Source organism: Scleropages formosus, chromosome 5 (assembly GCF_900964775.1).
Source record: "Scleropages formosus chromosome 5, fSclFor1.1, whole genome shotgun sequence".
Lineage (NCBI taxonomy): Eukaryota > Metazoa > Chordata > Actinopteri > Osteoglossiformes > Osteoglossidae > Scleropages > Scleropages formosus.
In genome coordinates this window covers 37,787,819-37,931,997 of record NC_041810.1, presented here as the reverse complement: position 1 = coordinate 37,931,997, position 144,179 = coordinate 37,787,819, and the positions used below count along the sequence as shown (strand labels likewise).

At 42.9% G+C, this 144,179-nt stretch overlaps 4 protein-coding genes across 6 annotated transcripts; 3 read left to right on the top strand and 1 right to left on the bottom strand.

The window, feature by feature from the left end:
* Nucleotides 1-17,784: 17,784 nt before the first annotated feature.
* rpp25b (ribonuclease P/MRP subunit p25, b) lies at nucleotides 17,785-19,438 on the top strand. Its single transcript, XM_018745234.2, has 2 exons — nucleotides 17,785-17,992; nucleotides 18,684-19,438. Exons 1-2 carry the CDS (start codon nucleotides 17,969-17,971, stop codon nucleotides 19,377-19,379), a joined length of 720 nt encoding a protein of 239 aa, XP_018600750.1. The 5' UTR covers nucleotides 17,785-17,968; the 3' UTR covers nucleotides 19,380-19,438.
* Nucleotides 19,439-40,447: 21,009 nt separating this feature from the next.
* fam219b (family with sequence similarity 219 member B) lies at nucleotides 40,448-50,292 on the top strand. Of its 2 annotated transcripts, XM_029252051.1 has the most exons (6): nucleotides 40,448-40,638; nucleotides 42,231-42,345; nucleotides 42,871-42,964; nucleotides 47,122-47,199; nucleotides 47,335-47,383; nucleotides 48,861-50,292. In XM_029252051.1, exons 1-6 carry the CDS (start codon nucleotides 40,600-40,602, stop codon nucleotides 49,008-49,010), a joined length of 525 nt encoding a protein of 174 aa, XP_029107884.1. In that variant the 5' UTR covers nucleotides 40,448-40,599; the 3' UTR covers nucleotides 49,011-50,292. The 2 variants fall into 2 exon arrangements, with proteins under 2 accessions (XP_029107884.1, XP_029107885.1); XM_029252052.1 differs by lacking the exons at nucleotides 47,122-47,199; nucleotides 47,335-47,383; nucleotides 48,861-50,292 and adding an exon at nucleotides 44,502-44,841.
* A 3,342-nt stretch (nucleotides 50,293-53,634) lies between these two features.
* Nucleotides 53,635-92,740, top strand: LOC108930141 (AT-rich interactive domain-containing protein 3B). Its single transcript, XM_018745231.1, has 9 exons — nucleotides 53,635-53,887; nucleotides 56,229-56,918; nucleotides 74,211-74,285; nucleotides 74,782-74,854; nucleotides 89,350-89,533; nucleotides 90,022-90,287; nucleotides 91,352-91,609; nucleotides 91,987-92,076; nucleotides 92,233-92,740. The coding sequence occupies exons 1-9, from the start codon at nucleotides 53,852-53,854 to the stop codon at nucleotides 92,388-92,390; spliced, it is 1,830 nt and encodes a 609-aa protein (XP_018600747.1). The 5' UTR covers nucleotides 53,635-53,851; the 3' UTR covers nucleotides 92,391-92,740.
* Nucleotides 92,741-99,902: 7,162 nt separating this feature from the next.
* Nucleotides 99,903-126,998, bottom strand: LOC108930147 (semaphorin-7A). Of its 2 annotated transcripts, XM_018745244.2 has the most exons (14): nucleotides 126,813-126,998; nucleotides 126,195-126,359; nucleotides 121,778-121,920; nucleotides 118,442-118,540; nucleotides 118,258-118,345; nucleotides 118,066-118,164; nucleotides 115,139-115,281; nucleotides 114,689-114,867; nucleotides 111,755-111,863; nucleotides 111,151-111,346; nucleotides 109,382-109,497; nucleotides 102,006-102,157; nucleotides 101,386-101,435; nucleotides 99,903-101,256 (listed from the first exon to the last, which is right to left on the bottom strand). In XM_018745244.2, exons 1-14 carry the CDS (start codon nucleotides 126,832-126,834, stop codon nucleotides 100,910-100,912), a joined length of 1,908 nt encoding a protein of 635 aa, XP_018600760.1. In that variant the 5' UTR covers nucleotides 126,835-126,998; the 3' UTR covers nucleotides 99,903-100,909. The 2 variants fall into 2 exon arrangements, with proteins under 2 accessions (XP_018600760.1, XP_018600759.1); XM_018745243.2 differs by having other exon boundaries at nucleotides 126,195-126,997.
* Between the last annotated feature and the right edge of the window lie 17,181 nt (nucleotides 126,999-144,179).

Sequence of the window (144,179 nt, the reverse complement as noted above, 5' to 3'; positions counted from 1 at the left end):
TCTTCACACCACGAGGTTGCTGCTTGAAATTTGAAGCTGACAGTGAAAACCAAAGCTACTTCTTGATTGGGACAAAAACAAAGGGACAGTATGATTAATCTAAATGCCTGGAGATTTTGGAGACACGCAGTCTACAGTAGGCGACACTATCGGATTTTGGAGCACGGTGACAAAACTGTAAATAAATAAACCAAAGAATCAAATAGTCAACAGTTTTTGATGTTGTTTGTTTTTGAGGACTGTGATGTTGGGTGTGGCACAAAGTGGTGAAAGATAGGGATAGAGAATATGAATCTGTCAGCCTGATCGTCCTATAGCTGAATCTGTGACTAGAACCTGCAGAACAGAACGTAGAAGATGAACAGCAAAGAAATGTGCGGCACTTTAACTTTACCTGTGTTTTGAAGAAAGATCCATTGAGCAGACACTCTTAAACAACGGTAGCAGATCATCTGAAAATCGTATTTTAGAAAAGCTTGCAACTATCGGGATACTGTGTTGTGAGCAATTTTTAATCAAGAGAACTCTTTATATTTTTCTTTATTTTCTTTTAGTATACATCTTTAAATGTGTTTCACATATTTTAAAAATCATGGTGTTTTCCAAATACCACCTGGTGTTAATGCAGGTTAACTGGTGCCAGTTGTAGGGTTTTAAGACACTTTTAGTTGTGTGTAAAAAAGCTATTTCTGGAGAAGCATTAAGGTGAGTGTTGCTGTCGACAGCAGTCTGAGGGACAGAGCAAAAGAAAGTATCATGGAACAAACCGGCAACTGATACAAAATTGAACCACATTTCTTGTTTATCTGTTTTTTCTCAGTCAGTGCTGCTGCAGATTTTTTAGCATGATGCTGCCAAAAACCCACCGTGCTGGAGAGCTGGGATGATGCATTCTGTAGCCATCAGAAAGAACTTGGACCTCCTGACTATGACACACCACAGATTTCCGAACGCGTTCCATAAATCCACCACCAGTTAATCTCCCATCTCTGCTCCTTCTAAAGCGCTCTTCAATCATCACGAGAAGCACACTCATTTTCATCAGAAGCCCTTTTTTCACAGCCTTCGCCAACACAATTACTTTGAGTGAGGGATTGATTTAACGGCCATAAAATTAAAAGAGAAGTCTTTATTCAGGACTCGCCTCCCAGACTGTCGGCTCGTCTCACGAGGATGGCAATTTGCCTGTAGGAAGAAAAGATGAAAGTCCAAACAAGCGCGTTTATCTTTTCAATACAGAAAATTGAGAAGTTACAATAAAGGATGTCACATTCTATTTCTTAGGCAGTGTGTTTACTTGTTTTTCCAAATAAAACTCATTAGTTAAATTTGTGTAATTAGTACTTGATTATCCATATTGTTTATGCATAAGCAGACACATGGACAGCTCCAGGCATATAAAAATTAACTGAACGTAAAGTGAAATATCCATCCATCAATAACTTGTCCAGTGCAGGGTCACAATGGTCCAGAGCCTATCCCAAAAGCAGTGAGGTATGAGGCAGGGAACACCCCGGACTGGACAACACAGGATCAGTGAAACAGCATTTAATTCTAACTATCACTTCCACCAAATGTCAGTAATGTTTAAATGATGGCATTAAGGCATTAAACAAGGAACTGAACACATACATGATCTTCCAGTGTTTGAGTCTGATACCCCTACTTGCAGTGGCTGACTGCAGGTTAAGCGCATTAAGTTGTTCAGCAAAAACAAAAGAGCGAAAAGCTCTCCTCTTCTTCTCCGTCTTTGTCTGTCTCTCCACCGTGCTCCTCCTCCACAGCAATATCGCCATCGCCAGCAGGCTGCTGTAATCAATTTCAACAACCTTCGTACTATTAGTCGAAGAAGAGCACATAGTAATTAGAAGAGCATAATGCAGTGTGGATCAATGGGGCTCTTTCTCGGTGCTGAGAAGTAGCCGAGCGGAAAGAAAGGTGTTTAATGAAGCTGAAGAATAAAGGGCAACTCATGGTGAGTGCAGGGGTCATGCTTGTTTGGGCCTGCTTTCCTGCATCTCAGCTGATGATGCACTCTGAATGTGAATATAAGTGAACCTGCTCTCTGGGCTTCTTGGCTTGCAACCAGACAGGAGATTGTGGGATCAGAGCAGGATGAAGGTGCTTTGGGTGGTCTGCATAGTACAGAGGTGGCACTGAACGTCTGTACAGAGATTATGATTTAACAGGCTTGTACAGAAGGGAACTGGTTTGAAGGGTGAGGTTCTTTGAAAACTGAAGGAGGTCTGCATGGGATGAGGGTGATTTTGGGGCTCTGTGTGGTATACATGGAGGTAGTTTGTATGGGATGAAGCTGGTTTTGAAGGTTTGTACAAAGACAGGTAATTCGGGGGGATTTGAACAATGGGGGTTCAGCCAATGTGCATGTGAACAATAGGGATGGGGTTTCGGGGGTTTGTAGAGGAGGAACCATTCAAATGCACCCAGTTGCCAGTTTATTAGGTATACCCCCCCAAAGCATTTCTAGCATCAATTGGATGTTCAGATGAGAATTTAAATAGGCAAAACAAGTAACCTTGGTGACTTTGACCATGGCATGGTAGTTGGCACTAGGCGTGTTGGTTCTACCATTTCCTATTTGGCTGTCATCCTGGGCTTTTCACACAACACTGTTTCAAGTGTTTACCGAGAATGGTGTGCAAGCAAGAAATTACTAGTGATAGTTGATCCTGTGGACAAAAAGAGTATCTGGATCAGAGGGCCAAAAGAGAATGGCAGGAAGCGTACAAGAAAACACACGGGCCGCAACCAGGCAAATCACATTGGGCTTCAACATGGAATGTCATGTGTGGAATTAGAAAGGACCACTTATCAGGTTTTGTCTAGCTTGTGTTACAATGGCTGAATACCATGTTGGGTGACAATGTTGTCAGCAACAAGAAAAACAAGAAAGCCTGTCTCCAGTGGTCAAAAGGGCATGAAAACTGGACCGGAGTGGAAAAAAGTTGCTGGTTTGAATAAATCCTGGTTCTTTTTCAAACATGTCGATGGCAGGATCAGAATTTGGCGCAAGCAATATGAGTCCATGGAACCATCCTGTTTGATGTGAACAGTACAGGCTAGTGGTAGAAGTGTGAGGGTCCTGATACCCATTGAAGTATCTGAACATCGTTACTGACCAGGTTCATCCCTTCATGGCTGCAGTTCATCCACGCATGGTTGGACACTTACAGCAGGATACAGCAGTATGACACAAGGTACATATTGTCACCAACTGGTTCCAGGATTGTGACAATAAGTTGCTTCAGTGGACTGCACAGTCCCCAGATTTCAACCCTATCGAGCATCTTTGGCATAAAGTGGAAAAGGCTGCTCGCATCATGACTGCGCAGCTGTCCATTCTGCAGCAACTGGCAATGCAATCATTTCCTCATGGTACAAGATTCCTGCACAACGTGTGCAGCATCTTGTAGAATCCATGCCCAGATCAATTCATGCTGTTGTGAAGACCGAAGGAGGCTCAACATGCTACTAGAGCGATGAAACTAATAAACTGGTGGCTCAGTGTATGTGTCTCAGATTAAATGGTTACTCTAAATTATCAATAGTCAGTTACATTGTGTTACATTGCTCAACCATATAACTGTGAATTTATTCTAGTGTATCTAGCATTCTAGATAAAAGGGTGTCAGTTCAATAGTACATGAAGTTCATTGCATTCTACTTTGCTAAATGAATAAATGTAAATGTACTCGGGCTCAATATAGGAGACAGGTGGTCCGTGAGGTTTGTTTTAAACGGATGTGGTTCAGCAGTTCTGTACAAGGGAGAAAGTTCATTTCTGGGCTATAATGGGAGGGCTTTCTGCGGTCTGAAGAGAATCTGCATGATATAGGGAACCTTTTCAGGAAGGAGATGGTTTTGGAGGTCTTTGTGTCCTAGGTTAACCAAGGAGAAGAACAGGATGCATAACCTCACCTATTAACTTTCCATTACAGCTCTTTTTGTCTCCATTGATTCATTTAACTGTCACTTTTTCTCCAACTTACAATGTTAAGGTACTTCCAACTATTTACCAATTTACACAGCTGGGTAATTTTACTGGAGCAATTTTAGGAAAGTACTTTGCTCAAGGGCACTATAGCAGGAGGTGGGATTCAAACTTGTGACCTTTGGATCTGAAAGTGGCAACATTTCTACCCACCCCACCACCAGCTTATCTCTCACAGTTTTGTATTTCTTCCTTTTTTAGATTAATTTAACAGCAAGACTAGACATCCCCACACACTTTCTTACTTATTAATGCTGTTTTCCTCCATGTCAACAAGGTCACACCAACTATCAGTTTTTCCCAAATGACATCATCTAAAATTCACACTTTTGTGTGGCAGCTCAGCCCACCATGAACACGACAACTGTCCTTGGGTCTGCAACCCACAGCCTGCCACATACAGCCAAAGCTGCTTCAAGACAGCTGTGAGCTTTGAAAGCAAATGCTCTAGATGTGGGGAATATGTGCTTTTTTTCATTTTAACTAGCAGAACACAAACATTTCAGTGGATCACACAGGGGCTTAGCAGAGGCTTGCCCAGTAAAGCCACTTCCATATTATAGTTATGAACTTTACTCACTTACAGAGCTGGATATTTTCAACTACTCCTTTGTGTGTGAGACTTGGGCAGGCAACCATTTGGTTAAAACACGCAGTTTGTGGGACGAGAAGTGGATTTGTGGTTTCTTGTTTTTCAAATTTCACCTCTTCAGAAGATCCCCTAAATCCATGTTTTCCTGTCCCTGTTGCTGCAGAGGATGAGGAGGTTCACCTGGAGGACTGGCAGTTCAGTGTGGTGGATCTACTTTCACATCACCCTAATAACTGCATAGCCTGCAGCACAGATAACTGAGCCTGTGCTGTGCTTCGACAATGCAAGACTGTCCACCCACAAGTGGCACCGAATCACTAGGTGGGCTATTGCACTGCCCAGGATTGTGTTGTTGAGGAGGGCAAAGCTCTGCTGTAACCAACATGGGCTGAGGTAGAGGGGGAAAAAACAAGAATTAAGGGATTTTTCAACATTTCCAGAATTTTGCTGACAACTGAAATAAATGTATTAGACCAGGTGCAAACGGGTGACTTTTTATTGTGCTGGTTCTTAAAAACTTGCAAGTGGTCCCTGCTGAATTAACCTGACAAAAAAGCATTAGCAGACTGTGATGAGAAGGCTCCTTGACACCACTAAAATGAATAGAGCAATTAATGTTAACCAGCTGCTCCAGAAAAGCCTGGAAACTCAAGGGTGATTTTCTTTTGCTTTTCATATAACTGTCATTGTGACTCTCTCTCCCACTCCGTAGTCCCTGCACATCCCTAGATCTGTCGTTACTTATGGTTCAAAGGCATTCTCATATTTAAAAATCATTCTCTGAGGCTCTCTTCCAATACAGATCACACCCGATCTCAGCCTACAAAGGGGGTTTTTGATTCCATCAGCAAAACCTCTCTGAGCCATACCACAGACGTTTCAATGTGACAAATCGGGAGGTACAGTATGCGTGAATATTCTCTCACCGTTTGCATTCAGATGAACCATCCTTATTCAAAGGCAGGCAGCTGAAAGGTCACTAATGGCTCTTCTCCCCTCCAAATGCTCCATAAAGTTGTTTTGTGTGGAGACTTAAGTAGCTTTCAAATTGAGACCCACCTCAGCCACTTTCAGTAGCACTCAAAGGCACGCGTGCATGATTTAAAGTCATAGTGACAGCGCATTTTGACAGCTAAAATCCTCCCTGTAAAGCAATGTAAATATGTATATATTTTTGATTATACACTGATGGAAAAGGTCACAGAATATTTACACACTCACTTAATAACAACTTGTCCTGATCAGGGTCACAATGGTCCAGAGCCCATCCAAGAATCTTTGGGCACAAGGCTAAGTGAAGAGCACACACTGGATGGGACATCATTCCATCACAGTATAACAACACACACATAGAAACACAGACACACAATTTAGACCATGTAATTCACTTGAACTGCATGTCTTTGGAGGGTGGAAGGAAATCAGAGACCCTAAGGAGACCCATGCAGACACGAGGAGAACATGCAACCTACACCTGAACAGCCTAGTTACCCACTGTGCTACTGTGCCACCCAGAATATTTACACCTACTGTTATAGATGAAAATTTCAGTCAAAATGTAACTGAATAATATTAACATGTAAATTCAGAATGCAGAAACAATATTAATGTAACTATCAAAACGATGCATTTTATTGTTTCTCCCATTCAGCAGACACATAGCTCTATATTTTTCAGTTTTTTGCCTAATAAATTATTTACAATGAAGTAACAATTTTTTAGCTATAATTTTTCATACATACAACCTTGCACTTCAAATATCACAACAATTAATCAAATTAATAACTTGTGAGCTGTGAGGCTCCTAATTACGATGGATTACTTAGTTACATTTCTTTTTTTTATTTTTGTGCAAGAAAATACACTGCTTTGCAAAAGTATTCAGACCTTTGACCAATTCTGTCATTTTACTGAATTGTGGTATATTAAATGATAGGCCTACATTAAAAATGCATCGTGTGTGATATTTTCTTTAAAACTACCGAAATACTGTTAATTATGTTAAGGAAACATTAATTTTATTTCAGAAAATATTTTTAAGGAAAAGGGAAATACTGAAATATGCTTTTTGCATAAGTTCTCAAACCATACACATTAATACTTTTGCTATATTAACATCACTAATCTTTGGGGACAAGTGTGTACCAGTTCTATAAATTATCTGAGTGATCTTTGCCAGTTTTCCTCGATTATTTGTTCAGGTTTTCTGGATGATGCTTGTGAACCACAATTTTCAAATAGTGCCACAGATTCTCAATGAGATGGACATCAGGACTTTGGCAGAAACACCGTAGGTCATTGATCTCTTTTTTCCTGAGCCATTCCAGTGTTCCTTTGACCTTGTGCTTCGAATAATTTTCCCTCCAAGCTTTTCATCCGTTCTTTACTTCACTACTTCTGTTTTACTTCCTTTTTTTTCTGTAGGTTACAGAAGGGATGGTCTTTCTTGAGACATGTACTATGGAATTTTTTGCCTCATAGAATGTTTTGAAGTTAAGCTAACAATCTCCATTTTGGTCTCATATGACCACAAAATCTTTTCCAGCATTGCAGCTGGATCAGTCTTGTGCTTTCTGGCAAACTGCAAACATGCTTTAAGACGGTTCATTTTGAGTGATCATTTCTTTTGTGCCTCCCTCCCATTAGTAAATCTATCACTGTCCATGCCTCAAGAAAGACTGTCCCTCCAAGGAAGTATGGTGGTGGCACCATCATGTTGTGGTGCTGTTTTTTTATCACCAAGGAGTGGACATCTTGTCAAAAGAGAATGAAGAATTGATTGAGGAAAATATAGGAAAATACTACAAGAGAACTTGCTTCAGTCTGCCAGAAAACCTAAAGCTTGGAAAAAAATTTGCCTTTTATAAATGTATTTCTTCTCCTTGACTCTGCTGGCATACTGTGGCTACCCATGACAAGTACAAGACTTTGGTTATGGTCTACAAAATGGTCAAACGTTCCAAGGCTCAGTACTTACAATATCTGATCATTCCCTGTTCCCCAGCAAGAGTATTGCATTCTTCCACCTTTGGTCACTTTGGGCCCATGCACATGGTTCTAAAATCAAATGTCCACAGCTCTTCATTTTATAGCCAATGTAATGGAATGAGCTCCCTCTATCCCTCAGAGCTACTAAATCCCTTTTAGCATTCAAAAAGTGTTTCACAGAACATCTTCTTCATGTCTACTTATCTCCTAACCTTCCAACAGCATCCATAAATTTGTGTCACACCATCTCTCACAATCACTTTTGCATTTCCCGTCAGACTCATTTCTATAGGCATCCAATCATGTAATACATGCCAGCAAAAATGGTGGTATCATATAAATTAACTATGCTTCAGTAATCACACATCTGTGCCAAAATTTTTTTGCCTGTTGTGAGACACACGTTTGTTTACTTTCAGTTGTATGTCTGAAAACAGAATAAATGTAGAGATACCTTTACAATGTTACTGTTGATATGTTAGCTCAATTTGTGAACTGAAAAGAGTACTCTCAGACCAGAGCAATCTGGTGTTTTTGCCATGTTACCGCTGGAGCTTATAGTGCATGTTGCCTACAGTTTTCATCCTTATCTGTCAGCTCACTCATGGATGTGGAGGTTTAGCTTCAGCTTCTGTTCAGTTATTCAGTTAAATGTACAGACTTCCCAATACAGATACCCCAAAACACTAAACATAAGATGTAGCAATATTCAAGCAGAAATTAAGGGACTGACAATACGAGGTTGATTTTGCTGAAGAGAGGCATGCACAGTGTTACTAAGAAAAAAAAATTGTGAGGAAGCTCTACAGTGCTATACAAGATGCTCATCCCTGTTCGGCTGAAGGGGAGGGGTAGGGCGTGGTGGGGGAGTAATAAGGAGACTGCTGCAGGGCCATGTGTTAAAGGGCGACAATGCCAATGGCACTTCTTTTGCATTATGATAATGGCATATCCGAAATTGCCACCTTTTTCCTCCCCTTTTCTAATTATCAGGCTCTCCACTGCTAGCACACATAGGGAGCTGTGCGTTCGCAGGCAATTAAGCTCCAGTAATTACGGGCCCATTGTGAAGCACAGCTTTGCAGGGGATTTGGGGGGGTGTTGAGTGATTGCGCTTCAGTGCTATTAAAAATAGGACAGATCAGGATTGAACCCGTGAACAGTGGAAGAGAGACCCATTCTTGGCTCCATGGTGGGGGTTGGGGAACTGGTGGTTTCTGGGGGCTTGGAAAAATGCACTAAAGTAACCTATGCATGTGAAACTACACATTCATGACCCCTATCCACTCTCTTTCAAACCAAAGATGTCACTGGAAACTCAGATGACATGGCTTCAACTTGCTGAGAGGACAGTTAATGGAAAAGGACCATCATGCTGGGCAATATGGAAGGTCAACATAGAAGAGATAAACTTGCTACACGGTGAATCAACACAATCACCACAGACAAGTCTTAGCCAGTTGGTGGAATACCTGATGTTTTTAAGGACAACTATCCATAGAGTAGCCATGAGTCGACATCGACTCGACGGCACCTAACAACGACAACAACATCCACTCTCCTGCAACATACACCCAAGTTCTTTTGTGTTGAATGTACAGAGTCTACTGCCAGTGGTCTCACAGTGACAACAACCAGCCCAGTAATATAGCAACACACAGAGAAGACTTTGTTCAGGGCAAATAACAACAGGCAAAGACTAGCCATCACTCTCAGTTTGTTACTCTGAGCACTCCCCACAGTATGTGGTACTAGAGCACAGCTGTTCTGTACACAGGCTATGACTGACGTGCCCTTTCTGATTCCTGAACCAACGCTGATAATCAATTTTCCTTTGAACGCTCAAATTGAGTCCTGCCCTGGTAATGAATTCAAACCTATGCAAATTTCTCCTGGGTGTTACTGATTTGCTTTATGCATTTGTTTTACTCAGAAAAGTCCATTTGTTTCAGGTCCAGAGATATTTGTTAGGAGTGTGAGCACAGGAGCACGTGTTGGCTGTAGCTTCACAGGCTCAGTTCCAAACAAAACGAACATTAAAGTGAAACAAACACTTGCCAAAATGAGAGTTAGGCTCAGAACAACCTATTTCATTCACATTCCAAATTGCATACAAATGCAGCGTATTATTAAAACAGATATCGCAATACCCACAAAAGAGTGATGAAAATGGTATTTTATACAGAGAGACCTGGGAAAAGCTGGTGGATAGGAAGATTATCTTGTTCCTACCACCTTCTCTGTCCATTTTGTTTTCTCATCCTTCCTTTTTTTCCAACATATCACCTCCTTTTTTAGTTTTTCTTCCTCTGCTTCTCTTTCTCTCTTTACTCCTCCTAATTTTCTTTCCTTGGCACTTTATTTCTACTCTCTTTTTCTCCCCTCTTGTCTCCACTCTCTCTGGTGAGGCTCACATCTGCATTGCAGTTGGGGAGGAAAGGCTGCGTTGTCGGAGAGGTTTGAGGTGCGACTTTCCTCGTCTCCTTCCAAGTGATGTTAATTACATCTCCCTCCTAGCGAAGCATGGCCCCTCGCCCCCGCACCTTCCCTCGTCAAACGTGTCACTCAGTCGTCCCACAGAGGACACGTGACAGCACGCGGAGACGAAAGCCAGCTTCTCTCAGCACATCCTTCCTGAATCCCCCATCTCAGCCCCCACACATCACTCAACTTTTGGTTTTGAAAGGATTTGTTGCAAACCTAATGATAACACAACCACATCCAGTGACACCATAGTATTTCACTACTTTTGGGCTTATGTAGCTGTTCAGACAACATGCCCTCTGTGGGTTTTCTTTCTGTTTACCCTAGTAGATCCTGTGTTCTTATGTAAAAGTCTTTCCAGTGCATGTACATTACCCAAAAACAGGCTGCCAGTTGGCAAAGCACAAATGAGTTCATTTGCACAGAGTGAAGCGACACATTCAGCTCAAAACCCTTTTTTAGATGGTGGACTAGTAGCCTAAGAGGGCAGGGGTGTGCACTAATTTCTCTTTAATGGTTACCAAGCTAACACTGTAAACATTTGTACAATATAGCAGCACTTAACAGCATGCTATGGCAAGAATTAGGCAAAATTTATTATGGATTCATGGATGAAGTGACAATACAAAATGAAGAACAAACATTTGTATGCTGATTCTTCAGCTGACCAATAGAATATTGAATAGGACGAGCCCAAAAATATATACACACCGCCCGCTCAATCATGAGGTCTTGTAGAAGTGTACTGTTGATGTTGGTCAAAGCAGCAGGACAAAGAGTGGTGTATAGATCTCTCACAGGGGACAAGAAATGCTGTAATTAACAGAAGATCCAGGAGAATAGAATAGATAGATCTATTAGAGTGAAATTCCTTTTATTTCTTTAAAAGCAAACCTTTTAAGGTTTGCTAAATTGTGTTTCTGATTCATTCCCGCTTCTCTGGACTTTTGTTCAGGCTACATTTCTGAACACTGGGAGGTCCGTGGTTTCAGATCCATTTAAACTTTGTTCTGTCTCTCTCCTTGAGCTTCTTTACATTCCTGACACATGGCCCTGAGATAATGATTATAACACTGCACTCACAGAGCACCACTGAGATGTGTTGAGGTGCTGTAATGGAAGTCAAGCAAGGGTGCTTTCATACATCACATTACTTTGATCGTGAACAGCAACTAGTATCTTGTGCTTTTCCAGTATGTTTTGCTTTGGAATCTGACTAGGAAAGAATATTAGCCTAATTGAACCAGTAGGAATAACATCAGGTAAAGAGTTGACCTCAGCTAACCAATTAAGAGTCAGGGATAGATACAATATAATAGTATGTACTACATCTGAAAGCGGTCAGGATTTTATAATGAAGCACACACACACACACACACACACACACACACACACAAACAAACCGCTTGTCCCAAGCGGGGTCACACTGAGTCAGATCCTAACCTGGCAACACAGGGCATAAGGCTGGAGGGGGAGGGGACACACGCAGGACAGGACACTAGTCTGTCGCAAGGCACCTCAAGCAAGACTCAAACCCCAGACCCACCAGAGACCCGCTGCACCATTCCGTCCCCCATATAGTATATATATACACACAAACACACACACACACACACACACACACACACTTTCCGAGCTGCTTGTCCCATACGGGGTTGCGGGGAACCGGAGCCTAAACCGGCAACTCAGGGTGTAGGGGGAGGGGACACACCCAGGACGGGACGCCAGTCTGTCGCAAGGCACCCCAAGCAGGACTCGAACCCCAGGACCCGGTCCAACCCACTGCGCCACCATACCCCCCCATATAGTATAAAGTATAAAGTATATGGTCTACCTTTCTATGCATAAAAAACATTAAAGAACCACTTCCAGATACACTAAGACATCTTTAACGTAGTAATAATAATAATAATAATAATAAATGTAACTACAGTATTTATAATAGATAGAGAAAACAAAAAAATTAAACCCAAATACAGTAACACACACGAAACAGTTAACAGCAACATGGTCTGACTGAAAAGAAGGAAGTTTTTGTCCAACCTCAGGCCCACAAGCCGACAAATTGCTGTAGACACGCAATGTTTAGATGCACATTGTAAAGTAGTGTACGTTTGTTCTTACGAATATTGTGTTTAACTCAAATTTTTTAATAAATAGACTTTATGGGAGGTGGTTTGTAACTGTGAGTTGCATGTAAGTCAAACGTTCATAACCCAGGGACTGCTTGTATATTTTATATATTTTTATTTGTATGGACATGGTATAGTGTGTGATAAGATATGAAGCATTGGCTGTTGGATTTATGGGCTTTCTTTCTTTTAACCATTTTGAAAAATTAGAATTATAGCTACACAAGGAAAAGGAAAAAAGCATTTCACCTCTAAAAACGAAAATATTCACTGTTCATACTGCTGTTTCCACAAAAACCAAATAAATACAAGCAGAGGTATCGCTCCTGATCACGTTTCCCCTTATAAGAGTCCTCACTCATGTGCAGCCATAAGTCAAGGAGATGGGGATGTGGCCTAGGCTACCTGCTCATGGATATGATTATGCAGCAACTTTCCTTCTTTTTTCTTTTCTGTTCCCTTCTGGGGGGATGCGGTGGTGCAGTGGGTTGGACTGGGTCCTGCTCTCTGGTGGGTCTGGGGTTCAAGTCCTGCTTGGGGTGCCTTGTGACAGACTGGTGTCCTGTCCTGGGTGTGGCCCTTCCCCCTCCAGCCTTACGCCCTGTGTTGCCAGGTTAGCCTCTGGCTCCCCGTGACCCCGAATGGGACAAGCGGTTCAGAAATGTGTTCTCTTCTGGGTTATCATGTAATGCAGGAAGGTGTTACTGACTGAGATATTGGTGAAATTAAGACACCTTCTTTCCATGTTTTAGAGACAGACTATGGGCTGCTGCATCCATCTCCCACACAATGTGAGGGAGATGGGAGGATGAGAAAAATGTTTGAGAGCTGAAATATTGGTTGTTCCCACTACCAAAATATTGCAATTGCTTTCACAGAACCTTCAAGGAAAATAACGTATTTGCTAAGCAAATTAAAATAATGATGTATTAAGCCCCAAATTCTCAGAGAGCCAGAGATCTGATTCTGCCTCCCAAGGAAACTAGAGGTTAGTGGACCACAGCTCACTTGTGAAGTTGAACGGACAGTGGAGTATTTTTTCCTTGTCAAGCATGTTTTCCATTTCTTGACAGATGAACTTGCTGCCCCGCTGAACATAGTCCCCTTACAGGAGTCGTTTGTCTTGCAGCGTCTCACTGGGTGCGTCACCGTGTTTCTTAGTTTTCCCTCGTTCCCCGTCGCGCTGTGTCACTGCGAGCTGCGCCCATGAAAAATGTCAGAGTAATGAACATTTTTGCAAAGATTAGATTAATGATGAACATTTTACATGCATGCTGCAGTTTGGTGAATGATTTCCAGCGTGAGTTTTCACTTGTCAAGTGGTTTTCTCCCTCTGTTTTTTTTTTTTTTTTTTCATTTCCAAACTGCCTCTGCCTCCCTCTCCCTCTGTCTCAGCTGGAGCATCACCCTTAGGCACCAGTGCATCTCTTTATGACTGATGAGGGTAATTTTTCCCAAACAGAGGAGTGATGACTTGGGTTTTTTCTTCTCATTGCACTTCTCAGTGAACAGACAGATTAGACACATTTGTTGCCTTGTCTACTGCAGGAGTAAAGAAGTAGGAGTGGAGGGAACAGGAGGACAAACACCCCCCTTCCCAATGGTAAAAGCATAAACTGGCCAGCCTCCTCTTATCTTCTTCCCACCACTCTCCCATGTCGTAATACCAGAGCCCCTGAGGATCACAAGAAAACTAGGTTCAAAATTTTTCACTGTGGCAGCTTTTTCATTGCTCAGTATATGCTGTTGTATCAGGATGACCGCCGTCTACGTTACTCACCACCGAGCATGTGGGATGATTACTGCCTATTTCAATTTCACAAGTGTCTTTAAAAGCTGGAATTTTTATTTTTGGAAAGATCTGCCCAGCAATGGAAACTGCTGAAGGGACCCTACTGCAGTTTTTCCTGTGACATGGCTTGCCAACGAATGTTAGTAATCTGACTATAATAGATTATCCATTATGATCCATTACCTTTATAATTTATAAAACTACATTAACTCTACTATATAGACTAGTGCAGTTATTGTCTTGTTAAAGACTAATTGTAACATAACTTTGTGTTATCCAATATGCCAACAAAGACATACGGGTTAGGACATGCTAATCGCTGAGCTTTGTCAAGACAGGTATCCCTCAACTCTGTAATCTGAATGTTTTACTTTAGTCAGAGGCAATTGGACATAAGGTCAGCTCACACAATGTTTAGGAAACTACCAGGAGGCAAAACTTAAATGAGGCTGGCATTGTACATTATCATTAAGAAGCTATGGTGAAAAACAGACCACTATGTGGACATTGATCATTTAGTAATTGAAGACACACACACACATTGTCTAAAAGCACTTGGCCGGAGCGGGGATGCCAGAGCCTAACCCGGTAACACAGGGCACAAGGCTGGAGGGAGAGGGGACACACCCCGGACAGGACACCAGTCCGTCACAAGACACCCCAAGCAGGACTTGAACCCCAAACCCACCAGAGAGCAGGCACCGCACCCCCCCATAGTAACTGAACACAGCATATGTAATTATACCACATTATAATTCCTGGGAGGGGTGGGCAGCCACTGGTATTTGGACCCCTATAAGTTTATTATGATCCCCTTCTTTGCAGCTGGGAGTTTTTTGTTTTTCTCTCCTCAGGTGCCAACTGACTTACCTAAATAGTTATCTATGTTTTTCGTCTTAGAAAAACAAAAACCTGCATTGTAATAGTCCCTTCTGTGTGGTACCAATCTTTGGAACAATGTTCAGTGTTGTGTGTCACCCAGGTGAGAAAAAAATTAATTGAACTGAACTGAATAATGACATTAGCAACCGTAAGTCCATCACCCTTTGTATAAACAGGAACGAGTGCATGCCACCAGACGATTTTAAGATGTAGGAAACAGGTCATACACTGGCGCAAAAGGTCCAGTGATCTCCCTCTTTACATTTACATTTATTTATTTAGCAGACGCTTTTCCCCAAAGCGACTTCCAATAAGCTCTATGTAGTGTTATCAGCCCACACACCTTATTCACCGCGGTGACTTACACTGCTAGATACATTACTTACAATGGGTCACTTATCCATACATCAGTGGAACACACTCTCTCTGTCACTCACACACTGTGGGTGACCCTGAACAGCATGTCTTTGCACTGTGGGAGAAAAGCAGAGCACCAGGAGGAAACCCATTCAGACATGGGGAGAACATGCAAATTCACACAGACTGAGCAGGAATCAAAACCAAGTCCTCTCGCACCACACAGGTGCTGTGAGACAGCACTTTGAGTTGCCAGAGTAAAGAAATACTCATTATGAAACAAGAGCTCCTTTTACATGCCTCCTAAAGCTTTTTCCTTATATTCACATCTGATCACATATCACTACTTCATCAGTGTCATCAGCAATCACTTTTGAGACTGTGTGTGAATATCTGCACACTGTTTAGATTTAGTCCAAAAGTCACAAAGACCAGTTTGTGATAATTTTATCATCATAGTTCAAGCAAGACCTCTGCAGACCCAGTAAAGAAAAATAATAGGACCGCCCACTATGGCTGGAACCCCAGTGCTCCAAAACTAGTATCACACACATTGCATTCAGCTTCTATTATACCCTATGGATCTTTTTAGAACTTTTTACCCCTGACTTCTTTCAGAATTAGACCAAAATTTCCCAGAATTTAATGTTAAATATACATATTTGCTAAATGGCAATGAGTGAATTCTTGACTCATAACTCTGTATGTGGTGTGCAACACAATATTATGACCGGTAGTGCCAGCCATACATACAGGTAGCAGGTGAGACCAGGTTCGGTTATCCTGCTGTCAAAGTCCTGCTAGAATGGCCTACACTTTATAAATCAGAAGAAAAATTAATGTAATGTTATCTTTGTTTTTTATATTTTTATATTCATATTTTTCTAGTGGAATTTATGTTTGTACCTTGTTTAACAACACAGGAGCAGGACTGTTCTGCTACTTGATCCAACAGGTTTTTTATTATAGAGCTGCCTCCCTGACTGCAGTGCAGCCTGATCCACTTTGTTTTTTCCACATACCTGAGTAGCAATGTGACAATATTAGTCTGCTCAGATCATACAGTACAATAAGAGAACACAGAAACTAACCTTGGAGTATCCCACCTATGTTATACCCTTTACATGACCTAGTGGCAACAATGTATGTAATGTATTAATGTTATGCATATTGTGACAGCAGATGATGCAAGAAAGGTTTTCCATGACGCTCTTTTATTACGTTCTGGTCCTCCACGCTAGTACAGATTGCCAAGCAGCCATTACATACAATGCCCATGAAAACTGTCAGCAGCTGAAAGAGAACTTAGAGTGCAAGAGTCCACATATATGTAGAGTAGTTAAACAAACATTTATTTATTTAGCAGATGCTTTTCTTCAAAGCAACTTCCGATGAACTCAATGTAGTGATATCAGCCCACACCTTATTCACCAAGCTGATTTACACTGCCAGATACACTACTTAAATTGAGTCACTCATTCATACCTCAGCAGAACACACTCTCTCTGTCACTCACACACTATGGGTGAACCTGAACAGCATGTCTTTGGAGTGTGGGAAGAAATCCCCACAGGGAGAACATGCAAACTCCACACAGATTGAGCAGGGATCAAACCCATGCCCTCTCATGACACCCAGGCACTATGAGACAGCAGTGCTACCCATTATGCCACTGTGCCACCCTAGAAACACTCAAAAAAAGCAAAAAAAAAAAACAACATGTAAGTAATACTGAAACTATCAACAGTACACAGGTTGAGAACATATTAGAAAAACTCATAAACTCACTAAAACAACCAGAAGCACTATGCAACAAGGGATTAAAGTCAGGCTCCATTCAGCTAATTTTGGGTACTGAGTGTGCAGCAAGGAACCTTCGGTTTCCTTAGAAGGGGGTCGAGTGGCCTTACACTTCCGGCTGGTGTTCAGGTCTCATTTCCTCATTCAGATGACGCTAGTGGAACTTGAGTGAGCTGTGGTGGGGATCTTTTTTACTATACCCCATTTCCCAGAAAGGACCAGACATTTTTCAGTTGTTTCCTGGAACATTAAGACATCAATAGCAAGTTAAGCAAATTGTAATAGTTCGAAGGATGTACTAGGATGCAATTTCCCTGTTGTTGAGAGTCTTTTGCAAGATGTTTTTGGATACAGCACCGCTATTTAAACAACTGTTTCGCAACTGAAAATGCATTTTTAAGCCTCGGCGCTTCTTTGTCTGAGAACTCGGGATTAATCAGACATCTACGTCTAACATGTGCCCCAAAACGTCCTCTAAAGAGGCAGACAAAGTTGCATGCCATCCAAGCGCTGGCTCTTAAAGGGACAGGAGCAATTTTCTCAAGCAGCATGTGCATCTGTGGTGAGGTATAACATTTAGCAGTAGACTGTGCCTTTAAGCACTCGGCACCTCCTTGAACCCACCTCCTCTGTGCCCTCCTCCAATCCATGCTCTTCCTCTCTCCCTCAGCCACAGTTGACACTCCTTCCTATAAACCTGGAGGCATCTAGAGTCCCTCACATTGTAACGTGTGGAGGTGCTGTAGATGTCCAGGGCACGACAGGACACAGTCCTGAAAGCACAGTCAGCAGCGTTCATAGGGTCCTAGCTCCAGGGCAGCACCCACCCTTCACCCCTGTTCCCCCAGGACAGGGGGACACAGGGACCCACCTCCCCAGGGGTCCCAGCTGCAGTGATCCCAGCAGACAGATGAGAAGGTGATCACGGGATGGAGCCATCAGACCACCCAGAGGTGAGAAGGGTATCCCAGTATAGCTTTGCTTAAGAGCCAGAGAAAACTCACTTAAAGACCTTACTTCCAGAGCAGTGACAGAAAGAGATAACATTTTTCTGGAATAATGGAGAAAGAGCAGTTCACGGCCCACCAGGAGCAGGAGCGGACAGGCGCCTGGAAGAGAGAAAATGAGGGAAAGGTTCTGCAGAGCTTTGTTTTGCTGCGTTTTTCCTCTGTTGTTCTCTTGAGTGTGAGAAGGAGTTGCTCTGTGAGCGGTGAAGCATTGTGGCAACATTGTCAGCAAGGCAAATATCGGGTGCGTTCGGAACTGAGGTTGAAAGCTCAAATTTGTGTGATTTCACATCTGAAAACTCACTCCTGAACTCTGCAATCTCTGCAGAGCATTTGGTGGTGCCTGAATGTTTCTAGAATGGCGCTTTGTGATATTGCCCATTCAGTTCAGGCTATAATCTAAAAGCAATCGGTGTCAGCACGGACACAAAGAAGTTCTTAGCTCAGAGCTGTGGTGGTCTTTCACAGATTCTGCTGCGCACTACAGTATCTTAGCTCTCAACTTAGATTTTATTGGTCATAAATGACAGGATGAGAGGTGGTTTTGTCTGGAACCAGATGTGAACTTTGACATGTAGTTTGGAGATGGTGCCTCTTATTCAACCACTGAGATCAATGCTACTTTGACTTTCTCCAGGTTTTTCAAGGAGAACCCTCTGGTGGTCACAATACCAGAAGAATGCAATCAGCCCTGCCTACCCTACCTCCACCAAGGTCCTTGCCTTCAGCCCTCAAGCCAATGCAAAGCAGCTTCAAGAAGGTGTACTGCATGGAAGAGGCCAGCCCAAGCCCTTTTCCTGGTCTGGTAGCTGGAGTGCTTGAGATGAGGGTCAAGGAGGGCAGCAAGATCCGGAACCTGATGGGCTTCGCGATGGCACGCATGCAGGGGGAGCACAGGGACAGTGAAGGAGGCCTACGTCAGGTGGTGTTTGCTGGCTCGGGTCGTGCCGTCACCAAGACCATCACATGTGCGGAGATCATGAAGAGACGGGTAGGTGGCCTGCACCAACTGACCAAGCTGCGCTACAAGTGCGTTCAGGAGGTGTGGGAGAGTGGCGAAGGCAGTGCTCCTCAAACCACGGTGCACCGCAATGTCCCTGCCATCAGCATCCTACTCTCCAAGGACCCACTAGACCCCCGGGAGCCTGGCTACCAGCCCCCAGGGGACCTCGGTGTATTCTGGAGGGCCCCCGCTGAGGGGGTGGAGCACGAGAGTCCCCAGCTGGCAACAGGCAAGAGACCACTCAGCCCCCTCATGCAACCTTCCCAGACAGACTCCAAGAGACTCTACTCAGGGGTGAGAGTTACATGTACACAGGCACTGACCTACTGACTAGCTGGAAACACAGTAGAACAGTGCTGGATGCTTTGCTTGGCTGAAATTCAAACATACACAGGAACCTTTGTGGGACTGCTTCAGCTATAAAAGCACCATACTCATATTTTAAAGTTCTGGTAAATTTGGGTTTAGCTTCTGTTGCCATAGCAACATGTCTGTCGACTTTCTTTTTTACACTTTTTATTTGTCTTTATTCGTATCAACCAATGTAATGGCGGACATGAAAAATGTAGTTATGGTTTTGTGTGTAATTGTGGGTCTTCACAAGTGTCTGTTCAAAGGAGAACTACACAGATTGTATTGTGAATTTCCTTCAGCTTTCTGTATATTAAAATGTACAGATGGGTAAGGCGTGTGTGTATCTTGTCTACCTACTAAATCCATAGCGTAATAAGAGCAATTAATTTTTCTTTGCAGATGTCAGAGGCTATGAGTAAAAGAATTACAGAGCAGTTGGAAGTTTTAGATGGAAAAAAAATTTCATTGTGTTAATCTTTTAATAAAACCAGAGGAAGAGATTTTTAATCTGGAAAATATCTCCCGATAAGCAAGTGCTCTGCTGAAAACTGCTTGTGGAAAAACCAGCAGTTAAATATGAGCTTACACTGTCGTTTAGATTACAGTAGATCAGTGTCAGAAACATCAGTTGAAAATCTTGGAATTATTTGGCATCAGAGTATTACTCTCTGATGCCTGAGGGATTTTTGGTGAATCTGCCCTAAACCATATGGCGTCCAACAAGCTGACTACGATGCGTGAGGAATCAGTTGTGACACAGTGGTTACAGGAAAAGCCTGAAACAATGGGTCCAGGGCACCTGCCTTCCAGGTGCCTGGGGGGCAGAAAAATCTAAACTATGAACTTCGTTAGCAACAGATAGTGTGGTGTTCAGAGCTGCTGCCTTTGGACTCAGAAATCGCAAGCTTGAATCCTGCTTCTGCTCTCATACAGTACTCTTGAGCAAAGTATTTGCCCCATACTACTCCAGTAAAAAAAAAATATTACCCAGCCATATAAATTAGTAAATAATTGTAGGTAGCTTCATTTAAGCTGCTTTGGAGAAAGGTGTCTGCTAAATTAAGAAGTAAATCATTTAAGGCCAGAGGCATTTCTTGTTTCTGCAGACTTTGGTAAGCTTGAGCGTCAAAACAGAAATGATTCTGCTTTGTCAAGCATATTAGTCATTGCCCTCTAGTTTTATAAGAGAATGGGGGATTCTGAAAGCCAGTAAAACACTGGATTTTAATTTTACTGATGGTACAGTGGGTGGTAGGGGTACATCATCTGGACTGGGCTCTGTGATCGGGTGTAGCTTTAACCCCCATTTTAAACCTCCAAAACTGACAGCATTACATTGTAATATCTATTTTGGAAAATCCAGCCACAGTGTGTCATGTTGAATATGTAGCCGTGCATTAAGGAGTGAAAATTGTATTTCTTGCTTGCCTTTCTATCTGGGTTTTTAAAGGCTTGCATGGGCAACTCTATTATGTATGAGGACTCATTGCATTGCATCACATCAGTTATTATGTGGTGCATTTCCATATATTGTGTTCTTTCATGCTACTGTGTATACTATATGTATGAATAACCTTTTTTAAATTAATTTACCCTAATAAAACAATGTTTAATAAATTTTCCTTGAAAGGTGACCTGATAAAATGGCCTAGTTAAGAGCGAAAGAGCTTTGAGGCTTTGTGAGAGTCGGTGACCCACAGGATTGACCTTGTCCTCTATGGACTCTGGTCACACCACGTGACTCAGAAAAAAGCAGAGCTAAGAGTTCACAAAAGGCAACCATTGCATTTGACTGCAGAATGAAGAAATGGCAGCTCCTTCATGACTTTGAGAAGGCCTCCCTAAGTTACCCCAGGGTGACCCACCTCTAGTGTGTGGATGCTGAGACAGTGATGAAGGGTTCTGATACAGCCATTATTTGCTAAAACTCCTATGGACCTTCACCGCTTATCAGGCATTGTGCATTCAGATCCAGGTCTAAAATCCAGGAGGGGTAATTATGGATAACTCAATACTTCATTTAAGTGAGAGGATAGATAAATCATATTGACAAAGGCATTGCTTCAAAGATAAACCATATGTAAGTTGAGAAAATACCTACTGCAGCTGAATGGAAATGATGGCACAATACATGCAGTGGAAGTTATTTTGAGCTCAGTTACATACAGTTCTCGTACACATAAACATTTCAATACACAAAACCTAAATATTTTAAATTTATAAAGAAAGCAAACATTTCTTTTTAATGACCCATTTTTTTCATAAGCTTACAATTATTTTCCTTTACTTACACTGCCTTCAAGTCATCAATGTCTTTACAGCAGTCTACTTGAAACACAACAGCCATAACCTTAACCACTAACCCTAACCCTAAAACCAGCCCAAACCCTGCAATTCATGGTAGAGTAGAAAAGTAGCACATATATTTCCATATTACACCTTGTAATATGCCCAGAGCTACCAGGTCTTGGAATTTATGGACCTCTTGAGTTGCTCATATATATTTATTTTAAATATTTAAAATTTTTATTTTCGAGAAATTTTGTTTAAAGGAAAATGCATAATATCAGTTGCACTCTTGTGCAGTTTTCAGAGAGCATGGGTGGGTGTCAGGATCCAAAGACAGCTCTCTGATGACTTCACTCACTACAGTAATGGATATGCGAAGAGCATTCAGGCTCGGAAAGCATAAATGTTTGGAAAAGTGTATTTATAGGGTATTGTGTACTGTATGATAGAGCCATTACCTGGTTTATTGGAATGTCTGGTGGACGATACTATAAAACATAGGAAGCTTTCCTAGAGCTGCCTGGAGATTTTTGGACAGTTATAGTCAGGTTCCACACTGCACATTCTCCAGAGGGCAAAATTTACTGGAGCACTAGGCCTTGTCCCAAGTCAATTCCTGTCTCTTGTCATTGTCTCATTTCTCTTGTTTTCAGCAACAGCTTCTGCATGCCACATCTCCTCACTTTTCAGTTTCCCTCTTCTCTCCAATTGCACGGTTCTTCCAAGGCACACCTCAGTTGGAATAAAGGCTCCACACTTGGGTTCACCTCCATCCAAGCCTCTGACTGTTTGATTGTAACATATGCATGTTGAATCGTCCCTATTGCCATTCTCAGCTATTGACACTTTCTTTCGATAGCTCTAAACAGACTCCACAGCAAATTATACAATCACTCTCAAAATCATTCTCCGTCACTCTTATTACTCTCATTTTATACTATGATAAACATTGCTGTAATTCTCCTTTCATCTCATTACTTCTTTCCATGTGGGAAAAATATACTTGACCATTCAGCACAGGATCTCTTTTGAATTATTAGTCAAATGAGGAGGAATTTGTCAAAATTTTTCTCTTTGTCACGTGTCCTTCTAATGTTGACCGGGGTGACGTGGACTTCATTCACCGAGTGAGAGCAAATTTATTTTGAACTTCCTGTAAAAGTGAACACATTCCATTTTCCTGCTTGGGTTCTGGAGAGGCAGACGAAAGCAGGCTCCCCTGGGATGTCTCGCGAGTTTGCTATCTGCCTCCCGCCAGACGGTCTGTCTTTTCTTATCTGGACGAATAGGCCTTGCCTTCATTTTTCAACTCCCCTTATCTACAAATCCTTTCAATTGAATATTTATGCCTCCAGTGTTTTGTGCCTCTGTCATTGCTTCCATGGCACCCCACCCCCAAAGAGCCCCCCCAGCCACTACATCTGCTAGGCCACACTTCTATAGTCCTCTCTGCCAGAGCAAAGGGGTATTACACATTCCCCAGATTCGATGTGCTCAAAAAATGTTGGAGAAGGTGACCCAAGCACACTGATCATGTTGTTTAGAAAGCAGTACAGAACCGGCTGAACGAGTAGCTTGCCAAAAAGTGCATTTTTAACCACTGAATGAGAAATAGAGCACTTTAATCAAGCTTATTGCTCAAACTCTATTTTCTTGAGCTTTGTCATGGATGGTTGAGCCCTATGATAAACCCACTAACATCAGGTACTGGCCTATAAAATGTGAAAACTCGCAGTAAAATAGTTCAGAGAAAGCAGTGTGCATGAATAAATTCAGTTTTTGTAAATTATGTGTCATCTGTGATTATTCATGTAATTGTTGCAATACTCTGTGAAATACGTGTCTCACACTTGGTTAAAGCAATCTAGAATGTTGGTTAGAATTCCAAAAAGGGGCTGGATGTTTCATTCCCTCGATAACTTTGACATGCTGCATGCATCTGGTTCCGCCCAGCAGGGTGTATATTGGTCAGAGGTGCTGCCTTGTCCTTTGTGACGATATGCACTTTGCATTGTCTTCTTGCAGTACCCTCAAGCAAGGTATTTCTCTGAATGGCTACAGTAAAAAGACCCTGCGTTACAAATGGTTAAAGAATCACAAGTAAATTAAGGTTAAGAACAATACATTTAAATGAAATTCCGTTTAAAAAAGTTTGAGAGTGCAGTGTCATCTGGCCTACGGAGGGCGGTACTGAGTAACTGGAGCTCAGTGGACCAAATGAGGAATTTTCACATGGGACCTCCTGAGCCTGGGGCAAGCCACTGCTATCATGTTCACCATGTTTCCAAAATCATTCATATATAAAATATACTTTTATGCCCCCTTTCCCTCTCATCACTTATGATTTATTTTTGAAAATCCTACTTTATCAAAGCGGGGCACGGTTGCGTAGTGGGTTGGACTGGGTCCTGCTCTCCGGTGGGTCTGGGGTTTGAGTCCTTCTTGGGGTGCCTTGCGACAGACTGGCGTCCCGTCCTGGGTGTGTCCCCTCCCCCTCCAGCCTAACACCCTGTGTTGCTGGGTTAGGCTCCAGCTCCTTGCGACCCCATATGGGACAAGCGGTTTCAGATGTGTGTGTGTGTGTGTGTGTGTGTGTGTGTGTGTGTACTTTATTGAAAATCTCTTTGCTTCAGAGTTGTAACCCACATCACACAGTTGTTTGGTCCCAGTGTGACTGTCCATGGGTAAGCCATGTGGAGCCATGTGATTCAGCCCCAGTGTGACAAGTGTAACATCCCTGACTGTGTCCTCCATGCCACCAGTGCCCGCACACTTGCCACCAGACAGTCCATTCCTTCAGCTGCTGACAAGTTATGGGTGAAAAGTTGGTCTGAATCTATGCAGTCTTTATCTGTTTTGTTTTGCAAAAGCCTGCAGTCAGTTTTCTTGTCCTGCTCCCACACAAACATGTCCTTGTGTTTCTACAGCAATCTTTTTATTTAAGAAATTAGTCTGTTCTTGAAAATGGTACAGTTATTTGAAAATTCCGATGCCAAAAAGAATATTTCCCATTATATCAGATGGTAAAAAATAATAGTAATGCTTATATGAAAACCCCGGGACCTGCCAGAATCCATAGGATCAGATTCAAGGTGAAGGCTGGAGTGATGGCCCCAAGTGCAGGATGTCTTAGGGGGATTTTGTCTGGATGCCAGTGGCCCCGGAGGCACTCAGCCACATCAAACACACTTGAAGCCCATTAAATCCAAGCACCATAAAAGGAGTGACGGATAAACATCTAGTTGCAGATTCTTGATCAGCCCTCTTTTGCACTCTCTGGCGATTACTTAACAGTTCTTTTTTTGTGTCTGCTATACTCACATGCTTCTAAAGTCCTCTTCACAGTATTTGTGTTGTAATCCGGGGCTCCAGTTGCGTTTGTCCTCTGTGTTTGTGTCCCAGTTCCGTGTCCCCTCCCAGTCTAATTCATGCTTCTGTGTACTCAGTCAGTTTCCCTTGCGAGAACACACAGTGTCTCCTCGTCCTCGTCTGGCTTTGGCACTTTCTTCCTTTGTTTGCAGGGTGCACATATAGTATGTACAGGCAGGCCCTGGATTATGGACAAGTTCTGTTCCTAAATCTGCTTTTAAGTAGAATTTGTATGTAGGTTAGAAAAGTTAAGTAAGGTTCATATCTAACATCAGTCAAATGTTTGTCTTACATTTACATTTATATTTATTCATTTAGCAGACGCTTTTGTCCAAAGGGCCGTACATCTGTCTTAATATATAGTATATAGTGTACCTTTCTATGCATAAGAAACTTTTAAAAACTATTGCAGATACATGAAAACATCTGTATAATAATAATAATAATAATAATAATAATAAATGTAACTACAGTATTTATAATAGACACACACACACACACACACACACACACGCACTGGCTGAAGCCGCTGCCTAACCCAGCAAGACAGGGCATAAGGTTGGAGAGGGCAGAGAGACACCCAGAACGGGACGCCAATCCATCACAAGGCACCCAAAAGGGGACTTGAACTCCAGACCCACCAGAGAGCAGGACCCAGCCAAACCTGTTGTGCCACTGCAGTTCCCTCAGCTGACACAGGAAGAGGTAATAATAATAATAATAAATGTTACTACAGAAGTTATAATAGAGAGAAAACAAAAAATCGTTGTAGACATGTAATGATTTCATGCTTGTCGCAAAGTAGTGCCCATTTGTTATTACGAACCATTATATGTAACTCAAGTTTTTGATATAATAGGCTTTACTGGGTTGGTTCGTAACTAAGGGTTGTACGTAAGTTGGACGTTCGTAACCTGGGACTGCCTGTATACTGTATATATTTACTCTGCTTTTGAGAACATTGCTATTTTAGTCCACATTTGGATGCACAGCAACACTCGCTCATGTTTACGTTACCTCTGGACGTAACAAACCATTTTTCCCAAATATCACAAATACTGTAAAGATTTCACAGTGTGGGACAGGTAGTAGTGTAGGGGTTACAGTTACTGCCTTTGGATCCAAAGGTTGCAGGTGCGATCCGTACCTGCGGCTGTAGTACCCTTGAGCAGGTACTTACCTAAAATTACCCACCTTGTATAAATGTAAGTCTCCTTGGAGAAAACCATGGAGCACAAACTGTAGTATAAAATGCTGTTAAGTATGAATGATTTAAGACCGAGTTACAAGTCTGATCTCCTTTTTCTCACCAAAACCTGCTCAGTTAGTCCGACATGATTCCACTAATAGAAGCTGCTCGAGATGGATATAATTATTTCCATAAATCTCGTTCTGTATGTCTTGGAGGTGGAGTCAGTGTTTGTTTCAATAATAGATTACAAATAACCTCCAAAAGTCGTGATAATTTTGACTTGTTTGAAGTTCTAGAGCTAGATTTGAAGTCGAAACCCAATATAATTAAGTTTCTTATCTACAGTCCAGCTGGACTGCGCTCCTCTTTTCTCAAGGAATTTAGTAACTTTATAACTAATTTACTCATTACTCATGATAAAGTTATCTTGATGGGTGATTCCAATAAGAAGGTGTGGTAGCACAGCAGGTTTGGCCTATACCTGCTCTCCTGTGGGTCTGGGGTTCAAGTCCTGCTTGGGGTGCCCTATGATGGACTGGTGTCCTGTCCTGGATGTGTCCCTTCCAGCCTTGCACCCTGTATTGCCGGGTTAGGCTCTGGTTCACTGCAACCCCCCACTTGTGACAAGCAGTTTCAGACAATGTGTGGATGATTTCATATTCATACAGCTGTGTTGTTGGATACTCTCATTAAGAATTTTATGCCTCTCTTAAACTCCATCGGTTTTACTCAAGTTGTTACTGGTCCTATTCATTCCCGTAACCATACGCTCGATCTCATCATAGCCTACGGTGTAGATGTTCATCATGTTAATATTATTCCTTTAAACAAGGCTATTTCAAATCATTACGTGTTAACCTTTGATCTACACCTGCCTGGGCCATCCAACCACAGTAAGACCTAAATCATGCGGCATATTGATGAAAATACACACACACACACACATTTTCAGAACCGCTTGTCCTATACGGGGTCACGGGGAACCGGAGCCTACCCGGCAACACAGGGCGTAAGGCTGGAGAGAGGGAGGGGACACACCCAGGACGGGACGCCAGTCCGTCGCAAGGCACCCCAAGCGGGACTTGAACCCCAGACCCACCGGAGAGCAGGACTGCGGTCCAACCCACTGCGCCACCGCGCCCCTCTTGATGAAAATATTGCTGTTAAAATTGTTGATTATTTCAGAACCTCTGATTTTGGAACGTGTGTAGCTATTGATCAAATGGCTTTTGATTATAATTTGGGGGTAAAATTCACCCTGGACTCTGTGGCCCCACCAAAAACTAAACTGATTCGAACTGTAAGAAACTCGTGGTTCAAGTAATCAACTCATGCTATAAAGTTAGAATGTCATAAATTAGAGCCTAAATGGTGTTCAACTAAACATTTATTATGTAGCCTGGTCCAATTGTATAAAAAATATATAAAAAGCACTTTTTCATGCCAGATCCAAATACTGCATAAAGTTAATTGATGAAAATCACAAGAACTCTCGCTTCCTGTTTAATACCATCACATACTTAACTGGTAAACACAAAGATAAACAATGTATTTCTGCTACCATTACTAATGATGAATTTATGTCGTTTCTCAATAATAAATTAGAGAATATCTGCAAATCCATAGTGCCCCCTAGTCTGGTTTTAGCCAGGGTAAGCACTTCTGACGATGATAATATTTGTTGTCCACACCATCTCAGTAGCTTTGACGTAATAACTGTAGAGGAAATTACCGTGCTAATTGGCTCTATGAAAGATACTACCTGTCCTTTAGACCCAGTCCCCACTAAATTACTGAAAGTCACAGTTTCTGTGCCTGCACAACCTATTGTTAATATTGTTAATATGTTGTTACTAAATGGCTGTGTTCCAAAAGCTTTTAAAATTGCCGTTATTAGACTCCTACTAAAGAAATCGGATCTGGATTCTAATAACCCATGTAATTATACACCCATCTCCAAGCTATCGTTTTTATCCAAAATTCTACAAAAGATCATAGCTTCCCAAATTGTAAAATATCTTAATTATGATAATATATTTGAAAAATTTCAGTCTGGTTTTCGCACTGGTCACAGCACTGAAATGGCACTCACATGTGTTGTTAATGATATTCTCACCTCTTCTGATGCTGGTCAGATCTCTATTCTTATGTTACTGAACTTGAGTGCTGCATTCGATACTGTAGACCATAGTGTTCTACTGACCAGACTTGAAAACCTGGTTGGACTAAGAGGTACCCCTCTGAAGTGGTTTCACTCGTGTTTATCTAACTGTGAACAATTTGTACTAAATTCTGATGACTGCACCCCCTCCATCTCGACTGCAGTTAAGTATGGTGTGCCACAGGGCTCTGTGTTGGGGCCATTATTGTTCTCACTCTATATGCTACCATTGGGTGACATTACTCACAAACACAATGTGAATTTCCATTCATATGCTGATGACACACAGCTATATGTGTTGTTTAAGCTTGATGATCCATCACATGTGGTGTCTTTAGCTAATTGTTTTACCAGCATAAAATTATGGATGAGTAAAAATTTTTAATCTCTAAATGGCAGTAAAACAGAGGTACTTGTGGTGGGTGATGATGCCAAAACTCTCAACATAATCACGCCAATCTTTACAACAAATTGCATTAGCTTCAAGCGTACGGGTTGTTTCAAGGATTTGGGTGTCCTGTTGGATGGGAAGTTATCATTTGTATCTCATGTAAATGCTTTGACTAAGTTGTGCTTCCTTCAGTTAAGAAACATCGCTAAATTACGGCAATTCCTATGTAGACAGGATGCTGAGAAACTGGTTCATGCTTTTGTTTCAAGCAGGCTGGATTACTGTAATGCTTTATCGTCGGGTTGTCCATACCAGACTGTATCCAGGCTACAGTTGGTACAAAATGCTGTTGTGAGAATTGTCACTAGAACTAGGAAGTATGACCATATAACACTGGTACACACACACACACACACACACACACATATTTTCAGAACCGCTTGTCCCATACGGGGTCACGGGGAACCGGAGCCTACCCGGTAACACAGGGCGTAAGGCCGGAGGGGGAGGGGACACACCCAGGTCGGGACGCCAGTCCGTTGCAAGGCACCCCAAGCGGGACTCGAACCCCAGACCCACCGGAGAGCAGAACTGCAGCCCAACCCACTGCGCCACCACGCCCCATAACACTGGTACTTAAAGCAATACATTGGCTCCTGGTCACATTTAGAATTGATTATAAAATCCTTCTTTTGACCTACAAGACAGTACATAGCATTGCTCCGGCTTACCTTTCTGAGATTATTGAGTCTTATATCCCAAGACAATCTTTGTTTATTGGATGCAGGTTACCTTAAAGTATTTGTGATCAATAAGACCTCAGTAGGAGGTTGCGCCTTTAGTTAAAGAGCACTTAAACTGTGGAACACTTTGCCAGTTACTGTCAGAAATGCCTTGTCTGTTTCTGTTTTCAAATCTAGACTAAAGACTTACTACACAAAGCGCGCTGAACGAACTGTACCGCGTTGTCACTAAGTACGAGAACAAGCACCCAGGAGGCCTGTTCATTATTTCTGGGGACTTTAACCAAACCGATTTCAGGAATGTGTACCCAAAGTACCATCAGCACATCTCCTGTCCCACCAGAGGCTCAAACACCCTCGACCACTGCTACACTTCACACGAAGGTGCGTACCGCTCCCTGCTGCGTCCACACCTCGGGCAGTCAGATCAGACCTCGATCCTGCTGCTCCCGGTCTACAAGCAGAAACTGAAGCGAGAGGAGCCTGTGACGCGCACTGTACAGCGCTGGACACCAGAAGCAGAGGAAAGGCTCCAAGGACTGTTTTGAATCCATGGACTGGGACATGTTCAGAAACTCATCCTCCAATCTGGACGAGTATGCCACAGTGGTTACGGACTTCATCTGCTACTGTGTTAGTGTCTGCATACCCATAAAACAGTCCGCTCATTCCTCAACCAAAACCGTGGATAACCGCAGAAATCCAAAACAAGATCCACGCACGAACTTGTGCGTTTCAGTCCAGAGACACAGACGCGTACAAGAAGAGCAAGTATGAGCTCTACAAAGCCATTGCCAGCACAAAACGGAAATATAGCAGGAAGGTGGAATCACAGTTTAACTGCACTCAAGATGCACGTAGGCTGTGGCAGGGAATCCAAATATTAACGGATTAAAAACCACAAAGGCAGTCACTGACAGGTGCCACTGCGTCTCTCCCTGACGAACTGAATGCGTTTTATGGCCGCTTCGAGTTCGAGAACAAAGACCCCCCACTGTGCATCCCCACAGTACATGATAATGCCGGTCTCACCATCTCTGTGGCACAAGTGAGAAAAACTTTTAGCTGAGTCAACATCTGCAAAGCTGCTGGACCGGACAGAATTTCAGGGTGAGTTTTAAAAACATGCAGCGATCAACTGGCTGCTGTCTTCACAGACATATTTACCACCTCCTTAAAAAGCTCAACTGTACCCACTTGTCTCAGGAACACCACCATCATCCCCGTCCTTATGAAAAACAAAGTGAGCTGCCTTAATGACTATCACCCGGTGGCACTGACCCCCATTGCAATGAAATGCTTTGAGAGGCTGCTGCTGGGACACATCAAGGACACCATCCCAGACACTCTGGACCCACTGCAGTTTGCCTACCACCACAACAGATCCATTGAAGACGCAATATCACACACACTTCACACCATTCTGTCTCACCTGGATAATAAAAACTGCTGTGCAAGGCTATTGTTTGTAGACTATAGCTCGGCATTTAACGCTGTCATCCCAACCAAGCTGATCCAGAAACTACTAGGGCTGGGACTGAGTGCCGCATTGTGCAATTGGATCCTGGATTTCCTCACCAGCAGACCCCAGCGTGTGCGGATTGGCAGTAATATCTCCTCCCCACTGATCCTCAACACTGGCATTCCACAGGCAAGCGTCCTGAGCCCAGTGCTATACTCCTTGTTCACACATGACTGCGTGGCCAGTCACAGCTCCAACACCATCATAAAGTTTGCTGACGATACCACCATTGTGGGTCTGATCACCAACAACGATGAGACGGCCTACAGAGAGGAGGTGAGACTCCTGGCAGAGTGGTGCAAGGACAACCTGTCTCTAAATGTCAGTAAAACTAAGGAGCTGGTGATTAACTTCAGGAAACAGGATACGGTTCAGGCACCCATCTACGTAAGAGGGGACATGGTAGAGAGGGTCAACAGCTTCAAATTCCTCGGGGTCACCCTCACTGCCAAACTCACATGGACTGAGCACACAGCATCAACCATCAAAAAGGCCCATCAACGCCTCCACTTCCTCAGGTGTCTGAAGAAAGCCAGGATATCCACTACAGTCCTCACCACTTTCTACAGGTGTGCTGTGGAGTCCGTCCTCACAGGGTATATTACATCCTGGGGTGGCAGCTGCTCCATACAGGACAAGAAAGCCCTACAGTGGGTGGTCAAAACGGCTCAGGAAAGCATCGGCATACAGCTACCAGCAGTACAGGACACCTACACCACACGCTGCCTCAGAAAGACGATGCACATCGTGAGAGATCATAGTCACCCCGCATGGGCACTTTTCTCTTCCCTGCCATCTGCAAAACGGCTTAGGTCTATTCGAACCCACACAGCTAGGTACAGGAACAGCTTTTACCCCACTTCTGTAAGACTATACAAAACTAACCAATGTGCTACCTTTAGTAACTAGAGTTGGACTGCTCCACCCAAGCACATTGGTAAATTATACTGTCACTTAAAGCATTCTCATTTTCTCGTTCTGAGTTCTCTGGCTGTCAACTGGCATTATTGTTACTACTGTTACCATTATTTATTGTTATTGCTGTCATTGCTGCTATTGTTATTTATTGTCATTGACATTGTTTTGTTTGTGCAGTATTTCTATTGTCCTTGCCCATAGTCTGTGGAGAAGCATTCAGGAAGATTTTCATGATACATGTACATGGTACTTGTATCTATGACAATAAACTTGAAACCTGAAACTACATGTTCACTCAAGCATTCAACCTCGAAATGTAATTCCACTTGCCTTGGTTGTTTTTACCACCTTTATACAAATGGATATTAAATTGACTTAAGTTACAAATTACTAACTCTGGTCTTTCTTCTTGTTGAGCGCTGCCATAAGACTTGGGGAGGCCGGCCGTTGGTGACAAACGAATCCCATGCTGACTGAAGATGATGACCAACTGCCATGATGGACGAGACGTTCCATGCTGAGCTGGGGAGCCAAGATACCATATAGCAACAATATCATTATTACTTGTTGTTGTTATTACTTTTTGTTCCTTTCCTCCATGGCTAGTAGGCGTACTTATAGCTCTATAAAAGTACTATATTATGGTAGTCATTAGTCAATTGTCTTCTTTGTTTGATGTATTCGTTTTTCTTGCTTTATGCCTGTGTTAAAGCGCTCTGTGTCACTGTGTGAAAAGAGTGCTCTATAAACATAAACTGAATTGAACTGAATTTAGCTGAGCGTAAACAATTTGTTTTGAAATCTGATGACTGCACCCCCTCCATCTCAGCTATGGTTCAATACGGTGTGCCTCAGGGCTCTGTGTTAGGTCCATTATTGTTAACACTCTATATGTTACCATTGGGTGATATTATTCTCAAACACAATATAAGTTTCCACTCATATGCCGATGACACGGAGCTATATGTTTCATTTAAGCCTGATGACCCATCAGATGTGTCTTTAGCTAATTGTTTTACCAACATAAAATGATGGATAAGTAATCATTTTTATCTTTGAATGCCAGTAAAACAGAGGTACTTGTGATGGGTGGTGATGTCTTGACACAGTCACACCAATATTTACCACAAATGGTACAAGCTTCAAGTGTACAGATTGTGTTAAGGACTTGAGCGTTTTGTTGGACAGAAAACTATCAACTGTCTCATCTGTCTCATGTAATTACATTGCCTAGGTCATGCTTCCTTCATTTGAGAAACATAGCTAAATTAAGATGTATCCTATGTAGGTACTATGCTAAGAAACTGCTTCAGGTTTTTGTTTCAAGTAGGCTAGACTACTGAAATGCTTTACTATCAGGTTGTCCATACCAAACTGTATCCAGGCTACAGTTGGTACAAAATGTTGTTGCGAGAATTGTTACTAGACCTAGGAAGTACAACCATATAACACCGGTATTGAAATCATTGCATTGGCTCTAGGTTATGCTTAGTTGATTGTAAAATCCTACTTCTGAACTATAAAGCAGTAAATGGCATTGCTTCATCTTGCCTTTGTTAGATTATTGATTTTTATATTCCAGGACAGTGTCTTTGTTCATTGGATGTGGGTTACCTTAAAGTATTTCTGATCAATAAGACCTCAGTAGGAGGGTGCGCCTTTAGCTATAGAGCACCTAAACTGTGGAATACTCTACCAGTTACTGTCAGAAATGTCCCGTCTGTCTCAGTCTTTAAATCCAGGTTAAAGAGTTACACATTCACTCGGGCAAATCATTAAGCAGTGTAATTCCAGCTGGCTGTTCCCCGCCTCTGTATTAACCTGTTTAATCTCTTTAAGTCATCAGTTACTAACAATTTCTTCTTGTTGAGCATTGTTTCCCTCTGATAAGACCTGAGGGGGCCGGCTGGACGTCATACAAGTTCCCCATGCTGACTGAAGCTGATGATCACCTGCCATGATGAACGAGATGTACCTTTGTAAACTGGAACATCAAGTTAACACTCAGCTACAATGTTATTATTAGTTGTAAACTGAGTAAATCTTTTTTTAATCTAGAATGCCCAGGAGGGGTGGGCAGCCACTGACACTTGAACCAGAGGTTGTTTTCTAGACAAGATGAGAATATGAAGATGCTGCATTATTCCCAGGTCAAACTAGCTTGAAACTGACAGCGTGAAAACATCTACAGCTTAGTGCCTGTGCTCTGTGTCATTGTGTGAGAAGAGTGATCTATAAAAATAAATTGAACTGAATAGTATGTTTTGGGAACAAATTCATTTTCTTAATAACCAGTACAGGAGTATAATATAATAGGTGCAAAAATAAATGCAGAAAACACACACATTGTCTGAAACTGCATGACCCGAGAGGGGTCGTGGCAAGGAAGAGCCTAACCCGGCAACACAGGGCGCAAGGCTGGAGGGGGAGAGGACACACTCAGGGGGAGACGTCCATCCGTTGCCAGGCACCCCAATCAGGACTCAAACCCCAGACCTGCCAGAGAACAGGACTCAGCCAAACCTGCTGCACCACTGCACTCACTGTGCAGAAAACAATTTAAAATCAAAAAAATCAAGGCAATTAACTATAAAGAACTGTTACTTTACTCAAAAAGAGACGAACGATTGTTTATTGTGAGTTGTGGGGGGTGGAGGAAGGAGAAGGCTTGGAAGTCATTCTTGCATTGCCACTGCACAAACGCATAGAAACAAAGTGAACACAAGATGAGAAACCAACAGGTAACAGCTGATGGTACACTAGCGCCAACTACAGTACATTACTGCACTTCCACTTCACTCACATGACGAGTGACTTTCAAATTTTATTGGAATTTTATTTTATTGCTTTGGATAAAATTTGTAATCCTGAATATTCATTTCAGAAATCAAAAACTGGGTACCAAAAGCCAAGAGCTGTGATAAAAAATTTTGGATAAAAACACTTTGTATATTGAGAAATGCCTGAATTTTCTCTATCACTGCAAATAAACTGCCTTTGGATCCACTTAGGTTGATGTCTAGGGCAGCACAGTGGCACAGAGAGTAGCACTGCTGTTTTCCAGCGTCTAGATGGTGCGAGAGAATGTGGGTCTGATCTCTGCTCAGTCTGTGTAGCATTTGCATGTTCTCCACGTGTCTGCATGGGTTTCCTTGAGTGCTCTGGTTTCCTCCCACAGTCCAAAGACATGCAGTTCAGGTTCCCCCATAGTGTGTGAGTGACAGAGAGTGTGTGTTCCACTGATGTATGTATGAGTGACCCATTGTAAGTAATCTAGCAGTGTACGTCACCTTGGTGAATAAGGTGTGTGGGCTGATAACACTACAGAGAGTTCATTGAAAGTTGCTATGGAGAAAAGCATCTACTAAAAATGAATAAATGTATCTTACAAAAAGATAAGAATATGAAGATCCTGCATTATTCCCAGGTGCAACTAGCTAGAAACTGACAGCATGAAAACATCTACAGCTTAGTGCCTCCTGCTGATCTTGCCTACAATTACATTTCAAAACAGAAATGTGCTTTACTCTGTTTTGGGGACATTGCAATTTCCAACTTCTTGGGCCATAAAGTTGAGCAACAGGTGTTGCTATACTCCCTTGAACGTGGTATTTTACTGCACTCAATCCAGTAAAAGCTATTGTAAGAGTCATTCCAATGTTACAGGAGGGAGGCACACAGCTATATATTATTACTGAGCCACAGACCAGCGAAGCGAAGTGAAAGTAATTATGATTTGCCCTTTCTATAGTTCTTCATTAACTGCAAACCACCGCACACTTCCGGGGAATTTCTCCTTCAAACTCTGTGCTGTGAAGTGACCCACACCCTAAGGGTTACTCTCTTGAGAACGAAGTGCCAGCACTGCCCCTCCAAGTTTCCTGCTTCTAGTGGCTCTGTTTTCCATCTTCTGTTGCCGGGAGCAACCAGAGCATCATGAATGGGAAGCAGATGGGATGCTGAAGCTCAAGCTAAGGAGGGGGACACAGGAGAGAACTCGTTGCTTTTTTGGATGTGTGATGCCTGCATGCTTTGAAGCTGCCACGCACCCCACATGGTGACTTTTAATTTATGATGTCCAACTTTTTGTTGTTGATCTGAGTGGACAGTAACCTTGATGAGAAGCCAGCAGGACTGTGAGTGGTAATGAAGACCAGACTGCTACGCTACTCCACCTCTGCCTGCTTGGTGGTTTCACACATGAAAGGTCCAAAATCAAAAAAACAAAGGTTTTTGGTTCTGGCTCCAATGTTTTGGAATGATGCCCCCCTCACACTCAAAACTGCTAAATCTCTCTCTACATTTAAGATGGGTCACCTCTTTCGGACTCCCATCTCCCCTGATCTCTTAAGTGCACGACAAAGGTGTAAATGTTTATGTGATTAGAAATTGTCATTGAATCAATAAACCTTTATGCAGCAACACGTGACGTATGTTGGTTCATATAGTGGATATTGACAAATGAACTGTACTTTAGAATCACGTGTCTGCATCCAAGTCTTTCCATCTGATGATGTAACGCACTTATTGTTTTTTTCTCTGGGATGTACTTTGCTTTGGAGAAAAGCATCTGCTAAATGAATTTATGTAAATGTAAATGTAAGGACAGAGAATGGAGATTCTCCTCCCCATGTGTTTCAGTTCTCTGAACCAGAATTCAATATTTAGTCCAGGCACCCATTTCAAGCTTTGACACAAAACCCCTGAATATAGCTGAAAAATATTTTTATTTTATGAGTAAAAGCAAGTAAATGTGTTGTATATCTTTTGTAAATGTTCATTTATTCATTTTCACTAACTGCTTGTCTTTGTCAGATTCACAGAGAGCCAGACCATATCTTGGAGTTACTTGGCACAAAGCTGCAGGGGTATTACCCTGGACAGGATGTCAGTCCATTGCAAGGTAGCCCCACACACCCACACATACACACACATACGGTGGGCAATTTAGCAGCACCAACTCACCAAAATAGCATATGTTTGGACTGTGGTACCCAGAAGAATCTGACACAGATATGGGGAAGACTTGCAAACTGCACACAGACCGAGCCTGATTCAAACCTAAACCCAGGCACCTTAGGCACTGTGAGGAGGCAGAGTGGTGCTGCCCATCTACCAATGTTTTAATTGCATGATCACACAGGACAGCTGGTAGCCTAGTGCTGAGAACTGCTGCCTTTGCACCCAAAGGTCACAGGTTCAATGTTTTCCTTGGGATGTAGTAGTCTTGAGCAAGGTACTTACCCTAAATTTCATGAGGGAAAAAAAAAAAAAAATTACCCAGCTGTACAAAGGGGTAAATAAATGTAGATTAATACTGCAAGTTGATTTGGAGAAAAGCATCAGCTAAATGAATAAACGAACATGTTTTGAAATTTTCCAGGGCTAAATTAAATATGCTTGTACATAAATATTGTTTATGTGTGAGTATTATCCAATATCAAACCTCAGTGGTGACTTCCACCCTTTGGTATGGGAGGATAAGCCTTGAACTGAGCTGCAGGGTGTCCCCTGTGGAGTTGCTACATTAAACTTCTCATTTATGTGCATTACAAAATCAAAGCAGATAGTTTATTAATGTGACCCAGTTCCCAAAATATTATTTATTTATGAATTTATTGGAGGCAGTGCCTAATAAGAATGGAGGATTGACATGAGTTTCCCTCGACTCATCCGATTAGACTGACATCTGCTGGCCATTTGAGAGAACAGGGGTTTGTCTGATCTGCCAATTAATTATTAATTCAACTGTAACTCCAGAGACCTGCTTCCAATGCCATTGAGTTAGTTTTCACCCATAGAGCTCATTCCAAAAAAACTAATCAAATAAGTTAAAGAACAGTGAAAGATCACATATCAACCACAATATTTATGGAGGAGCCAGGGAACAAATGGCTGGAGGATGACCAATACAGGTTTGCTTTCTTTACAAGTTCGGTTGTGTTGAAACCTCTTACAAAGGTAGAAAATATGTTAAATAGTCTGCAAAACTTTAATTATTTCTTAATTTACATATTCATTCATATTACTGAGTGGCACGGTCACGAGGCAGGAAGTGCTGCTGCCTCACAGCACCCAGATAGTGTGAGAGAACGTGGGTTTTCCAGTTCTCCCTGTGTCTGCGTGAGTTTCCTCTAGGTACTCTGGTTTCCTCCCACAGTCCAAAGACATTCAGGGGAACTGATGATGCTGAAAAACCCTTAGCGTGTCCATGTATGTGGCTACCCTGAATGGACAGGTGTCCTGTCCAGGGTGTACCCCCCTTAGCCTTGTGCCAAATACTTCTGGAATAGGCTCCAGATCACTGCAACCCCACTCAGGACAAGAGGTTATTGAAAACAGACGAAAATCTTAATATTTGTCATTAACTAATATTAAATGTAATATTAAATATTCAGTCCTCATATATCAGGGTCACGTACAAGAAAAAAAAAGTTACAATGGCTGTGTTTGTAGGAACTGCATCATTATTTCATACAATGTAATTTTTGCCTGTTACATTGTCATTCCATACCCAAGATGGGTATTTTATTCTGCAAAACAGCTAATATCAGATTCTTGTGTCAGTGGTGTCAATCTGGCTATATTCTGGATAAATAATTATATTAACTGCTACATTACCACAGAACTGATGAGTGTTACTGTAAAAACAGGACTGGATTCTAGCCACATTTCTTCCAAACTATATAAACCAATCTACAGTTCCACTTGAAAGCACATAAACTTCCTGTGTCCCTTAATAGAAGCACTCTCTCTCATGTGACATAATAGGTGTGTAATGACCAATTCCACATGCTGCTTTAGAGGAAATCCTGTGTGTCATAGAAACATGCAAGTAGTGCAGGTGCACAAATAAATGAACCCCACTGCACTGGTTAAACAGAGTACGTAAATAGAATCAGGTGTGTGAATCATAATTATTTATTAATTTTATATGTTTAAGATCTAACATTTAGATTTTATAAGTTTATTTTACACAAGAAAAATGACCATCCCTATAGGGTTCACATACTTTCAAGCAGCACTGTATATTATTATATAATATAATCATATATGCAATCTTCCAAATTATATAAAACCAATTGTGTACTTCTTACTACTTCTCTATCACACTGACATTTTCAACCATCATAACCATGAATTAAGGTAAATGTACAGTAAATCACAATTAAGTACTATTCATTCATTCATTTAGCTGACACTTTCTCCAAGATATCATTAAGCTCCTTGCACTTATTTACCCACCAACCCATTAAAACCCATTCAGTGTATATCCCAATAACCTCATTAATCAGATTAGTGTTGGTGGGAAAATCTTTCATTTTTTTCTCCAAAAACAGAGTTTTCTTGGAACTGACGACTGCCTACCTCAGCTGTTGGGATCAGCAATCATGGACCTGAATACCTTAGTTTCCGTGGACTATATCTCTGCCCAATAGTCATACAGGCCCTTTATTCTAGACATGTCCACACAGGTCCCCTGCTAATACATTAGAAAGTTCAGGAGGGGCAATAATCGGTACTTGGACCCACAGAGATTTTTTTTCCCCCCTCCCCTTCTTTGCAGTTAGAAATGTTTATGTTTTCCTCTCCTCAGCTGCCATCTGTCTCATCCTTATAAGTGAACTATAACTGTTGCTACTCTGTATAGAATCTTTCCCTGGAACTTTGTTTAGCATTCTGTATCACCTTGGTGAGGAGGGTGCTCTATACAAAAAAATTCAACTGGATTGAAAACTGAAACAAAAATTCTAGAAAGAATTTCCTGTATTACAATTTCACTCAAGTTTCAACTATCACATGTGCTTTGACCAAAATAGAGAAACAAAACATTTAAGTAAACAAATTGAATCAGCAGATGTTTCTCCTAAGGATATTACAACTGAAGCAGTATTAAGATTAAATGTATGACCTAGAATTCCCTCAGAATGTATTCAGAAGGCCCTTAAACTGTGGAATAACCAACCAGTCAATGTCAGATATATTTTAAATATATTTTTAATTGCCTGCTGCATTCTGCTGACCTGAATCCCTGGATTCTAACTAAGAGCCCTTACTCTACATCATGTAGTTTTAAGTAAAAAGGAAGAATTTGATTTTACAGGAACACATCCACAGAAAGAAGGATTGTGGTACAGTAAAGATACCCGAGATGGATGATAAACAACATCTATAGCTAGGCTGGTCAGGTGCTTAGTTTTAGTAGTTTGTTTTCCCAGACGTGGAACTTGAAGAGCTGGGTCTTCATTTTGAACTTTAAGCGTAACGGAAATTAGCGTTTCTCAGCAACGCAACCCGCCGCTCACGCGTTAAACTTCGCATTATAAATATAGTGACAAGAAGAATTACATGAGCGAAGTGATTCCACATTTTCCCCTCACGTGCACCAATCTCGCGGACAACGCCGCTCACTCTCTGGCGACGCAAAGCCGGAAGTTGCTTAGAGGAAGTGACGACTGTTTTCCAGGCGTACCCGCCATTCCAATCGAGAGGGTGCTGCTGTAATCAGGAGAGAAACGGCTGGTCGGTTTGTGACATTTTTGCGCTTGTATCGGATAAAGGCGATGGCAGCAGAGCGGCCGTTTTTCTGAGCTGAGCAGCGAGAGCGGCCATGGAGGAGCGGGAGCGAGACGAGCCCAACGCGGCCTCGGTGCGTAGCGAGACAGCCCGCTTCTCCGAGACTCCGTCCGTTCAGTACGATATTGCAGAGCTAAGGCCTCGACCACTGTATTATATTTTTTATTTGTTGTGTGTGTGAAATAGATCCGACCGTTCCTGTGGAGCTTATACATATAGGGCGCATACGGCATAGTGTGTGACTTTTTTTTCCCGAAAAATTACCGTTCAAAGTGTGTTTCTTCATCGCGCAGTCCCGGACTCCGTCGCTGGTTTTTATTTCAGCACCAAACTCTCCATTAACAGCTGCTGAACCAGGCTGTGGCATAATAATGATATAACTGATCCGTCTCCCACCTAAGAGCCCACCCTCCCTTTGTGAAAGTCAACAACTCTGACCAACGTAATACACCGACACTGACTGAGGTATTTTCTTCACACAAATAAGAAACATCAATCAATCATCATTTAATCAGTTGCAATTTAATTTGTTATAAGAAATCTGCACCATGAATCATGATCAGGCCTAGAATCTAGTCAGTATCAGTATATCCAAAGAAAGTTGGTGCAGGCTGTTTCTCGTTTGGCTAGCTTTCAATGTGTCATGAGTAACTGCTGTTTTCCCCAAAGTGATGTGCAACTCGCACACATCACACACACACACATTGTCTGAAACTGCTTGTCCCAAGTGGAGTCGCGGTGAACCGGAGCCTAACCCGGCAGTGCAGGGCTGGAGGGGGAGGGGACACACCCAGTATGGGATGCCAGTCCATCATAGGGATGCCAGTCCCACTCTCTGGTGGGTCAGGTCCCCAAGCAGGTCTTGAACCCCTGACCCACCAGAGAGTGGGACCCAGCCAAACCTACTGCACCACTGTGCCCCCATGTACAATAAACTAATCAAAGGAGCCAAGAGATGGAAAGATATTAGCTATACATCTCAAAGTATTGTCACTTTGTCTGATTCCACCATTTAAACCAGCATACGTGACATAGGTAGCTGCGTATAGAATTGGTACACGGTACAAAACTTTAATGAAGTGCAAGTTCATGCAATAGATGGAACAACAGGAGAGAAGTGGACCTATAAGATGTTTTGAAACCCTTTTTCAATGTTGAGGAATGGAGGCAGAGCTGAGAGTGTGTGTGTGTATGTGTGTGTGTGTGTGTGTATATATATATATATATATATATATATATATATATATATATATATATATATATATATATATATATATATACACATACACACACATTTCATGTACATTATTTGTGGCTCCTGATGTACTGATTTAGTTTAATGGAGACCAAAGATAATGTATATTTAACAGTCCAGTTTCCATATCCCATAATATCCTGTGAGTTGGAAAATGCAGAGAGCAGTTCCTACCTCAGGAAAAATAACAAAGTAGTGCAGCTGAATAAGTTAAGTGTTGTGGAAAATTCTAAGTGTGTGTAGCATGAGCTACATGTTTTTTGCTGCATGCCTTGTACCATGTCCACTAGTTTGAATTTGAATCTACTTTATGTGTTTGGAACTCAGTACGTAAGATATGTCACTTTGCCAAGGCTGAGACTTAGGAAGGATTGTCCTTAGTCACTGTTGTTCACTCTTCCCCACCCCAGGGTCTGGATCATAATGCCAGCAGTAGCACTAAGACCTTAGAGCCAGGACTGAGGCCGGTGGAAAAGCGAGGCCCATACATTATGTCCAAAGCCCCTGCCATTCACCTGAAACTGCGTGAGTACAGTGGCGCGTGCATCATACACATGGTACTGTAGTAACACAGACACGCATGCTTCTGTATGTTATAAATCTGGAATGAAACCATAAGCCTGATGAGAAAGCAGTTGTATGATTTGAAATAATAGTAACAAATCAAGCGGTTTGACAGTATGCAGATGGAAGGGTTGTTTGTTTCTTTTTTATACTGCTTATTTACTCCCCTTATGAACCTAGCCAGCACTTCCACATTTGATATGCATGTGATACCTGCCTTAATTACCCCATGTACATTTTGTGTGATTTTTAAGGCTGAGCTTTAACGAAATGCAAACAGAGTGCACTGTTAGATTTGCTACAGCGGGCATGAAATTTATACTGATAAAACCACAAAAAAAATAAAACACAAAGAAATAGTTCTTAGCCTCCTAAAGCAGTCTCCTGCACTCTGTGAAGAAAAAACTGTCCGTTAGTGTAGCTGTAGCAGTTTTATTGGTTGTTGCTGACATGCATTACTGTGTTTTTTGTCTCTCTACTCCCCAGAGAGGCACAGGGAGATGGCTCGCCAGGTCCTCAAGAAGAAGGGGCTGACTGTCGGAGGGATAGTGCTACAGCAGCCCAGGCATGGAGCCAAGAGGTGGGGAGGAAGCAGTGGGTGCACCTCTTGTACCCTAGGGAGTATTATGTCAGTGGGTTAACCAAGGGTGTTGTGGATGTATGCTGCTATAGTAACCCTGGAGTCATAATTTGTCACTGTAGTAACCCCCATAGCAAGATGTGTCACTGCAGGCATCACGAGAAAGGTGTTGATCACTGTAGTAACTCACTTGGGAATCTGTTTTATAGTACATGCACTTGTGGACTGTAAAATATATATTTAATACATTTTTAAATTATTGCTTTTATCTGAATGAATGGTCTGACTTTGAAAACACAGACCATCAGTCCAGCTTTATTGAGGAGTTGTGTGTGCCATGAAGGGAACATTATGGGTTGCTGTAATCCACTACGTGCATTGACTGTGAAAGCAGCGAGTTAAAGCACTATGGCTGTCCATCAGCTTTGTTCATTAAGTGCATCTCCTGTAGACCTTTCTAGCATATGGGGAAAAAAGGGAGAAAGCAAAAAAGTAACAATTTAATTAAGACCTTCCTTAGTTTTTCTTTGAAAGTGCTTAAAATTCATGAATGGCAAATTACCTACATAAAGTCAATTTGTAGCTGGAGGTGTAAAAACCTTCATTGAAATGACAGCTTTATGCAGCGGCCTTACCTGTATTTTTGAGTAACTCACTAAGATTTTTCCTCCTTCCGCTGTTGGAATTAGTGTGACTTTGATGTTATACTGATTTTTTTTTTTGTAGTATTTATATATACTGGCTCCTTGTATTGTAAACATTTGAGTTACATATTTTTGAAGTTAAGAATGTTTTCCTATATATTTGTAAATGATATCTTCTTTGCCATTCTATTTCCTATAAATTTCCTGTTTTCCCTTGCTGGATCATGGTAGTCCAGATCATATCCTGTAAACATAGGGAGTGAGGCAGGGTACGCCCTAGACAGGATGCTGGGCACACACATTTCCTCAACTGCGTGCAAAGTCGACACAGGCTGAGTTGAATTGGAAACCGTGTTGGAATGCCAGTGTCCGCAGAAAATTTGTGGAACAGTGAGTACATGTGTAAGCCGTCTATTGTTCCACAAGTTCTTTTAAAATTTGTAGTTTTTACAAATAAGGTTTATCTGTCCCTGGTCTTTGATTTGCTCCCTGTTTTTAAAACTTTTTATGAATAAAACCTGTACAATCCAAAAGATGCACCAGAAAAAAGTAGAATTGTTTATTGTTTTTGTTGTTTGGCATAAAGACTCCAACTCCCCTCTTCTGACAGCATTTCACTCCTTTGACTGTATACTTCATATTGTACGTCCTTCTGAGTGTGTTATGTAAATATACCGATTAGCCACAACATTAAAACCACCTGCCTAATATTGTGTCGGTCCCCCTCGTGACGCCATAACATTTCTGACCCGTCAAGGCATGGTCTCCACAAGAGCTCTGAAGGTGTCCTGTGGTATCTGGCACCAAGACGTTAGCAGCAGATTCTTTACATCCTGTATGTTGTGAGGTGGGGCCTCCATGGATCAGACTTGTTTTTCCATCACATCCCACAGATGCTCCATCAGACTGAGATCTGGGGAACTTGGAGGCCGAGTCAGCACCTTGAACTCTTTCTCATGTTCCTCAAACCATTCCTGGACAATTTTTTGCAGTGTGGCAGGGCCACTGCCATGGGGGAATACCGTTGTCATAAAGGGGTTTACTTGGTCTGCAACAATCTTAGGTAGGTGGTACGTGTCAAAGTAATAACCATATGAATGCCAGGACCCAAGGTTTCCCAGCAGAACATTGCCCAGAGCATCACGCTGCCTCCGCCGGTTTGATTTCCTCCGATAGTGCATCCTGCTGCCATCTCTTCCCCAGGTAAACAACGTACACGCACCCGGACGTCCACATGATCTAAGAGAAAATGTGATTCATCAGACCAGGCCACCTTCTTCCATTGCTCCATGGTCCAGTTCTGATGCTCACGTACCCATTGTAGGTGCTTTTGGCAGTGGACAGGGGTCACAATGGGCACTCTGACTGGTCTGTGGCTATGCAGCCCCGTACGCAGGAAGCTGTGATGCACTGTGTGTTCTGACACCTTTCTATCATGGCCAGCATTATGGTTTTCAACAATTTGTGCTACAATAGCTCTTCTCTGGGATCAGAGCAGACAAGCTAGCCTTTGCTCTCCATGCGCATCAGTGAGCCTTGGGTGCCCATGACCCTGTCACTGGTTCACCGGTTGTCCTTCCTTGGACCACTTTTGGTACGTAATAACCATTGCATACGGAGAACACCCAACAAGACGTGTCGTTTTGGAGATGCGCTGACCTAGTCATCACAATTAAGCCCTTGTCAAAGTCGCTCAGTTCCTTACGCTTGCCAAACTTGAATGTACACACCTGGAATAAGTACTAACACAAGCTAATGTGGGAGCATTTTTCTCCACTTGACATTTTAGTCAAATATTTGTTAATGGATGTTCAAATTTATAAATTTTCCCTTAAAGGATTTCAATGAACAATTTTAGCTTTCTAATTCTAGGGAAGGGCGCATACCATTTTGGGTTTTTTCTTGAAAGGACCAGATGAAAATCCAGTACATACAGTAGCTCAGTAGGGCAGTCGATACATATGAAACAACTGCAAAACATTTTAATGATCCAGAGTAGAGAAATCCGTTCTGTGATTTACTCCACCCATGTACTCACAGCTTGCTAATGAAAACGTGAGTTGCAGCACACAATTTTTTTTTACTTAATTACCCAGGTTTTTCCTTTACACTGATGAATCCATTGTCAAATGGAGAAAAATGCTCCCATATTAGCTTGTGTTGGTACTTATTCCAGGTGTGACTTACAGTAAGGCAATAAAATATTTTGATCCATTCTAGTATTTACTATCAGTGTTTACTAGTTTTTTCTTTGCTATTTTCAACTCAAGAACATGACATTTGGAACTCTATCAAGTTTGTGTTGTTTTCTGATATTTCAACAAGTTAATGACATACAGAACAGTATTTCCCATATATTTTTACTGAAGCATTTCAGCTACTGGAGGACACAAAGACCTAGAGATCTGAATCCGCTAGTCAGATCTCAACTTATTTACCCACTAACTGCGAATTGGCCCCATTGATGGATCATCACTTGGCATGGTGGTGCCTGTCTCTCCCAGTGAACCTCGGAGCCGTGTCATCTGGAGTCTGGTGCTCCTTGTAGTGTTTCTCTTGGCAAACGGATCTGGGGGCAGGTCTAGACAAAGAGTGATCCACAAAGACCCCTATGAGTACACAGGAGATCACTGAGTGTATCTTGCCCAGACTATGGTTGCTAGAACCCATCGCTGGAGCCAAGTCTGGGGATGACCTTTCCCCACATAACCAGGCTGGACCCTGTCTGAAATGGCAATGTGGAACCATCTTGTGGACTCCCCACCTTTAAGATGAAGGATGGGAGTCGAGTGCAATGTCAGCCAAGTGACAGGTATGAGTGGCATGCACCCGAATGGACAACAGACTAGACCAGACTACACTGTGAGAAACAGGCTCTGGGAATGTGGAATGTCACCCCTCTGAAGGGGAAGGATCTTGAGCTGTTGTGGGAGATGGAAAAGTACCAGTAGATATAAGCAGTCTGACTACTACGCATACTACCAAAGCACCTAGGACATGCTGGAGAAGCGATACCTCTCAGCTGGCCTGGGAATACCCCAGGATCCCCCAAAAGGAGCCAGAGACTGTGGCTGTGGAAAGGAAGGTTTGGGCTGTGCTGCTCAGCCTCATACCACCATGACCCTCTCCAGGAGAGAAGGAAACTTACTGAACTTGATGAGATAGTCCATATAAGCGCTTTGTTAGGTTGTTTTCATAGTTAAAACAATTATTTTGCCCCATATTAAGTGGAGGTTTATGGAGCAGATAGGTCAGGAGAGAGTGGATTCAAAGAGATCTTTTGAGTCTCCGTTTGAATTTTGACAGGAATTCAACAGTTCTGAGGGAGACAGGAAGCTCATTCCACCACATTGGAGCCAAAACCCAGAACCTCCAGGCTATTGACTTTAGACCTCTTGTGCATGGGACTACTAAACAGTCAAATGTGGCATGGACTTTATAAATTGAGCACTGTTGGCTCCCATTAATGTGACTGGTTGTGGGCTATATCAGTCTTGTTTCTTTCTTTCTTAGGAGCGTGAAGTTCAATAAGGGCTACGCTGCTCTCAGCCAGAGGCCTGATGAGACACTGGTGTCCCTGGACTCTGACAGGTGAGAGCCAAGCACTGCTTCCTGGAGCATAGATTTTTTTTGATGACAAATGTTCAGCTGTTCTGGAATGGATGTCTGTCTTTTTTGTGTACTAGAGCACTGTAGTGAGCTCATGGTTGCATTGTTGCCCTACAGTGACGGAGAATTGGAGTCTCAGTACTCCTCTGGTTACTCTTCATCTGAGGTGAGCATATGCACTTTGATAGGGAACAATCACGTTTTCTTCAACATCAACACTGCTAGCCAAGGGAAAGTGGAGTTAAAATACTCCTCTTTCAGCTACAACACATACAGAAGTAAGGACAGAGTGACAGTGTGTGTCCACATGTAAATGTTAGGACTCCATCCCTTTATTTCAAATATTTCTGCATCTGTAGCTTGCTAATCCACGTTGGGGTAGCTGATAGCAGACTGGTGGGGGCTGCTGCCTTCGGATGCAGAGGTTGCAGGTTCAAATCTTGCCTACTGCTGTAGTGCCCTTGAGTAATGTACTTACCTTAAATTACGCCAGTAAAAATAACCCTGCTACATACAGTACTGTGCAAAGGTTTTAGGCAGGTGTGAAAAACTGCTGTTAAACTAAGAATACTTTCAAATACAGAAATGTTAAGTCTCTCCTAGGCAGAAATTTCAAGGCAGACACGGGTTTCCAGATGTGCTGTTCAAGCTCTTTTGAAAAAGCACAAAGAAATGGCCAGGGTTGAGGACCGTAGGTGCAGTGGTCAGCTAAGGAAACTTTCTGCAGCAGATGAAAGACGCATCATGCTTACTTCCCTTTGCAATAAGATGATGTCCAGCAGTGCAATCAGCTCAGAATTGGCAGAAATCAGTGGGACCCAGGTAGACCCATCTACTGTCCGGAGAAGTCTGGTCAGAAGTGGTCTTCATGGAAGAATTGTGGCCAAAAAGCCATTCCTCTGACGTGGAAACAAGGCCAAGCGACTCAACTGTGCATGAAAACACAGGAACTGGGGTGCAGAAAAGTGGCAGCAGGTATTCTGGACTGATGAGTCAGTGCTGAGAAGTACAGGCAGATGCTTATCCATCATGCAGTACTATCAGGGAGGCATCTGATTGGCCTCAGATTTATTCTGCAGCAGGACAACAACCCCAAGCCTACAGCCAAAGTCATTAAGAACCATCTTCAGCATAAAGAAGGAGGAGTCCTGGAAGTGATGGTATAACCCCCACAGAGCCCTGATCTCAACATCATTGAGTCTCTCTGGGATTACACGAAGGGGCAGAAGCATTTGAGGATGCCTAAATCCACAGAAGAACTGTGGTTAGTTCTCCAAGATGTTTGGAACAACCTTTCTGCCAAGTTCCTACAAAAACTGTGTGCAAGTGTACCTGGAAGAACTGACACTGTTTTGAAGGCAAAGGGTGGTCAAACCAAATATTGATTTGATTTAGATTTTTTTCTGTTCATTCACTTTGCATTTTGTTAATTGATAAACTATTAACCCTACAGCATTTTTCCCCACACCTGCCTAAAATCATTGCACAGTACTGTAAATGGGAAATCACTGTAAGTCACTTTGGAGAAAATCAGCAAAATGTGTAAATTTAATGCTGGTGTTTTTAAAATATGGTAATTCTGGTATTTTATAAAAACAAAATGTCATTCTCCGTAACACCCTCTCGCCCTGCTCCACACACAGGTCCACCCAGAGCTCAGCAGGCAGCTTCTGAAGGATGGCTATAGGTTGGATGAAATCCCAGATGATGAGGACCTGGACCTCATTCCCCCCAAGGCCATGAATTCCCCTGTGTGTTGCTGTGCGAACACCCCATCCTGCTGTGTCCAGTGACCATAGCAAACAGCTCCCAGGTTTCCTGGTGCTGTGCCCCTCCTACCCAACCGTGACACCCTATCTCTGCGTGCCTCTCTCCAGAGTGATCCTGAACTGTGCTGTAGCACAGAGTGCTGCTGCCACCATGCTGCCTGCTTGTCGGGGACATTAGCCTAATAACTGGGGGTTTTGACACTGTTGATCAGTTTGTGGTTAGTGCAGCAGTCTGTTTACCCTTAAGGATAATAAATGACTGAAGTACACAGTGTAAGCATCTGGCAGTATGGTGTTCCAGCTTACCTCTTTTGTATGTATTACGTTCCCTGATATGGGAGTGTGTTCGACAGGGCAAATGTGGTGCCTCAGTATAGTAAAAACAACCGTTCTTAAAACTGAGCAACACAAGACATTGTCATTTTGAAAGACAGCACTATTGGCATTATTGTACCCCCTTGTACTTATGAAATGTTGGAGAATTTCTTAATTTCCAGGAAGGAAAAGCAAGACCAGTTTATGTCCAATGTGTACATTTAACTTGTACAGTTGACCTGCTAAGACAGAGGTATAGTACGCACTGACGGTATTTGGGATTTCTCTGCTTTTCGAAAAAGGCAAACTCGGAGAAAACCTCCACCCAGGAGAGGAGTCCAGTGACAGCAGGTGTAGGTTCCCCTGCCCCTGTTCCTCTACTGCTATGTGTGTATTCTTCGTGTGCAGTGCGTGCAGTCCATGTGTTACATGAGCCGTTCCTAGTCTTTTCTTAGGAGCTAGTGTGTGCATGTGCACGAAAACAAACACTAACTTTCATACACTTTGCCTCTTCACACCAAAGGTGTCTATTTTTCACGTGAATACGCTGTGTGCTCCTTCTCGAGCACCTGCTCTTATTATTGTCACAAGTATGACTTGCATGCATTTTCAAGGAGTGTTGGAGAGTTTCCTCCTACATTACACTTCCATGTGACCACAATGAGCAGGTGCCACTGGAGATGCAACCAGATACCACTGCAAGTAGAGGCTATACAGTAACGATCCCTTATCGGCTGAATAAGCACTCTGCGACAGAAGCAATCACTTTGAAATATTTCTATTAAAATTGAAAAACCAATGTTAAGGGTTACATTGACTTCTGTAGTAAAAACATTGCAGCTGTGTGTTCTGATGGTCACCAACTGAGTCTGTGTTGGTTTATCTCTTGGTATATAAAGGTTGTACTCATCTCACAGTGCCAGCAGCGCCACACTGCACTAAATATGACTGAACTATGCAACTAACTAGACAATCTTTCTTTATATATATATATATAAAGTATTGTTTTCACCAAATGTTACTAAATGCAATAGCTTGTTACTGAAGTTTATTTAATTTGCTATTTTTAATAAAGTTCTGTATGGTTGAATATATGTTGTGTGTGGGTTTTTTAAATGCACAATGTTCTTTGTTGATAGTAGGTTTAAGGGGTTTGATTGGCTAGCTTCTCAGCTGTAATGTTGGAACCCAGAGGTAATAATTCAGAAGGAGTGGTATGCAGTTTGACGCAATACTGGGCTCGCTGGAATGTCGAGTACATGGTCAGCAAATGGCTAAAGGAAATGGCCTGATATAAAAATATGAAATTTTGCAGCTGGGCAAACTCCAATAGCAGGGAGCTGACACGGTTCATTAAGATGTTAGGTTAATGTCCAGGAGCATGTTCTAAAGCAGAAATCTCACTTCAGTCTAAAGTTAAAAGGGTGCTGAAGGATTATGACAGCAGCTTTGTAATGTAAACATAAGTTTTAAATATATAGCCTTACATATATATATAAATATATATAATGCACTGGCTTATAGGATAATACACAGAAGCCTTGACATGACACAAAGTCATGACAAAATTACAAAATCAAAATTTAAAGGTCAATATAGTACAACTAAAGTGAAAATCATTAAACCACTGCAATGACTCAGTGCTCGCTGCATCACCACAGTGAGGAGCTAAGAGGCCTTTGACTGGCAACATGGAGCTGGATGGAGCTATTGCTTAGGACCCCAAAACCCCTTCGTCACCTTAACTGAACAATGTAGCGACTAAAGGTGGTCATGGTAATCATTTCCTAAAAGTGGTGTGAGCCATTGTCCATAAGGGGCTCTAACATTTATTATTAATATGTTTGAGCTACATACAGAAATCAGCCTAAACATTAAAACCACCTGCCTAATATTGTGTCGGTCCCCCTCGTGATGCCAAAACAGCTAACTTGTTGAGGCTCCACAAGAGCTCTGAAGGTGTCCTGTGGTATCTGGTACCAAGACATTAGCAGCAGATCCTTTAAGTCCTGTATGTTGTGAGGTGCAGCCTCCATGGACCAGACTTGTTTTTCCACCACATCCCACAGATACTCGATCGGACTGAGATCTGGGGAACTTGGAGGCCGAGTCAGCACCTTGAACTCTTTCTCATGTTCCTCAAACCATTCCTGGACAATTTTTTGCAGTGTGGCAGGGCCACTGCCATGGGGGAATACCGTTGTCATAAAGGGGTGTACTTGGTCTGCAACAATCTTAGGCAGGCGGTACGTGTCAAAGTAATATCCATATGAATGCCAGGACCCAAGGTTTCCCAGCAGAACATTGCCCAGAGCATCACGCTGCCTCCGCCGGTTTGATTTCTTCCGATAGTGCATCCTGCTGCCATCTCTTCCCCAGGTAAACAACGTACACGCACCCGGACGTCCACATGATCTAAGAGAAAACGTGATTCATCAGACCAGGCCACCTTCTTCCATTGCTCCATGGTCCAGTTCTGATCCTCACGTACCCATTGTAGGTGCTTTTGGCAGTGGACAGGGGTCACAATGGGCACTCTGACTGGTCTGTGGCTATGCAGCCCCGTACGCAGGAAGCTGTGATGCACTGTGTGTTCTGACACCTTTCTATCATGGCCAGCATTATGGTTTTCAACAATTTGTGCTACAATAGCTCTTCTCTGGGATCAGAGCAGACAAGCTAGCCTTTGCTCCCCATGCACATCAGTGACCCTTGGGTGCCCAAGACCCTGTCGCCGGTTCACCAGTTGTCCTTCCTTGGACCACTTTTGGTAGGTACTAGCACTTTATACCGGGAACACCCCACAAGACCTGCCGTTTTGGAGATGCGCTGACACAGTTGTTTAGCCGTCACAATTTGGCCCTTGTCAAAGTCGCTCAGATCCTTATGCTTGCCCATTTTTCCTGCTTCCAACACATGAAATTCAAAAACTGATTGCTCACTTGCTGTCTAATATATCCCACCCCTTGACAGGTGCCTTTGTAAGAAGATAATGAACGTTATTCACTTCACCTCTCAGTGGATTTAATAATGTTGTGGCTGATCGGTGTATTTGCAAAGGAACATTTTTCCATTTCATTTTTAACTATTTTCTTCGCTTACCTAATTTTCCGAAATGTCAGTTTAGTAGAGGGGATTCGACATGTGTTGACACATTAAGGTGACAGAAAAAGCCCACACGGAGTAGCAATGTTAATGTAAAGTAACATAGGACCGCTGTAGTTCAGCTCTCCCAGTGTTTACCTGCTGAGCCCATAAAATGGCAGTAAAGCGAAGCCACACAGTAGCGCTGCGGGACTGTGGTTACTTCGCCTTCTATAAAGTCCAGGAGACTGAGGTGCGTTCAGTGGGTTGTGTGGAAAAATACTGATGAAAAAAACTGTACATATAAATATGCGGTAAGTACCCTTTCAAATCTTTTACTAATTATCTTCAATTTCCCAGGAGTCTGCAAAGTTTCCTGGTCGCCAGAGGGCAACACCGAACCGCGGCCACACAGTGAAAACGACTGAAAAGCGTAAATATTACTAAATATGACTAAATAAACATCCACGAAAAAATGCAGCGTGTGATATTATTGCGAGCCACACCGGCAGCGAAACCTAAGTTTAAAGAAAAATAATCTTTCATCTTTTTCATGCATATTTCAGGCCTTCAGTCAGTGTCTAATCGATGAAAAACACTCACTGTCCATCGGTAGAATAATAATTAACAACGCGATAACATTACAAGCAGCGAAGTCTTGTTGGTTAAGAATATGTAATATAACATTATCCATTATTAATGTTTGTCAAAGTCTGCGTCTGTATGGAAACTGACTGTTGACTGATATGCAAATGACAAATTTATTTCAAGTCCTTTCTTTTCTATGGATCTAACAGAAAGAACACGGGTTTGCATAAACTCAAATCCTGATAATTATATAGGTGTAATGTGGGCATATTCACTTTTTATACTAAAAAGCATTAGTGTTATAATCATGGCAATTAGGACTAAGTGTGAAGTGCGGTTGCTGAGAACTAAGTGACAGCGCTAAAAGGAGCATAAACTTCCATGGCCCGTGCAGCAGTACTGCGGTGCTGGGACCCATACATACATATAACATACATTCACTGACGTTCTTAAAGCAACACGAACGAGAGGACGGCTGTGGGTGATAACAAGGAAAATGTTGCCGAAGTAGCGGACACGCTATACATACAGTGAGTGAGAACGAAAGCGACGCGACGCGACACGGCACGAGCGACGAGGCGGCTGCGAAACACCCCACTCGTGGGGCGGGTCTGTGGATGTTCCGCGCCCGGGCGGGGGTGCCGATCTGGGGGTGGGGGAGGAAGGTCGGTTCAGGGTGTGCGAGACCTACCCGCCGCCGCACGCTCCCAGGGATGAGGTCGTACAGTGCGTTTTTCGTTTCGTTTTTTACATGAAACCATAAAGATCCCACGCGAGATTCTGAGCGCGCCACCGCGAGATCCCGTCGCTCGCAGGAGATCATCCACACACAGGCTTTTCGGACGGTCAACGGGGCTCTCGGCCGAGCAGGAGGAGGGATGGTGGACAATTCGGGCAGCAGCAGAGCCCACATGGTAAGTGTCGTCCCACTTTGGCCCGGTGCCTGGCGTGCGGCTCGGATTGGCTCAGTTCGATTCGGCTCGTGCTCACCGGCTTTCGACAGAACCGCGTGAGCTCTCGTGCTGCTCGCGCTCGCAGCTTTAGTTTGGTCAGTAACGCGGAACCCGGGTTCATTTCCATAAAAAAATTGCCATAAGACGAGGAAACGTGCAAAAGCGGACTGTGAACTTCGTCCTGATGACGTTGCGACTAACTAATCATGCTGTTTAGATGCTAGTGTTTTCTGACTCGCGAGCACACATTGCTTGCTGCTTGTTTATTCGCGTGCAAAACGCCATCGTTGTGGAGCCGTTCCGTTTCCCAGCGGGTTTCCGGGAAAAAAACAGCGGGCTTTTCCGCGTTGGTTCGCCGGCCTGAAGGCGCTCTTCGGTCTTCATCCAACTTGTTTTATTATGGAGCCCTGAATTATTATACAAAATATTACAGTCATCGTTACACGCTCATTTAAAACGCACGTTGAAGCCGCACTCCATGATTTGAGTGCTTTCTGTGTTTTATTTGACTATTTTTAGGTGCAAATAAAAATAAAATTGCAAGACAACCAAGTTTCGGAGTTTTGTAATTCCAGAGTGAAACAAAAGGAAAATCGCTTCAGAACAAACCTGTTTGCCACAGTCGCCATTAGCAGCCCAAGCCCGGCTAGGCTACGTTAAATGATTTTTTTAAGAAAAAAAAAAAGAACGCAACGTTGAGAATAGATAATGGTTTGTTTTTACTTCTTGTTTTGTCTTTTGTTTTCTTTTACACTTAAACACTACAATACAACTGGCGCACAGCTTGTGAGCTCCATCAAGGAACGAGGACATTTCACTCGAGCGGAGAACGGGCGTCTTTTTAAGCAGCATTTCTGAGGAAAAAATTCTCCTACACCAAACAACTGGACAAAAGTTTCTAACTTATTCTTCATTCCGGGTACATTAATATCAAATTGCTGTGCATTTGTGCCCAGAACAGCTGAGCAGGGTGACAGCTGTGAAGCCCAGTGCTCAGGACAGACACACGAATCTTGGTCATTTCTTATTCACACTCCAAAGTAACTTAGTGTTGATCTACTTACTATTATTTACCCGTTTATACCTTTGGGCAATTTAAGGAGAAGTGCCTTGTGCAGGGGTACTATAGCTGGAATTCAAACCTGCAACCTTTGCCAAAGGCAGCCGCTCCAGCTACCAGCTGCCCTGCAGTGGGCTGGCTGCAATTAAGGTGCTGACAGTGTGACACAACCTGGATGGAACAAGTAATTACTAAAGCGACTATAAACGATTTGTGGTTCTGTTAACTAGCTGAGCTGTTTGGTGGAAGAAGGATTGCTGAAGACTGGTTTACCACACAGGCTCCTCTTCCTCCGTTCAGTGTCTCGGCCCTGCCCCTCACAGCGTGCTGAAACTAGAGAGACGTATGCCGTTGAGAAGAATAAGAAAAGGAGTCCAGCTCCAGAAGGGACTTTCTACCTCCCTTGGTCGTGCTTTTGTGGCGTCGGTGCAAGCGTGATATCTTCAGGAGTTCCAAAAGCCCATGCGTTAAAGGTCTTAGCAGTCCCAGCAGTTCCAGTGTCCACAGCTATTCTCACACTGTGGATGGACATAATTGTTGTGTCCTGTAAAGAGTTTCTGTCCAAAGGAACCTGCAGAGCTGACTGAGATGTAGGAAACTTTTGGAACTGAAGGAACTGGACTTGAGACTAGGAGGGAACTGGCTTGGATCACAAAAGGAGTACGAAACCTGGCCTAAAGTGTTCCAGGATTTATCGAGCATAGTAAATGATTAACTTAAAATTTAATAGCAGTTTACATTAATGCATTTAGCTGACGTTTTTCCCCAAAGCTACTTACAGTATTTACCCATTTCTACAGCTGGGTAGTGTTACTGGAGCAATTTTAGGGTAAGTAGTTTGCTCAGGGGTACTACAGCCGGAGGTGGGGATCGAACTTGCAACTTTTGGATCCAAAGGCAACAGCTCAAACCATTATGTTATTAGCTGTCCCCAGTTTGAATAAAAGTATCCACCAGGAAACATATATAAACATTTTAGGTGTGTGAGTGTGTGTGTGTGTGTGTGTGTGAGAGAAGGAACGGTGTGCTGAACCACTTTAGGTCACACTATATGTAAAATAAAATAATTCTTGTTGATATATAAATGTTACTTTGTAGGACTTCAAATTGTTAGGCACAATTCTAAATCCAAAACCTCTGTAACACCAACTACCACATATCTAATGGATTTTTGGGTGCAATACTTAGTATTTTTTTGATGTTGGTATTGGTCTGAGTGAAAATTGTATTCCGTCCTCCCAGCCCGGCTTGTCGCAGGAGAACAGCTCAAGTGGCGGGTTCCCAAACGCAGGTGTGACTGGCCTGAAGCTGGAGGCAGTGATGGAGCAGCTGCAGCGGCAGCAACAGGCACGCCTGGAGATGGAACGCAAGGAGAGACACCTGCGTGAAGCTCAAATTATGTATGCTCAGCAGGTTGCTGCCCAGCAGGCCATCTTGGCTGCAGCCCGAGCTTCAGGGACCCCACTGGGGGCCACCTTTCTGGGCAAGGACCCAGAACGTGGGACACCTGGAGGTGGGCAGCCAGTCCACGGACCTAACCAGAGCAACATGAACCCAGGGCGCAATAACAAGGAGGATCTTGGCCGGGACTCTCAGGGTGAGGAGGACGAGGAAAGGCAGATGGAGGCGGATGAAGGGAGTGAAGAGGAAGATGATGATGAGGAGGAGGAACGCAGTGGGGAAGGTGCAGGGGGGCTGGAGTACCTTCGCAAGCAGAGTCTGGCTCTCCAGCAGAGTACCCCACACCCCCCCACTCGCCCCTACCCGCACTATGCCCCCTCTGCACTGGCCCTGGGTCCCCGGAGTGTCTCTTCACTCCCTGTTAAAGTGAAGCAAGAGCCCGAGGAGGAGAGCCTGTCTCCTGGAGGCCCTCCTTCCTCCACCTCCCCCAACGGACAGGGTGACTGGAGCTCTGATGAACAGTTCAAGCAGGTAAGATGACTTCTGCTGATTCCCATTGTTATGTATGCACTGCCTCACCCTTTAACCTTGGGGACTATCTGTACCATCACTAAATACGTTGTTTCATCAGTCTAATCATTTTTGTCCCCTCAGACTGTGCCATGAGCGAGAGGTGGTCACTCTGACCCTCTTTCTTGCTTTGCAGTAGTTTGCGAACTGCTGGTTGGGTTAGCTGAGGCAGCTGGTAGCATTGTAGTTGAAACTGCTTCTTGTGGACCCAAAGTTTGCAGGTTCAAATCCCACCTCCAGCTCTGCTACCTATGAGCAAGATACTCGCCTTAAATTCCTCCAGTAAAATTACTCGGCTATATAAATAGGTAAATAACTTTAAGTTGCTTTGGAGAAAGTGTCAGATTACTGTAAATGGTGCACTTGTTTTTAGGGTTTTTTTTTGTTTTGATAACACAATACAAAGTGCAGGGGAAACACAGAAAATAAACCATGTATGTAGACAATCTCACTTTTTACTTTTAAATGAATTAATGTAATATAAATTTGTGGAAGAAAGGCGTTCGCTTTGCTAGTCTTTCCTGTGGCATTCTTGTTTTTGTCTGATGCTTAACAAGCTCCTTCGGGGAACACAGCGCTAATCTCTTGCACAAGACATGCCTGTCGGGCTGAGTCTTTCAGTAGCCTTCACCATCGTCCGTGGAGAGCTGCCGTTTGGCTTCTGTGGCCAAGGCTCTTGAAGTGTGCTCTGGCAGGCGGCCAAGAGAAGTCTTTGCTTGCCCTTCCACACAGGGCTATGCTTGCTTTCACTGGGCTGCTCCCCAGGCTACTGGGCCTTTGCCCAAGTGACGCAGAGCAGGAGACTGTTTGGCCCACATCCAGGTGACGGAGCCGGCGAGATCTGCACTGTCAGGAAGCCACGTGGAGCTGGGCGAGAGCCGAAGTGGATTGGAGTGCTCTAGCCAGGTTCCCACGCTGCAACGCCCAGCTGGCCCGTGCCATGTGACGTCAGCCTTTGGCTGCGTGCACTCCAAAGGAAGAGAAATACAGAGCAGTAGGGATGGTGTGTGGTCAAAAGAGGAGTGCGCTTGCTAAGGAGGAACTGGAGTTGGAGCCAGCCTCCATAGTGCTGGCTCTTACTCAGGGCTGCTTTACAGGTCTGTTCAGTTTTAAGGGATCATTTTGATCTGTTTGTACAGGTGGTGCTTGACTCACAACAACTGTGCCATCGACCTTATTTTGTTTTACAATCCCGACGTTTGGTCGAAACGTAAAGCGCTAACTGCTACATCCACTGTACAATAACATCGACCGGCTGCACTGTTGCAAGGCACCGTATTTCTTATCATTTACAGTGTTTTACTTGCCAACCATTTCATTTGTGATTCCGTTCAGGCTACTTTTCTGCAATGGCCAGCAACTGAAAATGTGAGTGTTCTGGTGCGGGAAAGAAAAAGAGAAAGAAAATGGGTGAAGAATTGAAAGCAAAAATTACAGTGCAACATCAAAACACAATTATAACACTGTGCTGTTTGTTACTGTATTATTGTCTGTTAGTGTTATTTTTAATACAAATAAAGTGAAATTAGTGGAGAAAATCCATATAATACAACATGACATTCCTGCATGCTGATTGTTTATATTTCCTTATGGTTCATATAATACAATGCAAGGGGACTTAGTGAGTTAAGACAAGGCCATCGAAATAGGATGGCATCGTAAGTTGAGGACCACACACACACACGCTGTCTGAAACCGCTTGTCCCGACCGGGGTCACGGTGAACTGGAGGCTAGTCTGGCAACACAGGGTGCAAGGGTAGAGGAGGGAGAGGGGGCACGCCCCAGACGGGATGCTAGTCTGGGGCAAGGCACCTCAAGCAGGACTCGATTGAGGACTGCCTGTATTTTAATATTTTATCGCAGACCTTAACATTTATTGATTTAGCAGATGCTTTTCTCCAAAGCGATAGAAAATACAATGTTCATCGCATTAGCAGAAAGAGAGACTTAGATGTAGGTGTGTGATTCTTAAGTGCAGTTAGTTTCTTACCACCGTATGAACCGATGTTCATCACACGAGTAGCTGCATAAAACTTTATCCGTATATCCACAATTCCAAATCACCTTCCGAGTAATTTTTTTATATATATGTATATAAGCATTTATGTTACATTAAAGAAGTACCTTTGTAAAGGATTGTCCAGGTATGATCTTAAAGTTATAGTGCATCAACATTTACACCTTTCATGGACTTAAGCAATCACGGGCAAAGTGAGTCTCGAAGAGGTGAGTTTTAAGACACTTTTTAAATGTGGATAGAGTTTCAGCAGTTCTGAGTGAGAGGGGGAGGTCCTTCCACCACAACAAAGCGAGAACTGAGCACCTTCGTGCTTTACCTTTCATGCGTGGTACCACTGAGCGGGCAGAAGTAAAAGAACGAAGCGGTCTGGTTGGGGTGTAGCGGATGATCAAGTCCTGTAAATAGCTGGGAGCAGTTCTGTTGATGCACTTCTAGGCCATAACTAGGGTCTTAAATTTGATCTTGGCAGCTATAGGAAGCCAAGACACTTTGCATGGTGTGTACAGTACAGTTCGAGTTAAGAATAACAGCAAAGAAGCTCTGAATGAGTTGGGCAGAAGTGCTAGCGACAGATGGAAGCATGGGCCGTGACTACACAAGAGTTTCTATGCACGGGCTGTGAGTGCAGATACACGTGGCAACCAAAGCATCTGGATTTGACTTTGAGGGCCAGAAGGAGGTGGTTTCTGCTGAGGTGATGTTCATGAGGGTCACTTGTTCCACTTTTCTACAGGGGAGTGGCCCAAGGATGGTCTTGTGGGTTGTGGGGGCTGGGGTATTGTGGAACGTGACTCTGTCTGGCCTCTCTGCTTCCTTCCTTTTCTTTTCTTTCATTATGTTGACTTCAGTATTTAACAGCGCTCATCTTGTGATGGTTTCGGCTTGCGTCATTAAAGGTGGGGTAGGGCTGGTTGGGGGAGGGAGGGAAGTGTTTGATGACATTGTCTGCAAAGGGCTTGAGAGAAGGGCAACAGATGCCACGAAAGTCATTCCCAAATTAGGGTGGGGGATGGTGTTTTGTGACATGCCGTGTAAGTTTCACGCGCTTTTCTAGGGTTAAATCAAAGGTACCAGTGAATATACAGCTTTGTTCGGCTGAAGTAAAATTGGAAAATGTGCCTATTCAGGGGTCCATCAGACCAAGACGTTTATAAAGTGAATGGCTCTTAGTTTAGCGTGTATATCAAACCATCATCGGATAAGTTGAGCATAGAAGGCATGATGTAAAGTTGGTTTTTAGCTCATTAATATTGAAAAGCTTGCCTCCCCCACTGACCGAATCAACAACTTTGGTTGACCTGCTGAAAGGAATTCCTTGTCATCAAAAGTGATAAGGTATGTGTATACGTATAGTGTTTGGAAGCACCTTTTTAGGGGCTTTATTATCTTTCTGTCACTTCGGTTTCATTATCTTCACTTTGGGTGACAAAATACTTTTTAAAGCATGCAGTTGCTCACGTGTTCCCTTGGAGTTATCAGTATTATTACGCACATTCCGTTGTAGGGGAGGACTCCTGATGGAAGGGCCAAGGAAGGTCGGCACTCGTTTTTTTTTTGTCTTCGGTGTGTGGCTTCTGACCTTAGCGTTGCCTTCAGTGATCAAGTAAATAATAGTCAGACAAGGGAGGGACAAAGGAGCTTGTTGGAAAGGATATCTCAGAGGGTGTGGTGGTGAATCGAGGTCTGCCAGTGTGGAGGAGTGGTGTCTCCGTCGTCTTGGGCCACAGTGACACGCACACACCCCCAGTCGCGCTGACCCCTGATAATCTCTCGTCTCTCCCCAGGGGCTGCCAGACTGCCCTTTTCGTGCCACATCACCCCCACCTCTCTCAGCACGTTTACCGCTCATGATGAATGGAGCTCTAATCACCCGTGATGAACAGAGGGCTGCATGTTTGTGTCTATAGTGGCAGCAAATGTCCTTCGCCACGGAGCCCAGAGAACATAAATCAACAGGCAATCAGGGCCAAGAGAGGAACAGGTGCAGCCCTCTTCTTTTTTTCTTCTGATCATGGCACCCGCATTTACCTGCGTTCTCACAGCCCCTCTCAGCACTTTGATGCACGGTGTTGACTTTGCAGGAGACTCGTCTCTCTGCGCCCTTTCTCTGGGGAGAATCCTGAGAAATGTCTGCTCTTGACCATTCTGCTAGGCACGATATCGGGGCCTCTGTCGAGTTCGCTGCTGTGCAGGTTCGCTAACGCCCAGTGCTGTGTCTGTGTGGGGCCTCCAGAGGAAGTGCCTCCTTGCACAAGCGCTCACAAACCATGAGCGCTGCAGGAGACTAGAAGGGGAAACGCCGGCTCACTTCTCATCCCGTACATTCAAATGAGGCCTGGGAAGCGTTGTTTACCTAGGTGCCGTACATTAAAGTGTTGCCTTTCACGATGGAATGTGTAATCCAGAGAAGGAGGCGTGCCGGCCATTCAGAGGAACTGGACTATCGGAGCTGGAAATGTGAGAATGCCTTTTCACCGTGGCTTCTAGCCGGACACCCCTTGAGTCCTCACCTCCTTTGTTTAACACAGGTGGAGTGTTTTTTTTTTTTTTTTTTTTTTTTCCCCCCCCTCCTCCACCCATTTTCTATACCCATTATTCTGGAACATTCTTCCTACTGTTGTCCAGTGGACAAATGGAGGGAGTTCATTCAGGCCATGTTATTTGATAGCTACTACGGGTTCTACCAGTTGTAATTTCAAGTGCCCAGTGTCAACTCAGCTGGGGGGAAAATGGTGATGGGAAATAGTTGTGTGGCAGAGGTGTGTGAGTAATGGTGTTCTTCTGCCTCGTGCTGTGACAGTGCAGCGCGCACTGAACTGTCAGCATTCTCTCAGCCATGGCACACCGATAACATTTTTAGTTTCTACAGTTGTACAATGTTTTGTTCAAATCTGATTTAGCTGACATCCTGCATAATTTTCATAAAGTGGCGCGGTGGCGCAGTGGGTTGGACCACAGTCCTGCTCTCCGGTGGGTCTGGGGTTCGAGTCCCGCTTGGGGTGCCTTGCGACGGACTGGCGTCCCGTCCTGGGTGTGTCCCCTCCCCTTCTGGCCTTACGCCCTGTGTTACCGGGTTAGGCTCCGGTTCCCCGCGACCCTGTATGGGACAAGCGGTTTAGAAAATGTGTGTATGCATTCTGAAGTTCTCATGACGGATTTTGAAAGTGCCACACACTGCGTATTGCCGTTTGGAAAGGTGTGAATGTTTCATGCAAAATGTTTTCTCTAGGATAATTCAGATTTGAAGTTGACACATGCAAAGATATGTTTTGGTAAATTTTCATTAAGGTGTTTATGTCTGTTAAGGAGTATTTTGCCAACTGGGGCAGTTAGTGTAGCACTTCCACTTTAAACGAGTCGTACTGCTGTATTTACACATCGGTTACTCAGGCAGTTGGGGGTTGGGGTGAAGGGGTTTCTCCGTGTGTGGCTTGAAGCTTTTGTGTGCCTTTTGTTTTGGCCCGTTTACAGCAAGCCCCGTCTCGCCTACTGTGGGGTGGGGGTGCCGGGTTAGAAGGGACTTGGATGGGGGACTATCAGAGCTGAAAATGTGAGAATGCCTTTTTCACAGTGGCTTCTACCCAGACACCTTTAAGTCGTCTCCTCCTGTTGTAAACCAGGGACCATGTTTTTCAGTGCTGTGCTGAATAGCAGGTAGCCTCAGCCTGTCTGCCTCGGTTGTCTTTTTTTTTTCTTCTTTTGACTGAGTTGGCTTTATCCAGTCTTTTTGTGCCGGTAATAAAATGTTTTGCTCAAATCTTGGCATTTTTGTGGTTTCTTGGAGTTTATAGTGCAGAGGACTCCACAATTGTTAGGGATGGCCAAAACTAGAATTAGAAATCCTTTATTTAGTGCAGGGATAGAGCTGGGGTGGGGGTGGCCTTCATATAGCCCTGCCCCACCCAAAGGAAACATTTCAGACAGAACTGGAGTTTCAACCATCCTAGAGCTCCCGTCTCACGGTGCGGGTGTCAAGGGGGCCTTGGGGAGATGGTCCGCACGCAGTCCATCCTATGACTTGTGGTCTTTGTCATTCTTGGAAGAGAAATGAGAGTGAGAGTGCAGGATGTTGGGTCACTCTGAATGTCCTGTGCAGAAATGTAATCTTTTTTTTTTTTTAAATTATATGGTCTTCAACTATTTACAGTATGATAGAGACATCTCCAAGTTACACCTTATGTACTTTGTTTTACTTGTATTTCTTGGCTCCATCAAAATACTTTGCTGCTCTTTGGGTTCACACACACACACACATTTTCAGAACCGCTTGTCCCTTACGGGGTCACGGGGAACCGGAGCCTACCCGGCAACACAGGGCGTAAGGCCAGAGGGGGAAGGGGACACACCCAGGACGGGACGCCAGTCCGTCACAAGGCACCCCAAGCGGGACTCGAACCCCAGACCCACCGGAGAGCAGGACTGCGGTCCAACCCACTGCGCCACCGCACCCCTGTGCTGCTCTTTGGGTTCAAATTATTCAAAATATATAGCTTGTATTTCTTTATCTAGAGGGGGTGCGGTGGCACAGCAGGTTTGGACAGGGCCTGCTCTCCGGTGGTTCTGGGGTTTGAGTCCCGGTTGGGGTGCCTTGTGACAGACTGGCATCCCGTCCTGGGTGTGTCCTCTCCCCCTCCGGCCTTGTGCCCTGTGTTGCCAGGTTATGCTCTGGCTTGTCGTGACCCCGCTTGGGACAAGCGACTTCTGACTCTGTGTGTATGTGTGTATTCGTTATCTATTTTTTTTCCTAATAACACCACTGGCTGAACTGTTGAGGTAAACAGCACTGTTACTCAAAAGTCCATCTTGTACACTGGCAGTTTTTGTTTGTTTTTTTACTTTAATGTTTGTGTGGGTCTAAAGGAGATTGGTCCAGCCTATAGGTAGCTAGCACAAATTCGGGGTCTTACGCAGGCAAACTGCATCAGTTGTCAAATTAAATATAAGCTGAGCTGATTCAGTTGTTGTTTAAAGTTAAAGGGTATTTCTATATAGAATACAGTAAGAACTAAATATGGACCAAAGCACGTTCTCTTTGCTGTTCTGAATTTAACAGCATACTAGCATGCTACAAGTAAGTTTGAGTTATGAGTTAATGAGTAGCTTAAAGGTAAATAGCCTGGATGTGATGAAACTGAATTTTTTTTTTCTTTTTTTTTTGGCGAGGTATTTAAAAAACAAATTGGTTCAGTAACATGCTTATCAGAGGATACACATAGAATTGTATGCTGTGTAATTTGATTAGGGCAGAACAGCAGCTGACTGTCCTGTGTGTAAATAAACTGGTGGTGACAAGGGGTGGCCTTCCTGTTTGGTCCCAGTCCAGAATGGCAGCAGACGGTGCGGTGCTGATGGACCCGCCATGTCAGAGCCTCTGCATAAACACTGCAGCCTGGAGGCAAGGACCCACCTGGTTGCTGTCAGGCGCCCTGCCAACTGTCACCGATTCTGTCTTGTTGAGAGAGACAGCAAGGGTGTTTGTATATGTGTCCGTGTATCTATAGGGGTTTCAATCAAAAGCACAGGCACACACAAACATAAACAAAACCATGCCCCCTCCTCACATGTAAGAGTGTCCGCTCTGTGAGTGTGTTCAGCAGAATACTCTATTATTCTCTGCAGGGAATGCCAACACTCCATGTCTAAAACACACACACACTCTTGACGTCTCACTTTGCCCAACTGCAGCCATGTCTGCTGTGTTGGGTGGGGATGGGCAGTTCTCTGTAGATCCTCAGGAACACACCGATGAAAACCTCCAAATCCTTCAGACACCTGATGTAGTTTTGGTATTACACACACTCACACCGTCTGTTTTTCTGTATGCCCTTGGTGAAGGTTGGTCTTTCTCAGCCCACTCTGCTTCAGCTGTGTGTTTACTATTCATAGACCATAATTAAGAAATATTTTGATGCGTATATCTCCATGGAGACTCGTGCTGCTTGCTTAAATGTTCAGCATAATTTTATGCTAGAGAGCATTGCATCATTTCAGCATTGCCGACTTAAATACGGGGATGAGGTTTAAAATAAAGATGTTCTTATAGCCTGTAATTATTTGCACATACTCATGATAATTTCGTTTCAAGTTCGTCATGATGTTTTTCAGAGTTACTAAAAACGTATATGAATGGCAATGGAAGTGGAAGGAGCTTGCAGCAGTTTCATGGCGCGCACCCATATAATCGTCATTGCTAAAACTCAAGGGCTTAAATACTGTAGTAGAATTTGGCTTAATTCACAGACTCCTACTATGTTCAAATGAAAGCAGTAGTAAAAAAAAAAAAAAGTGATAACTTAGTCTTTTTTTACAGGGTAACAACGGAACAGAGCTGAGCCACAGCAACACCCACAGAAACCGTATACAGAGAAACACATCATAATAAGTACTGTACTGTGAGAACTCTTTTGCATTTCACTTAGCCAGCATGTTTGTAATGCAAAAACAATATCTCTGGGATACATGCATTAATTGTTATTTTTGTATTTGCTTTCTTTTCATCTAAAACCTGAGCCTACCTCCACATTATGTGCATTTCTTCCTGACGCCAAGCCCAACAGATCGTTGAGTTTGCAACATGAAGAATGTTGTTTACAGCAGGACTACATGAGAGATGAGCATAAAATAATTTACTTAGCTAGCTAACTTAATTTGGTAAATATTTACTTTTGAGGTATTGGACAGTTTGAGTATGTCTCCTAGCAGGTTCTTATATTCCGTTCTGAAGAGTGTACAATGTGACTGAGAGTTTTGTACTTCTGGATTAAACCGTGTCGTGTGGGACATTGGTTCCAATGTTTCGCTTCTCCTGTTGGAAGCATCGTCAGGGAGCTGCAACATCTTGTAACATTCCATTCCACATCTAACCTTTACAAGATGTCGCACTTAATCCAGAAGTACAAAACTCCCAGTCAGCTGACACCAACCGCGAAAGCCTACGGGTTTTGAGTGTACAATGTATTGACAGTGTTATTTGGGTGGGCGATAAAGCTGTGCCATGATTGGGCTGTCGCTTTGGGCTGACGTATGATTGTCAGCGTAAATCCTGTATGGTTCCGTGATCCGGGTTGTGTTGTTATGAGGCCAGCACTCACAGATTCTACACAGGGCCTTCCTTGACAATAGTCATGTGACAGTAACTGAATAGAACAGTGAAAATGATTGAACAGGCTATGACACTGGCTTCTCAATCAAAATGGGTGCTTAAGGTAATCTTTGCAATGCATGTGACCTGTAAAATGGAGAACAGAACAACCAAACATCCACCATCTATGGCATAAGTATAAGTGTAAGAGAACAAGAATTCAGTTGCAATCGTTAGCAAAACATATGAATCAAAACAATGAAACAATGAGACACGTATCACACAGTGAGACATCTTCCATCGTCCCCGAAGGGGATGCTGTATTTAGCATAGTTATATACCATGCCTCGTTACACTGGAATTTTCCATTAATTATTAAGTTTTAAATGGTGTAATTTGACATTTTAAGGTTTTCGAAAACCACCTCCAAGCCGTCTTCAAACACTGTGTTTTCAAAGAAGAGCTGCAAAAAACAGTTCTCCTTTTCAGTAGGCAGGCTGAATCAGCGAGTCAGTGAATCGCCAGTGCCTCACAGCTCCGGGGTGTGGGACTCAAACAGCTTTGTATGTTTACAATTTGCGCGTTCTTCACATGGTCAGTCCAAAGACTTGGTTTTCAGGAAAACTTATGACTGATTTGTCCTCGTGGTGAAATGCTTTTTTAAATGCTGAACTTTAGATTCCTTTAGTTGTAATTCTTCAGCAGTAACAATGTTGACTGGTATTTTACATGGGGCTTCATTAACACACACTGACACGAGAAGCATTTTGTTGTAGTGTACTCCACTTTTACACTCTTCTGGGCCTTGATCATCAATGAATTGGCTGGATGAATGGCCGCTGATACCACAGTGCTTGATAAATGCATGGACAACTGACTAGGGTAGACGAAATCTTCACATTGGGGAAGTTTTTCAACCAGATCCAAGGTTACTTTGATTTGCAGGACTCTTGAATTGAGCTATAACTATATGATGCCCACTCTTTTCTCAAGGTTCATTTCTTCTCCAGATGTGGCGGGGACAGCTTGCACTCAGAGCGACGTGCTTGCTGGGATGCTGGAGCAGGGCGTCCTCTGCTCCGTCTGCATCATTCTGATACACACACACACACACACATTCTCTCAGAAGTTACTACGGAGGATAATGAGATTTAGGGATAGACAATTCTGCTGATGTGTCATGGCAAAGGTTACTTGTACACTCGCAAATGAATGCGATACCAACACGTGTACCTTTTTGTTTTCTCTCTTTCTATTGGAAGGGTCACTGACACTGTGGAAAGACCATGCGAAATGGCCTTTGCTTGTGACAAATAAGGTTGAGACTTATTCTTTCAATAATTACGGTTCTACAATTTTGGGACAAAACAGGCATGCGTGCATCGGGATGTGTGATTAACAACAGAAGTGGTTCCTTGTTCCCTGAAATCTGACATAGTATATGTTTTTAGCTAAGGTGTTGTAGCCGTACAAAGTAGGTTAACTTTGCGTTCCAAAAAAGGAGAGGGCAGGAACTGAGCTACCGTCTTTCAGCTTAAGATCAAGGTAGTAAAGGTCCTAGCTATGTATGTATACAGTATGTAGCTTTCGGCTGAAAGATTTTCTCCCTCGTTCTCAACTACATTGATGTTTCTCATGTTGATCACATTCAAGGTATATTTATCTGAAACTCTTGTAAGGTTGAACACTGGGCAGTTAGGGTTTATTCAGAGGTCCTCATAGGCTGTGCTTGCGTGTAAGTGTCGTGTGAAAACACAAGACTATATTGCAGTGCTTTCTTTGTGTTTGAACAGACTTTGGAGCTGCCGTATTCTTAAATGTGGAATATACAAGGAGACTATGCTAATACGCGGTGCGTGATGTGTGTGTGCCAGGGGATAGGGGGCTTTTCAGCCTGAGGAATGTGACGTCTTGGTGAAAAGGGCTTTAGCAGAACAAACGCTCCCTGTTTATTTGGCTGAGCGGAGCTGCCGATGGCCGGCGGATCTGTTTGCTTTGGCTCCTTGCACTGACATGTTAACAGGCCTTTCTCCAGGCGCCGCTTTGTCTTTATTCTTTTTACTTTTACCTGTGTGCCCCTACTCTCTCCTTCCTTCTTCCACCTTACCAATAACATTTGGACAGAAATAAAGAGGGGGCTTAAGAAGGCCGCCCAGTTAATGTGTGCTTGTGGCTGCATCCTCGACAGTCACTGGAGTCAACACAACAGGCTTGTGGTCCTCCCTGACTTCCTGCTGATGAAGATGAACACTATTGCTTTTAGGTGCAGCTGAGATGCTATGGAGAGCACTGCAGAGGACGAGCATATAACTGAGCTTATAAATGCATGGTGGGGATTCTCCCTGCTGTTGTCTGAATCTCAGATCTCCAGCGTCCTGTTTGGGCTGCAGGGCTCTGGGCAGGCAGGTCACAGCGTGCTTTCCACACAGCTGCTCGTCCCTTCGTCTCTGTCCTGCAGGTCCCACTTAACTTAATCCACACCGCGAGCAATGCCCCACATTAGCTCTCTCTATTGCAGTGCTCCATGGCTCTTGCGTGATGGCAGGTAGTCCCTGTCATGAGTAACCCGTTATTTCTGTTATCCACTATGAGCAGGCATTATTGGTGTACTGTTATTATGTATTGTAAACAAAGTGTTTTTCCACGGTTTTTAAATTAAACGGGCAATGTGCGCGTAGACACGAGTTTCTCGCAGTCCTTCTGGTTTCCCTCACCACGGAGCAGCATGCAGCTGGCTAATCATTACATCCTTCACAGTCATTATTGGATCGAGGACCTAACCAGGTCGGGGTCTCTGGGCACAGTAAGAGAGAACAAATGATTGTCCAAACACAGTAAGGTGTAGAAATTTGTTTCTTTTGGGTGCACTAAAGTCTGCAAGTCTCCCCATTTCGACTGAGCTCTTCTTGCCAGGAGTCAGATGTCATGATCTTGTCAGAGCGGCGGGCCACTTGCAGTGTGTCCGGCATGTGCTGTGTCACTGTTCGGGTGCGAGCGCTTCTCCAAAGTGCCTCAAATGGCACCTGCTTAAGGCGTAGTTTTTGAACAATGTGACTACGGCCAACGTGGACACATTTGAATTACAAGCAATGCCGACAGCACATAACAAAAGATCGAACTTTTCAACATCTTCAAAACAAAAAGTGGTTCGCTGTTGTGCCGCTTTGTGACACAACGGTTGGTCATTGTCACGAGGGGGTTCTGTCACCAGAAATGGAGCAGTCGCATTGACACGTCACATTTTAATTCAGAATCAAACTGGACTTCAATTAAATAACCGCTGCAGGCGTCTGTTCCCGTCAGTTCTTTTACGGTCTGCTGTCAGACTCAGACAGCTAGCGGTCTCCACTAAGAGGGTCCCTGGGTGGACGTGGGGGAGGGGGCTGTTCCACAGTGTGTTCAGTATGTATGCCCTGGAATGCGGCACGGCTGTGTGTTTGAACTGCAATCGCTTCCCTGGTCTTTCAGTTTGTATAATGACCTTTTTCAAAAACATAAAGCCCTGTAGATAAGTTGTGCTCAACTGTTTAGAAAAAGGGAGGGTTTCTTTGCTCTGGCTGACCTTTGCGTTCAGCTGTGGATGAGTCTGGACTCATTTCTTGTCCTCTATCTAGAAGTGAGGGAATGGATTTTAGCAGCGTTTGTGTCGGCACGATGACCTCCCAAGTATTTGTTTGTGCATGTTTTAGAAGCGCTTTTGCACTAGACGTTCACATGTAATATATTCTTAGTCTTTTACCATTTATTGCTGGATCCTGTTGTGCTTCCTTTTACTTTTTTGCTTAACAATTTGCTGATTTGCATTGTGAAATGTACACTGCCGCTTGCGGTAGTCTGGAGCTTATCCTGGAATCAGTGCACGCAAGGCTGGGGAGGTAAACACTGGATGGGGCGCTAGCCTGTTGCAGGGTATCCATACGTACACATTCACACTCTACAGACAATTTAGCATCGCAGATTCACCCAAAAGACATTTTTGGACTGTGGAGGAAACAACACCATGGAGAAAATCTCCACAAACACACAGAGAACACACTAACTACACGCATACTGAGCAGGATTCAAACCTACGCCCGAGCAACATAAAGGCTGTGAGGCAGCAGCACTACCCGCTGTGCCGCAGTGAGCAATACTAACGTGCTAAATTGAACTATTTATTCAGATAGATATTTTACTTGGGAGATACAAGTAAAGGACCTTGTTCTGTGGTACAAAAAAAAAGTTTCTACTGAGAACTTTTGCTCACATCTCCCAGTTCTACATCTGTGCTACCCCTGGTTCCATGTGATTGTTATTATTTCTTTGTGATATGATTGACACAGGGCTTGAATTCCGCAATATTGCATTGTCCAGTTGCTTGATAGCAGTCCATCCTGGGATACCCAATTCAGGATGAGGCTGCAGAACTCGGTAAGGTGGCTTCAGACCCCTGGAATCTCAACGAGCAACCTGCAGATCCCTGCACCTATGTAAGGATGCTGATCTGTTGTCTCCCAGCACATCAAAAAACCAGTAAAAGAGCAAGTTTTCGCCCAAGAGGCAATCATTTTCCATTAACAGTCGCTTTGAAGCGTGAGCTTTGGACCTGAGATTTCTTTGCCAGTTGTAATGGAATTAGTCTTATTCTGGTTATGTCTGCTTATCAGACTAGTGACTGTTCTGATAGCACTCAGCTTGGCACTCTGCTCTACACTGTGACCTCTGACCTCCGCATTCAGCCCATCTAACATGCATGTGAAATCGACATCAGGGTGTATCTGTCTGGTCAAGCACATTCAGGGCATGCTGGAATATGTTTGTGCATGCCGTAGAACTCCTTCACTCTTGGAATTTAGCCTCATTTACTTTAATTTTAAAGGAGAGCAAAAGTCTATTCGAATGCTCTTCCCTTCGACCAATCAGTTTACTGAATGCGGATTTTAAAATTTTAACCAAAAGGTCATTGATCGTTTGGAAACTGGTATTGAAATTTGGTTGTTTGAATTAGATTACTGACTTTGGTCTTACTGTCAGAAACAAAACTCAGTTAGGGTGACAGTGGAAGTTGTTGTGAAGAAAAATGTCAGCATTGTTCACATAGCTGCTAGAATTGTCAAATTGTCTTTGCTTGCTTAAGTTCACTTGTAGTATTTTAGTAATAAGTTTGAGGCCCTACACAAAGCAGTGTACTCTTGTACTCCGTAGCCCATACAGCTGGTACAGCGGTATTTAGCTGCTCGCCAATCAGTCACGTATGGCCATAATGCGATTGGGCCTCCTGCCGCCAGGTCATTAAATCAGCTAGAGACACTACCCTTGGGGGTGGAGGGAGGCTCATCCCAGGTTTAACATTCTTTAACAGGCTATTTGTCTGCGAATCTCCGTACCTCTTTTTTTTTCTTTCTAGCTTGCTGTGTGAAGGCAGGAATGCGTGACGTGGAATGAGCTCGCCTCGAAATGTGATTATTTATTATTATTGCGCGCTATTATTTAGGTGACACTTTTGTCCAATGCAATTTACAATGTTAGGTATACTATAGTAGGCTGAGGCACTAAGGGGTAATTGCTGCCGAGTGCAGTTCGACTCACAGTGCCCACCTTCTTGGTCTTCTCGACAAGGCAGGGTGCGGAAGTGGTTTATACCATGGCCCTCCGTCATACATGTCTTTGGATTGCACATGTGGGGAAAACGTGCAACACCCCGAGTTCACATCAGTTGAAGAGCTCCTACCCACTGTTACACTGAGCTGCTGCGCTAAGCTCCTAAGCTACGTACAGCTGTTCAACCCCTTTATATAGCAAAATAATTATACACACTCACTCACTAAGAGCAACTTAGTCTCCAGCTCATCTGAGACACGGCTTTGCACTGAGGAAGGAAACCTTCGTAGGGGGAGCTGGTACCCTACTGGTTAGAGGTGCTACCTTTGGACGCTAAGGTCACCGGTTCAATTCGGTTGTCCAGCTGTAGTACCCTTGAGCAAGGTACGTACCCTAAATTGCCCAGCTGTATATAAGTGAATAATTATAAGGGTGAAAGCTTAACATTGTAAGTCGCTTTGGAGAAAAGTGTCAGCTAAATGAATAAATGTAAATGTAAACCAACACGAACATCGGGAAAACATGCAAACTCCACAAGGACTGACCTGGATTTGAACCCAGGTCTACACTTGGAGCCTAGGAGATGTGGGGCACCAGCACTACCTGCTGTTTGTTTGTGAGATGGTTTGAAATGGAAAGCAGGCTTGAGCTCGTACCTCTGTATTTGCGCACAGGCTCTGGGCTTCCGGAGCAGTGCTGGACTGCTCTTGGGGGCATTGGGGGCATGGGCGCTGTACTCCGTCACATGTCTCTCCAGGTTTATACCCACCCTTATTACTTTAAACTTTTAAAATCATAATAGAGGTTCTCACATAGGTGTAATTAGACCTGCATGGAAATCAACAGAGGGATGGTTATGGTAAGTAGATGTCTAGAAGTGGGATGGCGGAGATGAGGAACTTAGCTGGGTTGATTTAGAGGCAATAATTCAAGTTGTACAACTTCACTTATCAGAGCTGTTCTGTACCAGTGATGTGTTTAAAGGCCAATCAGGGAACTTGGACTATGCAAATATTTTGTAGAACTTTAATGGATTTTTACTGCTCAGCTCAGCAGCTCTTCATTAGGGCCTTCCAGTCATCACGTACTCCAGTACTTACACAGCATGTAGTGTCCCCCTACCACATCACCTAATACCTCTGGCATCATACAGTGCTACACCCCTCAGAGCCATGCCACACAGGGTACACCCCCAACACACATTACTTAACCCTTCACTGTACACGAGTACAGCTCCACGCCAGGTGGTACTGTGCCTTTCCTCCGCCTTCCAAACAAGACTTTGCATTATGCTCAGATCAGCTGGCCGGGTGGCAGAGACTTCATAATGTCGCCTTATCAGTTCATATGGACTCTGGAGTTTCGTGCACGTGTGCTTAATTCTGTCATTTTCTAGTTTAGGCTAAGCATTGTGGCAGCTGGTTGTGTAGTGGTTAAAGCTGCTGCTTTTGGGCCCAAAGGTTGCAGGTTTGAATACCCCTTCCAGGTGGAACCAGGGGTCATTCTTACCCTAAGTTGTTCCATTTCTCCATACCCAGCTGTATAAATGGATAAATAATTGTAAGTAGCAATTTACAATGTTAAGCTTTGATTGAAATTGTCAGATAAATGCAAATGTATGTTTGCCTTTGTAAGAAAAAATAATGTTATAATATCTTGTTTGTGTGAGTTGTGACTGCTGGTAGTATTGTAATAAGGTCACGAATGTGAAAGTACTACACCCAACTTCAGGGTTTTTAATTACACAGCATATGAATACTCTGTTTCTGCTTTCACTGAGAAAGATGGTCACAACATGTCACAGTTTTATTAACTCTTCCCTAGAAAGGAACTTCCTCATAGCTTTCAAAAAGGGCAACACTGGTGTCTAGAGCTTTTCATCAAATGATTTCTGCTCTTCACCCTCGTTAAAAAAGTACACCCATATAAAATGCATAAACTGTAAAAATGTACAGCCGTATAAAATTACGGGTGATGCCACATTACAGATGATGATTCAGGTGATAAATGATGCCGTTGATCTTTTTTGGGGCAGCATTTTTCAGCAAGTAAAGGTTCAACTATTATTGCTTCAGAAAGTGATGGAACAAGTAAATTATGCAAATACTTTATAAGACCTTAAGAAGATGGTTACAGATATTTGAAGATTTGAAGAGTTCTGTGATGGACCTGATTTCATTTCTCGTACCTTGTTAGGCATTTATGCCGAGTAAAATACCTATTCTGCACACATGAAGTACTCCTGAATTGTTTCCCTATCATTGCCTTTGAAGGTGTTGGCTACTCTGGCTGAGCAAGGGGATGGCATGGTCAAGAAGAGTGCAGGGGAGTGGCAGAGGGGTTGCCTTCATCTGTATTTTTGAGAAGAATAACTGCAGTAGCCTCAATTTTTTACTGAAGCTGCACAAAAATACCATTATTATAGATATATGACCAGTCACCGTGCAACAGTGCCACATTTGCCAGGCATCAGTAATAAGAGCAGAGCTGTGCTACACGGCCCCCGGTCTGATAACTTATTAACTGTACGACATATTTCTGAGCCAGCCTCACCTCTCTGTTTCCATACAGAATGGCAGTACTTCCTGGTCCGATGAAGTAGATGGCGGGAGAGGAAGAGGAGAGGCATCCCGAGATTTTGCTAAGGTAAGATGTTGACGCGTTGGCTTTGCTTGGGGGTGTATCATTTACATGGGCTATCCATGACATGGTTGTATACTCAAGCTCTCTAAATATCTCTGCCTTGAGAGGTACACATGACTGAGTTTGAAATAATTGTTTGTAATGGATTGCATTTTCCGCATTTGTTTCTCACTTGTTAAGCTGAAAAGTCTTTCATGAACATAAAATCACTGATGCATCATTGTACTTTTGCAGAAGTTTTGCCATCAGAAGTAACCTCATGACACCCTTGTACAGACAGGTTTCAGTTGTGTATGACACTGTACAGTAAAGGAATATGGAAATTATCGAGAAGATTGGTGGTCTTTGTAGCTCGGGTTGTTGATTGAGGTGATGTCACCTCGACTGGTGATGAAACGTTTGCAATCTAAATGCCAAGCTCGGCGAACTGCTGAATACCTCAGTAAAGGAATATATTGCAGAAATATAACATTCATTTGGTTGGTGGGTCTCCCCGTAGCTCTACGAGTTGGACAGTGACCCCAAGCGCAAGGAGTTTCTGGATGACTTGTTTGCCTACATGCAGAAGAGAGGTAAGACTTCGACTCTATCCACCAACCCCTTATATTCTCTCCAGTCAACCCCTACCATATGCTGCTGAAATGTGTAGAAATACATGGGGAGGTACTGTTTACCATTCTTTCCTGATGATGCAACTGTGAGGGGTTCTATTTTACTTCATTTTATAATTCCGAATTAGATACTGGGATTCTTCTTCTTTGTTTTCATGACAGTGTTGCACCACGTTTTAATCAGTGCAGCACCTCAGGTCTAACAGGGAAAATAAGCTTCCTGACAGGCTCCACAAGCTGGAATTTATAGAAAAAACAACATGGAGTCTTGAAACAGGCTGGGTCTATAGATCTGCCACACTAAGATTTCTGTGATGTTTGACACAAAACTGTTAAGGACTTGGGGTATAGGTACTTCGTAGTGCACAGAGCAAACAGTGTATTGATGTGGTTCTGGGGCAACATCAAGAGCCGCTTGGTTCAGACAAAGGCTCCTCACATCAGTCCTCAAACATTTCATGTAGGTCTGTTATGTTAAACAATGGATAAACCTTTACGTAGCTACTCCTGTAATTTAACATAAATGTTTATATATATTTAAAAAATTAATTACTAGAACAGTGACTAGGAATCGTCGATATTCGGGTGAAGTTTTATGCAGCTACTCGTGTGATGTACATTGCTTCATATGGTGGAAAGAAACAAACTAATTGTACTTAAGAATCACATGTCTGCATCTAAGTGTCTCTTCCTGCTAAAGTAATGAACACATTGTTTTTTCTACAAGATGTACATCACTTTGGAGAAAAAGCGTCTGATAAATGAATACATGTAAAAATGTAAATGTAAGGTCAGCAGCACGATGGCTTTTATGCTCATCACTTTGCTTCCCATTATTTTGCTTGTTACACGAATATTTATGCTGAATGTAACATTAATGGAAAAGATTTCTTTGCAAAGGTTTATGAACAAGGGCCAATGTGAATGCAGGTTTCTTCTTACAAATGTGTAGGGCCATCGGCCACCATACCTCGTGCAGGGATATTTATGCTGAACAGTGCACAAATTTCACACAGTCTTTCCATCTTTTAATTACTCCACACTTTCAAATCTGGACCTGCAAGAAAAGTGATAGCATGTGCACAGACATGGTGCAGCTTTGGGCTTAGAAAGTACCGGTTCGAATCCCACTGGAGAACCCTTGGTCAAGGTGCTTACCCTGAATTCCTCCGCTAAGAATAACCCAGCTGAACAAGTGGATAAATAACTGTAATATCTGAGCGTTCAAAGAGCCTGACGTTGTTTTGGATAAAGGTATCAGCTGAATAAATACAATAAATATTAAAATAATTTATATATATATATATATATATATATATATATATATAAAGGTGTGGTCAGTAGGTGTGAGACTAATCAAGCAGTTCATAATCTGTTAAATATGGCTTTAGTGCTGTATACGGCCTCCCCAGCCCCATTAAGCATCACTCCCAACAACCTTTTCAAGTGAATGCCTTTTGGTTGACCTCCCATGTCACCTAAATTGGGGCTTTAATCACGGTAACAAATTGTTTAGCTGTTTTCCACTTGCCTGTGAGGAATGTGCATGTAGTTGAGCACAGAGGCAATTCTAGGCCCCTTCATTATTATCATTGCAGTTACCGTTTCACTGATTGACGTGGTTGTCGTGACCTTTGATAGACCTATAGAGATATGCATGTCTTGGCTTACATTAAATGTTTCTATGAACATAGTGATGTTTATTTTTTTTTTTATCCATTTTACTTGAGAGCTTGTAAAGCAGAGATTTTCACATTTATTAACATTGGGGTCTCTGTGGGTTTTAAATGAGCTATTTGGTAACTGTGCATTTCTGAAATGAAAGATGTTGCTTTTACGGTCACTCTTTGAGTGGAAAAACAAAATCCAAATGTGGGCCACAAAAAACTGTTTCTGTCGAACTCTGATTTATGGTGAGAGTGACAGAATTGGCCATCTTGGTACATGGAGAAGCTTGGATTGACAGAGCATCATGAAACTGTTAACCCCTTCCACACGGTTTGAATTAAACAGATGGGTGCATGTTTGTGTTAGCTGCCCCCCCCCCACACCACACCCACCCTCAGGCGGCTCTGGGGATACCGGGATGGTGGAGGGAGGGTTTTCCACACAGGACTATCAGGACTTTATTAGTGAGAATGAGGAAACCCCTGCAAAGAGTGAGAGGGCCTGTCGCCACTGTCCAATGACAATGATTAATGATCTGCTCTTTGACAGACAAGGGCAGTGTGCTCTTGGTGGGATGGGCACACAGAAGCGGAACTGCAGTAACATAATTATAAAAATTTTCTACTGGGGATATATGACTGTGTTGAACCCTCGGTTGTAATGTTACATTATTTAGTATTCGGTGAACTCTCCTGTCAGATAAATGAGATAAATCCTCCACTCATTCGCTCACTTGCATATTTGTACTGGAGGAGTTGAGTTACAATAGTAAGGCTCCTTCCTTGGAGCCAACCCTGAGATCTGCTGCAGACCTGAGCTTTCATGCCTGGCTGGCTACTTCTGGCGTGTATAATGCTGAGATGATTGGCACCATCACTGCTGTGGCTTCCTAGCTGTAACGTTACAGCCCTCGGTTTGTAGGAAAGCTAGACATTCGGTAATGGCCTTCTTTCTGTAGCTGTTGTTGGACTCAGTGAGGATAAGGTCTGGCAGCACGCTTGGGAGATGGTGAGCATGTGGGATGTTCTCGGACTCGGGAAAATAGTCCTTGCGTCGTGGGATCCAGCTGCACCCACTTCGCGCCAATTAGTGGAGTCAAAAGAGTGAGCCCTAGCACTTGGTGATTCCACAGCAGCCACGCTCTTCCAATGCCTACAGATGTTTTATTCTTGCTCTTTGTCCAGTTTTTAATAGTTTTCCTGCACCGAAGCAGTTGTGCTGAGACGATAGGGTCTCACCAGCAACGTACTGTATTTCACTTATAAGTATAATTGTATGTTTTAATAATGTTCCTGCATTTCTAAACATATATTTGTATTAGGTTTTTGCCACCAAACACCACCTCAGTGCATTTTCCTGCGTCCATGTCACATGGCTTTCTCGTCCCGTGGATATAAGGGCCCCGATGTGGAATGATAGCTACATAACCTGTCCTTCCTGTTTTGGAATCATCTCGCAGCCTCATAAAGGAAACCGTGAAAGCACCATCTTTCAAGAACCCAAGTTTCTTCCAGTTGTCCTCTTACATAAAAATGTTCCATGAAGCCTTACAACCTCTCCGTCGTCATATGCGGCGCGTGAAGGGCCTTGATATGGAGTTTAGCACTACAAAAATAAAATTTACAGGTGTTGCTTGGGCAAGAGCACAATTCCTTTGCTGAGAAGCAAAAGAAAATGACTGCATTACTGGATTATTTTCATTACTTTCCACCATCTCCTCAGTCATGCTTTTTTCGGTCCTATTTATTGTTCTGCATTTCCAGCCACTGAAACTTGATAACACTACAGAGGAAAAGGGGTTGAGGGGGAAGGGCAGTACCATTAAGTGAGGTGGAGGGGGGGTGAGGGGTTGGATTAAGGGGCCTCCTGTCCAGTAAAGGATGATTAATGAGCCCCAAGATCTCACTGCCCTTTTACATGGGAATAATGACAGGGAGACCGTTGGGTGTGTAGGTTCTGGAGAGGCATGTGACGTAGGTTCATCTAGCTGGTGTCACCACCTAGCAGTAGAGCTTGTGGCAGGTGCAGCTGTGAGAAACAATATTTTACACTAATTGTCCTGGATCACCCGGCCACCTTGTACCACTGAATGTTCAAAAAGCAGACAGCCTGTTGGTCATGTCAGAGGAGAGTTGATCATGAACAGACTTGGTGTAAAGCCTGACCACAGCCACTGAATTAAAGGTTTGATGTTTGTCTTGGAATTGTTTTTGTCAAGCAGCTTTGCGGGGCACTGCGGACGGGAGCCGTGTCCACAGCTTGCAGAAATAACAGTGCAAGGCCTGGGAGAAGGGCTTTTTGTGGTGAATTCCATCCATTGAGTTTTTTCTGAAATTCTTTACTCAGTGTCTTGTGTTAGAGTGAGGTTAGGATTGACAGTGAAGGGAAGGATAGTTTGTAATCATTTCTCATGGCGCGAATACACAAACAGATTGAAAAAAGCCGTTGCTAAGGGGTGAATGGTGGTGACAATTCTACCGGTCCACACATGGAAAGTTCATATAGCCTTGATTTTCCCTGCAGAACATTTTTTTTTCTTTCCCAAACTGAATCTTTTAAATTTCAGCTAATTTGTTTAATTGTGCTGCTACGTAATAAAACTGCTCAAATTGGAGAGCAGTACATATGTAAACAGTGTTTTGTGTGTGTGGTGCAGTCACATCTTACATACATTTGAATTTCACGGTCTCCACTTTCCAAGGCTGTTACTCAGTTTTTTTTTTTTTAATTGATGTTTTGTGGAAAAACAAGCAAAAATAATTTCTGTGTAAATAACACCTTTCAATGCACCTCAAGATAAATCAGCCCTTTCCGGGGTGACTCATGGTACAATCAGACACCCTTCAGTGCCTCACTGACAGTGTGAGGAGCAGTACAGGTGTTAGTACGCATTTGGAGCTATAGAGGGTACACCCGTTCCTCACGGTTCCTTTGTTCCATGAAACAAACTGGGCAAATTCCCTCTGGGATGGGATCGACATATTGTTATTTCTCCCCTACCCATAACCGCTTCTGCAAAGACAGGGTTCTTGTGGTTTGGAACGTATCCCAGAAGCATAGGACCCCAGGCTAGAGAAGGTTTTAATTTGCTAAAATTAATTGAAGTAATATTAAATTAATTAAAATACCAAAATAAAAGGTGTTTCTTTTTTCATAACTTGGATTGTGGAGGTTTACTATGCATCCCATCCAGGGGGTACTCCCCCAGCCTTTTCTCCAAATCTTTTGGGATAGGTTCTGGATCACAGCAACCCTGGTCAGGTCAAGTGGTTATTGAGGATGGGCGGACAGACGGACGGACGGGAAAGTTACAAGATGTCTATACTCTGTAAATTATGTGTGTGTGTATTGTTCGAGGTGTTGTCGCATTACTAATGAATGTTTGACACTGATCTTCTTTTATTGCAAAATTAAAACTTTATTTGCACTAATGTAAGCATATTCATGTTCTAAAACCTGTTTATACATAGTTTAGTAACGATTATTACTAGATAGCTACGTGTTTGTAAGAGTTAGTTAAATTTGACATTTCATATGTGATTTAGATTTATCTTAACAAATGATTGTGATTGGTTCCGAGAGTCAGTGTGTAAAAGTCATAGAAAAGAAGAAAGTATTTGCATGGTACAGTCAATCAGCTGTACAACTGGCCACCATGTGATGCTACTATTAAGATAGAGCTCTTAAACCATTATATTTAACACTCATATACCAGTGGATTGTAACCATAGCAGCACCACCGGGAGGAAAATCTTAGAACTTATTGACTGCATCACATAGTTTTTTTTTTTTATTATTATTTTTATTTTATTTATTTAATATGGAACGGGTGACAGTGTTAAACTGCATGAAGGAATAAAGATCACAAAAGATTGTCTAATACAAGGTGTCGTACAGAATAAACAGTAAAATGCTCATAGTGAAATTAAATGGACTGTGTAACACACAAAAACATCATTATGCTGAATTGGGAGTCTGTTGTGTAGAAAAACAGTATTGCTACGCTCTCGTGTTACCAATGTTCAAATTGATAATTTTTAAGGATATTAATTTTTTTCTCAGTTTATTAATATATGTTAATATGATTTGAGTTGCATTTGCTTTACTTGGCTATTTTCTCTCGTGTTTTTGCTGTGGAGCAAATGCCACTTGTATTTCTCCATCCAGTCATTAGTTGACAGTAAAATGAACCCAAAACAACATGAATATGGGACCAGATTAATTCAAATTGCTTCAAGTGTTTACAGCCTGTCAGGTTTTACTGAGTGTTGGTGATCGACAGCTAGATGGGCACCATTAACTTTCAAATGTTTCATAGTAGGTTATCTTCATGACATATGATCATGACATTAAGGCTTTATTTATAGTATTGTAAGGGTATTCCTGTTATTAAAGCTATTTATATCATTCTGGTGTGCGCCACTGTAAATGCATGAAAGGAGGAGAGACCATGGGCTCTCTCTTGCTGTTTATTTAAATCTTCTCTGGCCCATAACCCCAAGAAGGAGACTAGAGCCTTCCTTAAGACCTTTCCTGTTTCGAGTCCCTCACTGTTAACCCTCACTAGTCACCGTTTATGTACAAGAGATGAATAGAACATGCACCGTTTAGTTTAATTATATAAGGAGACAAAGGACCCAGGCTAATATCCTACCTCCTGCTGTTGTACCCTTCATCAAAGTACTTACCCTGAACTGATACAATAAAAATTGCCAAGCTATATAAATGGGTAAGTAACTGCAAGTGGCTTAATACTAAACTGCTTTGGAGAAAAACAGAGCTAAATAAACTCATTGTAGTAATAATAATAAGAAGAAGGAGGAGAATGAAACCATGTTAAAGAGCCCTTACGCCTGGTTACCATCAAGGGTGCAGACATGGCGGTTGTTCATTCCTACAACTGCACGTATCCCTCGTCATACGCACCTAATTTGAGCCTGAAAATGGTTCGTATACCAAAAGTCTGTAAAACGGGAGGCTCGTTCCCATTATTTCAAATGGGGGACAATGATGTATTCCTGTATGTTACGGACATGTGCAAATATTTCCACAAATAACCTCCAAACACTTAAAAGCATTCTCAAGAAATAGTAATCAAAACATAAGGATAAGATCTTAAACATAATGAAGTGAATTGACAAGGACTAAATCAGGGTAGAATTTTTTTTTTTCTTTTTTCCGTAAACTAGTGTTCAGTAAGTTCATGTAATGTTCACGTATGTTTGACAACATATGAAAGATACAGAGAGTCCATTTGCATTTATTCATTTAGCTAACTTTACTCCAAAGAACTTAAATCTCAGAGAACAATAGAAAAAGTGAATTACATCAACAGAAGGAGAGATTTGGATGCAGACGCATGATTTTTGAGTAGTCAATTTGTCACATACCACATTATAAATTAGTGTGCATTACAGGAGTAGCAGCATGTAGGTTTTTTCATTTTTAAACAGATTTTTTTTTTAAAATTATTAAACATAGAAAATGTACACATTTATCGAGCACTTGTGAGATCGGGGAGAAAAGTGAGTCAGAAAGAGGTGAGCTTTGAGACCCTTAAATGCAGAGAGGCATGTGAACAAAAAACATTAAAAAAGGAAAACATTTCTCAAAACTATAATAAAACCTGAGAAAAAGTAAAATTAAGAAGAGGTAAAGAAGTTTATATATATAACTAAAAAGTCTGCGCCTCATAGGGTCATCACTTCTATATCATCGGGGAAAAGTATGAAACACAGAAACACATATGAAACACAGAAAAAGTTTTAAGTACGTGGATCCTTCGATCTGTATCCCGAACATGGGTACAACTTTTCTAGGGCCGTTATACCAAGAGTAAAGCGGGAGTCCGTATACTAGGGTATAGCTGTACTTTGGGGTCCATGTCAACAACCAGCTGAACGGGACAACACTGATGACACTGTAAGAAAGGACAGATAGTCTGTACTTTCTTAAAAGTTCTTAAACACGTGTATTAAAAATTGTTCACGTGTTTTACGAAGCTGTAGTTGTCCATTGTGTTCCAGCAGCGAAACATCTTATCTCTGGGACCACAGACTCAACAATCTCTTTAAGAATGTGGATTTTCTGGGTGTAACTCCCTACTCGGTGAAGGCCGTTGTGGAGGCCAGGTTATGGAGGAAACCAGTATCCATTATGGACAATCACTCACTTCCTCTCCATCAAGTGATGATCGTGAGCTCCTTTAGCCATGGGATTATTTAGCTACAGTGTTCAAAGAGGCACCTTTGGGGGTCCTTTCACCAACAGCCATCTACCTCCATGATGTCGCTTACAGGCACTTGGTTATTTTTACTAGAGCAGTTTTAGAGTAAGTACCTTGTTCAGGGGTATTGCAGCTGTAGGTGAGACTCAAACCTGTGACCTTTGGGTCTAAAGCAGCAGCTCTAACCACCACACTACCAGCTGCCCAAATGGTAGTGATTGGTTGAAGTTTTTTTCCAGTATAAGATATTCTCCTATGTTGCCTTATGCTAAGCATAGTTGAGTGAATTTATTTTATTCAGTAATTTAATTAAATGATTCCATAAGGGTTTATTTCATGTTTACTTTGTTGCTGGACTGCTCTGAACTGACACCAGGGAAAGGAGCTGTGTTGTTGGGAATCGCCTGTATGGTACAGTGTATGAGTGCACGTGTGTGGTTGTTCTGCGAGTTCTTTTTTTTTCAGGACCACATGGAGCAAATTTATGGGCACAGAGTGACTTCACATCAGATAAAATGCTGTTCTGCTAAATATATAAGCCCACTGTCAACAAGCTGTCATAGCAGTTTTTTTTCCATTGTATGAGACCCTGTTACATGAGGGAAGAGTGTACTTAATGGAGAAATGTTGCATTATGGTGACTAGAGTAAATTACTGAAGCAATAATCTCCATTTTAATGGAATTTTGTGGGGTTTTTTTTAAATTTTATTATTATAATAAATGGGTGTCAATTTTGTGGCTCGCAAACACAAATGTTTACCATGGATAATTGAGTTACGAGAATTGACCTTACAAAGGGTTTTTCTGGAAATAATTCCCTTTGTGAATTGTGGGAAGACTTTAGTAAGGCTTATAGCGTTGCCACTGAAATGTTGAAATGTTAAAAATCTGTATTTGAGTCAACAAAGGGTGGCATAGTGGTGAAGTGGGTAGCACTAATGTCTCACAGCATCTCAGCTATTCAGGTATAAATTTGAATCCCACTCAGTCTTTGTGAAGTTTACATGGGTTTCTTCCCCGCACTCCAAAAACATGGTAATTTGTTTGCCCTTGATGTGTACCTTGTTTAACCATGCACCCTGTGCTTCTGGGATGGGCTCCAGACTAAAATTTTTGAGTGCTTCCACTTCTATAGACACATTAAAATAAAAACATTTGTAGAGTGATTATTGATTAATAACATTATGAGTGAAAAATATACATTTTAAAATACCAATTTCATAAAAGGAGCTTCCTTTGACAACGTTCATGAATTGGCTTTGAGAAAAGCGAAGGCTATATACCACATTTAAATAAATGAGTAACTGGAGAATTAATGCACAAAATATAGGATTTAAAGACAAACACGAGAGGGTGCAAGCAAACATATAGAGTTCCAGTGGGTATGATTTTCTCACAGTGCCGTGAATCTCATTCTTTCTTACACAGCTGCTTGGTGACATTTTCAGATGTGGTCTCAGTTTATTGCACTAGAGGAAATAGATCATTCGGACCAACCATTGTGCTATTAATAAGGACAGACCAAATGAGTGTATCTATTTTTTACATAAATAATTATTTTGTCTGCCTTTAATCTGATGTTTACATGCATTCTTCGACAGTGTGTGCTTTAAGTCTTCACGGCTCATTTTGGCAGCAAGTGATTGTAGGTGAGGAAGTGAAGAAGGAGGCGATTGTCTTATGTTTACGAGAAGGCCACAGACACAAGCTATCCATCACTTGTAACGCGAGGAAAAATGTGTTGAAGTTACGAGTCTCCTGAAGTGCAGCTTGGTAAGGCTCGCATGATAATTTGGCATGGACAGTAGCCACATTTTAGTTCTTTTAATGCACTATACCTAAACATAGCCTCTATGTGCAAGTAGTGCTAATTGAAAAAAGCATGGTTCCCACTACGACATAGGTGACTATAAACTGCTTCCAGTGCTTGTGGACTCCCACTCCATCTCGTTATGGCTGTAAGGCATTTCAGAGCTGTAATAATGTGTGTATCGAAAAGCTCAAAAAAGAAGCTACCATTTTCTATGGAAGTGTCTCGATTAACGGGTGGGGTCACAGTTTTGATATGGTCAATGCCTAACCCTAAAATAGAAATTTTCAAGCCCCACCCGCCACTCACAAATGACAGACTGGTAATCAAGGGGGTGTCTTCTTCCTTCCTTCTGTTTGCATGGGCTCGAATTTGTGGAATCAGTCCCTAGTCTTCATTTCCTGGATTAGTGTTCGGGATGGTGATGCCCTAACCAGGGTTTTCATTCCCCTTTAATTATGTACGTCAAGTATCGGGATTCGATTTCCCCGTGCGAGTAGTGCTGGGAAGAACTTAATCATTGATTCCCAGTGGGTATGTGGCAGTTTGGACCGCCAGGATAGAGAAAATGCTCTGTGTCCGTTTCCATCAGCAACGTACCAGTCTAGTTTTAGACTTGCTGCCACAGCAAAAGTTGCTGATGGGAGTCAGTAGTTAGTTTTGCGAAGATGACGCGCCGTGTAGCGTTCCCAGTACGGCGCAGCTTTACTTATACATTAGTTGTGTGCACTTAATAAGTATGGAACGGACCGCACGTAAACGATTACGTGTACTTTGTTCAGAGTGACGTTGTACATTGTTGGCAAAGCAGGCAGGCTTGTGTGAAGTGCCAGAATACAGCAACTTCTTCTTTTCATCTCTCCTACCTGCTACACAAGTTCTGATAATAACAAAAGGTCCCGTCTCGGACCATTGTTTAAATAAAAATAAAAAATATCACAATGCCGTTATTTTATATAACATCGTGCTACGTGAAAGTAGTCAAGTTTCCGTGAAATGAATTGAGTGCAATATTTTCTCCAAATTAATTTCTGGACATTTTTGTAGGAAGGGGGTCTACAGCTTTGGTTAGGTTCTTGAAGGGGGCAGTGGCCTTGTAAAAGTTAAGACCCTCAGGTCTGTATAACTCCATTAATACAGTCCATGATTAGGATTATTCTCTCCCATGTTTCAGAATATTCCAGCCCCCACCACCCCAGAATCTCAAAAGCAGATTTAAAAGATGGAAAGGGATTGCAAACAAAATCAGTGTGACTGTGATGTTTCACTGCAGAGGTGTCCTCCTGCCACTGGTTGTCTGTGTGAAGTGTGTCCCTCGGCGCTGTCTCCTGCAGGTGCTTTCAGTCTGGTTGTATAAGGTTTCGCTTGACACCCCACGCTGGGTGGAGCAGTGGGTTGCTATTATTTTCTCACTTTTGTGTGGCCGACCACGGTTTCCTCAACCAGCCCCACCTCAGCCTCTCCCACTCGGTCACCGTTTTTGTCACCCTGGGGGTCGCGGTGTCCCATTGCCTGCTGCTCCAGCTTGGCTTCTGCATTTTCATCAGATTGGAAAATGAGACAAGGAGACAGCCTGGTTTTGTTTTGTGTTTGTTCCTCTTTGTCGTCTTTCCTGGGAAATGGTTCAGTTACACTACAAATCTGGGGCGCCCCTACTGAAATTATATATGTTTCACTCAGCGTCCACAAAACTAAACGTATTCCTGCACATTACTGTTATTGTTTGTTAACTGGATTTAAGATACACACACACACACACTTTCAGAACCGCTTGTCCCACCCAGTAACACAGGGCGTAAGGCCAGAGGGGGAGGGGACACACCCAGGACGTCCGTCGCAAGGCACCCCAAGCGCAGACTCGAACCGCAGACCCACTGAAGAGCAGGACCCGGTCCAACCCACTGCGCCACCGCGCCCCCCGTTGGATTTAAGATATTGAAAAAAAATTAAAGCGCTAAATGTTGACTTCGTAAAAACCTTGACACTCAGTTGATTCATTGACGCTGTTAAGGTTTCTCAACTTGTGGCTAAGTGAAGAGGACGCAGCCTGGATACATTCTGCTGACTGCGCAGCTCCTTCTAGTCCGAGTGCGTAGTATCTGTGTTCTCGGCTACGTGAGATATGAAAGTCGTTCTGGAGGCCCTCCCTGGTTCTCTAAAAATAGGCAGTTCCACAGTGAAAGAAACCTAGCCCTGGATCTCGCAGTTCTTCAACAGGATGTGGCAGTGGCTGGTTGTGTGTGCAAATAAAGAAAGGTGAGTTTCATGTAACCGCAGCGTAAGGAGTAGCAATCGCTAAGTGGCAGTTGTGTTCGGGTCAGCTTGTGTGCGTGTTGGCACATTTTGCGACGTTGCTTCGGCGGTTCTCCGGCGGAATGTCCACCAACCCCATACACTCCCCTTCGCATGGTTAGGGTGGCGAAAGCAAGGTGGGCCGATGCAGCTGTCCAAATATAACACTGCACACATGGGCAGTGTGTTTACTGGTTCATGATTTCACATCCTGCCTTTTGTTGTGCAGGGTCCAGCTCCTCTACCCATCTTCCTTCATCACCTCCAAGCTTCCCTCCTCCACGCCCCATGAGAACAGTGCTGCTGCTCATATACAGCGTGGTAACTTTACTTCCTACGTCCTTTCCCCCCCCAAGTCAATGTCCACAGGAAGGCTGTCACTGTGTGTCTCACACTTGTTTAAAGAATGCCAGAAATGTGCTTTAATGGACCAGGCCTGTCGTGTCGGCAGTGCCGGTGATCTGTGCAGAACCTGCTTATTGTGGGCTCTTTTTTAACCAAATAGAACAGTCATATTCTCACTGAGGATTGGCAGTACGAGAGGGTGCTTAGCGTTTCACTTACAAAAGTAAGCTTTACACTTTGTTTTTATGGATATTCCAAAATTCAGCTGTGACACAGGCATGTTTCTCGTACATTTGAGCCACACCGTGACAGTACGCACTGGAATTCCAGGCGCGCTTTGATGGGTCACTGTCGTCACCTTGTGCACCTTCCGGCATATTGTGTGTCTGTAGTTGTGTAGTGGCTCGCTGCCAACCAAGGACAACGCTGTGTGACGTTGCAGTGAGAATTGGGGTTGTTCCCAATGTGCTTTGGCCTCTGAAACTGGCATCTGCCATCCAATGCTGACCGTCGGGCCACAGCCAGGTAGGCATTAGTGGTCCCGTGGAGCCCTGAATTGCTGCGAAAGGAAAGCACTGCGCTGCACTTTCCCTGTCCTTTGTGCGCCTGCTCTTACCCTCTTTTGTCCCGGGGGACCGGCGCCCCTTTATGAGAGAGCCGCTGCGCATTGCTTCCTGCTGACCTGCACTTTAATTCATACATCAATAACCACTAGCTGACCTCTGACCCCTGGAGTCGCACTAATTGTTTGATGTGAGCTTGATGTGCGCTGCTGCATTAAATAAGCCCAACTTGCCAGGCAGGTCTTGCAGGGGACACTCGCCTCTGCCGTTTGCTGAACGAGCGAGTTTGTCGTTCTGTGTGCTGCCTCCTTTATTCTGTCACCAATAACATGACGTCTGCGTTCGTATCTGCCCAGGCCAACCCCACTCAAGCGACCCGTCACCGCGGCAACCACTCCTGCACAACTGGTTAATGATTTACAGTAGGGATATAACGGCATGGTGCAGTAGGTCCCCCGAGAAATGGGAAGTCCTTTGATTATTGATGTGCCCTCTAGCCAATAAGACAGAGCAGTCGCAATGCTTTCACCCATGGGGAGAAGAAAATTGCTGAAAAGATTTGATTTCTTAATCTTGTTTGTTTTCACACTTTGCTGGGCGGATTCTTTCAAAACAAGAAACAGGTTCTGCACAGGCTAACATTGCAGGTTGAGAACATGCTGTCTGCCCATCTCCCCATGAGAATAAATAAGTAGGTGAAGATAAAAATGAGCACAAAGTTCCACTTACAAGTCAAATTGTTGTTCGGAGCCTCTGTTCAATTCTGTTTGGCTTCTTAGATTTTTCTTTTTACATTTACTCATTCAGCTGACACTTTCCTCCGAAGCATCTTACGATGTTAGTCTACCTACAACTATTTACCCACTTCTACGGCTGGGTAATTTTACCAGAGCAATTTAGGCTAAGTACCTTGCTCAAGGGTACTACGGCTCGAGTTAGGATTCAAACCTGCAACCTTTGTGTCCAAAGGCAGCAGCTCTAACCCCTGCTCTACCAACTGTTCCTCACCCTGTCCGGTTTCCAAGGCTGCTGCTTCCTCGAAGATTGCGTCAATCAGGCACGTCCCCTTACATCTGTGCACAATGGATTTTGTGATGAGCTCAGTCTGTGCTCATAACAGCTATTGATCACCAGGATGGCTGGAATTGCCTGATCGGCCAGCCATCGGCCAATGTGTCACTGCTTAAGCACTCTGTAAAGGTCCGTTGCCGAACTGAAAAGAGCAAATATGTACACATATATGACGGCAAGACCTGAAGTAAGGGGTGTCAGGATCACGTGAGCTGTATTAGAAGGTGTGACCCATAAGTGTTTTCTGATGAACCCTTTTTTCCAGTCTGGACTTGGAGGAAATTGTCCTCCCCACTACCATAAAGCAACATTGTGCAATTTCTCTGTTTTTTTTTTTTTTTTTTTTGTTCCAACCTCCCCCCTCAGTTCTCTTCTGTGCAATAATACTAAACCTCTGCGGGTGTAAATGAACCAGAACACACGTGGAATGGCTCCTGTGAAAGATACTGTGCTGTAGCCCCAGCTCTGGTGTCTGCACAGGTACCCCGGTGAACCGGATCCCCATTATGGCCAAGCAGGTGCTGGACCTCTACATGCTCTACAAGTTGGTGACGGAGAAGGGCGGCCTAGTGGAGGTCATCAACAAGAAGATGTGGAGGGAGATTACCAAGGGCCTCAACCTGCCCACCTCCATCACCAGCGCCGCCTTCACGCTCCGCACACAGTAAGGACCCCCACCCCACCCCCACACCTCGCTTTGTTTCTCACACTGGAAAATGAAAGCAGCTCGACTGTGACTGTTTTATTGATGTGATCAGGTCATAGTTCAGAGCACAGGCACAGTGTTTTGAGGCTGCCACAACAAGCTCACGCATATTAAACTCCCAGGCGGCTTTCCTGAGACCCTCCTTGGAGAATTATGTACCTGTGTAGTCCTGTGCAGTTTGAACGGTCATTGACATGTCATGTAGAAAACAAGTTTGCCCAATTCCTAAGTGTGCACATATTTTTGCCTCCTACGCCATTCTACCTGTTTCACTTAAGTCCCTGAATATGACAGTGGTAAATGGGATCTTCACTCTGTTAAAATTCAAAGAACACTTTTAATTAGTAAGCTGAAGTAGTGTCTATTTATTTAAAGTTAAAATAGAGGAATTAAAGTGGGACATCCGCATGTCTCTGTCTCTGCTCTTCCACCCTCTATTGCCCCAGGTACATGAAGTACTTGTACCCGTACGAGTGTGAGAAGAAGGGCCTCAGCTCTCCAGGGGAGCTACAGGCCGCCATCGACAGTAACCGGCGCGAAGGCCGCCGCCCTGGCTACAGTGCCAGTCTGTACCGCTTCCCGTCCTCCCCCAGTGCTTCACCCCACATCCTCTCCTCACCTAAGATGCACCTGGCTTCGCTGGGGGGCGGGACTTCCTCAGGACACAACGGCCTGCAGGCTTCACCTGGGTCATCACTCAAGAAGGGGGCAGGTATGTTCCTGATGTGTCCAGTCAGAGCCCTTGCTGAAGCTTTTTGCAGCCAAACAACTAAAATGGTAAGGTGTGAAAACATGGGAAAGCCTGAAGGCTGCTAGAAAAAGTACCAGTCCTGCTTACCAAATTGCTTACTTGTCTCTAGCCGTAAAAACTGTATTAAGCAAAATGTAAATCTGTGTAGTCATTAAACGGCATTTTGACAAACGTGTTGTGTAAGGTCGCAGTAGCATAAACTTGGAGATGAGTTTTATCTTCCATGAACACGTCATTACACTGAACTGATGCTAAATGAGCTCTTCGTTGGTCATAGGTACGCCCCACGCATTTGCCACAAATTCAGCTACGGTCAAATACCTCCTTCTGAAAAAAACCAAGTTTAGATTTTCCTGGTTCCTTTTGTGCTCAAGCTCTGGGTTACCTTTGTATTTCGATCCCAGTTTCTGCCTTCACTGGGCCTGACTGTTTCTCCCTGAACAGTAGAAGATCGCACTCTTGAGGCGTAAATTGCAATTGCACCTGAAGTACATAAATGTGGTAAAACCTCATTTCAGAAGCCACAAATTACTGGCAGACCTAATCGGGAATACACTGTAAGACTTGAAATTAAAGGAACGATGCACAGGAGCCTCTTTGTTTTTTATATTCTTATGAGAGTGGTTGTTTTATTTTTGATTTAAACATACCATTCATATAGCACAGTGGTTAGTACTGTTGCCTTACAATATAAACGTTCCTGGTTCAAAATCCCTGCAAGTTGTATTTAGCCCGAAGCATCTAAATAAGGGTTAATACAGTAATAATAATAAAAATAAGAACACCCAACACAGGAAATCCCACCTTGGTCTGTTTTGAAAAAGTTGCCACCTGTTAGATGATACTAGATGAGGCTTGGACCTTGCTTCCATAGCAAATTTCCCATGGTATTTTGCTTCTCCATGGCAACAATATTTAAATAGCTGTATATCTGGTTAGGTAAAATCCCAACAGTTTATTACTATGCTACCTACCTCCTGTTAGTACTGGTACAGACTCCCTGCTGATACCTCCTCTTCCCTCAGATGAGGGCTCCTCCTCTTCAGCGGGGGTCAGCCGATCGCCCCTGGCCATGGCATTGGGCACCCAACCTGCAGGGGGGCTGGTGCGGGCCGCCACTCTGGGGCAGCTGCGGGAGAGGCTGGAGACATCTGAGGGACCGGAGCGCAAGGCAGCACGGCTGGCGGAGGAGCAGCAGAGACTTATGCAGCAGGCCCTGCAGCACAACTTGCTGGCCATGGCTGCACACACACCTGTGAGGGTCCGGCCTACAGCTACCCGTGGTTAGTACAGCTAACCCCCGCCCCGCGCTGTCACGACACCCATCACATTCAACACTACCGTGCCGCAGACCCACTCCTCTTTCCCACAGCCACTTCACCAATTGGTCACTGCTCTGCTCCCCTTTTCTGCCTCTTCTCCATGTTGTTTACCTCACTGCCCCCACCCCCACCTCATTTGATTCATGTACACTGATGATTGGCAATTTAAATCCTGGCTCACACTGCATTCCCCTTAAACAAAGTACTTAACATCATTTATTTCGGTAAAAATGATGTAAAATTGTAAGTTATTGCAAGTAGCTCGGTATACTATACCTAATATAGTAAGTTGCCCTGACAAATTTATCTAAATTAGTAAAAAAAAAATAATGTTTCAGAGGATAAGCAGGACTTGGCAGTGAGCATCAACACCAATGGAGCAGCCAGTATCAGTGTGTCTGTGGAGGTGAACGGCACAGTTTACTCAGGTAAGAGTGTAACTGAATCAGCATGATTAAGTTATCATTGTCACTGAGATGTATCTTATGATGTCTTTGCAGACCATGTGTGTGTGTGTGTGTGTGTGTGTGTGTGTGTGTGTGCGTGCGTTACTTACCAGTCCAGCATCCCACCTTTCTCTCCAGGAATGTTGTTTGCCCAGAAGCCCACAGTGTCTGCCGCCGCCTCTCCTGCTCCCTCAGCTGGAGGATTTGCCTTCCCTCCCTCTGCCCACAGCCCCAGCCCCTCCTCATCCTCTAAGGGTGCCAGCTCCATCGAACCCTCTGCCAGCAGCTCACCCTAATAGACGCGGCACCCCCCCCCTCCCCCACTGGCCTTTCCCCCCATCTGCAGGGGGTTTCCATACCTTCTTCCATCAGTGTTCTGATGGGCAAAAATGAACTGTTGCACAACGAATACCTCATTGCTCCTGTCGACCTTGACTGTGTACCTACATGCATACACACACTGGATACAAACACCAAACACGTGTACACACTCCCACACTTGGAGAAACACACGCATGCACAGAAATGCAGCACAATCAGACAGTGCAGTCAGAACTTGCCGGCAGGTGTTCACAACTGAACTTGAAGATTTTAATTTTAAATTTTAAGCTTTGTTTATTGTCACGTTGTCTTTATATTTTAGTTTTTTTTTCCCTCATACCTCAGATCAAATAATCTTTTGGTTTAATAATACAGATATCCTTACCTCAGGATTGATAGTTTATTGTAGAGGAATTAACTTTATATATTTCACTTAATTTTGTTGAATTAAAAATCTTTCCTTCTTGCTGAGTTTATTGAATGGAAGCCTTTTAAGTACATTTCTATGCATTTTAATGGTCCAGTTAGCTGGGTTGCTGTGTATTTTGAAACCCTACATTGGACTGGGCTGCCCTAAAGGACTTGTGGCTCGAATACTGCCCCTTCCAGAACTTCAGGACCACTGTCATGTTTCATACCTCATTCAGTCGTGCTGCCAGAAAACATTTTTGCAGTGGTTTAGAAGTGGGAATTTTTAGAATATCTGATATCTGGAAATGAATTATGTTTCTTTTACCTGCATCCCACATAATGGTGGGGATGCACTGCAAGCAGACTTCCTAGTTGCAGAATTCTTTAGAAGTTTGACGAGGGAAGGTTCAAGTTGGTCCTCAGCGAAATCAACATTGGCATATTGGCAAGGCCTAGTGCCAATGTTTGCTGTCCAGCTGCACAACCCATCCCTTCACACTAAGCCCTGTTCGCCAGGCCCACATTTTCCACTGGAATCACACTGAAAGGACGCGTCTTACCCATCAGGACAATGTTTTTGTAAAGTGACTTAGAATCTCATACTTCACCTTTCCATATTGGAAAGATTTTTTCTCAGGAACAGCAGAGATGTCTTCATGGACTCAGTAACAAAATGACTCTGTAGCCAAAAAAAATGTACTCTCCGATATATTCCTCAGGTTTGAAGGTGTCTGCATAGGTGAGGCTGGTGTGTTGACTAGATTCCTCCGTTTGCCTTGCCACTGCTTTGTCCAGTGCTGTACTGACCCGCGAAAGGGAATGTAATCTGACGTCCTTTTTATTAGATGTCTTTCCGGAAAGAATGAGGCGACCAGTATAGTATGCCTTCCTCTTCACTGTTTGACTGTTGTACAGCTATGCACCAAAGCCACGATGCCCTCTCTCGTTGTTAGTGTGTTGGAAAATTGTTTGATCACACTTGTGAGTTTCCAGTAAAAGCGCCCTGAATGGAGAAAGCTGGACCTGTTGCCTTGTGTGATGACCCACAGCGTGTCTCTTGTCTTCGCAATGGATCTGTACAGTCTCGTGATCTTCTGTCAGACCTCAGCAGTCTCTTCGCCTTCCGCATCGAGAGGTCTGTGAGGAAGTTCAGTGGTGAACTCTCCTTGAGCACAACACATTTGCAAATCAGCTCTGACTCGCTTGTTCTAGCCGCCACCGCCAGGGACTATTTACTGTCACTTCACTCTGTCTGTTTATAATTCATTATTCTGTACTGTAATAAACCATCTCTTATCAGGAGCTTTGATCTGCATATTGCATTCCATGTTTTTCCCTTTTTTTTTTTTTTAAAAAAAAAAAATTCCTGGTCATTGTTTTCTTCTATATTCTTGTATATGCTTAGAAAACATGGTTGTCTGCTGTGAACGTTATGCCACGCAATTGTTTGTATCCTCAAACTCACGGCTGTACATCGACCTGTTTCATCAGTTTGTATGAGATATTCACTTCTGTCCAGTTACAAACAGAATCTTTAAGGGTTAGCTAAGGAAAAATGGCTTGTAATGAAGCATTTGTTTTCCCCACCATCTTTGGCCCTTTTGCAGCTACGTGAAAAGATCACAGGGTAAAGTTTACACATTTATGAAGTGTCTTGTAAACATGTGTTTGATATGTGCAGGATGTTTGTTTCCAGCTGATTTTAATGGCTCCTGTGTTGAATGTAGAGTCAAGCAAGCTCTACCAATGGAGGCACTATAGACCTTTGTGTTTGCCCCCTCTGGGGAAAAAAAAAAAAAAGGAAAAAAACTAGTTCTTAACTTAGAGGCTGAGTTGGAGAGCCAGGAGCAACCTAATGAAATAACCAGAGCGACACATACTGTTCCATCCTCCAGTTTTGGTGAAGGACCTGCCATCTGAATTCCCCACCAGTAAGCAGCCTCTATTTTGCTTTTGTTGCTTCAGCAAATGAGTGTAAATGCCATTGTAGGAAGGTACAGTTTACTGTTCTCACATGAGACAGCGCAGAAAAAACTCCTCATTTGGAGATGTGGATGTTAATATTGTCAGGTAATAATGAAATGTGATAAGATTTACTGCCACATCTATGATGTGAAGGTGTTCCTTTCATGCCCACATGTTGCCATGATCAGATGTGGTGCTGGAGCTCTCCTCTTTTGCTCCTGCTTCTCCACACACACATTGCAGGTCACAGTGAAGATGATCTTAGTTTTCATGGAAAATGATACAGGGACCCTTTGGTCTCGCTCAACAGATGCTCACCTCTAGACTCCTTTCTGCCTTCAAATGTTGCCTCCCATTTTTATCGCAGTCCATCGTTCAGGATTATGTAAAGTATTATGTTTTAGTCTGAAACAATCGTCTTTATCCCCTTTCTCCAGTCATGTCTGGTAAGTTTTTGACCTAGAACCTGCTGAATGTGTTTTGGTAGTTTGTTTCCAAAGGAGTTGCCTTGCTGTCCATTGTGTCAGTAGTTTCTAATGAATTACATCAAAAAATTATCATTCCAATGGAATTACTCTTTTGTCATGTACTGCTTATCTTGGATTCATCATCCAGTTGTTCCCAGGAGCCTCCTCCTCCCTGGGGCACTGGGGTTCCCCAAGCAGTCTTCTGACCAAAAGGTTATACATCATTTTCAAGAAGGCACTCATCCTTTATTATCCAACTATACATATAGTCATACCCCACGTACACCCATTCGAGCTCCTGCCAGCTGAGTGCCACAAGACCAGTGCCACCATGCGGTTGTCTTCTCAGTTTGTTTGTCTTGTGCGGAGTTAAGTTCTCAACGTCTATTAATCCCTTTTGGACCATACCCAAACCACGTCCACTTGTTCACTGAGCATCAATTCTTTTCATGGATTTCTTTTGTTTTTACTGTTCCATTTTGTTTTTTGCATTAAAGCTTGAATGAATACATAAATTACCGTATGTATGTTTTATTTGAGAATTTGCACATCTCATGGCATGCAACAGCAACAGAAGAGCTGAACAGGCAGAGGTGGACCACCGTGCAGTATAATGGAGTAATTATCAAAGGGAACCTATCCTGTTACATTGTTATGACTATTAACTACTTAACTATTGAAGTACCTGTGTCCATTTCAGTGGGACTTGATATTTTATCGTAAATATGCATCTCTTGTGGCTCAGGAACATTATTTTTAGTACAGAAACTACATTTTTGATTTCTGACAATTCACCTTAAAAAGTGGTTTACAGAAGTGAATTACCTCTAAATTTACAACAGTAATATTACCCTAAGGCAGGGTAATACTGAATATTCCCTAATTAACGCCCCAGTCAAAAATCAGTCTTCAGTTTTTGTTCTGTACGGTAACATATTCCCAAATCCCTTTATTAGAGCATGTATGGTAAAAGTCTTATCATTCTTGTGGTGCCTGAAGCCTTTCGTCTAAGCCGCAAGTCGTCGAAACTTGCACGCGCTTGCCAGAATTTTCGGCAAGGCTGACACCTTTGATCTCGCCGGCTCTGTTACGTCATGAACAGCATCAAATGTCCCCATGTGATCATGTCATTCTTGCTGGATTATTGATCTGGAGTACATGTACTCGCTCACATGTACGATGGCGTCGCGTATTGAAAAACACGGATCTTACTCGGCATCTTTCAAGCTGAAAGTTATGGGTGTTGCAGAGGAAAAGGGCAAGCGTTTTGACACCAGTGTTTGCAATGTGGACCTGAAACGTATTTCTGAGTGGTGTCAGTCCAAACATAAGATACAAACGCTGGCAAAATCTCAAAAGTAATCTAGTGGTACTGGAAGACCATTAAAATACATGGACAGAAACTTGTGACTTGGTTCAACGAGCAGCGTGACTCTGGAGTTAGGGTTACGGGGAAAGCCCTAAAAACAGAAGCTATGAGACTTCATAAGGAATTGGGGTGCCAATCCTTTAAAGCGTCAAATGGATGGTTTACAGTTTAAGAAGCGAAATTACATCAGTTTTTGTAGGACAGCGCATATTACTCAGAAGTCTGTTGAAGTGACAAATTAACTTATTGATGGACTTTTGAGATACGTCATTCACATGAGACGCCTCCAGAATTACAGTGATATGGACATTGGAAATATGGCTAAAACTCCAGTTTACCTGGAGATGCCAGGGAAAAGCACCTACGCGTTGAAGGGTGATTCAGTACTGTCTGTTTCTTCTACAGGCCGAGAAAAAAGTTGACCGTAACACTTGGGGTTTTTGCCGATGGTACAAAGTTGGCACCTCTTGTCCACTTGCCAGGGGTTAGACCTCTACCGAGAAATGAGATACCCAGTGGCATGATTGTATATTGTGGAGCTGGCCAGAAATCAAGCGTGAATGAGCAAAGTATTTTGTTTTGGCTGTCCAAGCTATGGGGCTGGAATAACACCCGCAGACGCATGCTTGTATGGGATGCTTTTAGAGCCCACTTGACCCCAGCAGTAAAGGAATTTGTTCATAAAACATGCAACACGGACATGTGTGTAATACCAGGAGGATGCACGTCAAAGTTGCAGCCTGCGGATGTATCTTGGAACAGGCCGTTCATAGTGAAAATGAGCGAACTGTACGATCAGTGGTTGTTTGAGGGAACTGTTGAAAAACGGGCCAAGGGTAACCGCAAGCCGCCCACAAAATCGCTAATACTACAATGGATAAAGGAATCCTGGGTATGTATAACACCAGAAATTATACGCAAATCGTTTAAGAAGTGTGGCATTACATCGGTGCTCAATGGCTCTGAAGACCATTTATTCCTGCAGTCAGAAAAAGAACAAGAGGATTCCGAGTTCGAAGGGTTTTCTCAGGAAGATGTTGACATTGGGCAGCAGGTGTTTTAGAAAACGCGGTGGCAGCAAATGAGGTCATTTTGTTGGAACACAGTGATATTGACAGTGGTTCTGAGGCCGTATGTTCCGATTATGAATGATAGCCCCGGACATTGAACTGTATATACATGCATGCGTATTCAGTTAGTTTTGAACAATGGTGTTTAAAAGTTTGACGGACCTTTAAAAAGTTTTAAAGTTTATATTTGCCTTCACTTATATACATATGGATACAATAAAACAGTGACAGACTTAGTCATAACAGGTGAGTGATTTTTTTTTTCCCCAAAAATAGCTAGGGGGGGGTGGCGTTAATAAAGGAGTATTCGGTAGTATTGTTATATTTTCAGGACACGTCTCTTCAGAGCTGAACTTTTCTCCCAACTGATGGTCAATGATTATTATAGTATTTAGGTGACAAGCATCAAAACCAGAAGACTGCATGTTTTTGAGACAAAAACATTAATGTAAATACAGAAAAAACTGTTGCGTTAAACAAAACTCACATAAACTTTAGCGGTACACCACAACCCTGTTAAGTGAAATTTGCTTTTGAAACTCCATCCACAGTGTTAATAATGAGATTCTGAAAAAGCAATGGGCTTAATGTGTTCATGTGGTTGGAGATGATTCACCTGAGATTTGATGTCCTTGCACATCAAGTTTTTGACAACTGGGCACAAAATACTTACAGGGATGGCTGATATAAATTCTTGAAATGATATAAATAAACCCTCATATTGAGTATACATGAAAAAAGTCTGTTGTGGGTCAAAAATGTTTCTGTTATTGCATTAGTTACATTGTTTCTCCAACATAACCTAAAAACTGATATTTTCAATCACAGAAATAGTTCTTTGGTACTGTTTGTTTGAAGCAACCTTATGACATTTGACTCCATGTGCCATCTCCGAAATTTCTTTGAAAACCAAGCAATATACACTGGCTTCTAGTGTTACAAATGGTAAAGATATCAGTTTGAGCACACAAGTATATTTCAGGTATTTATTATTGATTACAAAATGTCTAATGCAGAGGGAATGTGACCTGTGTTTACATGCTCAGCCTACAAATGCACTCAGAATAGGTGTGTACTGCTTATGTTCATCAGCACCGGGGGTCAGTAACAACACAGCAAATGCTTCATTTCTTTACAAGCTGATCAGACAACAGGAAGTGAACAGTGGTTTATGAAGATATTTTTATTTTTGGCAGTAAGCTCACTCCCTCAGTATCATGAACCACATCAGGACAATGGTGGTTCATAGTCTATCTTGGAAGCATCCTGTTTTTAAATTAATTATAGCCATGTTTATTTTAAAAACAATACATAAATATATCAACGTACACATATATTACTAAGCTTTGATTGACTTATTCGACACTATTGACTGTGTAAACAGTGCAGACAACTGAAAGTGCCCAGAAACCTGACCAATTATGCACATGCTTATGGCATTAATGAATAGGCAATTGTAGAGATGAGCTGGAGATCAGATTTTTTATTTTTTATTTTTACAAATTAACAAATTACATTTAACAAATTTCGACTGAAGTTAAAAAAATATGCTGTAAAACTTTTATTATTATAGGAATACCACACACACTGTCTGAAACCGCTTGTCCCAAGTGGGATCGCAGCAACCCAGAGCCTAACCTGGCAACACAGGGCGGAGGGCTGGAGAGGGAGGGGGCACACCCAGGACAGGACACCAGTCCGTTGCAAGGCACCTCAAGCAGGACTCGAACCGCAGACCCACCAGAGAGCGGGACCCAGCCCAACCTGCTGCACCACCGTACCCCCAATAGGAATACCAGAGATTTTTAAAACTATTTCTAGTTATTTATTAATTCTGCTGATGCTTTTTCTTGAAAGCAACATGGAATGTTAAAGTACACAAAACTATTTACTTGTTTATACAGCTAGGGTAATTTTTACAGGAACAATTAAAAGTACCTTGCTCTAGGATACTACAGCAGGAGGTGGGATCCTAACCTGGGTTCTTTAAGTGCAAGGTGGTGGCTCTAACCACTATACCACCTGCTCTCCCTTTTTACCAAACATAACCTGGGAAAACACGCATGCATGCATGCATGCACGCACGCACACTGTCCCAAGCAGGGTCACGGCGAGCCGGAACCTAACCCGGCAACACAGGGCACAAGGCTGGAGGGGGAGGGGACTCACACCAGTCCATCGCAAGGCACCCCAAGCAGGACTCAAACTCCAGACCCACCAGAGAACATGACCTGGCCAAACCTGTTACACCATCGTGCCCCTCCCCCGGAAAAAAATTTTTTTTTTTCTTTTTATTGATTCTGACTTTTCAGACTTAAAAAGTTATGAAGAGTTCCACTCCCAGTTTTGTTTGTAAAAGGTGGAGCCAGTATAACTGTATATTGCCACATTATTATTTTCTATTATTTTTAATGTAAATATTTCCAGTGAACACAGTCCTAGAGTATTGCATGTATGGAATATACTTTGATTTATTACTGATGTATATTAATTTATTATTAGACTTAATTTACTATTTTGAGTAATTACCGGGTATATTCTCAAGCAGTTATTGCCAATTCGGCCACTCAAAGGTCACTTAGTTATTAGCTTCACTGTACAATCAATATTGCATTATTCTCAGACATTTAAAAAAAACTAGCATGTAATAAATTAGTCATATATTAAACATCCAGCCCAAGATCTGTGTCTGCATTCTGTCTCAATGTTTGCATAGGTTGTCTCTGGAGCTTCCTTCTAAATTTTCAGGATGTTCTTTTCCTGGCTTTGAACAACAAGAGTATTTTGGTATATCTTATTATAGAAAAATATCATTTGTACCAAAAGCAGAGACTTTACATGATCCACAGCTGGGGCTAAAGTGCAGTTGCTTATGGACAGGAGATTATCAGGAACAAAAAAGTGCAGAACAGCAGCTCTTCACAGAAGTGCATCTGCAGTGGGAAGCCCTGGTCCTGGAGAAGCACTGTGTATTCTTTAGTTTGACTGTTATATTTCTTTCATTTAAGTAACTATTTCAATAACAAGTCATTTGACCAGGTATAATTAAAACTTTCCTCCAAGACCTGCTGGATTGCACCTGTCCAAGACTAAGGCTGGCCACAGCACACAGAAGTGTGGGTGACGGACACTGCAGCGGGACAAAGTGGCTGGACTAGGTGCTGTGCTGCGGCTGTAAGGAGGACCAGCTGGTAGGCAACACAGCCATGTGATTACAGAAGCAGCACAATAAGCAGCAGGGCACACAATATTCCACTGTGTGATCGTGCTGAGCATGTTGCCTTACTCCACGTCTTTGGCTGGTACACTGCAATCATCCTCTCATAGCCCGCTTCTGTGGCCTTACACATGTAGGGACCATCCTGCCCTTGGTCCATGGCTTCTATGAGCAGCAGGCAGTCTCCCTCTGTGTACACACAGGGTTGGCGTGTGTCTCCCCGGTACCAGCTGTACTCGGCGTGGGCCGACAGCATGGGGCAGCGCACATAAGTCACAGGCAAGTCAGTGTCCGGTGGCAACGGAGGATTCTCCAACCTGCTGTATTGTTCCGAGTGACCTCCTAAGTGAACAACAGTAATCAGTTATTTTATGAAAAGTAACTGGATAATCTGCCTCTCGGGAGTATAAATGTGCCCTGTTAAACTGGGGCTGAGCTTTGGTTATAAAAAGACAGGTACACATGCCTTACCTGTTCTACATGCAGTGTAGCTTCCGTGCTCCACATCTTGAATTGTGTGACTATCAGAAACACAAGAGAGCTTAATGTAAAATGACCTATAGGAGGAGTGTGTGTACATGGTAGCACATCTCATTGTGAAGAGTTTTTTTTTTGTGATCCTTGTTCCTCTGTGTGAAGAATGTGGATGTGGGAGTGGGGGTGGACAGGGGTGTGGAAACCACTACGCATAAGGACTTGAAAGCAGGGAAACAATTGCTCTGTCAGTAAGAATGTCAAGAAGAAATGGGTCAGTGAAAAAACTGAACATGCCGTGGGTGCTGGAATCTCAAACCCTCAGAACATCAGCATTCAGGTTCAAGAGAATATCCTCAGAATCTGAACAGTACAAGCAATGTCTGATCTGTGTGAGAATGGCTATGTGATTGCATGATTGACACTTGGATTAACATGCTTGGACTCTTTTAACACATCTAGTCTAAATGTCAACAGTTCAGACAAGGCTGAGTAAATAAGAACTCCTCTCAGACACAGACAGACTAGAAGACACAAGTTGGTTATGTCAGGAGGCAGTAAGAGAGTGGCTTTCCCCCTGTTTTGGTTCCCCAAGTTGTGGGATGCAGTGTCTGTACCTGGAAGCTGCAGTGCACAGCATGCTCTCTGGATCCCAGCCACAGTAGGGGTCTCGAGCCTGGACACAGAGCTCACATTCATTGCCGTAGTTCATGCAGCTGTCGAGGTCCACCTCCAGCACCTCTGTGTTGGAGCTCACATACAGCTTCTTCTACAAGGTAGGAAACATTACTGCTGCATTATCTCAGTTTTAGCATCATTACAGCCAAAGTTCAGCATCGGTTACTCACCCAATTACCAGTCAGGAAGATCAAAGTTATTTTTAAACCATATAATTAAAACATATTAATTTGTTTCTTTTTCTGACTTTGGCCTCCTGCAATGGACTGACGTCCCATCTAGGGTATACCTTTGCACCCAATGCATTTTGGTAGCAGTGGGCAGTTTTAGAAAGCTGTTGACAAAAAATCTGATATGTTCATTGGGTTCCTGCTTGGTTTATTGCTCGTACTGCAGAGAATTCATCAATTATAATACAAGCGAAGAATTACCGCAGAGCAGCAATTTTGTCACAATTGTCTTTAATATTGTGCTGAAATCATGGGTTTATAGTTATACAGGTGTTTACAGTGTTCTCGTTACATCTGGGAACATTGGTGTGTGATTTACAGATAAACTACGAACACTTTTTTTCCATTCAAAATAAGAGTAAATAGGCTTTCGGTATCTGAAATGTTCATATCTGCATCATTTTTTTGTGACAGGTTAATTCCGTAACTCTAGGGATGCCTGTATTAAAAAACGCATATGCAAAAAGATGTGCAATGCACAATTTACCAGTCAGCAGACAGTGTGTCTGAGTGACAGAGACTGTGTTCTACTGATGTATGGATGAGTGACCCATTGTAAGTAGTGTATCTAGCAGTGTAAGTCACCTTGGTGAATAAGGGGTGTGGGATGATAACACTACATAGAGTTCATTGGAAGTCGCTTTGGAGAAAAGCATCTGCTAAATAGAGTGTGCAGTGGTGTGGTGGCGCTGCAGGCTTGGCTGGGTCCCATTCTCTGGCAGGTCTGGGGTTTGAGTCCTGGTTGGGGTGCCTTGCAATGGACTGGGGTCCTGTCCTGGGTGTGTCCCATCCCCTTCCAGCCTTGTACCCTGTGTTGCTGGGTAGGACTCCAGTTCACCGCGACCCCACTCGGGACAAGCGGTTTCTGACTGCATGTGTGTCTGCTAAGTAAATTAATGTAATTTGTATGTGTTTCTCTCTACTATCCCCACTAGATGATCATATCACATTCATGCAAAAATCCAGATAATCCCAAAGGAGTTAAAACAACATAATTTTCTGTTGATGTAATGCACTCATTTTGTTTTTCTGTGAGATGTACATCGCTTTGGAGAAAAGTGTCTGTTAAAAGAATAAAAATATAAATTTCTATAAATAATGGGGGGTGTGGTGGCGCAGTGGGTTTGACCACATCCTGCTCTCTAGTGGGTCTGGGATTTGAGCCCTGCGACAGATTGGTGACCCATTCTGGGTGTGTCTCCTCCCCCTCCAGCCTTGCTCTGTTGCCGGGTTAGGTTCTGGTTTGCCACAACCCCCTTGGGGCTAGTGGCTTTTTTTTTTTTTTTTTGTGTGTGTGTGTGTGTGTGTGTGTGTGTGTGTGTGTGTGTGTGTGTGTGTGTGTGATGTAAATATAAGGAACTTGTTCAACTCATTGTTCAATTAAGAAACTAGATGCTGGTGGCGTGTATGTTCAAGTTCAGTGACTTGTGTTATTTAAATCTGTTAATTATTCCCATTCAGTTTAATAGTAGGAGGGCTTGGTGGGGCAGTGGGTTGGACTGGGTCCTGCTCTCCGGTGGGTCTGGGGGTCGAGTCCCGCTTGGGGTGCTTTGCGACGGACTGGCATCCCATCCTGGATGTGTCCCCTCCCCCTCCAGCTTTTTGCCCTGTGTTGCCGGATTAGGCTCCATGGCCCCGTATGGGACAAGTGGTTTCAGATGATGTGTGTGTGTGTTTAACAGTAATTTGCAGATTACTCTTTGCTACAATATTTAGTTCAGTATTCATCCATTCATCCAGTTTCAGAAATAGCTTGTCCTGAGCAAGGCCGCAGTGAACAAGAGCCTACCCTGGAATAATTGAGCACAAGGCTGGGGGGTTACGCACTGGATGGTACAGCAGTCTATTTAGGTCAGTATTGACTTCTGAACTCTGTTAATTTAATTTCCTTAGATTGCTTACGTTACATTTACTCATTTAGCTGACGCTTTTCTCCAAAGCAGCTTAAAATCTTAACCTACCTACAATTATTTACCCATTTATACAGCTGGTTTATTTTACTAGGTCAGGTTAGGGAAAGTGCTTTGCTCAAGGGTACTACCCCCAGAGGTGGGGCCCAAATCTCCAATTTTTGGGTCCAAAGACAGTAGCTCTAGCCACTACACTACCAGCTGCCCCTTGGTTCCTTGCGGTTCATTCTACTTGCTTTGTCCATTTGTTCAGTACAGGTGGTCCCCAATTTACGATGGGGTTGTGCTCCGCAAAACCCATCATAAGTCAAAAATATCGTAAGTTGAAAATGCATTTAATACACCTAATACACACCTCTGTGTAAGAGACTGGGAGATGCGGATTGCTGTCACTGCCCAGCATCGTGCATCGCTTGCCTGGGAAAAAATCTAAATCCAAAATTCAAAGTACGGTTTCTAATGAATTTCCATCGTAAGAGACATTACGGAAAATCGTAAGTCAAACTCCTTCAGGAGTATCTTTCCACGTATAACAGTGACCATACCAACATATAGTTGCTAGTGTTGTGGTTAGCAGGTTTGGGTCCCACCTCCAACTGTAGTACCCTTGAGCAATATTTGTAACAAAATTATTGTTTTTACCCTGCATTATTTCTAGCTGGTGTGCTCATCAAACCTTGAATCAATGAGCTACAGAAGCAGAACAAGATGACAAGGCTACAGTGAACCTGGAGTCACCAGAACTGAATGATTGAAGAGTGGAAGAATGGTCAGAAAACTGAAATAGAAAGAATGAATCCATGAACCCATTCGACTTGGTTTCAACTAAAGGTGCCGGTCTAATGGTGTTTTTTGGCACACATTACATGTTTTAGTACTACATGTACATCGTTGCAATGACACAGAGGAAAACATTACTGCTGACTAGCTGTAATCCTTCATGGCCATTCTTGAATTTCCCAAACATTCTCCCACAGAAAAATATACAAAGCACACCTCATCTCAGGACAGTCCCACAGACAGGACAGTACCATCACTTTACTCAAAGTATCTGCAAAGTCCCCATCTGTCAAGCTAATACATTTTCGGGATGAAGTAGAACATTATCTTAGCAATATTTGAGTTTGGAAATCAAGTCAAGTGGGTTGTTGTTGTCATTCCTCTATGTAGCTTGTATACAGTGGAATGAAAAGATGTTTCTACGGGACTGTGGAGCAACACAGAACAGTATGCAAGACTATGTAAAGTGCAACTGCACAACAGCGCGAGAAGTGCAGACCAGTAAATATACAGTACAGAACAGCAGATACACAGGACAAGGGCCGTAAACTGTAAATTATGTGTAGTGTAGCAGCAATAAAGAAGTTCCATAATATAAAGTCTGATGCAGCAGTTGTAGTGTATTGAGTCATACTGGGTTAGCTGTTTGTGCCAGGTGAGTGTTAGGAGGCAGCAGGGTGAGTAATCTGACTGCCTCAGGGAAGAAACTGTTGCGGAGTCTGCTGATGGTGGCACGGATGCTCCTGTGCCTTCTGCCCAATGGCAAGAGGGCAGAGAGTCCGTGAGAGGGGTCGTCCGCAATACTGATAGCTTTGTGGATGCAGCGGTTGTTGTATGAGGTAGATCTTTTCAGCTGTTCTCACAATTCGCTGTAGGGTCTTGCGGTCGGAGGCTGTGCAGTTCCCGTACCACACGGTGAGCCAGAGCTGGTCAGATGCTCTCTGTTGTCCCTTATTTAATATAGAATGTCTGGGAGGGGTGGGCAGCCACTGGACCTTGGACACCCAGAGGTTTTTTTTCTCCCTCGACTTTCAGTTGGAAGCTTTTGTTCCTTTCCTCCGTGGCCAGTAGGCATACTTATAGCTTTATAAATGCATTGTATTATGCTAGTCTGTAGTCAACTGTCTTCTTTGTTTCTTTGCCTGAGGTATTTGTTTCTTTACCTTATGGCTGGCCTATCTATCTCTGCTTCATTGACTACAGCAAGGCATTTGACTGTGTTGATCATGACAACCTGTGGGTAACTCTGGCATAGATGGGAATACCATAGCACATAATTCAGCTAATTAGAGATCTATCTGAAAATCAAGAAGCTACAGTACGCACCGAATATGAGAACACAAACTGGTTTCAAATAAAACGAGGAGTGAGGCAGGGCTGCATATTGTTACCTTACCTTTTCAACTTGTATGCTGAAGCAATATTTCGTAGAGCTAACTTATCAGAAGAACAAGTTCGGGTAAGCGTTGGAGGCAGAAACAAACAATTTGTGATATGCTGACGATATAACGTTAACCAGTGGCAAAGAAGACATGCACTATTTATTAAGGAAGATTAAAACTGATAGTCGTAATATGGGTCTAGAACTAAACATCAGAAAGACAAAAAATTATGACTACGAAAAATATGGACACCTTTGAGCTTCATGACAAAGAAATAGAAACTGTGAAAAACTTCAACCTGCCGGGCTCTGATGTAAACGACAAAGCAACTAGCAGTCAAGAAATTCTCCTTAGGCTTACTCTAGGCAGAACATCAATGAAAGCTCTTGATAAGGTGTTCAAAAGCAAAGAAATAACAATCCAGACCAACATTAGGCTTGTTCAGGCACTTGTGTTCTCAGTAACAGACTACGGGTGTGAAAGTTGGGTGGTGCAGAAACAAAACAGAAAGATAGATTCATTCAAAATTTGGTGTAGGAGAAGGATATTGTGTGTTCTGTGGACAGCCAGAAGAACAAACCAGTTGAATGTAGAGGAGATAAAGCGAACCATGTCACTCGAAGCTCAGTCAATGAAATTACGCCTATCATACTTTGGCCATACGGTTAGAAGAAAACGATCATCAGAGAAGGACGTCATGACCGGAAAGACTGAAGGAACAAGAAGAAGAGGAAGATCCACAATGAGATGGCTCAAAACATTGACAACAATGGGGACGACACTGGAAGAACTTACCAGACTAGTCAAAACTGATTTCTTTTTAGAACTTTAATTCATCAAGCCACCGTGACTCAAACCCGAGTTGATGGCACTTAACTAACTAACCTTATGCCTGTGTTCAAGCTCTCCGTCACTGCGTGAGAAGAGCGCGCTATGAAAATGAATTGAATTGAATTACATTACACACACACACATTTTCTGAACCGCTTGTCCCATTAAGGCCGGAGGGGGAGGGGACACACCCAGGACAGGACGCCAGTCCGTCGCAAGGCACCCCAAGCGGGACTCGAACCCCAGACCCACTGGAGAGCAGGACCCAGTCCAACCCACTGTGCCACCACACCCCCTGTCTGAATTACATTACATTTACATTTATTTATTTAGCAGACGCTTTTCTCCAAAGCAACTCAAAATAAACTCTATGTAGTGTTATTAGCCCATACACCTCATTCACCAAGGTGACTTACACTGCTAGTACTGTACACTACTTACAATGGGTCATTCATCCATACATCAGTGGAACACACTCTCTCTGTCACTCACACACATTAATTGAATTTGAATTGAATTATGTCAAATTTGGAAGCTCAGTGGTTTGTCAAGTGTGCCTGGTTCCGATGAGCCATGAGTCAGCACTCAACTTAGAAGTACACTGATCATGTTTAGAGCTGATCTGTGAGTTTTACTGTGCTTTTTTTGCCAAAACTTTATACCTGCATTTTTTTTTTTTTTTTTTTTTTTACAGTGGTGAATACTGTCCGTATGCCACGCCCCTCGCTTCCAAACACCAAGTGACACCTGCGGCTGATTAAGGGACAGGAGTATAAAGGATGGCTCTGGACACAACGATTTGCGGAACCTTAGTTCAGCCTTACCCAACAACAGCGTTAGAGCTTATTCTCCTTGACCCTCTCCATGTTCCCTGTTTCCCTGTCCTTTGTCTCCTCGTCACTGTCTTCCAGGCTTCCACAACTCACGGCTTGTCTCTTGGATTTTGTCTCTGGATGCTCCTTGTTACTACGTCTGCGCCTCGGTGACTCTTCGCCTTTTTTCTGACTATGAGATTGGACTGCCCTTTGAATAAACCACCCTGTGCACTGCGATTGGGTCCGACGCCTCTTTTCCGTGTGGAAACCATGGCACCATATATAATTTTTCTCAAAGTGTACTTTTTCTGTTTGTACAAACACAAAATGGTATTTTGCTGTGAGATGCATCTTTTTCACTAATAACTTTGAATATAAAAATGTTCTTTATGTGGTGTTTTATCATTTGTAATACGGATAGTTTTGTTTTCACCATGTTGCGTACGGTTGGTCGGATCAGGTACACAGTCAAGTATTTTTTCATTCGAGTTCCGTTTCAGTTTTTAGTTTTTTGACTATATTAATAATTAAAATGTTTTCTAGAATCATTTCTACTGTTTGTCACCATAATTTTGCAAAAGTTACCAATTGTTTTGAAAAGAGTTACAGCTATGTGTAATAGGAGGACATGAGCACATAAGCAGTGTGAGACAGAGTCACTACCACAAGTGTAACTCAGAACATTCAGGTTCCTCTTTCACTTTCTTGATTTAAGGTCAGATGTTCGAGTTTCATGTTTTGTATTTGGCTGTTACATAACATTGGAGGGATGGAGGTACTATCACATTCGATTCATGGCAACTTCTCACATGGTTTCCAAGGTAAGGGTAGAACAGAAGTGGTTTGCCAGTGATTCTTTCATACATGTTTGGAGGGTACAAACACACAGAAAAAAAATGTAAAACCCACACCCTCTGAGCTGGACTCAAACCTGTTGAGCACCTTAAAAACTAGTTGTTTCACCTGCTATGGCACTATGTCTCTGTGCAACTTTGCAAGGCTACAGAATAGACCTGGGTCAAATACAAAAAAAATGTGTTAGCATTTGTGATTTTTTTTCCTACAATACTTTAATTATCTTATCCATCTTTAAAATACCATGTGTTAATGTTTCAGCTTCTAGCTCAATATACTTAAGTTTAAGCATCCTTTTGGAAATCATTTGAAAACAGAAAATAATTCAATTGTATTTTGTCATGTCAAGTGAATGAAAATGCAGGAAATACATGTCTGACCCAGGTCTGACAGGTACACATTTTAATGTAGTATGGAAATCCTTGTAGCCTTCAGTTCTCACCTGTCCATGTTTCACAGTGGTATGGTGGGCTTGCATTTTGGGGATGGGGGTAAAGGACTAGGGGACTCACCCTGGAGCTCTGCAGGAGCATGTTCAGGAGCCGGGCTCCAGGCTGGAAAAGCTGCAGCTCGGCCATTATGAAAGGTATTCCCGTCTGCTCCAGGACTTTGTGGATCCTGCCGTCCTCTGTGGAGCACACACACACTGAGTTTAATATCTCTGGCTGATAGCAGATGGGAATTGTAGAGGAGTATAAACACCAAAAAGTGGAGCATGTGTTGTAGTGGCTCAGAGGTTTCAGTTTCAAACCGTACCTCCTGATGTAGCTCCCCGAGATGGGTACTGACACTGAATTGTTACAGTAAAAAATACCCAGCTGTATAAATTGGTAAGTTACCTTTAAGAAAAGCATCTGCTGAGGGACAGCGGTAGTGTAGTGGTTAGAGGTGCTGCTGGGGGAACCTGAAGGTTACAGGTTTGATCCCCCTCTTTGGCTGTAGTACCCTTGAGCAAAGTACTTACCCTAAACTGCTTGAGTAAAATTACCCAGCTGTATAAATGGGTAAATAATTGCAAGCTGCTTTGGAGAAAAGCATCAGTGAAATGAGTAACTGAATGAACATATGTAAGAGGGCTCAGTTTTACTTCTTTTTACATGTGGATGCAGAGAGGAACCCCCATTCCATGTAACTGTCCACTGTGCTAAAAAAGAACAAGAGGCCTGCTGTGGTTTAAAAAAAAAAAAAAAAAAAAGCCTGTGACCTACAAGTGTAGTTGTGAAACCATACAGTTCAGGGGTAAACAGATCTCTGCATACAATACCAAGGCCAACTATTATTTTACTAAAGGTGTTTCGTTAAAAGATACTGCTTAAGTATGATTATAGTTATTAAGAAAAAAAACTTATTATATATATCCCATAATGGGAGACTGTCACCAGGTGAAAATGACTTGGTCAGGATTTCATCAGTCAGGTTGTTGTTGATTTCGCCCACAAAAATGCAAGCAATGAGTAGTGGTGAAAAATTATGCGTTTTCCTCTTCACCGACAGACAGAAAGAAAACAGCTGGTGGAACTGGTGGAATGTGAGAAGGTGTGTGTAAGTGATTTATACGAACCGCACCACTGATACTAAAGTCTGGAGCAGTTTCAACACATCGCCTCACAAGATTCAGCACACTCGGAGCATGGTCGAAATTTACACTGCAATATGCGGACGTTCGCAACATTAACAAGAAAATTAAGGTTGAGATGAGTGCAGAACTGAACTGAACAGAACTGAGGAACAACCGTTCTTCCTCTATCATACTTCTGTTTTGATGCTTGTGGAAGATGCGGGGGCACACTAAACCAAGTAGTTCTGAGAACCTTGGCCCATGAAACACTGCTGAGACACATTCACACCCACCACCAGTGTTCTTTTCCAAAAAGGAACTTAAGCATCAGCTAAATGAACTAATGTAATGCAAATGTACTAACCCTAAATCATTTGACTAAGTATGCCTTGCTGTATACTTGGGTAAATACCGGCGAAGTTGCTTATCTAAAATCCTAATATCTCTCAGCCTGGTTCATAGTGTAGCGGCAATAGCTGTTGCCTTTGGGTCTGAAGGTTGCAGGTTTGAATCTCACCTTCTGTTGTTGAACAAGGTATTTATGCTCAATTGCTCCAGTGAAATTACCCAGTTGTACTGTAGATGATACAACATGTTTATCCGTTCTGGAAAAATGGCAGCTAAATAAATAAATACACAGATGTCACTCTAATAAAGAGTAATAACAGTAGCTGGACATTACTTATAAGAAGAATCATTCATTTCGGCCGAACTGTGACTTACCCAGTCCCAGCAGTAAGACGGTGTGTACTTGAAGACCACTGCCTTTCACCCGGTCCACCTCTATGTGTGTGTAGCGGTGAGAGCTGATGATCAGGGCATCGCCGTCGCCAACAGGCTGTACCCAATCATTCATCTCCAGCTGTTCCTTCACCATATTCAGAACGATGTCAGGAAGCATTTTGCTGTCGTTGACACACTGTGGGACAAATGACGGCTATGAATTTGACCCACTAATGTCCTTCACTGTTATAGTTAATTTACATGTAACTCAGCTGTTTGACACCTTCAGCAGATGACAGGGGTACAGTTAAGTAAGTTTTAAAAAGGGGCTGTGTTGGATTTTTTTTTTTTTTTTTACTAAATTTATGTATCCTTTGGGGAAGTGATTCATGATGAAACTACACTCCACCCCTTTCTCGTTTTATTTTGGTTCTCTGTGCCCCCAGCGGGACACACAAGTGATTTGTTGATACAGTAACAAAACAAGTGGGTTATAGCAGACATAACACAAGTTACCACACCCTGAGGTTTGCTGTGGCCAGTGCAATCATGGTAAGTGGGCTCACTGAGGCCAGAAATAATGAAATCAACAAGAGGCTCATACTGTTCCAGGCCTTGGTGTTGGAATTTCCTCAGAGTGTCCTTTGAAGGTGGAGCTCATGAAGACTTTGTCAATATTCCCCATGGTGTAAACACATACCGCGCTCATGTTCCTGCAGAGAAAGCGGTTGAGTAGGGTTGAGTAAAACACATAACCGTCACACCCACAACCTCGCCCCGGACACCAGCACCCGGCTGTAATCAGAGCCACAGGGTATAGAAGAAGGAGTACTACCACTTGTCGGTTGCGGAATCTTGTTGAGATCACGGTCCTTCCTGGGCTCTCGATACAACCCACTGACCTTACTCGTTCCTCTACATCCCTCGTCCTCCTTGATCCCTCGCCAGTTTCCTCATCCTGCCTGCCTTTCTCCAAAGAGCCCTTGCGCTTTGAGAATAATAGATTTCGCAATTGGGTCCGCACACCCCGTTGCCCTGCACTCTTTGTGTGACAATAACATCAATACACTAAAGTGGCTGGCTCCAAAGTATGAAGCTTTTTAAAAAGCAAACTTCAAGAGTTCAGCAAAATGCATGAAAAGAATACTCCAAGAACCATACAGAGTGGATCCTCTACTTATTAACTTAATTTCAGGATTACTCTGCTCTTAACTTCCACCTTTCCTCAACTCCTAGATCCACAGCTTGACTTTATGTTTACAGCAGGCCGTTACCTCATACACACTCTTCCTGTGTCCACCCTGCTCTACTTTGTTCCTTAACTACTCTTACCTATTACAACCATGTGAGCTTGAGCTTTACTGCCTGCCGTACCCAATCTGTTAAGCCTTTTTCAGCCCTGCCACAACAATTTTCTTCATCCTGGACAAGCCCCACATTACTATCCCACAGGTTATAATAACTAACCCTCCACTTACCCTGTAGAAAGCAGTGGTTTGCATCAGAGATCTCCTTACTTCCCCTGTTTTTCTACCCTCAGCATCTTTGCATTGTTCTTTGTATCTAATACACCTCAGCAACCACCTCAACAGAACCCCCCATTTTCTAGTCATCCTTTAGATCCTTTGATTCTTTGCCAGACTGCCTGAGTTCCTTTCAAAACGCACGTGTACATTCACCTATAACCCAATTTATGCATCTGTCTCCTTCCCATTTTTTGAAGCCTTATTAACTTATTTCTCCTCACAGACAGATTAATTTTATGACAAAAACCAGTGTTGCTACCAGCACCCCACACGCCTCAACTCTGTCCCTATTCTGAGGATGCTCTGATTTTACTCTTCTTCAGTTTAAAAACACAAGCTGGAAATGTGGGTTGAACTTACATTTACTTATTTAGCAGCCGCTTTTCTCCAAAGTGACTTCCAGTGAACTCTATGTAGTGTCATCAGCCCATACACCTTATTCGCCAAGGTGACTTACACAGTTAGATACACTACTTACAATGGGTCACTCATCATTACATCCGCGGAACACACACTCTCTGTCACTCACACACATTAACTGAATTTGAACTGAATTATGTAAAATGGGGAAGCTGAGGGCTTTATGTGCACTCAGTGGTTTGTCATGTGTGTCTGATTAATGAACACTGAGTCAGCACTCAACTTAGAAGTACATTGATCATGGAACACACACACTCTCTTGCAACATGTCTTTTGACTATGGGAGGAAACCAGAGCACCCGGAGGAATCCCATGCAGACACATGGAGAACATGTAAACTCCACACAGACTGAGCAGGGATCAAACCCACATCCTCTCACACCACCCAGTCGCTATGAGACAGCAGCACCACTCATTGTGCCACAATGTCACCTCACACACAAATTAAACCAAATCTCCTATTCTGCCTCCTGTCCTACACTCCCATTGTCTGGATGTGTTTTGCTGTTACCTAATGGCTGCACAGACTGGGACAGATTGTAACCCTCGTCCATATGACACCAGCACTGCCCTGCACCACCATGACATTGTGTGCTTTTGGTAAAGTCATATGCTACTAGTCATACATTGAGAAACATCTATTTGAGTTACAAGAATTCAGCTTTGCAAGGAGTATCTTTAAATATCACCACTTTAGCTTACGAGGCACTTTTTCACATCTGCAAGGACAGGATTTGGATTACGTGTACCTTCTGCCAGTTGAGTGGGTGACACGTATTAATTTAGCACATGCCTTTCTCCAAAGTGATGTAAAATGGTTGCCGTGTAATATTTAGCTAACACCTTTTTTTTGAGTGTGACTTACAATGCTTGTTACGATGCAATGCACAGAAATGCTGTGTATTAAAAGTCACAAATTCAACTGAAAGACATCTTTGGACTGTGGGAGGAAACCAGAGCACCTGATGGAAACCCACCCTTTGTTAAGTGAATGAGGCATAATAGGTAATGGCTGAATGAGCCAGGTAGAGTAGGTAGATGTGCATACAGTTTGTTAGAATAATTAATAAAGAGACACATTGCCTTGTTATGTTGTGTTTATAATTAATGTTATATATGGAATTAACTGTGTCCATTTTAATGGGATTTGGTGATATTTCAGTGTAAATGGTTGTCACTTTCAGGGCTAAGGAACTCATAAAAATTACTACTGAGACCAATTTACTTTACGAAGGATGTTTCAGGAGAGCATTATCTTTGTGAGATGAGGGAAGAATGTACTACTAATTAAAAACATTGCATTTGTTTAGTTGAAGCCTTTCTCCAAAGCTTTTTATACATTTATTCGTTTAGCTGACACTTTTCTCCGAAGCCACTTACAACATTAGTCTTGTTACAATTACTTATCCATTTATACAGTTGGGTAATTTTACTGGAACAATTTAGGCTAAGCTCCTTGCTCAAGAGTACAACAGCTGGAGACAAGGTTCAAACCTGTGACTTTTGTTTCCAAAGGCAGCAGCTCTAACCACTATGCTATCAGCTGTCCCCACAGACCATCGTAACATTAAAACATTAAAGGAGAATCATACCAGTCATTGGTGAACAGGGCATACACTCTGCTCTCATTCCAGGCCTCTGAATGCAAGACAGCCACATCGAGCAGCTCTGTGAAGTACACCCTTTTCTCATGGATCCCACAGGAGAGTCGCGCAGTTAGGTGGGATGTCCAGCTCTGTTGCAGAATGTTTTTTGACCCGCCAAGATCCATCTATAATTAAATCCATACACATGGTTAGACAGTTTTAATAGCATTGCCTTACCAGTAGCAAACGATAGAAGAATCAGTTTCACATTTCCTCATCCTATCAACGTGCAAGAGTCATCAGCAGTTTGGAATTTTCAAATTGTTCTAAATTTCAGAAGAGAAGCGTTCCTTGTAGTCCACATATTCCCACAACAGGAACCTTTGGTGTCGACATCCCTCTGTGTTGTGGCAGTGAAGTCACTGTGGGTCCCGCCGCGTGTGGGCCAGCCCTTACCCTGCAGACCTGGGTGACACGTGGGATCCAGAGGCTCGCATCCGGGTGGCTATCAGAGTTCTTCTCCACCAGAAAGGCGTAGACTCGGTCTTCCAGCTTGTGTGCTCTGGGTCCACTGAGTACAATACTCACATACCTCTGCTCTAAAGGGACAGAACCCAGAAAGAGCTGCCATTATCTTTGGGCCCCACCAAATATATTTAGAGGAGGTGTAGTCTATAGCAGACTCCTGAAATCACTGGTTAGAGACCTGGTGTGCCTCTAAATGCACATCATTTCTTGACAGCAGGGTGGATTTTTGAAAAGACAAGGTTTATTTAACAGGGATGCTGTTCACCCCAACTGGTGGGGATCTTTAGTCTGTCTTACAATATGGCAGAAAAATAGCCAGTATGAGTTTGGAGCGATGCCTGGGGCACAGTATAATCATTTTAAATCTCAAAGCTATTATCTTCCGGCTTGTCTTTCCATTGCCGCACAACTTCTATGCTTAAATCATCAAACTCAGACAGTCCAGGTACCCAAAAGTCAAGTGTGAATCTGCCCAAGGAGATTTTTTTCATCCTAATTTGATTTACATTAAGAGAAAACCTTCAGTCTGCAATTCTCTTATGAGATGTGTGATAATTAATATTTGTTTCATGAGCAGCTAAATGGTCCTGGTTCATAACATTCTTCACACTGAAATAGACATTGTACTCTGTCAGATGTGGCTTGAAACAGGTGACACCATTCCACCAGTGGAGGCCTCTGATGGCTGCTGCTTTTAGAACACCCCCAGTGGACCTGGCTCCATCGGGGGACCTCAGCACTCTTTTTAAGGATAGTATTTGGATTGCTGAGAGGAAGGATTGTAATTTCTTCTCAGTCTCTCTGTCTTGTCCTAAAATATACCTACTGTTACTACTGCCATAATCTATCAGGACTTTCACAGAAATGTGTGAAAAATCCTGTTTATCACTTCTGGTTTCTCTAGGGCTTTCCCAGAATGTTGATCCAGTTCTCTATCACACCCAGTACCCACATAGTCAGCAACAGTACCATTACTGTACACAATCTAGCAGTTTCTTCTTAACCCCAGTTTCTTCCCACTTTCAGTTGGGAGCTTTTTGTTCCTTTCCTCCGTGGCCAACAGACATACTTACAACTCTATAAAAAACATTGTATTACGCTAGTCTGTAGTCAACTGTCTTCTTTGTTCTGATGTTTTGTTTTTTTTTGCCTTACGCCTATGTTAAAGCGCTCTGTGTCACTGCACGAGAAGAGCACTCTATAAAAATACATTGAATTAAACAATATCAGATCACTATGTCACTAGTTTTAATCTCTGCCAATATTAATGGCAGAAAAGTTACTATGACATCACACACAAAAGGGGAACCACATCCCCAGTTACAGAGGCTCTCAGTGCCTCACTGTTTAATATAGGTGTGGTTCTACTGTCAATAGAGTTGCCAAGAATTACAACACTGTTCTAAAGCATTATGAGATCATGCTTCTAAAACTAATTTTTTTCCTCCCAAAAAGCACTTGTAATTTGACCGTGGATCAAATGACGGCTTTGTTTATTATCACAGTGACACAAACTGGAGTATCAGTGGATATGAAATAAATTACACATATACCATTGTACATGGACCAACAGAATCATTTAACAGAAACCTTTGCTGGCCACTTAGAGTACCTGTTACTGTAACTATCAAGAACAGTAACAGCCCTCAGTCTTGCTTCTGGGCACCAAAACACACAGCAGTAAACTGTCTCATCTGAACCTGAAGGGCCTCAGTTTCAGTGTTGTAACTGCAAGTAATCCTGGTATTGCCTTTAAACTGGAGTGATTATTAGAACACCATACCAACTCGTTCACAAAGACCTCCTTTTCACACCTAAGAAACACTTCGTAATTAAAGTGGTTTCCAGATTCAGGTCACACACCAAGAGTTTAGTTCATGTCTTCATCTCCTACAGGCTTGATTTCAGCAACTCATTGGTGGCCAGCAGCCCATATTGTATTGTCTCCCTCCATCAAGTGGTCCCAGATGCAGCAGCCAGGATTATCACTGGCACAAAAATACAGTTATATTATTGCAATTCTTCATCCTCTACTCCCATGTGGTATAAATCTTCTTTTTAAATACTTATTTTAACTTACAAACTGCTGGGTATTAGTGCCGTCATACCCCGCTGACCTCCTCACCAAATACACTAGAAATATGCTCTTCGTTCATAACATGCCAGCCTACTCACAGATTCCAAGACTTATTTGAAAGTCACCTAGGAAGCTTGCGGTTGCACCTGCTGCACAGTGACGCCATCCAAATCGGTCACCTGATGCTTGGACTTGATGAACATTTCACAACATCCACTAAATCAGGTACCTTAAGACTGGACCATGACCTACGACGTCTTCATGGACGCTAACTCTGTGTCGCCTGACAAGATGCTCATTCTAGCTATACACTGTGAATTTACAGGCCTAATAGTTGTCTTACTTTTACTATGTTTCTGTCGTTATCTCAGTTTTTTCTGTTCTCAGTTTTTATTTGGTCATTTGGACTCAGTTCGGTACTCTGCAACAATCTGTTCAGAAGCACTCAGTAACAATAGCCTGAATAGGACTCAACTGAATCTTTATCTGGTACACATCAGCAGGCTCAAGTACAGCTTGAGAATTTGGAGTTCTCAAGTGAGAACTCATACAAAACCATGTGGCTACACGACAGAATGACTAAATTTCCTCCCAAAGAGCAGTCTGTTACACGGAATAATACCTTTTTGCATAAAAAAATTCAAGACAAAATTTTCTCAAGAAACACAACGTACCAGTGTGATTCACTACCTTGATTGCAGCATGCCTTATTGCTTATTTCAGCACGAGCTGTTTCTTCAACCTCGAAGGAACAAATGGAGGTGTTCTGTTGTATTACCTGTCTTGTTGTGAGCAGGCCAAATTTGGATTCCACCATGTCTGCGAATACCAATCCTCTTCCTGACTGGAAGGGTGGCGGTGCTGTAGAGTTCACCCCCTGAAGGAGAACGATAGGAGAAATTAAAATCTCGGCATAACACCGGACACCTCAGTCCAGCTGCAGTGCAGATCAGGTCTTCATGAAACTCACCAACAAAAAGAGATGGAGCTCGCTCATTCACGGAAAATGGAGCGATTCCTTTCGCATCGTAATGTTTACTGCAGTTTCCCAGTGTCTCCTTGAAATGTGTTGTGACACACATGAAGAAACAAATGAACAAATCAAACTACTATACAGCCACCAAAAGCACAGGTGTTAATTGAGCATTTCATACCATACTGCAGCAGATTTGGCTCCCACTGGTTCCACACACAAACAGAGAGTTGGTGTTTTCATTTTTAAGCAACACTGTGACGTTGTGTCCCCAAGTGACCTGAAATCATGTCAAAGAAGAGAAATTTTTTCAGGTGCATATCTTTACATAGAACTACATTTGGGTGGTGATCCCAGACATCACTGCTGCATCCATGGCAATGGGCTCATGCTGCACGGCAATATCGGGTAGGCGAGGAGTTGATAGTTGTGGCTCTGAGGCCGCCTGAGTTGATTTTGCAGCCTCCCAGGCATGCTTTCGCTGAGCCGGTGTCTTTCGAATCCCAGAGACCTCAGCTTGCTCCTTAAGTGCAGCTCGTCAGTCGCGATAGTACTTTGCGTCGTGTTTGTTGGGCATCTTTGAAATGTTTAATTCAATGATTCAATTTCACACACACACACACACACACACACACACACACACACACACACACACACACACACACACACATACATTTTCTGAACTGCTTGTCCCATATGGGGTCACGGGGAACCAGAGCCTAACCCAGCAACTCAGGGTGTAAGGCTGGAGGAGGAGGGGACACACCCAGGACGGGACGCCAGTCCATCGCAAGGCACCCCAAGCAGGACTCGAACCCCAGACCCACGAGAGAGCAGGACCCGGTCCAACCCACTGCGCCACCACGCCCCCCTCAATTTCAATTCAATTTACTTCAATTTATTTTTATAGAGAGCTCTTCTCACACAGTGACACAGAGCGCTTTGACACAGGCATAATGATCCATCTTTGGGCCCCCTACCTCGGTCTAAATGAAGGTTTTCCTGCCGGCGCGATACATGTCCGATAGCGCGGCTCTCTAGCAACGAACTTAAGTGCTGATGTAAACGCTATGACATGTGGTTCGAACATGGTGACATCTAGCACAATGTGCAGCAACTCAATTACGAGCCAAATGTGGGACATTTTCGGAACGTTGCCAACTCGCTCAGGCTGAACCGGCAGCAGCATTATCTCGTTTGATGCAGTGCTCCTTCCTCTGTCCAACGGTATATGGACTATCTCTCTGTGTCTTTTCATTTGCAAGCAGCAGCGGCAAGAGGGGGTTGCATTTTTACATGACAGGTTGCATTTTTATGTGACGGTCAATTCCCGAGTTACCCCCCATACCTAGTGAGGAGAAAGACGTAGTTCTACGTCAAAACGGCGTGAGAATCTCACAGGAGCCCCAAACCCAAAGCAGGTAAAGAAAATAGAAGCTGAATTACCCAGGAAATATGCCGGAAACTGGGTCTAAATTAGCAGAAGTGAAAGCCATTATATTTCAGGCGAACTGGTGACTTTAAATTGCCCATATTGTGTGAATGTGTGTTAGTTTGACTGCCCTGGCCTGGGATGAACTGGTGTCCCATCCAGAATGTGTCTTGTGCTTCCAGGGATAGGCTGTGGACCATCGTGACTACAACTTGGACAAGTGGTTCATGATGGTGACTAACAACACAATACAAAATAATCCAGCCAGTCACTGCATAATGTTCTTAAATTTATTCCGTATATTTGTAACCCAGTTCTACACAGGGTGGAATGGTATCATGTAACACAGGATCATTTTACATATTTTCTTGTTGTTAAATATAATGAAAAAATTCAAAAGTGAAATTCGCATGGTTCTCAATTTCACATATTGAACACACACACACACACACACACACACACACACACACACACACACACACACACACACACACACACAGAGCCACTCGTCCCATACAGGGTTGCGGGGAACCGTAGCCTAGCCTGGCAACACGGGGCGTAAGGCTGGAGGGGGAGGGGACACACCCAGGACGGGACGCCAGTCCGTCGCAAGGCACCCCAAGCGGGATTTGAGCCCCAAACCCACCGGAGGTCAGCACCCGGTCCAACCCACTACGCTACTGCACCTCCCCCATTTTCACATATTACTCTTCGTAAATAAAACTTGTTAGGTTGGTTTGCATGAATGTATTTATTCATCCGTCCTGTTCCAATGAGCACTTATCCTGAGCAAGGTCACTGTGAACTGGAGCCTATCCCAGAAGCATTGAGCACAAGGCAGAGGGAGTCCACCAGTCCATGACAGGGTAGACACACAGACTCACTCACCCCCTCACACACTGCAAACAAATTAGAATCACCAGTATTACGTATCTTCAGACTGTGGGAGGAAACCCACAGGGAGAATATGTAGACTCTACACAGACTGAGCAGGGAACAAACCCACGTTCCCTCACACCACCCAGGCGCTGTCGGGCAATAGCACTACTCATTGGGTTACCGTTCTATCTGAATGTATTTATACGATTCTTAATTTTTACAAATAATATCTGTCTATAAGCTTACCTTTTCTCCTGTCAACAAATTATGTTAAATTCGAACCTTGTCCTTGATTCCCTTGTAGCCCAACAGTTCACACACGTTACAGTACACGCTGACTTGATCATGCAATATAAATCTACTATTTCTTGCTTTGGTTATTCCACTTAATTTTGTATGTGCAATTATGGGTTTTGTTATTTTGCACATTTACATTTACTCATTTAGTAGACACTTTTCTCCAAAGCGACATACATCTCAGAGAAAAATAATGTGTACATTACATTTAGAGAAAGAGACATAGTTGCAGACATGTGATTCTTAAGTAAACCTAGCTTGTTTCCACTTCATGCACCGATGTTCATTACACACGTAGGTGCAAAAAACTCAGGAGAGACTCATCCTGATCACCTTCCTACATTTTTTTAAATGTACACAAACATGTACATGCAATACAGGAATAGCAGCTGTGCAAATGCTTATCTGAGCATGATCATAACGTCATGGTGCATAAACATTTACACCATACATGAGCTTGAGAGATCTTGGGCAAAGAGAATCCGAAAAAGGTGAGTTTTCAGACCTTTCTTGAATGTAGACAGAGTTTCTGCAGTTCTGAGTGGCTGCATTGTTTATTGAGAAAACAATGCAGCCTATGGATTTCAGGAAACTAAGGCAATGCTGATTTGCAACAGCTTTTAGCCCACTTCCTCCCTGTGTGTGTCTGCTTCTAACAGCTGCGATAAACTTAGAACAAAATTAACGTTCATCTCAGTTTTGCACTACAGTTCGTGACTATTACATTAATTAGTGCTAGAGAATTAAAATTAATAGAAGGGGTGGTGGGGCGTCATCCATGGAACCAGGGGATTCTTACTGTGTCATAAACAAACACAAACTAAAAAAAGGAACTTAGATGCTGTAGGCCAGAATGGCAAAGCTGTCCAGGTCAATGGGGGCCGAAACAGACTCTCTCCTTCAGCCTACCTCTTCGGACTTCTTGGGAGCCTGAAAGTCAACAAGGAGCAGCTTCCCATTGCAGCCAACATATACAGTGCCATTGGTCGGCCCTAGCAGAAGCTCCACACGACTGTTGTATCCACCCAGAAGGTGGTGCCTGGAGAAGCCATCTGTGGACAAGGAGAGACAAGCAATATTAAACAGACATCGACATCCTTCCAACACACACAACAAGCAGAGTAGCATGTCAACAATAAATATACACAGCTAAGTCAACCAGCAAAACACTAAAGTAAAACTGCCTATAACCAACCGCTACCACAACTAACCACAAGACGTAGCTACAAATATATATATATATATATATATATATATATATATATATATATCTACATATATACTTATATATAGTGCAGTCTAGTGATAACTTCAAACTTAATGTGATATTATTAGCTTGTGCTTACACTATACACACACTAATACATAACTCCACAAAAATACATTGCAATTACTCGTAAAATAAACACATTCAAAGGCCATATAAATAAGACAAAAAAAATAACAGTAAAAAACATCATAATCCACCAATATACAATATATTTCCATAGGTTATAGGAATGTAGTTCCCATTTTTCCACTCTTGTACATTTTTCATCTGACATATATTTGTGGGTGTCAAGAATAACTTGGGAACAGGGTACATGTATCTCCCTGGGGAGCTGAGCTTTTTGCGCGTTGCTTTTGGAAGCCGCATTCATGCATACAAATCCATTTTTGTTTTTTCTCAGGGGGGGCTGCCCACATAAAGCTGACTCACACAACCCAAAGGTTTGAAAGATACAACTACACTGTATCCGGCTACACAGAGCGAGGCATGTCTGCTCAAAATTCCACATTTAAAATGTGCTGAAAAACTGACCAAAAGAAATTATTATTATTGTAAGTTTCAGTGTGTGGTAGGCAGGACTACATCAACAAGACCAAGCTCTTCTTTAAAAAACAGGAGGGGAACTAGAGAACTGCACTTTTATTTTTTTTTATTTAAACTCGAGGTGGTTTTACACTTGACTCAATGTGAGTGTCGATGAGTTTCTAGTTAGAGAGCTGTTAGGAATCTGAAAACAAAAGAAGTTGAAATTAGATACAGTTTGATGATGGTGCTTTTTCCTAGACCTTGATCTTCATTTTTCTAGACCTGAACATGTTCTACTTTTTATTTTTTACAAATGGCTGTTAATGCCTTTTTTTTTATTCTGAGTATGGACGAGACACCCACAATTGCCTCACTGTTATTCCCTTTACCGCATTTTACACCCTTGTGTGTCACAGCATGATTCAGTTAAGAACAAATAGAGGATATAGTGACAATGGAAAAACTATAAAAAAGGCAAACATACATACACACAACTCTCAGAAAAATTCAGAGCTTTTACACTACATTTTTAAAGTTAAAAATAAATTTCCCCTTTAATAGCAAAGCCACAACCTTCGGAACAATTCCTGGAAAAGTGGAGGAGGACTCATTGTTCATCTCTAACTACTCGATATAAAATAATCCAGACAGTGAGTGCATAATGTTCTTAAATTTATTCTGTGTATTTGTAAAGGAGGCGTGGCGTGGCAGGTTTGGCCTGTTCCCGCACTCTGGCAGGTCTGGGGTTCAAGCCCTGTTTGGGGTGCTTTGCAGTGGACTGGTGTCCCGTCCTGGGTGCGGCCCTCCCTCTCCAGCCCTGCACCCTGTGCTGGCGGGCTGGGCCCTGGTTCGTCAGGACAACCCGTTTCGGACAGTGTGTGTAATATTTGTACATATTTTCTTGTTTTTAAATATAATCCAAAAATTCAAAAGCGGAATTCGCATAGTTCTCATTTTCACATATTACTCATTGTAAATAAAACTTGTTAGGTTGGTTTGCATAAATGAATTTATTCATCCATCCAGTTCCAATGAGCACTTATACTGAGCAGGGTCACTGTGAACTGGAGCCTATCCCAAAAGCATTGAGCACAAGGCAGAGGGGACCCACCAGTCCATGACAGGGTCGCCATACACAGACTCACTCACCCATTCATACACCGCAAACAAATTAGAATCACCAGTATTACGTATCTTCAGACTGTGGGAGGAAACCCACAGGGAGAACATGTGGACTCCATACAGACTGAGCAGGGATCAAACCCACGTTCCCTCACACCACCCAGGCGCTGTTGGGCAACAGCACTACTCATTGGGTTATCGTTCTATCTGAATGTATTTATATGATTCTTAATTTTTACAAATAACATCTTTCTATAAACTGACCTTTTCTCCTGTCAGCAAATTATGTGAAATTCAAACCTTGTCCGTGATTCCCTTGTAGCCCAACAGTTCACACACCCTACAGCAGACACCAACTGATTATGCAATATAAATACTTTGGTTCTTCCCCTTAATTTTGCATCAGGATTTATGGGTCTCGATATTTTGCACATTCACTGAGAAAACAGCGCAGCCGATAGATGTCTGATTTGCAACAGCTTGTAACACATTTCCTCCGTGTGTGCACTGAGGCAGTATTGAATGCCAAAGATAAGAGTGACAGGAAATAAAAATGGGGCTTGGTGGGTTTCTGCCATAAACTGTCGTAAAAATGTCCAAAAAAGTTAATGCTATGCTGTTTTGGCGATCATATTAAAATTTAAATATAGACCTAGTAACTGCACTGATGTACAAGCTAACTAATTATGTAATACACACACACACACACACACACACACACATTTTCAGAACCGCTTGTCCCATACGGGGTCGCGGGGAACCGGAGCCTACCCGGTAACACAGGGCGTAAGGCCGGAGGGGGAGGGGACACACCCAGGACGGGACACCAGTCCGTCGCAAGGCACCCCAAGCGAGACTCGAACCCCAGACCCACCAGAGAGCAGGACCCGGTCCAACCCACTGCACCACTGTGCCCCCAACTATGTAACATAGATTTGTATATATATTTCCATGTTATCATTTTAAATGTGCAAAGTCCTTATTTGGTTGAGGACAGTTACGCTGCTCATTCGTGGAAGAAGGCAGCCCCTTCCTGGTTCACACGAACACTGCTATCGTTCTCATTTCAGAAGTGGGGGATTCAGCGACGGAGCAGAGTGCGCCGGGGGCAGCTGACTGAAAAATGACACACTTCAGAAAGGGCACGATGCGCCGTACATGTGGCTGAGCTGATAAAATTATCTCGACAAGCCGCCTGGGTCTCTACTTACAATGTTTTACATTTATTTATTTAGCATCCACTTTTCTCCAAAGCGACTTCCAATGAACCCTATGTAGTGTTATCAGCCCACACACCTTATTCACCATGGTGACTTACACTGCTAGATATACTACTTACAGTGGGGTCACTCATCTATACATCAGTGGAACACACTCTTTGTGTCACTCACACACTGTGGGTGAACCTGAACAGCATGTCTTTGAAGTGTGGGAGGAAACCAGAGCCCCTGGAAGAAACATGTAGACTCCACACAGACTAAGTGGGGCTCGAACCCATGTTCTCTCATACTACCCAAGCACTATGAGACAGTGGTTTTCAGTCAGCACTAGAGAAACACTGCATTTGCAGTGAAAAGACTTGTTTTTGCCCATTTCTCCTTCTTAATACTGGTATATTTTAGCATTGTAGTTAGAGTTGTTGCCTCTATTCAAAGGTCACAGGTTTGAGTCCCACCTCCAGCTAGTGTCCTTCGGCCAGGTACTTTCCCTGATTTGATCAAGTAAAAATTACCAAGCAGTCAAATGGGTAAATAATTGTCAGTGCCTTAACATTAAGTAAGTTGCTCTAGAGAAAAGTGTCAGGTCAATGAATAAATGTAAAACAGGAGTAATGAAAGTGAACCCACACTTAACTTTCACAAAAATTGAATTCTAAATTCTATGCGGATTGAAACATTCAAATATCCTTAATACCGAAAGACATATCTTTGTAGAAATAAAATTTCACTTTCAGCTGTAGAAAGAAGCAGTTATTAACCACAGTTCGCAAAACTAAACAAGAAAAACTTCCAAACGTTTACTGTAACTGACTACTTCCTGGTTCATACCGAGCCTGTTATTAAATACATATGTCCCAGCGTATCTATTATTTGTGACTTCAAGTTAACGTTTATTCTCTAGTATTTCTAACCTACCTGATGATTTCATTGCGAACTTACTAGTCAGTATAGTTAAAAAAAAAAATTTAAATGACAGAATGTTCGTCAATTTAAAGGTAAGAACAGCGGAACTAACAGCGCGTGCAGAGTGAGCGCGTGTTAGCGCGGCGGTGCAGGTGTGCCGCATGAATAAAACATGATACGCCAGATGGTGGTGTTCGCGAGCGAACTGAACCGTTCTTTGTAACCATCGGAAAACATTGAAACACGGAACTTTTTTTTTTTTTTTCCTTTTCTTTTCTTTTTCTACCTTCTTTGAAAGTCATCCGTGGCGTGAAGCGCGATGATCCACATCCAGCAGCAGCTCGGGAAAAGACGGCGGAGGAGTGTAAAACGCAGAGGAAGAGGAGCATCATGTTGGAGCGAGTCCTCACTGCCATCGATCGGGTGCTGAGAAGTGTGAGCGAGGCGTGAGCTAGAAATGAGGAAACATAGTGTCTGCATGACTGTATGTGTGTGTGAGAGAGAGAGAGAGAGCGCGAGAGCGAGCTTGCGGCGACCCCAGTCATGACTGATGAGCACGCTTGACACCTGTTGTTGTATTCAAACGCAGATCCCTCATCACGGCACAAGAATTGCTCTTACCCTAAAGTAAAGTTTACTTAACCTTCCTTCACCACTGGCTGGGGCGCCAATGCAAATGAACCAGTGTAAATGGTTGAACAGAAGAACAGATCCCGTATAATTCTATTTACTGAAAACGATGTGTAAAATGTTACACGACGTTCATTTTTCATACGCTTCAAGCCGTGTTCTGCAATGACTAGCTGTCGTTATAGAACTTCGTTAAGGAACAAGGAAGGTATGAATTTTCAGATTTCCATAATTTTGTACTTGTGACGGGAACGTGATTAATTAATTTATTTACCGGCGATCAGTAAAACATCCATATGAAGAGTGGACTGTGGGACCGCCCGAGCTCAGCGTGTTTACAGCTTTCCATTGTTCGGACCAAGTTTCAACTGTTTTCACAGCTCCTCTACACTCATCACATGGCTCAAATGACAGCAAAAAAAACGCCAACATAGAGAGCAGAGTGGAAGCACAAAAGCTGGAAACAGTAAGCAGCACCATTAAATAGTGATGTGGTGTGAAAAATTCTTGTTCATTCGAGTGTGCTGTGAAAATACGTTCGTTAATTAATATGTTCAATGATATTTTCTAGTTAATACGTTTAGAAAATGTACTGTTGTGTCTTGGAGTCGTGCTCCGTGTGACTGTTCAGCGCAGTGGGAAATGTTTCCAGGGAAACGAGACGCAAAGAAACTTTTGTTAACCTAGGGTGCGTTCCGACGCACTTAAACGGGGACAAATTGTTCCGAGTAAAGATCACTTTTGCGTCGGATGCAAGGGAAGTTTCGAAAGTGTTGCCATGCCTTATGATGACCTATGGATGAGCTTGCAAATAAAAGGAGGCAATGCAAACCGATCGGAGAGAGACACCCAGCAGCTGTTTGGGGCTCTCCCATTGGCTGATGTTGTCGTGAAAAGTGTCTACGTGTGTGAGTGTTTTGTGCGGATCTCCTGTGACTCATCACTTCTATAAAAATAGAGCTAATCTTTTTAATAGAAACAAGCGTATTTCCGTCTATCCATTTTTAACAATGGCTTGTTCTGATCAGGGTTACAGTGACCTCGAGCTTATCCCAGAAGCACTGGGCACAAGGCCCTGGGGGGGGGGGGCGGGGTGCACCTGGACAGGATGCAGCGTAGCTACACGTACACTAAGGAGAATTTAGTGTCACCAACCCACCTGAACTTCATGTTTCTCGACTGGGAGAAAACCAGAGCACCTAGAGAAACCCCACACTCCTCACCCACTGAGCAGGGATCCAGCCCACATTGTCTCACACCACCATGCCATATAGTCACCTCTTCACAGTCAGTTCAATTTATTTCTATAGAGCACTCTTCTCACGCAGTGACAGAACGCTTTAACACATGCATAAGGCAGGAAAAACAACAGTCAGAACAAAGAAGACAGTTGACTAGAGACTAGTGTAATACAATGCTTTTATGATTAGTAAGGTTACTGACCATGGAGGAAGGGAACAAAAACTCCAAAATGAAAATCGGGGAAGAAAAAACTTCTGGGGATCCAAGTGCCAGTGGCTGCCCACCCCTCCTGGATATTCTAGATCAAATAAGACTTCTAAGTCAGGTTACAGGTAATAATGGCATTGTTGCTGTATGGTAGCTTGATTTCCCAGTTCAACAAGGTACATCTCATTCTTCATGGCGGTTGCTCATCATCTTTACTCAGCTTGGGATGTGTCTGTAACCGCTGGCCATCTTATTGGATGGAAACAATGTTCAACAAGAAGAAATTGTTAGTAATTTATAACTTAAAGAAATTAGTTGAATACATTTTGATACAGAGGTGGGAAGAACAGAAACACAGCCAAGAGGAATTACATTTCTTAATGATTTGCCCAAGTGAACATGTAACTCTTTAGTCTAGATTTAAAGGCTGAGAAAGACCAGGCATTTCTGACAGTAACTGGTAGACTATTCCACAGTTTAGGTGCTCTATAACTAAAGGTGCACCCTCCTACTGAGGTTTTTTTGATCACAGGTACTTTAAGGTAACCTGCATCTAATGAACAGCGATATCATCCTGGGATATAAGAGCTAATGATCTCACAAAGGTACATCGGAACAAAGCCATGCACTGCCTTATAGGCCAGAAGTAGGATTTAATAATCAACTATAAGTGTAACCGCGAACCAATGCAGTGATTTCAATAGTGGTGTTACATGGTCATACTTCCTAGTATCATGGCGTCGGATGGAAAAGAGTGACAGGCTCAAGTGCGGTGCTCTCAAGGTTTATATTAAGCCACCAGGATGAGGTAAAAGAGTGGTCGGGATCAGCAAGGCTCAGGCGAGGAGCGAACGTCATCGAAAGGGGCTTGCAGAATCAGAGTCAGAACAGTCAGGCGAAGGATCAAGGAACCAGGGGAACGAACACAGGAAACTTAGCACATGAAGCAGGGGAAGAGAAAGGTAGTTATTCCCGGAAGAGGTTTCACAGGGAAGAGCTTCCGGGTCACCTTTTCATCCAGTGTTCCCCTGATGAGCTGCAGGTGATGTTGATGGACCAATGGGTGTGACATCTAGTGTCGATTCTCACAGCAGCATTTTGTACCAACTGTAGCCTGGATATGGTCTGGTATGGACAACCCGACAATAAAGCATTACAGTAATCCAGCCTACTGGAAACAAAAGCATGAACCAGTTTCTCAGCATCCCGTCTATATAGGAATCGCTGCCATTTAGTTATGTTTCTTAACTGAAGGAAGCACAACCTAGTGAAAGCATTTACATTAGTCCAAACATTTACATTCACGGGGGTTGGGGCGGAAGAACCCCGCGAATGTGAAAATTTGCGAATATCTCTCTCGAACCGGCAACCTTCGGGGCCAAAGGCAGCCACTCATGTCTCCAGACAGTATCTCCAAAACCACTTTTTTGCACTGTGAGTGAAAATAGTTTTTGCTGATGCTGAGCAATGGTTTCCAACTTAGCAAACCAACCCTGTAAATGGATGTTAAGAAAATACAGAGATGTGGATTGTGGTGAACTGAACTGCAGAGTTTATTTACTTACGACAATGGGTGATACGTGGAGACTTGGAAACATGGACATGACAATAAACTCTTGAATCTTGAATGTGGCTATGTGGAGATTTGGAAGGTGAACTTTTGAGTGTTAAAGCACAGGAGCACAGAGAGCGGGGACTTGGAACAAGAGGCAGGAATAAAGGAACTTCAAACTTTGAGCACAGCAACTCAAACTGGTAGGTTATCTGGTACGTGTTGGTTGAAATTCCGCAAGCTAGCCTATCTCAGACTTCCCCTTTAGAGACCTGCTGCATGAAATGTTGGAGGCTTTGCTGGTTTGCTGTGGAAGGGGACCTCTAGTGGTCGCTCCGGTACTGGTCCCCAGGATCATGATGCCTGTGTTGTGCATCAACGTTTCAGAAGATTAATTTTGTCTTGATTTTGTCCACTTTTTCATTTTCCAAAATTTCTGTGGGACCTTTGTTATGAAAAGGGACCGTGTTCACTTTCGTCTCTGTTGTTCCAGAGTGTCCATGACCAGAACCGAGATAAGAACCAATTTTTATCCTGATTTCCAAACACACACACACACACACACTTTCAGAACCGCTTGTCCCATATGGGGTCACGGGGAACCGGAGCCTAACCCGGTAACACAGGGCATAAGGCTGGAGGGGGAGGGGACACACCCAGGACGGGACGTCAGTCCGCCGCAAGGCACCCCAAGCAGGATTCGAACCCCAGACCCACTGGAGAGCAGGACTGTGGCCCAACCCACTGCGCCACCGCGCCCCCTCATTTCCAAACACCTATGTGTAAATTTGCATCATACTATGTGTCACAAGTACCTTCACACTTCCTGTCTGACTCATCTCTGCCGGCATCTACTGTGCAACGTGCAACAGCAAACATTGCAATGTTAGACAAGATAACTCAGAAACGTGAAACTTTCACAGTCATGGCAAAAGTGTTCTGTCGGTTGTGAAATGCGCTTTTCTTCACTCTGAACTGTACATTGCTTTTGATAAAAGCATCCAATAAACAACTGAAAATGTAATGAATTATAGCTTTATCAGATTTTTATGGAACCCAAAAGGTAAATAAATGGTGCAGAAAATATTAAGCTCTTTTTTGGTGGTGAAAAAATGGGGGGGGGGGGCGCAACGGGCTTGGCCAGGTTCCGCTCTCCAGCTTGGGGTGCCTTGCGGTGGATTGGTGCCTGGGTGTGCTACCACCCCCCGCGCCCCCCACGCCCCACCTCCAAGCTAGGCTCCAGCTTCCTGTGACCCCACTTAGAACAAGCGGTTTCAGACAGCGTGACACAGCTACACAGCTATAATCCCAGCAATTTAAATCTGCATTGCTTTCAACACACTGTACAACCACATTTCATCACGTTTCCGGCCCTTCATTTGGGGGCGGTTTGGCTTCCCGTGATCCAAGCATCTTATAGGCAAATATATTCCACATTAAACACTGTGGGGGAGCTCATAGTGTAGTGGTTTGGGCCTTCATGTTGTGGGTTCAAATTCCCCCACCCCCCCCCAGCTGTAATATGCTTGAACAAGATGCTTACCGGGAAAAACTCTCCAGCTGTATAAATGGCTAAATGATCCTCAGTATCTTAGCACTTTTGCTTTAGAGTGAAGTGTCAGCTAAATGCTCATGCCTCCTGGGTTCATTACCCTCCCCATGTACACTCTCTGCCTTTCCTTATTGTCTGAATGTATCCCTTCAATATGCATACTGTAATGAACTGTCGCTCACATGGTGGTCAAGCTCTGGCTCACCTCTGCTTAATCACCATTTTTTGCCTAAACTTGTTAGGTATGATTTGTTGTGTAATAGCAGGAAGAAGGTTAGATGTAACACAGTAAGTCCCCGGAATGTGTGCACAAAATACAAAATGAGAATATAAAACGCACCCAAAGAATGTAAGCACATACATGAGTCTCACCTTTAACAAACCTGATCAACACACAAGCATGTAAACATGCATAATACACACACCAGCAGTCCCCACACCAACATTTGTACTTACATTCCACGCTGGTAACCACACGACCCTAATAAATTCACCCTTATTTAAACAACGGCAGTCATGAAAATCGCATTAAAGCAAAATAAAATCAACAATGAAATAACCTTTCTAAAAAGTATTCTTCCCTCCTCCTTGACTCCCGTGGAAGGACTCATCTAGACTAGCTCCATGAAGCTGCACACCCCACAAACAACACAAATGAAAAAACATCATGATTTGGTAGTACTTCATTTGTGCCATGAAAATTTGAATTTCTGTTGTTGTTGAGGTACTAACATTTATTTTTCCAGGATGTGACCTCTCTCAGCCCCCCTACAATGCTGCAGACACTGTGTGACACTGCTGCCTTTTACCTGTTCCACTTCACTCAGCGGTCCATGTTGTGGTTGAACACTACAGAAAAACTGCTGATGTTCGGTGAACAGTATTGATTCACCCAGGTTGACACAATGAGTGAAAAATCCAACCCTGTACAGTTTACATCAAGATTAACAATAAAACTCAAAACATGTACAAATTCACTCCAACGTTTCCAGAGTCCTGTGTACACAACACATTTATTTTTCAAAACAATGTCAACTTGACAAAAAAACATAATGAAATAAATAATGTGCGGGAAATTGCTTAAAACAAATATTATACATTTTGTGTATGATACAAAACAAAATGAAAGTGCAAGGTCTTACATGACTGGGAAGCTTCAAAGTAAGAGTACATTTCAGCATACATTATACATACGATCAATGTGAACAGTGTGCTACGCTTTTGTGGGCAAAACCTTGATATGAGCATTCACCACAGTCATATTGTCACATCCACGTCCACAACTCAACTCAACTCTGCTCCAGCACCTGATTAACCGCTCACCCTTTAAAAGACCCTCCTCAGCTCCCATACCTTTGCGGAATCTCGTCAAGGACAACCGCCCTTCTTTGTGACTCCTTGCACATACGCAGTGCCAGTTCTCAGCTCACGTTCTCCAGTTTTGACCCCAAGCTTTGTTTCTCGACCACGTCTATGGATCTTCATTTCAACTCCGATCGCCATTTGACCGACTTTTCGCTTCGTCTCCTGATCTCGCCCATGGATTCCCACTCTTACCCTGACCGCTGATCGATCGACCTGCCGCCTGTCCCCGATACCAAGAACTTGCCTGATCCTCTGACTCCAGACGAGCGACTCCGCACTTGGGTCTTTCCGTCCCGGTTCTCTTGGCCTGATGTGACACATATCCTTTGACAAGTCATCATATTTCTCCCAGGTGAATTCAGACCTTCTGCAATATGCTATGTAATGACCCAGGGGATATTTAGTAGGTGGTTGGAAAAATGCTATAACACCTCTTAAAGTGAAGTGTTCCCCATTTAAATGAAGATTGATACTGATGTATGGATGAGTGACCCATTATAAATAGTGTATCTAGGAGTATAAGTCACCTTGGTGAGTAAGGTGTGTGAGCTGATAACACTACATTGAGTTCGATGGAAGTCGTATTGGACAAAAGCATCTGCTAAATAAAGAAATAAATGTAAGGTGGTGAAGAAACTGAGAGAGCCGATCTTCCAAGAATGTGTCTCCAGAGCCACATCCATTGCCTTGTGTTTCTCCAACTGACCAAACACCAATGTCATTGTTAACACAAAGGTGCTGTCCTTTAGTCAGGGTGTGTTCTACTTTCCCATTGCAGAGAATGTGCTGTGAAATAGTGGGATCAAAAACTGCATGTCCTGGGGGGTCTCTTCTATATTCTGGACACGGGAGAGATACCTGGATTTGTTTAAATGTTTTACAATTCCCAGCTGAAGTGTTAACACTCCCCTTATCTTCAGTGTGTCTTGGTCTACTGACACAAATGCAATATTGCGTTATGCTCCATTGTTGCATGAGCATGTCTTCTAAGAACATTTTGTCTTAGCTACTATGCTGGGCACTGTTCCCAACACATCCAAAACAATATCTGAGATGTTGTGCTCTGCTCTAACCTGCTCCAGTCCTGATTGTATTTGTTCAGCTCAAAGTATGTCCTGCAGCAGTTTAGCTCAGAGGACATAGATTCCCTTTACAGGTTGCAGCTCTCTGATGTTACCATTCCTTAGTAAATCAAGTTGTGCCTTTTTCACTGCTGTTGATGAGTCTGTACGCAGCAAATCCCTCTTGACCTTAACTTGGAAGGATGAATGATCAGGTTCAGCTGAGGAGGGGGCAGTCTTCCTGGTGTTTTTGGGGAGCACTGGTAAAAATGGGCACCCCACGGCGTACCAGCAATGTGCCAGGCCTCCCTCTTGTGCCTCTTCTCGCCACAAGAATTCTCTTCGACCAGAGGCACCCCAGAAGTTGGCAGAACACACTTATCTGGCACACTTGTGACAACTGAACCATACAAAAATTCAGCCTGTCATTTATCTCTTCACTAACCATCTCTCCCCAAGTATCTGTTGATGATGGTGCAGTCCTTGATCTGTCTCATGTACATGCCACGCTAACCGGCACCATGCTGTGAACAGCTACTGAAGATGCAATCTTTTACTGCAGACATGGTAAAATATGCAAGGAAATAGCAGAGGTGGACCTGGAACTGTTTCCGCTCATTCTAAAAGCCAAGCTGATCCTGCAAGTTACAATACCCTAGAACAATGTCCACAAATCCTCTAAGAAGGCTTTCACAGCTGTTGCTGACACAAAGGTAACCATCACAAACCTTTGATCATTTTTCCAGAATGATTTCATAGGGTAGGGGTGCAGAATGGTTTGGTTTGCACTCTCTACATGTCTTCAAGATCCTCCGGTAGCCCCTCATGGTCAGCAGCACAATGTCAAAGAACAACAAGGGTCCATTGTACTAAATGTAGACCATTTTCTTTACAGTGAGGCCTAAGAGTCCTAGAACAACCTCCAGAGCATAAGGAACTTGCTTGAGAAAGCTGCTGGTTCATCTACGAGAAGTGTAGGGTGTTCTTGATGGCGGTCTGCATCAGTTAGTCATTTTCCTCACCATGGAAGACACTATCATCCTCAAAGTACTATGAGGTGTCAATGTCCTTGGGAAAGCTAACTAAAAACAAAAGCTCTAAATCACCCTGTGGGGACAGCAGTCAAGCCCGCCATAACACAGTATCTTAGGTTCTGTGGACTACAAAATAAAACAAATCGTACAAGGAAGTAGAGCTTCCCCTTATGAAAGCAGTGGTCATGTCAGCCAACGACACATTGTCTGTTTCCCAAAATCTCTGTTGTTTTGCTCCATGGATCAGCATGGTAGATCCAGGAGAACTGTCTGGTATTTCTGGTTGTCCAAAACAACATTGTGATCTCTTCATTCATAAATTTAGTTTCAGATAAAACACTCTTTACCTAAATAATAAAAAATGCCATATTTAAATTTAAAATCCATATAATAAAACCCCTGTAAATGAAACCAGGAAATAAATGTCCTAATAGGGATTAAAAAATTTTAAAAAACTTACCCCAAGGCTCTAAGATCTATAAAAACAATTTAAAAAGGAAACTTACTTCAACAGGTTCATCCACATAACAAGGATGTTCCCCTACTGTACACTGTATTTTCCCATGTTTGGGTGTTTCTTTGCTCACATCATACTCAATTGTTACATTCTTACATGTGACACATAACACACACCATTTAAACATATTACAATGAACAACAATGAAATAAATAAGCACATGCAAAAAAAAATATAACCAACCTTACTGTAAACTAAAATCACCCCTCTGGCAGCCAAAATAGTTGAAAAACCTATATCAAAATGCAATAAATATGAGTTTTAAAATGTTTTGGAAAGAATAAATATGTGTTTAAAAATCCTAAACCTAACTTAAAGTACACATAGCACACACTAAAAGCATGAACACATATTAACACCAGAAGAGGCACTTCTACCTCTTCTTGGTATGGTAGGACACACCCTGAATGCCCAAGTCTGCGTCTGTCTGCTAATATTAAAAGTTCACTTTCCAGACATGTATTTGCTTAGTAGCACTGATTGTCAGCCACATCCGGGCAGCAGTTGTCTTGTAACGGCCCCCATTATTGGTATTCAAGGGGAAGATGTTTTGTGTTAAATAGTTGCATTATGGGGAATAATGGGAAATGAGCGTGTGTAACCACTGGGGGCACTTATGAGGAAACTGATGGGGTGATTGTGCCTACAAGTATGTTGGGAGAGAGTCTTGGGGGTGCTAAGCAGGCTGGCTGTAGGTGCAGCTCCTGGATGAAACAGGGTTCTTGGACCAAAAGCAATATTTCCCTGGTGCTGGTGTTCTGATAAGCCATTTGTCATGAAGGCTACCCCTGTGTCCTTCTTCACCCCATCTAAACCCATAGTGCTGTGTGCCACAGTCTTTTGAAGGAAGGAGCTGAGTTCATATGTCAAAACTGCAGGCTGGCTGAAGCTGCTTGCCCCAAGCAGGGTTATAGCAAGCTAGGGCCTAACCTGACAGCACTGGGTATAGGGCTGGAGGGAGGAAGGGATGCACACAGGAGGGGACACCTGTCCATCACAAGGCACCCCAACTGGGACTTGAACCCCACATCCACCAGAGAGCAGGACCTGACCAAACCCATTGCGCCACTGCACCCCCCTTATCAAAACCCTCTCTAGGTCAATCTTCCTGCACAACAGGTGACCCAACAGCAGATATTCTGCATCTGCCTACAATCTAAAGCCATGTGTGAAACTTTCACTCTCGCCACACTGGAATCAAGGGCAAAGTGGGTAGCTTGTCAGTTCTGTAGAAGTCAGTTCTAGCCTGTAACTTACCTTGAAGACAGAGGCAGTTCAAACACTGCAGATGGTGCTTTAGCCACTTTGGTCGGATCCTGTTGTGCATGCAGTCCTTGACCCCTCAAAGGGCTCAAGTACTTCTCCTTTCACCCAGGGTCTTATTGCCGCTATGCTTGAGGAGCATCTCCGCTTTGACCCTGACCTCCATCCTCTTACTCAAAGCTATAACGAACAGGTTGGGTTTGGGCAACTGGCACAGTGTTGGACCAAGACTTCACCAGATGGTGCATCAGCAAGATACTACTTCCCAGTAGTGATGCTCAAACAGAGCTGCCAAATGGTTATGCACCAGGGAAACAAAGAGGCAGTCAAGTTTAAGAGGTATATCGGTACTTCCTTTCCCCCTCCTCCTTTAGAAGGTACTTGACCTCTCTATTCACATACTCATACCTTCCCCGCAGACAAGATTTAAAACATCTTTCGTACGGTCACTCTACAGTGAACGGGGCAAGGGATAAACCGAAAGGATGTGGGGAGAATATCTACAATGTCCTTAAAGCCAATATTTACAAAAATATACTTTTCATAAATATAAACACCTTATCAAAACTTTCATTTACAAAGTTACATTAAAATTGTGACAAAACACAATGATTGTGCAGAACGCTGACAACTTACCAATGGAAAATTCCTGTGTGGTGAAGTCTTTGCCTGCTAAATTAACTGTGTAGCATCCTTATCTTTAGATATGGCCTCAAACTATGGACCTCTTTTCTATCTGGGCTGAAACATCACCTTGTTTATGTCTACTCCAGAACACATTAACTTTGTCTCTTGCTGTTTACCCCTTAGTGCCAGCACCAGGGTTGTATTTGGGTTAGAACCATACCTTATCTTTCTGTTTTTCTTAATCATGTAAGATGTTTATGACTGACCTAAGTGGAAACAAGCCATGCTTTTTCTATCATCTTATTGGTTTATTAATGGATTATGTTTTGTTTTAAACTGGATTGTGAATAAGCTTTGATCATGTGTTGGACATGCATCCTTTTTGACACAAATACCTCTCTTAAGGGGAATACCCACAAAGCACTTTGTGAGTTCCTAGCGCTAGTGAGAGCCTGTGTTGCGCTTTAGCTAAATCAATAAAGTATTTTAATTATTGAGCTGGAGCAGTTATTGCTTCCACACAATTAAAATAAACAGCAGTTGTTTAAAATGTCTCAGGAATGGCCATACTGTGTATTCAAACAAACCTTGAGTTCCACACATAGCTTGAATAGAAAAACATTCTCTTAATAACAGCCTGGGGCAGGATGAGGGCATCCAGTCACATTTATGCATCTTTGAAATACAAACCCAACAGCGTAACAAACCCTCTAAAACATAAATATCACATAATGAAGTTACAGAGCAAATCTAAAATTCGAAGTATCAAAAACCCTTAAAAGTGCACATTGTAGCCAGAAACAAGCTGTCTACTAAAAGGTTATGAATTAAAAATCAACAGAACATTCAACAGAAACATAAACAAAAAAACAGTTTGAAACATAATGTAATGACCCATGTTACTGAGAGTTTGGAGAGGAAACAGGTTTATTGTAAATAGTTGGATTCTGGGTAAATTGTAAAAAATTGCAAGATTCTCAATGGGGTTAAGATGAGGACTTCTACTAGAACATACACTTTTTTCTTTTTGAACAACTCTAGTGTTGCCTTGGCCTTGTGCTTGGGATCATTGTCTTGCTGGAAGGTGAACATCCTCCCAAGCCTCAGTTTATGAGCAGACTGGAGCAAGTTCTCTTCCAGTATTTCCCTGTATTTAATTCTATCAGTCTTAACAAGATTCCCAGTTCCTGCAGATGAAATGCATCCCCACAGCATTATGTTACCACCACCACACTTCACTGTAGGGATGGTGTTTTTTGAGGCATAAGCAATGTTAGGTTTGCACCATATATTGTACTTTGAATTCTGGCCGAAAACTCTATCTTTCTTTCATCTGACCGCAACACCTTTTCCCACATCCTACCTGGAGCCCTCTCATGCATTGTGGTGAATTCCAGATGTACCTTTTTATATATTTTCTTGACTAATGGCTTCTTTTTTTGCGACCCTCCCAAATAGGCCAGTGTTATGGAGAGCTCTTGATATTGTGAACTCATGCACATGCACCCCAGTTTCAGCAACTGACTTTTGTAGCTCCATCAAAGTGATGGCTGGTGTATTTGTCATTTCCATTTCCCGTTATGTCTTTAAGTTTTGATGGATGGCCTTTTTATAGAGCAACTGGGTGGTGTGATACACCTTTCACTTCCCGATGATGGATCCAGTTGTGCTCACTGGGACATCCATGAACTTAGATTTGTTTTTTGTACCTTTTTCCTGACTTATGCATCTGAATCGCTTTATCTTTTACTTCTGTGGTTTGCTTTTTTGTTTTCATTTTCACAGTGGCTTCACAGTCTGGCTAATGACCCCTACACAGAGTGATTTTTATATCAAAAAAAGGCTGTGTTTACTTTTTGTCATGGCGGCAGACTCGAGCATAGATAGAATTTTCCTTTTATTGGAAAACAGGGAGCAGGCAAGAGTATAGTCAAGGGACAGGCAAGGGTCAGGCGATTGGCGAATGTTGTTGAAAGGACAAGAATCAAGGTTGAGAAGAAACCAGGCAGAAGCTTGGCAATCCAAAATGTGTTGCGGCATCCATGGGTTGCGCAGGAAGCAGCGGTCGCTCATTACTGAGGTTCCACGTTGAGGACCCATCAGTGTTGCCTTTTATCTGCTATCCATCAGGGTGCAGCAGGTTTTGCTGATGTGCTGGCAGATGGGGTCGTAACACTTTTAATGCTCACTGATATAAACTATTCACTTATCTCTAAATAAGCGTGAAATAAATCAGTGAATACATTCATTGGGAGAACATTTGTATTTTTATATATGGGGCAGAAGAAAATATTTTTATTCAGTTTATCACCCTCTGCATTTTCAAGCTTTACCGGTGTTGCTGGCACTGTCTTCTCAATTGATGCAGGAGAATTTTTAAACATTTGGCTCACAGATATTTATGATTTAAAGAAATCATAAAGTTCATTTAAAGTTCACCAGATCTCTGGCCATATCTTTAACAACGGGTATTTGACTAACAAGGCAATTTGTTGCTTTGTAGCTGTTCCTTACTTGGCTCTGTAGGCAGTGTATGCAGCATAACCTTGTATGTCCTCTAATCTACTGTACAGTTGACCCTTGAACAACGCGGGTGTCAGGGGCGACGACCCCCGCGCAGTCGAAAATCCACGTCTAACTTTTGACTTTATGATCGCCTTACCGACATAAACAGTCGATTGACACATTTGGTATGCTGTATTATAATAATTATATGCTGTATTCTTACAATAAAGTAAGCTAAAGAAAATAAGAAGATCATAAGGAAGAGTAAATACATTTACAGTATACACTGTACTGTACGAACTGCTCACGCGGACACGATTAGCGTCATCCTGGAGGTAACGTTACTCATTAGAATATGTAAAATACGTAAGTGACGTAGGACAGACGTGGTATTGATTGTGTGTTCATGCAAGATGGCGGGATAAAGAAGGCACGTTAACTCAGCCACGTGTCGAATGGCTCTTAATTATGCCACAAGCAAAACAACAAACATTACACTACAGACCGTGCAGAATCGCAGATTTTTGTGTACTGTAACATTTCAAAATATTAAATTTACAATGGATTTGTGTAATATTTATGCTACTTAAATGAGAAAATAGATCAAACAATGCCAATATTTTTATGCATTTGACGTACTACTGTACTAGACATTTTTATTTGGCTTCGTGGCCTTTCTGTGCATCGTCTGCATTTTTACGTATGTGCATAAACTTTTGACAAAATCTCAAAATAGACTGAATTATTACAGTACAGTTAATTTATGCCGTGAATACTGCATCTTTACGTTCGTTTACATTTCTTTCGACTGCGAATCATGGCGCCATAAGTATTTGTGTGCGTAAGTTTTGATAAATTTTAACTTTTTACAATACAATAGATTTGTGTAATTTCATTGTAGTAAATTATACAGTAAAATACTACTATCTATATATTTTATGTATTCACATACCTAGATATTTCTAGGCTACGCGGTTCGTCTGCGAAATCCAAAAAAAAAAATCCTCTTATAAGTGTACCCGCGCAGTTCAAATCCGTGTTTTTCAAGGGTCAACTGTATCTATTTTATTTACCAGTGCTTCAGATGACCAGTAGGTGGCAATATTCTCATTAATGTTTTGTTCAACGTCCGTAGCTTGACAGCGGATATAGCGCAGCAAAATAGTGTATGACTTTCAGTAAAGATCCCTCGTCACTAACTTTTATCTGACACTCCCATTCATAACTCCTTACAATTATTTACCTATTTATACAGCTGGTTAGTTTTACTAGAGTAACTTAAGGGAAGGTGCTATAGCTAGGACTCAAACATACAACCTTTGGGTCTAAAGGCAGCACCTCTAACCACTACACTACTAGCTTGCTTAATGGCTGTTAAAGAAAGCTTTGTTATTTTATTGATGCCAGAAAGTGTGAAGTCACCATCATTTGGGTGATTATTGGAATGATGTTGAAGTTACGCAGCACAGTATGTCCACTTTGTATTGCTACTTGTCAGCCATGTATTTTAATGGCTTTACCTGATCTCTTCTAAGCCTTTGACGATGAAGCTCCTTCACCAGCTGTTTCCAGAGCCAATTTCCCAAGGATCTACTCACCAAGACAGATGAACTCCCCAGTACTACAGTACTGAACAATGCAAAATCCTGTTAAGTGAAAGGGACACCTTGCAGGTCATGGGGAAAAGGGTGTGGTGAAAGGGGTGTGCAGATGAGGCAGGTGAACTGGGAGGAGTGAGAAGCATTACTGGACCTGGTTCAAGACTACAATCGGGAGGGGATATGTTTACTGTGGTACACAAGGACTTCTAAATGAGCACCAGTCTCAGAATTGGATTGAAAACCAGTACCAATGTTACTAAAAAGCATGACACAGACACCCTCACACCAGCCTGGGCTTAGGCGAGACCCTCAACCAGCAGCATGGCAAGAAGTGCGTGGATCATTGCCACATATTTCCCAGAACAAACCTTCACGGATCAGGAGAGCACAGACATCACCGTGCAGGGGGTGAGCCCATGGCTGGAAGGGAGCCAGAGAGAAGAGTCCCTGACAGCTATCAAAAGGTCCACTGGGAGTTCTTGGAGGTTCAGTCCTTTCTGTAAGAATACAGGGAGGCTATTTGAAGAGCTTATTTTGTTTTATTGTAAGCGAGAGCTATAGATGTTTGGTGCCGGTGCAGATGTTTGTGCTTATGATGGTAAATGTTAAGTGCTGTTGACTTTTGTAATTATTGTATGTAGTTCTAGTTTCTCACTTACTTGGGCACTTTAATAAAATCCTTTGGCACTAACAAGGTTTGTTCATCTTACCACTGGTTGAAGAAAAAACACAAAGGAAACACAATGATCCCACATCAAGATAAGAGGTATGACAGGAATTAGCCCAACAGGGTAGTGTCATGGAAGGAATGAACCCTGTCTGTTGTGAATCGCCACCCCTCATCCATCCAGTCACCTCTAGTGGATGAGTTCTTGGACTCTCAGTGGATCCGTTATCTGGAAATCATAGTGCTGTCATACATGTCAGTGTCACTTTACCTCTCCCCATTTGGTGAAATACAGCACCAGTCAAAAGCTGGAGTACACTAGCTGGAAAGTGTTCTTTTTAACAAGTTTAACAAGTTTCAGTAGGAAATCACTTGGCGTGATTTCCCAGCTCTTCTTCAGAGATGTAGGACACTTGTGGATCGATTTACTTTAACTCTTCTGTCCATCTCCTTCCATACAAGTATTGCCCAGGTCTCCTGACTGGTATGGGGCAACTGATAGTGTGGTGGTTAAATGGGTTGCCTTTGGATCAGATGGTTGCAGGAACCTCACTGACTACTGTGCTACCCTTGAGCAAGGTACAAATTGATCCAGTAAAAATCACCTAGCTGTATGAATGGGTAAATAACTGTAGGTGCCTGAACATTGTAAGTAGGAACAGCTGGTAGTGTAAGGTTAGAGCTGCTGCTGCCTTGGACCCAAAGGTCACAGGTTTAAACTGCACCTCTGGCTATGGTACCTTTGAGCAAGGTACTTACCCTAATATTGCTCCAGTAGAAATTTACCCAGAGGAAACACATTTGGACCAGAGAACATGCGAACTCCATACAGACCAAGTCAAGACTGAACCATGTCTACTCACACCATTCAGCCAATTTTATTTAATTAATTATTTTAAAAAGCATTATTTTATGAGTAGATAAAAAGACAAAATGGAAAAGTAGTTAATAGACAAGGGTGGCACAGCAGGTAGCACTGCCCCACCTCATAGTTCCTTGGCTGTTTGGGTGTAGGTTTGAATCCTGCTCAGTCTGTGTGTTTACATTTTCTCTGCATGGGTATCCTCTGATTTCCTCTCACTCTCCCAACACATGCAGTTCAAGTGAACTAAACACCCTAAAGTGTGTGTGTGCGTGCGTGCGTGTCTGTGTGTGTGTGTGGCTACCCAGTTGTTAACTGTCCAGAGTATCACTCTAATGCAGTGATTCCAGGACAGAGTTTGGACTGCTGCAACCCTGACCAGGACAAGTGGTCTCTGAACGTTAATAAACAACAATACTTAATATAGTAATAAAAAATAAGAAAAACATAGAACAACCTGGGAAACTATTTAGAACCCTTGAGATGATTTTACTCACTTTAACTTACATCTTGCAAATTTAACCTGCTAAATTGTTTTTAACAACTTCTCATTTTCATCGTCACCACCAGCTGTTATGATTTTGGTTTTTTTCAGTTTAATCTAAGCCCAGTTTCATCCCTCTCCACCTTGATGTTTTTTTAAAAAAAGCTTTTGAGGTCTTCTTCATCTTCTGCTGTTGGTGTGATGTTGTCAGCATAAGAGACTGTTGACGTCTATCTACATTAATTCTAAATCCATTTTTCTCTTCTTCTAGGTCAGCTGCTCTCACATGTTCAGTTCCCTCTTTGAAAAGATAAGAGGACGTATGCAGCCTTGTCTTACTTCCTTTCCAGTTGGAAACCAATTGGTTTCTCCCTGATCTGCTTCCGTTGAGGGTACCTGTTCAGTGCATTGCTTCTTCAGAAAGATATATAATCAAGTGTGCCGGTACCCCATTTTTCTGAGCATATTCCACATTTTAACATGATTGACACAATGAAAGGCTTTGTTTTAGTCAATGAAACACATTTCCAGCTCCTTTTGATATTCTCTAGCTTTTGCAACTGTCCATCTCTCAACAGCAGTAATGACTCTTGTTTGAATTTCATGTTGTCTCCACTATTGCTATGACTGCACTTTTACTGGTTGATTTGTATCATCTTTTTCTATTACCCCCCAGCTGCTTTTTGGATGACCTCGATATTTTCCAAATACTTTCCCACTGGACAGCACTTCAGTGATCCTCATGCGTGGTATCAACCTGAAGACTTTCAAGCAACCAGCCTTTCGTCAGTCCTACAGCCCTTTGGCCTCTGTATGTCTCACACCAATACCAGTCATCATCTCAGTTTTGTCTTCTTCACATTTCTGATCATTTTTCCACCTCTTTTCAGCCTTTCATCAGTTCAGCTACCTTCCCACCCCGCTTCTGCACCCTCTGTCACATTTTGTATTTAAGTAAAATCCCTCCCATCCTCTTCTCTCATCTCAGTTATTCTACCTGCCATCCCATCCAGGGTGAAAGTCTCTGATTTGTCAACAGGTGATGCTACCAATATCCTCCTTTTAACCCTGTCCTCCTCTCTTGACTTTCTCTGTTCTCTGT

Bases quoted from the DNA above. Each gene is read 5' to 3' on its own strand.
- rpp25b (XM_018745234.2), top strand. From the start codon at position 17,969: ATGGAGCCATCAGACCACCCAGAG. The intron at 17,993-18,683 runs GTGAGAAGGGTA...GACTTTCTCCAG, and splicing joins AGCCATCAGACCACCCAGAG to GTTTTTCAAGGAGAACCCTC.
- fam219b (XM_029252051.1), top strand. From the start codon at position 40,600: ATGGAGGAGCGGGAGCGAGACGAGCCCAACGCGGCCTCG. The intron at 42,346-42,870 runs GTGAGTACAGTG...TCTACTCCCCAG, and splicing joins TGCCATTCACCTGAAACTGC to AGAGGCACAGGGAGATGGCT. The intron at 47,384-48,860 runs GTGAGCATATGC...CTCCACACACAG, and splicing joins CTGGTTACTCTTCATCTGAG to GTCCACCCAGAGCTCAGCAG.
- LOC108930141 (XM_018745231.1), top strand. From the start codon at position 53,852: ATGGTGGACAATTCGGGCAGCAGCAGAGCCCACATG. The intron at 74,286-74,781 runs GTAAGATGTTGA...GTCTCCCCGTAG, and splicing joins CATCCCGAGATTTTGCTAAG to CTCTACGAGTTGGACAGTGA. The intron at 92,077-92,232 runs GTAAGAGTGTAA...CTTTCTCTCCAG, and splicing joins GAACGGCACAGTTTACTCAG to GAATGTTGTTTGCCCAGAAG.
- LOC108930147 (XM_018745243.2), bottom strand. From the start codon at position 126,453: ATGACTGGGGTCGCCGCAAGCTCGCTCTCGCGCTCTCTCTCTCTCTCT. The intron at 121,921-126,194 runs GTAGAAAAAGAA...CCTTGTCCACAG, and splicing joins ACGGATGACTTTCAAAGAAG to ATGGCTTCTCCAGGCACCAC. The intron at 115,282-118,065 runs GTAATACAACAG...CTGTCCCTTTAG, and splicing joins GCCTGCTCACAACAAGACAG to AGCAGAGGTATGTGAGTATT.